Here is a 144179-nt window from a genome sequence, read left to right as displayed (position 1 = left end):
ATCTTAAAATTATAAACATTTAAGTAAGTCATAATTTCTGTTTCAAAAATAAAGAATGTTTAAGTAGGTCAGACTGCTGTTATGACAGTAGAGGGCCTCTGTGAAAATCCTCCAGAGGATCAATATACGTGTACTTACCAGTATTGATTCTTTGATGTTCGATCCTCTAAAAAAATAAATACCCAGTGGAGCTCAGTCCTGTGCGCTGAAACATTAGACTCAGTCATCCATGAAGGCATTTTATGTTTTAGTGGATTTATGTTAAAATGGAGTAATTTAAAAGCACTGATAGTAACTATGACTTGAAGGGATCTGTAAGTTCAGAATCTGTGAGTAAAAGGGTCTGTGAATTATAGGATTTATGAGTTAACAGATCTGTGAGTAAAAGGATTTATGAGTTAACAGATCTGTGAGTAAAAGGATTTATGAGTTAACAGATCTGTGAGTAAAAGGATTTATGAGTTAACAGATCTGTGAGTAAAAGGATATATAAATAAGTTACTTGAACTATTAGTGAGTGGTTCTGTTCTGAGAGTTGGTGGTTCTGAGAGTTGTGGGTTCTGAGAGTTGGTGGTTCTGAGAGTTTGTGTTTCTGAGAATTGTGGGTTCTGATACTTTGGGGTTCTGAGAGTTTGTGTTTCTGAGAGTTGTGGGTTCTGAAGGTTGGCAGCGTTTACATTGTATGTGTTTATATAGGGAGGATATGCTTCACACAGCATTACTGGGTTATGATCTGACAAGAGATAATGTATTAGGTATGATAGGTAGCTTGTCATTTGCTGGAAGATACGCATCTATATAGTCAGCCTCCGCAGCTCAGTACAGACAACTGTTGATGCCTCGAGGTTATATGTGATAATGATAGCATTATTGTAGCTAGGATTTTGTATCTGTGAAGAAAAGTGGAGATAACCACTTTATTGTAGGAGATTAATCCTAACTTTGTAATCAGACTGATGTACCTGTTACCAAGAAGTTGTGTTTTCTAGCATGGAAGATATGAAAGTGTCACACACAATGTCTGATTTCTCAGGTGATGGTCAATGACATTTGATGTCATGATGTGACATTTCTGATTTCTCTGTTACAGGTGATAACTGGTGATGATACATGTGGTGTGGTGACATGTCTGATTTCTCTGTTACAGGTGATAACTGGTGATGATACATGTGGTGTGGTGACATGTCTGATTTCTCTATTACAGGTGATAACTGGTGATGATACATGTGGTGTGGTGACATGTCTGATTTCTCTGTTACAGGTGATATTTGGTGATACATGTGGTGTGGTGACATGTCTGATTTCTCTGTTACAGGTGATAATTGGTGATACATGTGATGTGGTGACATGTCTGATTTCTCTGTTACAGGTGATAATTGGTGATACATGTGGTGTGGTGACATGTCTGATTTCTCTATTACAGGTGATAACTGGTGATGATACATGTGGTGTGGTGACATGTCTGATTTCTCTGTTACAGGTGATAACTGGTGATGATACATGTGGTGTGGTGACATGTCTGATTTCTCTGTTACAGGTGATAATTGGTGATAAATGTGATGTGGTGACATGTCTGATTTCTCTGTTACAGGTGATGATACATGTGGTGTGGTGACATGTCTGATTTCTCTGTTACAAATGATGGTTTGTGATGATACATGTGGTGTGGTGACATATCTGATTTCTCTGTTACAGGTGATGATACATGTGGTGTGGTGACATGTCTGATTTCTCTGTTACAGGTGATGATACATGTGGTGTGGTGACATGTCTGATTTCTCTGTTACAGGTGATGGTTTGTGATGATACATGTGGTGTGGTGACATATCTGATTTCTCTGTTACAGGTGATGATACATGTGGTGTGGTGACATATCTGATTTCTCTGTTACAGGTGATAATTGGTGATACATGTGGTGTGGTGACATGTCTGATTTCTCTGTTACAGGTGATGATACATGTGGTGTGGTGACATGTCTGATTTCTCTGTTACAGGTGATGATACATGTGGTGTGGTGACATGTCTGATTTCTCTGTTACAGGTGATGATACATGTGGTGTGGTGACATGTCTGATTTCTCTGTTACAGGTGATGGTTGGTGGTGATAAGTGTCATGATGATGTTGTGATTTATACAAACATCAGAATGGTACAGTGATGGGTACTAAGGCAGACAGCAGTCAGCCTCCTGGCCCTGGGGGCAGTGAACCAATCATACATGGACCAGACCCAATTCTACCACACCCAATTGAGTTGGCGGAGATTGACCAACCAGACAAGACTGTTTCTGATGCTGACAAAATTATCAATGAACAAGGTAAACAGGAAGTGACATACCAGCTTTCTGGGCCAGGAAACAACAATGAAGGTGGAAACAGTGTTAAGTTTGACTCTAAAGGAAAAAGTACTTCAGGGGGCGATTCCTATTGCTCTAATGCAGCTTGGTTGGAATTTAAACCTGTGATTTCTCAAATGGATAAAATACTAGAGGATAGATATAAAGTCAAGACCAAACATAGTGTGAAAGCATCAATTCAAGGGAAAGTGTACAATTTTCTGGAGCGGCCAACAGGATGGAAGTGTTTTATTTACCATTTCACAGTGTAAGTATTACCGGTGTTTGTATAAAGACTTACGTCAGTTGACTCTTAGAAAGTTATATCTGACAGTTCTTGATTCCATCTGTAAAAACCCTTTGGTTCCTAATGGCCAGTGCAAGTTTGATTTTGAACAAGTGTTTTAAGCTTCAAATTTTTCATATTTAATTTTTAGACTGTTGGGAACTTCAGAAGAAAAAACAAATAAATCCAATAATGCTTATGAAGAGTTTTAACATAACATCCCAAAAATCATTCTTAACTGAATGGCATTAACCTCATTTTAAAAGCAAAATTTCAACGACAGCAGTAAAGAGCTATTTGGAGAAGACAAAAAATCAAACTTACATTTCACCAAAATAGATTTTATGACAATGGCCCCAGAGATATCTTATTTCAACTGTTATACAATTAACAGTACACGCTTCCCAAGGTAAATTTCTGATGAGGATTGTTTTACTGAGGTTGAATTCCAATACAGAACGTGTTCTCAGAGTCAAACCCTATACTGACTATTCCTTCACAGTCAAACCCTATACTGACTATTCCTTCACAGTCAAAACCCTATACTGTCTGTTCCTTCATAATATAAACCCTATACTGTCTGTTCCTTCATAATATAAACCCTATACTGTCTGTTCCTTCATAATATAAACCCTATACTGTCTGTTCCTTCAGGGTATAAACCCTATACTGTCTGTTCCTTCATAATATAAACCCTATACTGTCTGTTCCTTCATAATATAAACCCTATACTGTCTGTTCCTTCAATAAACCCTATACTGTCTGTTCCTTCATAATATAAACCCTATACTGTCTGTTCCTTCATAATATAAACCCTATACTGTCTGTTCCTTCAGGGTATAAACCCTATACTGACTGTTCCTTCAGGGTATAAACCCTATACTGTCTGTTCCTTCACAGTCAAAACCCTATACTGTCTGTTCCTTCATAATATAAACCCTATACTGTCTGTTCCTTCATAATATAAACCCTATACTGTCTGTTCCTTCAGAGTCAAACCCTATACTGTCTGTTCCTTCAGGGTATAAACCCTATACTGACTGTTCCTTCAGGGTATAAACCCTATACTGTCTGTTCCTTCATAATATAAACCCTATACTGTCTGTCCCGTCAGAGACAAAACCCTATACTGTCTGTTCCTTCAGGGTATAAACCCTATACTGACTGTTCCTTCAGTGTATAAACCCTATACTGTCTGTTCCTTCACAGTCAAAACCCTATACTGTCTGTTCCTTCAGAGTCAAACCCTATACTGTCTGTTCCTTCATAATATAAACCCTATACTGTCTGTTCCTTCATAATATAAACCCTATACTGTCTGTTCCTTCAGAGTCAAACCCTATACTGTCTGTTCCTTCAGGGTATAAACCCTATACTGTCTGTTCCTTCAGAGTCAAAACCCTATGCTGTCTGTTCCTTCAGGGTATAAAACCTATACTGTCTGTTCCTTCAGGGTATAAAACCTATACTGTCTGTTCCTTCAGGGTATAAACCCTATACTGTCTGTTCCTTCAGGGTATAAACCCTATACTGTCTGTTCCTTCAGGGTATAAACCCTATACTGTCTGTTCCTTCATAATATAAACCCTATACTGTCTGTTCCTTCATAATATAAACCCTATACTGTCTGTTCCTTCAGGGTATAAACCCTATACTGACTGTTCCTTCAGGGTATAAACCCTATACTGTCTGTTCCTTCACAGTCAAAACCCTATACTGTCTGTTCCTTCATAATATAAACCCTATACTGTCTGTTCCTTCATAATATAAACCCTATACTGTCTGTTCCTTCAGAGTCAAACCCTATACTGTCTGTTCCTTCAGGGTATAAACCCTATACTGTCTGTTCCTTCATAATATAAACCCTATACTGTCTGTTCCTTCACAGTCAAAACCCTATACTGTCTGTTCCTTCACAGTCAAAACCCTATACTGTCTGTTCCTTCAGGGTATAAACCCTATACTGTCTGTTCCTTCAGGGTATAAACCCTATACTGTCTGTTCCTTCAGGGTATAAACCCTATACTGACTGTTCCTTCAGAGTCAAACCCTATACTGTCTGTTCCTTCAGGGTATAAACCCTATACTGACTGTTCCTTCAGAGTCAAACCCTATACTGTCTGTTCCTTCAGTGTCAAAACCCTATACTGTCTGTTCCTTCAGGGTATAAACCCTATACTGTCTGTTCCTTCAGGGTATAAACCCTATACTGTCTGTTCCTTCAGAGTCAAAACCCTATACTGTCTGTTCCTTCACAGTCAAAACCCTATACTGTCTGTTCCTTCAGGGTATAAACCCTATACTGTCTGTTCCTTCAGGGTATAAACCCTATACTGACTGTTCCTTCAGAGTCAAACCCTATACTGTCTGTTCCTTCAGGGTATAAACCCTATACTGTCTGTTCCTTCAGGGTATAAACCCTATACTGTCTGTTCCTTCAGAGTCAAAACCCTATACTGTCTGTTCCTTCAGGGTATAAACCCTATACTGTCTGTTCCTTCAGAGTCAAAACCCTATACTGTCTGTTCCTTCAGAGTCAAAACCCTATACTGTCTGTTCCTTCAGAGTCAAAACCCTATACTGTCTGTTCCTTCAGGGTATAAACCCTATACTGTCTGTTCCTTCAGAGTCAAAACCCTATACTGTCTGTTCCTTCAGAGTCAAAACCCTATACTGTCTGTTCCTTCAGGGTATAAACCCTATACTGTCTGTTCCTTCAGGGTATAAACCCTATACTGTCTGTTCCTTCATAATATAAACCCTATACTGTCTGTCCCGTCAGAGACAAAACCCTATACTGTCTGTCCCGTCAGAGACAAAACCCTATACTGTCTGTCCCGTCAGAGACAAAACCCTATACTGTCTGTTCCTTCAGAGTCAAACCCTATACTGTCTGTTCCTTCAGGGTATAAACCCTATACTGTCTGTTCCTTCAGAGTCAAAACCCTATACTGTCTGTTCCTTCAGGGTATAAACCCTATACTGTCTGTCCCGTCAGAGACAAAACCCTATACTGTCTGTCCCTTCAGAGACAAACCCCTATACTCTCTGTCCCTTCAGGGTCAAACCCTTATACTGACTTCCATGTAGCGTATGAACCCTATACTATTTGTCCTGTTAGAGACAAAACCCTATACTGTCTGTCCCTTCAGGGTCAAACCCTATACTGTCTGTTCCTTCAGGGTATAAACCCTATACTGTCTGTTCCTTCAGGGTATAAACCCTATACTGTCTGTTCCTTCAGAGACAAAACCCTATACTGTCTGTTCCTTCAGGGTATAAACCCTATACTGTCTGTCCCGTCAGAGACAAAACCCTATACTGTCTGTCCCATCAGAGACAAACCCCTATACTCTCTGTCCCTTCAGGGTCAAACCCTTATACTGTCTTCCATGTAACGTATGAACCCTATACTATTTGTCCTGTTAGAGACAAAACCCTATACTGTCTGTCCCTTCAGGGTCAAACCCTATACTGTCTATCCCATCAGGGTCCAAACCCTAATATGTCTATCCAATCAGGGTCCAAACCCTAATATGTCTATCCAATCAGGGTCCAAACCCTAATATGTCTATCCAATCAGGGTCCAAACCCTAATATGTCTATCCAATCAGGGTCCAAACCCTATAATGGCTATCCAATAAGGGTCCAGACCCTATAATGGCTATCCAATAAGGGTCCAAACCCTAGTCGATATACTGTGTCCCTTATTCAGAAGTTGAGACAACATCAAAGACATCATGGAGCATTGGATAGAAATATTGTTTATCAATAAGCTAGTGTTGTTCATCTTTTGTGTTGATAAACAAAATTGGACAAACTAATTTAGAAATTTGGAAATATTGAGTAGATAACGTCACTGTTTAAAGAAATGTTAGACTGTAAAGGATGCAGCATCTGTTTTACATGTCTGTGTAAGTTAATTAACAGTTGCCTTGGTGATGGTTTCCATAAAGACCTGAAATGACTTGGATTTGATAATGAGACACAGTAAGACAACAGTCACAACACTAATCAGTCTACAGATACTGTCGGCCTGAATAACAAAACCAGTCACCTTGTGCTTTCTGGTATTACCTCACTGGTAATGATAAAGTAAAAGGATTAGCTATGTCCAGGAATGATAAAGTATAAGGATTAGCTATGTCCAGGGGCCAGGAATGATTAAGTATAAAGATTAGCTATGTCCAGGGGCCAGGGATGATTAAGTATAAGGATTGGCTATGTCCAGGGGCCAGGAATGATTAAGTATAAGGATTGGCTATGTCCAGGAATGATTAAGTATAAGGATTAGCTATGTCCAGGGGCCAGGGATGATTAAGTATAAGGATTGGCTATGTCCAGGGGACAGGGATGATTAAGTATAAAGATTAGCTATGTCCAGGGGCCAGGAATGATTAAGTATAAGGATTAGCTATGTCCAGGGGACAGGGATGATTAAGTATAAGGATAAGCTATGTCCAGGAATGATTAAGTATAAGGATTGGCTATGTCCAGGAATGATAAAGTATAAGGATTAGCTATGTCCAGGAATGATAAAGTATAAGGATTAGCTATGTCCAGGAATGATAAAGTATAAGGATTAGCTATGTCCAGGGGCCAGGGATGATTAAGTATAAGGATTAGCTATGTCCAGGAATGATAAAGTATAAGGATTAGCTATGTCCAGGAATGATAAAGTATAAGGATTAGCTATGTCCAGGGGCCAGGGATGATTAAGTATAAGGATTAGCTATGTCCAGGGGACAGGGATGATTAAGTATAAGGATTAGCTATGTCCAGGGGCCAGGGATGATTAAGTATAAGGATTAGCTATGTCCAGGAATGATAAAGTATAATAATTAGCTATGTCCAGGGGCCAGGGATGATTAAGTATAAGGATTAGCTATGTCCAGGGGACAGGGATGATTAAGTATAAGGATTAGCTATGTCCAAGGGCCAGGGATGATTAAGTATAAGGATTAGCTATGTCCAGGGGCCAGGGATGATTAAGTATAAGGATTGGCTATGTCCAGGGGCCAGGGATGATTAAGTATAAGGATTGGCTATGTCCAGGGGACAGGGATGATTAAGTATAAGGATTGGCTATGTCCAGGGGACAGGGATTATTAAGTATAAGGATTAGCTATGTCCAGGAATGATTAAGTATAAGGATTAGCTATGTCCAGGGGCCAGGGATGATTAAGTATAAGGATTAGCTATGTCCAGGAATGATTAAGTATAAGGATTAGCTATGTCCAGGGATGATTAAGTATAAGGATTTGCTATGTCCAGGGGCCAGGGATGATTAAGTATAAGGATTAGCTATGTCCAGGAATGATTAAGTATAAGGATTAGCTATGTCCAGGGGACAGGGATGATTAAGTATAAGGATTAGCTATGTCCAGGGGACAGGGATGATTAAGTATAAGGATTAGCTATGTCCAGGGGACAGGGATGATTAAGTATAAGGATTAGCTATGTCCAGGGGACAGGGATGATTAAGTATAAGGATTGGCTATGTCCAGGGGCCAGGGATGATTAAGCATAAGGATTGGCTATGTCCAGGGGCCAGGGATGATTAAGTATAAGGATTGGCTATGTCCAGGGGCCAGGGATGATTAAGTATAAGGATTGGCTATGTCCAGGGGACAGGGATGATTAAGTATAAGGATTGGCTATGTCCAGGGGCCAGGGATTATTAAGTATAAGGATTAGCTATGTCCAGGAATGATAGTATAAGGATTATATGTCCAGTCTGATTAATATAAGGATTAGCTATGTCCAGGGGCCAGGAATGATTAAGTATAAGGATTAGCTATGTCCAGGAATGATTAAGTATAAGGATTAGCTATGTCCAGGGGCCAGGGATGATTAAGTATAAGAATTAGCTATGTCCAGGAATGATTAAGTATAAGGATTGGCTATGTCCAGGAGCCAGGGATGATTAAGTATAAGGATTGGTTATGTCCAGGGGCCAGGGATGATTAAGTATAAGGATTAGCTATGTCTGATTAATATAAGGATTTGCTATGTCCAGGGGCCAGGGATGATTAAGTATAAGGATTAGCTATGTCCAGGAATGATAAAGTATAAGGATTAGCTATGTCCAGGAATGATTAAGTATAAGGATTATATGTCAGGGGCAGACATGAGTTTCAATTTATGTAGGAAATTAAGTGAAGGATTGGCTATGTCCAGGAGCCAGGGATGATTAAGTATAAGGATTGGTTACCCCAGGGATGATTGTAAAGGATTAGCTATGTCTATTTTTACCCCAGGCTAGTGAGGATTAGCTATGTCTGAATCTTGAGTACCCCAGGCTAGTGAGGATTAGCTATGTCTGAGTCTTGAGTACCCCAGGCTAGTGAGGATTAGCTATGTCTGAGTCTTGAGTACCCCAGGCTAGTGAGGATTAGCTATGTCTGAGTCTTGAGTACCCCAGGCTAGTGAGGATTAGCTATGTCTGAGTCTTGAGTACCCCAGGCTAGTGAGGATTAGCTATGTCTGATGTACCCTAGTGAGGATTATCTGAGTCTATTGTACTATGTATTGAGTGTGATTTTCCCCAGGCTGAATCTTCTTGAGTATAGTGAGGATTTTATGTCTGAAGGCTAGGATTATATAACAGGCTAGTGAGGATTAGCTATGTCTGAGTCTTGAGTACCCCAGGCTAGTGAGGATTAGCTATGTCTGAATCTTGAGTACCCCAGGCTAGTGAGGATTAGCTATGTCTGAGTCTTGAGTACCCCAGGCTAGTGAGGATTAGCTATGAAGATTTCTGATTAACAATTAGACATAAACTTTACCCTTGTCTAGAAATAATCAATTGAAATGTTTATAAAACAACCTTGGAAATGTCCCCAGTTCTATTGACCAATAGCTTGTTAGGACGTAGTTTTATGATCATCACATCTGGTGTCACGGAGAAAACCAGCTTATCAGAGATTTCTGGGATATGTTGTGAGATGAAGGGAACATTTGGGTTGTTGCCATGTTTATATACTTTTGTGAGATTAAAGGACACAGTATATTGCTTGTTTTTGTAATATATAGATATACTGGGATACAAAGTATTAGATATAACAAGTAAACAGTCTGTAATGTATGGATATACTGAGATACAAAGTATTAGATATAACATGTGCACAGTCTGTAATATATGGATATACTGAGATACAAAGTATTAGATATAGCATGGTACACAGTCTGTAAGATATGGAGAAACTGAGATACAAAGTATTAGATATAACATTGTACACAGTCTGTAATATATGGATATACTGAGATACAAAGTATTAGATATAGCATGGTACACAGTCTGTAATATATGCTAAGACAGGGGGAGAAAACATGCTAGTAGATCTAAAGGTATATTACAATAACATACATATATACAGGTGCAGACATGAGTTTCAATTTTGTATGAAATTGTGAAATAATTTCAAGAATTTTTCATTTAAACTACCCTCTTGTAAATGTTATTTTTCCTCAAGTTGTGCACATAATCACTTTTTATGAAGCTATGGCCACCTAGAATGGATATCTGAAGACTTTGTTGATTATCTGGGGGAGATAGGCATGACCTGTTTGTGATACATCATTAGTCAGTGCTAGCTCGCGGATAGTGTTTTTTTATCTCGGACAATTTCACTGATGTACCCTATCATATCTCTATTGTACATGTATTGAGTGTGATTTTCCCTGAATATTCTTGTTATTAGGATTTTAAAGGGTAAGATTATATAACAATATGTGGTGTAATAATGCTTACATCACAGTGTAATAGAGAATATGATTAGATAGCCTGGTCAGTGCTGTTTTCTAGATGCCTTCATAATTGTTGGTTGGAGTTTGTAGACAGTGGAGAGTTCTGATCAGAGCAGACTGACCAGGCATCCATGACGTAATTCTACATGGAGGAACATCCTAATGGGATTAATGTGTTGTTTACATAACAGGCCTGTAGATGTGCATGTATACATATTACATAGACTCAATACCCAGAATTAATATAGTAATTGGCTTTAGAGGTATTGTGAAGGGACTGGTATTGTGTCTCCCCTGGGAGTCTGCTAACATCTGTCCCTGCTGTGTATTACAAGCATATGGTACATTACACAGGACAACCCGCTTAGTCTTGTGTCATGATTTTGGCTTTATCTTAATGTATTAGTTTCCTAGTTTCAGCTGTTTAATGATGTATTTCCTGAAACGAAGGAGTCTTTCCAAAATGAAGGAAAGTTTGCTTCCGACAATTCTGACAAAAGTTTAGTATGTTTAAGACAATCAATATTTCCATACAAGACAATGTGTCCCTTTGGTCCCTCTCTTTACGTCTAATAGGTTCCTATATCCAAGTTTATCTATAGCCCTGACACAGCAGTCTGTCTATGTCTGTATATAGCCCTGACACAGTAGTCTGTCCATGTCTGTATATAGCCCTGACACAGTAGTCTGTCCAAGTCTGTATATAGCCCTGACACAGCAGTCTGTCTATGTCTGTATATAGCCCTGACACAGTAGTCTGTCTATGTCTGTATATAGCCCTGACACAGTAGTCTGTATATAGCCCTGACACAGTAGTCTGTCCATGTCTGTATATAGCCCTGACACAGCAGTCTGTATATAGCCCTGACACAGTAGTCTGTATATAGCCCTGACACAGTAGTCTGTATATAGCCCTGACACAGTAGTCTGTATATAGCCCTGACACAGTAGTCTGTCCATGTCTGTATATAGCCCTGACACCGCAGTCTGTATATAGCCCTGACACAGTAGTCTGTATATAGCCCTGACACAGTAGTCTGTATATAGCCCTGACACAGTAGTCTGTATATAGCCCTGACACAGTAGTCTGTATATAGCCCTGACACAGTAGTCTGTCCATGTCTGTATATAGCCCTGACACAGTAGTCTGTATATAGCCCTGACACAGTAGTCTGTATATAGCCCTGACACAGTAGTCTGTCCATGTCTGTATATAGCCCTGACACAGTAGTCTGTATATAGCCCTGACACAGTAGTCTGTCCATGTCTGTATATAGCCCTGACACAGTCGTCTGTCCATGTCTGTATATAGCCCTGACACAGCAGTCTGTCCATGTCTGTATATAGCCCTGACACAGTAGTCTGTCCATGTCTGTATATAGCCCTGACACAGTAGTCTGTCTATGTTTGTATATAGCCCTGACACAGTAGTCTGTATATAGCCCTGACACAGTAGTCTGTCCATGTCTGTATATAGCCCTGACACAGTAGTCTGTATATAGCCCTGACACAGTAGTCTGTCCATGTCTGTATATAGCCCTGACACAGAAGTCTGTCCAGCCCCTGACACAGAAGTCTGTCCATGTCTGTATATAGCCCTTACACAGTAGTCTGTCCATGTCTGTATATAGCCCTGACACAGAAGTCTGTATATAGCCCTGACACAGTAGTCTGTCTGTATATAGCCCTGACACAGTAGTCTGTCCATGTCTGTATATAGCCCTGACACAGTAGTCTGTCTATGTCTGTATATAGCCCTGACACAGTAGTCTGTCTATGTTTGTATATAGCCCTGACACAGTAGTCTGTATATAGCCCTGACACAGTAGTCAGTCCATGTCTGTATATAGCCCTGACACAGTAGTCTATGTCTGTATATAGCCCTGACACAGTAGTCTGTCTATGTCTGTATATAGCCCTGACACAGTAGTCTGTCCATATCTGTATATAGCCCTGACTTGGCAGAACAACCTTATATAAAGCCCAACAGAGCAGTCTCTCTTTGAATACCTATCTACATGTAAATGTGGATGCCCTATAAGCACGGGTCTTTCCATCTATCAGTTAGGACTTTTATTTCTGAAGATTATCTCAGAATACCAATGGGCAAACCTGCTTTTCAACTTTTTCTCTAAAAATTTTTTAGAGCCAAAGATGAAAAAAGCTATGAATTTTATCATTCCCATTATCCGGGGACCTTATGGACAGGGCCAAAAGCAGTCAAATTGACTCAAATTTTAAGAACTTCTTCTCAACACCCAGATAAGGCTGCAGAATCAAATACTCTTTGTTCATGGATGAAAGAGACTTAAGGTGCTTTCCCACTGGGAAAGGATTACAGTTTACTGTATATAGGATAATTACATTTTTGAGCATAACTTTGGAAATATTTCAAATGTATTCAGAATTAGCATAGGATGACAATTTGATGGCATGCATACATTGACCCTGACTAACCCCCAAGAGCTGATCAGAGGGGCCAAATGGGGTCAAATTGATTCAGATTTGAAGTCTTCTTCTCAACACTCTAATATTTTAGAATCAAATTCTCTTCATCAATTGAAGGATCTTAGTGACGCTTTTCCAAAATTGTGAATTCATTATCCTAGTGTTTCACATTACGCCCTGAGGAGGAGATCAAGTTTACTATTATACAGGAAATTGATAGTTTTCAGCATGATTTTACATTGGATAACATTCAAACTTTATTACAATAATAAGTTTGGTATGGTTGTTTGATGATATGGGCATTCTGAACCTGATCGACTCTTAGGGCTGATGGACTGGGCCGAATCAGTTCAATTCAATGAAATATGTTACTAGTGTATTATTATCAGCCTATTGGGTCTGTCTGTTAACAGTTTCTTTAAAACACTGCTTGTCATAACTGACAGCAGATTTTGACTGAATTTGGTCAGAGGCTTCCTTTGGGGAAGGGAAACCCAATTTCATATAAATAATGGGTGTGACCCCCTGGGACCTGAGGGAAATTTTTAGCAAGTTCATTCTTCTTCTGTGGTGATTAGATTTTGTCCAAATTTGGTTTGAAGCATTCTTAAGGGGACTCATTTAGTGTAAATGGGGCGGGGCTCACTGGGGAAAATGAAAATCCTTCTTCTTCAGGAGAAATGAAGATTCCAGGGTGAAGGGCAACACTTTTGTATAAATGATGGGCCATCTAGGGCTTTAGGGACAAGGCCCAGTATGGGATATAGATCAAATTATTTCTTCTCCTTTAAGAATGTCAGATTTTTGTCCCAAATGGTCATAAACAACCTGTGGTGAAAGGAATCATCAACTTTGTCTAAATCTTGGGTCTCAGTCCCCTGGAGAAGGAAGGACTTGTCTCAGTCGAGAAAATCCTTCTTCTGTAGGAATGAAAAGATGCTATATCAAAATTGGTCTGAAGCATTCTTGGGTGAAGGAAGCTTGTAGTGGTTTAGCTGAAGGCAGAGGGGTGAAAGCAAATAGATACCTCATTGTTATATACAGACAGACCTCATTGTTATATACAGACAGACCTCATTGTTATATATAGACAGACCTCATTGTTATATACAGACACACCTCATTGTTATATACAGACAGACCTCATTGTTATATACAGACAGACTTCATTGTTATATACAGACATACCTCATTGTTATATACAGACACACCTCATTGTTATATACAGACAGACCTCATTGTTATATATAGACAGACCTCATTGTTATATACAGACACACCTCATTGTTATATACAGACAGACCTCATTGTTATATACAGACACACCTCATTGTTATATACAGACACACCTCATTGTTATATACAGACAGACCTCATTGTTATATACAGACAGACCTCATTGTTATATATTGACAGATCTCATTGTTATATACAGACAGATCTCACTGATATACAGACAGACCTCATTGTTATATATAGACAGACCTCATTGTTATATACAGACAGACCTCATTGTTATATATTGACAGATCTCATTGTTATATACAGACAGACCTCATTGTTATATACAGACAGACCTCATTGTTATATACAGACAGACCTCATTGTTATATACAGACAGACCTCATTGTTATATACAGACAGACCTCATTGTTATATATTGACAGATCTCATTGTTATATACAGACAGATCTCACTGATATACAGACAGACCTCATTGTTATATACAGACAGACCTCATTGTTATATATTGACAGATCTCATTGTTATATACAGACAGACCTCATTGTTATATACAGACACACCTCATTGTTATATACAGACAGACCTCATTGTTATATATTGACAGACCTCATCGTTATATACAGACAGATCTCATTGTTATATACAGACAGACCTCATTGTTATATACAGACAGATCTCATTGTTATATACAGACAGACCTCATTGTTATATACAGACAGACCTCATTGTTATAAACAGACAGACCTCATTGTTATATACAGACAGACCTCATTGTTATATACAGACAGATCTCATTGTTATATACAGACAGACCTCATTGTTATATACAGACAGACCTCATTGTTATAAACAGACAGACTTCATTGTTATATATAGACAGACCTCATTGTTATATACAGACAGACCTCATTGTTATATACAGACAGACCTCATTGTTATATATTGACAGATCTCATTGTTATATACAGACAGATCTCATTGTTATATACAGACAGACCTCATTGTTATATACAGACAGACCTCATTGTTATATACAGACAGATCTCATTGTTATATACAGACAGACCTCATTGTTATATATAGACAGACCTCATTGTTATATACAGACAGATCTCACTGATATACAGACAGACCTCATTGTTATATACAGACAGACCTCATTGTTATATACAGACAGACCTCATTGTTATATACAGACAGACCTCATTGTTATATACAGACAGACCTCATTGTTATATATAGACAGACCTCATTGTTATATACAGACAGACCTCATTGTTATATATAGACAGACCTCATTGTTATATACAGACAGATCTCACTGATATACAGACAGACCTCATTGTTATATACAGACAGACCTCATTGTTATATACAGACAGACCTCATTGTTATATACAGACAGATATCATTGTTATATACAGACCTCATTGTTATATACAGACAGATCTCATTGTTATATATAGACAGACCTCATTGTTATGTACAGACAGATCTCACTGATATACAGACAGACCTCATTGTTATATACAGACAGATCTCATTGTTATATACAGACAGATCTCATTGTTATATATAGACAGACCTCATTGTTATATACAGACAGATCTCATTGTTATATACAGACAGACCTCATTGTTATATACAGACAGACCTCATTGTTATATACACACAGACCTCATTGTTATATACAGACAGACCTAATTGTTATAATGTAGGTTGAAATCTACTGTTGATGATTATCTAAAGTATTACAGTATATAAAGTATTACAGTATATAAAGTATTACAGTATATAAAGTATTACAGTATATAAAGTATTACAGAGTATTACAGTATATAAAGTATTACAATATATAAAGTATTACAGTATATAAAGTATTACAGTATATAAAGTATTACAGAGTATTACAGTATATAAAGTATTACAGTATATAAAGTATTACAGTATATAAAGTATTACAGAGTATTACATATATAAAGTATTACAGTATATAAAGTATTACAGTATATAAAGTATTACAGTATATAAAGTATTACAGTATATAAAGTATTACAGTATATAAAGTATTACAGTATATAAAGTATTACAGTATATAAAGTATTACAGATTATATATAAAGTATTACAGTATATAAAGTATTACAGTATATAAAGTATTACAGTATATAAAGTATTACAGTATATAAAGTATTACAGTATATAAAGTATTACAGTATATAAAGTATTACAGATATAAGTAACAGTATTACAGTATATAAAGTATTACAGTATATAAAGTATTACAGTATATAAAGTATTACAGTATATAAAGTGTCTACTTTATGTTACCAATATAAAGTATTACAGTATATAAAGTATTACAGTATATAAAGTATTACAGAGTATTACAGTATATAAAGTATTACAATATATAAAGTATTACAGTATATAAAGTATTACAGAGTATTAGAGTATATAAAGTATTACAGTATATAAAGTATTACAGTATATAAAGTATTACAGTATATAAAGTATTACAGTATATAAAGTATTACAGTATATAAAGTATTACAGTATATATATAGTATTACAGTATATAAAGTATTACAGTATATAAAGTATTACAGTATATAAAGTATTACAGTATATAAAGTATTACAGTATATAAAGTATTACAGTATATAAAGTATTACAGTATATAAAGTATTACAGTATATAAAGTATTACAGTATATAAAGTATTACAGTATATAAAGTATTACAGAGTATAAGAGTATATAAAGTATTACAAGTATTACAGTATATAAAGTATTACAGTATATAAAGTATTACAGTATATAAAGTATTACAGTATATAAAGTGTTACAGTATATAAAGTATTACAGTATATAAAGTATTACAGTATATAAAGTATTACAGTATATAAAGTATTACAGTATATAAAGTATTACAGTATATAAAGTATTACAGTATATAAAGTATTACAGTATATAAAGTATTACAGTATATAAAGTATTACAGTATATAAAGTATTACAGTATATAAAGTGTTACAGTATATAAGTATTACAGTATATAAAGTATTACAGAGTATTACAGTATATAAAGTGTTACAGTATATAAAGTATTACAGTATATAAAGTGTTACAGTATATAAAGTATTACAGAGTATTACAGTATATAAAGTATTACAGTATATAAAGTATTACAGTATATAAAGTATTACAGTATATAAAGTGTCTACTTTATGTTACCAATTGTTATAAACTGGTAATGAAAACATTTTTTTCTCCACTAAGTTTCAGTATGGAACATTGGTGATTAAACAGACATGTGTAAAGTAATAGAATTCCCTGTTAAACTGGTATCAGGATACAGAGTAGAGTGTTCCCAATCAATACATAACCTTTAAATGTCTGTCATGGAGGCCAGTGTTGGAATTATAATGGAAATGTACTCTAATAATTGGATATTGGATTCCATTGTGATCTACCCTGTGTAACATTACCTGTTTACCTCCCGGGGATCACAGAACACAAAAATACAGATAAAAAGTCCCAAATGTGTAAATAGGGATAACACCTGAAGGTGTAGATAGGGATAACACCTGAGGGTGTAGATAGAGATAACACCTGAGGGTGTAGATAGGGATAACACCTGAAGGTGTAGATAGGGATAACACCTGAAAGTATAGATAGAGATAACACCTGAATGTATAGATAGAGATAACACTGGAGGGTGTAGATAGGGATAACACCTGAGGGTGTAGATAGGGATAACACCTGAATGTATAGATAGAGATAACACCTGAATGTATAGATAGAGATAACACCTGAGGGTGTAGATAGGGATAACACCTGAGGGTGTAGATAGAGATAACACCTGAATGTATAGATAGAGATAACACCTGAATGTATAGATAGGGATAACACCTGAGGGTGTAGATAGAGATAACACCTGAGGGTGTAGATAGGGATAACACCTGAATGTATAGATAGAGATAACACCTGAGGGTGTAGATAGAGATAACACCTGAGGGTGTAGATGTAGATAGATAGGGATAACACCTGAATGTATAGATAGAGATAACACCTGAGGGTGTAGATAGAGATAACACCTGAGGGTGTAGATAGGGATAACACCTGAATGTATAGATAGAGATAACACCTGAGGGTGTAGATAGAGATAACACCTGAGGGTGTAGATAGGGATAACACCTGAATGTATAGATAGAGATAACACCTGAATGTATAGATAGAGATAACACCTGAGGGTGTAGATAGGGATAACACTGGAGGGTGTAGATAGGGATAACACCTGAATGTATAGATAGAGATAACACCTGAGGGTGTAGATAGAGATAACACCTGAATGTATAGATAGAGATAACACCTGAGGGTGTAGATAGGGATAACACCTGAATGTATAGATAGAGATAACACCTGAGGGTGTAGATAGTGATAACACCTGAGGATGTAGATAGGGATAACACCTGAATGTATAGATAGAGATAACACCTGAATGTATAGATAGAGATAACACCTGAGGATGTAGATAGGGATAACACCTGAGGATGTAGATACGGATAACACCTGAATGTATAGATAGAGATAACACTGGAGGTTGTGGATAGGGATAACACCTGAGGATGTAGATAGAAATAACACCTGAGGATGTAGATAGGGATAACACCTGAGGGTGTAGATAGAGATAACACCTGAGGATGTAGATAGGGATAACACCTGAATGTATAGATAGAGATAACACTGGAGGTTGTAGATAGGGATAACACCTGAGGATGTAGATAGAGATAACACCTGAGGATGTAGATAGGGATAACACCTGAGGGTGTAGATAGAGATAACACCTGAGGATGTAGATAGAGATAACACCTGAGGGTGTAGATAGATATAACACCTGAGGGTGTAGATAGGGATAACACCTGAATGTATAGATAGAGATAACACTGGAGGTTGTAGATAGGGATAACACCTGAGGATGTAGATAGAGATAACACCTGAGGGTGTAGATAGAGATAACACCTGAGGGTGTAGATAGGGATAACACCTGAATGTATAGATAGAGATAACACCTGAGGGTGTAGATAGGGATAACACCTGAGGGTGTAGATAGAGATAACACCTGAGGATGTAGATAGGGATAACACCTGAAGGTGTATATAGGGATGACACCTGAAGGTGTATATAGGGATAACACCTGAAGGTGTAGATAAGGATAACACCTGAAGGTGTAGATAAGGATAACACCTGAAGGTGTAGATAGAGATAACCCCTGAAGGTGTAGATAGAGATAACACCTGAGGAGGTAGATGGGGATAACACCTGAGGGTGTAGATAGGAATAACACCTGAGGGTGTAGATAGGAATAACACCTGAGGATGTAGATAGGGATAACACTGAAGGTTGTAGATAGGGATAACACCTGAGGGTGTAGATAGGGATAACACCTGAGGATGTAGATAGGGATAACACATGAAGGTGTAGATAGAGATAACACCTGAGGGTGTAGATAGGGATAACACCTGAGGGTGTAGATAGAAATAACACTGTGTGTGATACTGTAAAACAAACATCACCAGCATGTGTATGTGTGTGATGCTGTTACACAAACATCACCAGCATATGTATGTATGTGATGCTGTTACACAAACATCACCAGCATGTGTACATGTGTGATGTTGTTACACAAACATCACCAGCATGTGTATGTGTGTGATGCCGTTACACAAACATCACAAGGATACATACATTTGTGATACCTGATGGAGGAGAGGGGTAGTGGTGATGATGGCTGGTGTCATAAACATACCTTTCTGATGACGTTTTACCATTTATGTTTTGGTCTGATGATGTTTTGTAAGGAAGCTTTCAGTAATTAAGTCTGGGCTCTTATGGTGTTTGATACTCAGCAGTCTGTATAGGTGAAGGCTTAGAACTTGTAACGACCTTGTCAAATATTTGGTTGTCAGTTTTAATTTTCAGGATGTAGGTTTTAAGTGTTTGTTTAGGCTACTTGTTTACAAATGTTCTATCTTTAAGTGGCTTTGTTACTAGGTAATTATATTGTGTCATGGCCATATCAACAGCAATAATGGAATATGCTCTGAAACCATTGCTCCAGTTATCGTCTTGTCAACAAATACCTGAACACCCAATCATGTTTTAATCAGTTTTAATATCTTAGACTTGTAATTAAAGGAAAAATTATTTGCTTTCCTCAGGAAAGTTACCTAGATGTGTTAGTCACATGTTATGTGACCTTGAGTTCTGCGAGTCTTCTTGTATTTGACTGTGAATTACCTATCAAATGACCGAGTTAGTCCAGTGATGTGAATGAGCCTCCTTTTGTGTGACTATGTTATTGTACAGGTTGACTGTGTTACTGTATAGACTGACTGTGTTACTGTATACACTGACTGTGTTACTGTATACACTGACTGTGTTACTGTGCAGGTTGACTGTGTTACTGTATAGGCTTACTGTGTTACTATATACACTGACTGTGTTACTGTACAGGTTGACTGTGTTACTGTGCAGGTTGACTGTGTTACTGTATACACTGACTGTGTTACTGTATACACTGACTGTGTTACTGTATAGGCTGACTGTGTTACTGTATAGGCTGACTGTGTTACTGTATACACTGACTGTGTTACTGTATGGGCTGACTGTGTTACTGTATAGGTTGACTGTGTTACTGTATACGCTGACTGTGTTACTGAATACACTGACTGTGTTACTGTATACACTGACTGTGTTACTGTGCAGGTTGACTGTGTTACTGTATACACTGACTGTGTTACTATATAGGCTGACTGTGTTACTATATACACTGACTGTGTTACTGTATACACTGACTGTGTTACTGTGCAGGTTGACTGTGTTACTGTATACACTGACTGTGTTACTGTACAGGTTGACTGTGTTACTGTATACACTGACTGTGTTACTGTACAGGTTGACTGTGTTACTGTATACACTGACTGTGTTACTGTATAGGCTGACTGTGTTACTGTATAGGCTGACTGTGTTACTGTATACACTGACTGTGTTACTGTATAGGCTGACTGTGTTACTGTATAGGTTGACTGTGTTACTGTATACGCTGACTGTGTTACTGAATACACTGACTGTGTTACTGTATACACTGACTGTGTTACTGTGCAGGTTGACTGTGTTACTGTATAGGCTGACTGTGTTACTATATAGGCTGACTGTGTTACTGTATAGGCTGACTGTGTTACTGTATAGGCTGACTGTGTTACTATATAGGCTGACTGTGTTACTGTATAGGCTGACTGTGTTACTATATACACTGACTGTGTTACTGTACAGGTTGACTGTGTTACTGTGCAGGTTGACTGTGTTACTGTATACACTGACTGTGTTACTGTATACACTGACTGTGTTACTGTATACGCTGGCTGTGTTACTGTATAGGCTGACTGTGTTACTGTATAGGTTGACTGTGTTACTGTATAGTCTGACTGTGTTACTGTATAGACTAACTGTGTTACTGTATACACTGACTGTGTTACTGTATAGGCTGACTGTGTTACTGTATACACTGACTGTGTTACTGTATACACTGACTTTGTTACTGTAAACACTGACTGTGTTACTGTATACACTGACTGTGTTACTGTATAGGCTGACTGTGTTACTGTATACACTGACTGTGTTACGGTATACGCTGACTGTGTTACTGTATACACTGACTGTGTTATTGTGTAAGCTAACTGTTATGGGCTAAATAATCAATTATTTGTACATTATATAGATAATCGTGCCTCCTTATCATTGTAGCATGCTTTATGGAGTAAAATCAATCGTTAATTTTTAAGAAACACTTTTGGAGTCAACTTATCACAGGAGACAATGTTTATATCTGTTTACCTTCATTTCATATTCTGATATATTGTGTAATTATATGTTTGATTGGTTGCAAATGAAATAATTCACAGAAACTTTTATTCCTACTAAAGCCTATTAGTGTCCCTATAAATAAAAATTCCACACAAACAATTGCATTATTATGAGAATAGACACAGCTAATCAGGTAAAATAACATACAATAATTGGAAAGTGAAACATCTTATAATGTTTTAGATCCTTATGCCTTTCCATAGCATCAGGTGTCTGTCCAGTGTCTGTTATCTGACATCTGGGGTCAGTCAAATTTTTTACTAGAAAATCGCTATTAGTCATGAACATAAGGGCTAATTTTGACCATTTTGGTCACAAGCATCCTTGGGGGAATTGAAATCAAGTTTGTACAAATATTGTTTATCTGCACCCATGGGCCTGAAAATAGGGTCTATTTGGGTAAATTTAGCAAATTCTGTGAAATCTTTCTTCTTAAGGAATGATTGGATTTTGTCCTAATTTGGTTTGAAGCATTCTTGGATGAAGGGAAATCAATTTTGTATAAATGGTTGGTCTCATCCCCAATGGGTGGGAGGGGTGGGGCCAAATAGGATATAGCAAAGTCTCTTAAATCCTTATACTGATGAAATGACAATATTTTGTCCAAATTGGTAGAGACAGCACACAAAGTGGAACAACTTGAAAAACTTTAGAATACTTTTCCTAAAGCTTTGGTAAAGCAAAACCAGGTGAGCGATGCAGGTTCTATAGACCTGTTAATAAATGTCTACAGAGATTTTTTATAAACCTCAACAGTAGATAAAAACTAAAGAAATACTTTACTAACATCAGTTCTTATACAGAAAGTTATCATGTTAAAAAAGTTATCATTGTTATACCACACTATTGACTGACCACACCATTGCCTGACCACACCATTTCCTTACCACGCCATTTCCTGATCACACCATTTCCTGACCACACCATTGTGAGACCCTACCATTTCCTGATCACACCATTTCCTGACCACGCCATTTCCTGATCACACCATTTCCTGACCACATCATTGTGAGACCCTACCATTTCCTGACCATACCATTGCCTGACCTCACCATTTCCTGACCACGCCATTTCCTGATCACACCATTTCCTGACCACACCATTTCCTGATCACACCATTTCCTGACCACACCATTTCCTGATCACACCATTTCCTGACCACATCATTGTGAGACCCTACCATTTCCTGACCACACCATTGCCTGACCTCACCATTTCCTGACCACGCCATTTCCTGATCACACCATTTCCTGACCACACCATTTCCTGATCACACCATTTCCTGATCACACCATTTCCTGAACTCACCATTGTCTTATCACATCAATGTGAAACCCTACCATTTCCTGACCACATCAATGTGAAACCCTATCATTTCCTGACCACATCAATGTGAAACCCTATCATTTCCTAACCACACCATTTTCTTCCTGAACCTACCATTTCCTGACCACATCAATGTGAAACCCTATCATTTCCTGACCACATCAATGTGAAACCCTATCATTTCCTGACCACATCAATGTGAAACCCTATCATTTCCTAACCACACCATTTTCTTCCTGAACCTACCATTTCCTGACCACATCAATGTGAAACCCTATCATTTCCTGACCACATCAATGTGAAACCCTATCATTTCCTGACCACATCAATGTGAAACCCTATCATTTCCTAACCACACCATTTCCTTCCTGAACCTACCATTTCCTGACCACATCAATGTGAAACCCTACCATTTCCTGACCACATCAATGTGAAAACCTATCATTTCCTGACCACATCAATGTGAAACCCTATCATTTCCTAACCACACCATTTCCTGAACCTACCATTTCCTGACCACATCAATGTGAAACCCTATCATTTCCTGACCACATCATTGTGAAACCCTACCATTTCCTGACCCTACCATTGCCTGACCACACCATTGCGTGACCACACCATTTCCTGACCACACTATATTCTGATCACACCATTTCCTGAACTCACCATTGCCTTATCACATCAATGTGAAACCCTACCATTTCCTGACCCTACCATTGCCTGACCACACCATTTCCTGACCCTACCATTGCCTGACCACACCATTGCCTGACCACACTATATCCTGATCACACCATTTCCTGATCACATCATTTTGAAACCCTACCATTGCCTGACCTCACCATTGCCTAACCACACCATTGCCTAACCACACCATTTCCTGACCACACTATATCCGGATCACACCATTGCCTAACCACACCATTGCCTGACCACACCATTGCCTGACCACACCATTTCCTGACCACACTATATCCTGATCACACCATTGCCTGACCACACCATTGTGAAACCCTACCATTTCCTGACCCTACAATTTCCTGACCTCACCATTTCCTGACCACATCATTTCCTGACCACACTATTTGATGACCACATCATTTCCTGACCTCACCATTGCCTGACCTCACCATTTCCTGACCTCACCATTTCCTGACCACATCATTTCCTGACCTCACCATTGCCTTACCTCACCATTTCCTGACCTCACCATTTCCTGACCACATCATTTCCTGACCTCACCATTGCCTGACCTCACCATTGCCTGACCTCACCATTTCCTGACCACACCATTGTGAAACCCTACCATTGCCTGACCACACTATATCCTGATCACCATTGGCTGACCACACCATTTCCTGACCACACCATTGCCTGACCTCACCATTGTGAGACCATACTATTGTGAGATCTCACTTTTCCACCAGCAACATGTAGCCTTAAATATGTCAAGGCTCCACATTGTTGTTCTTGATGTGATCAAATCTTTTTCACATGATTTGGCCTCATCTTTCGATCTATTTATAGACAATGTGGTCATGTAATCTGTAAAAGTTGTTCGGCCTATTGTCAACAGCTACAACTGTCATGTGGCCTTAGAGGGTGTGTTACCCCACAATACAATAGCTACAACTGTCATGTGGCCTTAGAGGGTGTGTTACCCCACAATACAATAGCTACAACTGTCATGTGGCCTTAGAGGGTGTGTTACCCCACAATACAATAGCTACAACTGTCATGTGGCCTTAGAGGGTGTGTTACCCCACAATACAATAGCTACAACTGTCATGTGGCCTTAGAGGGTGTGTTACCCCACAATACAATAGCTACAACTGTCATGTGGCCTTAGAGGGTGTGTTACCCCACAATACAATAGCCACAACTGTCATGTGGCCTTAGAGGGTGTGTTACCCCACAATACAATAGCTACTTTCTGCATATGACCTTGACATTGTATTGATGGTACCAAACAAACAACAAAATTGATACAGTTGTAGGGACACATATTATTTCACAATGTGCACATGAAGTATGCAAGAAAGGAAAACTGGACGAAATTTGCCATCACACATCTTTGTGCTTGGTGTGCAGTTCTAGTGCACAGATGTGTGATTCTATCACGGTTCATATAAATTTAGGAATGACTTATGAATAAGTGTGGGAAGTGTAGAGCTGATTGTATTTCCAAATGAAGCTTTCTATTTATAGGTCATACACATCTATCAGAGTGAACAGTACAATATACAAAGTTGTAATTAAGGGTGGTTTGTTTACAAAGTGCCACCAGTGACCAGTCTTTGTGTACAGATTATATACATACCTTTATACATGTAATTAAGAGTGGTTTGTTTACAAAGTGCCACCGGTGACCAGTCTTTGTGTACAGATTATATACATACCTTTATACCTGTGATTAAGAGTGTTTTGTTTACAAAGTGCCACCGGTGACCAGTCTTTGTGTACAGATTATATACATACCTTTATACCTGTGATTAAGAGTGGTTTGTTTACAAAGTGCCACCAGTGACCAGTCTTTGTGTACAGATTATATACATACCTTTATACCTGTAATTAAGAGTGGTTTGTTTACAAAGTGCCACCAGTGACCAGTCTTTGTGTACAGATTATATACATACCTTTATACCTGTAACTAAAAATGGTTTGTTTACAAAGTGCCACCAGTGACCAGTCTTTGTGTACAGATTATATACATACCTTTATACCTGTTATTAAGAGTGTTTTGTTTACAAAGTGCCACCAGTGACCAGTCTTTGTGTACAGATTATATACATACCTTTATACCTGTGATTAAGAGTGTTTTGTTTACAAAGTGCCACCAGTGACCAGTCTTTGTGTACAGATTATATACATACCTTTATACCTGTAATTAAGAGTGGTTTGTTTACAAAGTGCCACCAGTGACCAGTCTTTGTGTACAGATTATATACATACCTTTATACCTGTAATTAAAAATGGTTTGTTTACAAAGTGCCACCAGTGACCAGTCTTTGTGTACAGATTATATACATACCTTTATACATGTGATTAAGAGTGGTTTGTTTACAAAGTGCCACCAGTGACCAGTCTTTGTGTACAGATTATATACATACCTTTATACCTGTGATTAAGAGTGGTTTGTTTACAAAGTGCCACCAGTGACCAGTCTTTGTGTACAGATTATATACATACCTTTATACCTGTGATTAAGAGTGGTTTGTTTACAAAGTGCCACCAGTGACCAGTCTTTGTGTACAGATTATATACATACCTTTATACCTGTGATTAAGAGTGGTTTGTTTACAAAGTGCCACCAGTGACCAGTCTTTGTGTACAGATTATATACATACCTTTATACCTGTGATTAAGAGTGGTTTGTTTACAAAGTGCCACCAGTGACCAGTCTTTGTGTACAGATTATATACATACCTTTATACCTGTAATTAAAAATGGTTTGTTTACAAAGTGCCACCAGTGACCAGTCTTTGTTTACAGATTATATACATACCTTTATACCTGTAATTAAGGGTGGTTTGTTTACAAAGTGCCACCAGTGACCAGTCTGTGTACAGATTATATACATACCTTTATACCTGTAATTAAGGGTGGTTTGTTTACAAAGTGCCACCAGTGACCAGTCTTTGTTTACAGATTATATACATACCTTCATATATGTAATTATTGTTGGCCAGGACAAACCACTCAACACTATCTGAGGTGTAAACTATATACTAGAGAGACTTACTTACACAGGATCTGGTTGTAGTTGTCTTTGATAACTTCTATGTCAAAAGTTATCTTTACAATCACCATTGATATGTCAATGGTTGCTATTTAGTAATGATTACACAAGTTTTTCATTTAACCTTTGATTCATAATATTGGAAAAAGATTTTACCAAACTGCACATAATGTGCATCCGTTTCCTATGTTGTGCACTAAATATCTTTTTCATTTCTGAATATTTTGTTGATGTAAACAATCAATAGCATTAGACAGCAGGCTAAAGCCTAGATAAGTCTCCTCCCATAACAACATGGTGGTCAGACATAAACACCATAAATATACATGTACTTAAATACATACACATAATACATACACACATGCATGCATGCACACATTCACGCACACACACACACATATAATCATAAATTTTGTGTTGACAAACTAACCAATTTTAAATTATGGGAGACAACTCTGCTATAATTAACAATCCACAAGCTTTTCAGTTTACTATGTCTTATGATATTAAATGTGCATTACATGTTCTTTCCCTCTCATATAAAAGGGGTTTGGGTCAGAATGTCCATGATGTAATAGTTTGCCCTCTCCCACTTCAGTGAGGGAGCAGGTATACATAAAGCACATTTTTCTTACATCAAAGGATTATTATTTTGAATAAAAAGGATATTTAGACCAAGATAAAGAACCTACCAGAGTTGTTTCCTTATTATAAGATGATAACTGAAATACTGGGAATAAACCAGAAAGAACAAATAATAATGGGAAAAAGTGGGAAAAGTAAATAACTATTAACCAGCATTCGTCTCCTGATTAATAAAAGTTGAATTAACTATATCTATGGAAGGATATCAATTTTTTCCAATTATATTTTGTCTTAGTTTTAGATTTGTTCTATAATTTCAATTTATGTCAGTAGATACTAAACAATGGACATTAAAACCTTTCTGTATCATCAATATATACTTAACTACAACACCCAACAATGATTTATTGATGTGGGTGGTACAGACTGGGCAGCCATGCAAAACATAGTTTAGTTCCTAGTGGTTATGATTAGGGTTGTTTAGGGTTTGTAATAGACTTTTCTAGGGTTAATATATCTAGGGCAGTCAAAAAACAAATGTTGAGCTGTTTCAGGGGCACCACATGCACAAAATGGGTCATCATAAAGATGGTCTTTATGTAGATCATGATATAGAGAGCCGGCTGAATCCCTTAGCTGACAGAGAAGGATATTTAATCTTCTTGGTCCTCCTTCTCTAAAAATGATGTCATTCATACAAGCTGGAGGATTTGTCCTAAACAGAGTTTTTCAAAGTGCCTCACAGAGTGAATATCAGTTATGAGATTACTTATTTGATTAAATTCAGATATCATGTTTGGAAAGAGACTATCCTTATAGCTCACAGTTCAACAAATAGGTAAAGGTTGGATAATATAAAAAAATATTCAGGTGTTTCTTTGTTTAAGATTTTGTACATTAAGATAATTTTGTGTTTTTTCCTTCTGTAATCTAAAGACATCCAATCCAGCTCTGAAAAAAGTTTTGAATATCTAAATACTGTATCATGCTTGTGTGCGGCCAATATGTGTACAATGTATGCATGATGTGGTCAGGAAGTTTTTGGTGCATTGTGCATTATCACAACTGTATTAAGGTATAGAGTATTATATGGATGGTATTTTTATCATTTCAGCTTCATGATGGTGCTTATCTGTCTCATCTTTAGTGTGTTGTCTACCATAGCTCAGTACACAAGCTTTGCCAACGAAACTCTCTTCTGGATGGTAAGTGACATATCATATATAAAAAGATCACAAAATTCAGCATCTACAACAACGAAATGATGAATCCTATTTCTATACAAAAATTCTCTATATGATAAACAGAATATCAACCTGTAATGACATGATAAACTAAATATCTACCTGTAATGACAGGATAAATGGAATATCAACCTGTAATGACAGGATAAACTAAATATCAACCTGTAATGACAGGATAAATGGAATATCAACCTGTAATGACAGGATAAACTAAATATCTATCTGTAATGACAGGATATACAGAATATCAACCTGTAATGACATGACATACAGAATATCTACCTGTAATGACAGGATATACAGAATCTCTACCTGTTATGACAGGATATACAGAATATCTACCTGTAATGACATTATATACAGAATATCTACCTGTAATGACAGGATATACAGAATATCTACCTGTTATGACAGGATATACAGAATATCTACCTGTTATGACATTATATACAGAATATCTACCTGTAATGACAGGATATACAGAATATCTGCCTGTAATGACATGATAAACTAACTATCTACCTGTAATGACAGGATATACAGAATATCTACCTGTAATGACAGGATAAACTAAATATCTACCTGTAATGACAGGATATACAGAATGTCTACCTGTAATGACAGGATATACAGAATATCTACCTGTAATGACAGGATAAACTAGATATCTACCTTTAATGACAGGGTATACAGAATATCTACCTGTAATGACAGGATATACAGAATATCTACAGAATATCTACCTGTAATGACAGGATATACAGAATCTCTACCTGTAATGACAGGATAAACTAGATATCTACCTGTAATGACAGGGTATACAGAATATCTACCTGTAATGATAGGATATACAGAATATCTACCTGTAATGACAGGATATACAGAATATCTACCTGTTATGACATTATATACAGAATATCTACCTGTAATGACAGGATATACAGAATATCTACAGAATCTCTACCTGTAATGACAGGATATACAGAATATCTACAGAATCTCTACCTGTAATGACAGGATATACTAAATATCTACCTACTATTAATCCTTGGTTTTTGTTTTGTTTTTGCAGGAGATTGTACTTGTGGTATTTTTTGGTTTGGAATATGTCATCCGTCTATGGTCAGCTGGTTGTCGTAGCAAATATATGGGGTTAAAAGGGAGGTTACGCTTTGCACGAAAACCCATCTCCATCATAGGTAAATATACCTGAAATCTGGTACATGAAATAGATAAGACTAGGCTGTTCTGCCAAGGGAAAGGTCGAAGGATCTGATCACAGTACTTCTGCCCATTTAAAGTTCCATCAAGGACATGCAAACAAATCTTTAGAGAAAAGCATCCTCACACAGTAAAACCACCAACACCAAGTGATATTGTGCCAATGTTAGATTCTGATGGAATGCCATGTTTCTTGGTCTCCAATTTGTTGGACTAAGTAAAAAAGCAGTTTGAATCAGATCAGTGGACTCTTTGCCAAGACCTAATATTCCATGTCTGGTGACCATGCACCAATTGCAGACTTCCTTGTCTGTGCCTTCCAGTCACCAGAGGATGTCTGACTGGTCAGTGTTAAAACAGTTCTTGATGGTATGCTAGCTAATGCCAACATTGACGTTCCACTGTCCGCCGAGCCTGGTGGCAGTAATGAATTAGGGCGCACCTTGCCTATCTACACAGAAGTCAATCTTCTCTATCTTTAGTCTTTCAAGGTCTGTCAGACCTGTCAACATGCCTGATTTGATTCATATCAAGAAATAACAAAATGGATGACACTAAAATTTACAGCTACCTGCCCGTACGTTATACATCCTTGAACCTTTCCAGAAGCCTGTCATCTTTCAGCTATTGTCAGGTTTAGACGTGTCATCTTTCAGCTATTGTCAGGTTTAGGCGTGTCATCTTTCAGCTATTGTCAGGTTTAGATGTGTCATCTTTCAGCTATTGTCAGGTTTAGACTGTCATTTTTCAGCTGTTGTCAGGTTTAGACATGTCATCTTTCAGCTATTGTCAGTTTATATGTGTCATCTTTCAGCTATTTTCAGTTTATATGTGTCATCTTTCAGCTATTGTCAGGTTTAGATGTGTCATCTTTCAGCTATTGTCAGGTTTAGACTGTCATTTTTCAGCTGTTGTCAGGTTTAGACATGTCATCTTTCAGCTATTGTCAGTTTATATGTGTCATCTTTCAGCTGTTGTCAGTTTATATGTGTCATCTTTCAGCTATTGTCAGGTTTAGACGTGTCATCTTTCAGCTATTGTCAGTTTATATGTGTCATCTTTCAGCTATTTTCAGTTTATATGTGTCATCTTTCAGCTATTGTCAGTTTATATGTGTCATCTTTCAGCTATTGTCAGTTTATATGTGTCATCTTTCAGCTATTGTCAGGTTTAGATGTGTCATCTTTCAGCTATTGTCAGGTTTAGACTGTCATTTTTCAGCTGTTGTCAGGTTTAGACATGTCATCTTTCAGCTATTTTCAGTTTATATGTGTCATCTTTCAGCTATTTTCAGTTTATATGTGTCATCTTTCAGCTATTGTCAGGTTTAGATGTGTCATCTTTCAGCTATTGTCAGGTTTAGACTGTCATTTTTCAGCTGTTGTCAGGTTTAGACATGTCATCTTTCAGCTATTGTCAGTTTATATGTGTCATCTTTCAGCTGTTGTCAGTTTATATGTGTCATCTTTCAGCTATTGTCAGTTTTAGATGTACCATCTTTAGATACAGTATGAGAATGTATATGATTTACCAGTAATACACTTGTAAACACTGCTTAGGTAGCAAAGCAGAAATGTGTTTTGTAAGAGTATTGGGTACCCTAGAGTAATCTAGGATATTGTTGCGCTAAACACAAAAGGAGACAAACAAAAAATTGAATTAGTTTCAACTAAAATTTTCATTCTGATGTTGACCTTAACATCTGGCCAAATATATATTTACCAGAAAAGAAAATCACAGTGCAGACAACATTGTTTGTCAAATTTTTAAGTGAACCACAAATTCCTTCTGGTTTGTTTTTTGTGGTTATAATAGTTTCATAAAAGATAAAAACAACATTTAACACCTATAGTTAAAATACCACTTTGACATCATCCATTGGGCGACCTCTTCCCACCCTCATGATAATGTATTCACTAGACTAAAGCTCAAGGGAGTGAGACCAGCTTGTTCTTTGTTTAAAGAGAGAGATGGGATACCACAGACTATATACATTATTGTATCATTTTAAACTGAAATATGGATTTACGAAAACTATAGACCAAAATCATTTCATCTGCTGTTTGAAGACAACAGAAAAATTAACAAAAGCATTTCAAACATGGAACAATCCATGTTTTAGTGAAGTATATATGTATGTCAAGTAAGGTTCTGATTTTGTAAGGAAACACATGTCACAGTTCAGGAAATCCATACTATTTTACTGAATGCAATGTTTGTTCAATATCTTTATTGTTTCAGATTTCCTTGTGGTGTCCGCATCAATTGTGGTACTGTCAGCAGGCTCTGAGGGTCAGGTGTTTGCAACATCAGCTATCAGGTATATATAGTCAGGGCCACCCAGCTATCAGGTATACATAGTCAGGCCACCCAGCTATCAGGTATACATAGTCAGGCCACCCAGCTATCAGGTATACATAGTCAGGGCCACCCAGCTATCAAGTATACATAGTCAGGGCCACCCAGCTATCAGGTATACATAGTCATGCCACCCAGTTATCAGGTATACATAGTCAGGCCACCCAGCTATCAGGTATACATAGTCAGGCCACCCAACTATCAGGTATACATAGTCAGGTCACCCAGCTATCAGGTATACATAGTCAGACCATCCAGCTATCAGGTAAACATAGTCAGGGCCACCCAGCTATCAGGTATACATAGTCAGGGCCACAAAGCTATCAGGTATACATAGTCAGGTCACCCAGCTATCAGGTATACATAGTCAGGGCCACCCAGTAATCAGGTATACTTAGTCAGGTCACCCAGCTATCAGGTATACATAGTCAGGGCCACTCAGCTATCAGGTATACATAGTCAGGGCCACCCAGCTATCAAGTATACATAGTCAGGGCCACCCAGCTATCAGGTATACATAGTCATGCCACCCAGTTATCAGGTATACATAGTCAGGGCCACCCAGTAATCAGGTATACATAGTCAGGGCCACCCAGCTATCAGGTATACTTAGTCAGGTCACCCAGCTATCAGGTATACATAGTCAGGCCACCCAACTATCAGGTATACATAGTCAGGTCACCCAGCTATCAGGTATACATAGTCAGACCATCCAGCTATCAGGTAAACATAGTCAGGGCCACCCAGCTATCAGGTATACATAGTCAGGGCCACAAAGCTATCAGGTATACATAGTCAGGTCACCCAGCTATCAGGTATACATAGTCAGGGCCACCCAGTAATCAGGTATACTTAGTCAGGTCACCCAGCTATCAGGTATACATAGTCAGGGCCACTCAGCTATCAGGTATACATAGTCAGGGCCACCCAGTAATCAGGTATACATAGTCAGGGCCACCCAGCTATCAGGTATACTTAGTCAGGTCACCCAGCTATCAGGTATACATAGTCAGGGCCACTCAGCTGTCAGGTATACATAGTCAGGGCCACTCACCTATCAGGTATACAGTCAGGGCCACCCAGCTATCAGGTGTACATAGTCAGGGCCACTCACCTATCAGGCATACATAGTCAGGGCTACCCACCATCCAGCTATCAGGTATACATAGCTGTGGCCTATTGGACTATCAGTTATACATAGTCAGGCCATCCAGATATCAGGCCCACCCCCTCCCCCACCCCCCAGTATCAAGGTGTTAATGATCCATAATCATGGTCATTCTCAGCTGTCTACATCCTATTCTTTCTTTCTGTAATCATTTAAGTTTCATAGTAAACTCCTACTACATCTAAACTGTTAACATTGTTTTGTTTTCCAGAGGTGTGAGATTTTTACAGATTTTACGAATGCTCCATGTAGATAGACAAGGAGGCACATGGCGTCTCTTAGGATCTGTAGTATATATACATAGACAGGTGAGTATATACATAGACAGGTGAGAATATATACAGACAGGTGAGTATGTATATATAGACAGAAGAGAGCAAATATGTGTATAATCAGGTAAGTTTATATATATATATATGTGTGAGTATCAAACAATTGACATAGCAAATAAATTCACTAACGTTTTCAGCCCTCACCTGAAGATGGCCGTGAGGCCTGAAAACAAATTTATTTTCCATGTCAAGTGTTTGATTTTGTGTATATATATATATATATAGACAGATGAAAGGATATATAATCAGGTAAGTCTATTTCAGTAATACGCATCAAATGAACATTTGTTTGTTAGGATCCAGTACCAATATTGGACCATACCGTCGATATTACTTACTAGAACCTATATATATATATGTGTGTGTGTATACATGATGAAGCTTATTTGACCTCTACAATACACAACAGAACTACTTACTGATCCTCTATTTCATTGTCGTTTATGTCTGCATGCATACTTAATAAGTTCTATAATGATTAAATTGAGTGACTATGCAAATTTTATGGAATATTTGAGTAGAGAATGTGTGAAATGACAATTAAGTCTTCCGTGGGATGTATGTTCAAATTAAAATTGCGTGCTGAGAAGATTCCAAATTAATTTCAGGAAAATCAATATTTTTTTGCCAATTTCCTAATCAATATTCAGATATCCTTGTAAGTTATATCTACTGCAATAAAATCTATTATGGAAATTATTCCAGTTTCAGAGGTAGGTAGCAGACAGGTATACATGCTAGGGTTGGTATGAATGGAATATCTCTTCCTCTTGAAGGTGAGATGGGAGATTTCATCCCAGGTGAAAGATGATTAAGGTGTCAAACATGAGGCTTGCCAAGTGTTTGTAACTTTAAATGATCTTTTCCTGAGGGATGAGATTGCCCATCTCACCAACTTGGAGTAAAGGATTATTTTTCTCTTACCCTGCCAGCCTTCTTGTATTTTTGTCATCCCATTGTTTTGCGTCCGTGATACGCCATTATAGATATGACAAGGGAATATTCTCAGCCCCATAGGAAATATGTTTGTCAGTACACTAACTAAATTGAAACACTTAATGAAGTATTATTGATACTGATACAGTATTATGGGGACAGCGCTTTCAATATGATAGAAGAACAGGGACAGAAGTACAGTGTATGTTCAAATTAAAGTTGCATGCTATGCAGGTTCAAATTAATGTCAAGAAAATCAATAATTTTTTGCCAATTTCCTGATTGATATTCAGATATGGGCGTAGAAATCCTTGTAAATTCAATATCTACTGCAATAAAATCTATTATGGAAAATAGTCCATTAAAGTTTCAGAGGTAGCAGACAGGTATACATGCTAGGGTTGGTATGAATGGAATATCTCTTCCTCTTGAAGGTGAGATGGGAGATTTCATCCCAGGTGAAAGATGATTAAGGTGTCAAACATGAGGCTTGCCAAGTGTTTGTAACTTTAAATGATCATTTCCTGGGGGATGAGATTGCCCATCTCACCAACTTGGAGTAAAGGATTATTTTCTCTTACCCTGCCGGCCTTCTTGTATTTTGTCATCCCATTGCTTGGCATCGCTGATGTGACATGGTTGTTCTGATCCTTTAACAACTGTGATGTGGCATTTGTTGTTCAGCTTCCCTTTAACAACTTCTTCAGAATACCTTACTTCCAAGGTCATTGCAAAACGTGTTAAAACCATCCTAACTTAGCCACAAAGTACATGGATGTTCATGATATTTGACTAGTGGTAATGCTTGGACAAAAGGCTTATCAGTTTGGTTCAAATGAATGACCTTGACTTTATTCAATGCAGTGGATACAAACTGAAAGGTTTGTAGACACCAAATGGAGATAAAACAAGTTACCTAGGTGGACAGACCAATAACATTGATTTATTCTTTAAACTACAATTCAGAAAGAATAGAAGTGACGCTGTGGCACCTCTGCCTGTCTTATGATCAGACTTTGTAATGAAAGTCTGTCCATCTCTTGCAGGGACACAGATCTTAATGAACATCCCTCTACTTCTCACAGGAACATGCTTCATAATGAGCATCTCCCACCAAACATCTTCACCTCCTAAACAACACTGAGCAGACTAAATGAGATTGGGCCTCATTACTGATACATTAGCCTCACTTCATAATCACTTTTACTAGCCTCCATTTTACCTGCAATATTGATAAACACACATTATTACATTAGACCAATACATCAATAATATTTTACAGTTAATCATGATCGTGTCAGTATATCAATAATATTTTACAGTTAATCATGATCGTGTCAGTATATCAATAATATTTTACAGTTAATCATGATCGTGTCAGTATATCAATAATATTTTACAGTTAATCATGATCGTGTCAGTATATCAATAATATTTTACAGTTAATCATGATCGTGTCAGTATATCAATAATATTTTACAGTTAATCATCGTTGTTTCAGTATATTAGTAATTTTTGTTTGTGACCAGATGCCAGGACATAAAGTTCTCATGAAATAACCTACGTCGGTAATAATTACTTATCCTGCCTGAGATATATGATAAAACAGTTGTTCCCGACTTTTACGTACCTATTTTGAGAATTAGACTTTTGTTTGGCTGTTGAGGCCAGTGTTATTGTTTACCTAGTGTGAACAATGAAGTGTTTTATCATTTATATATTAGTTAATATTATAAACAATGACCAGGATTTCACAGCCTACAATCTTAGTTATCATGTTCACTGAGTAATTGTACAGAAAAATGGTCAACATTATGGTAAAATAGTTGGTTATCAATAATAATTGTAAACATCTTCTGTACATGTTTATCACTAAATCTCTGTATAATTACACTATACACACATTTATCAAAAAAGTTTGAAATCTATTTGTGAGGGAGATTTGTAATATTTCAATCATGGCTTAAATGGAGTAACTCTTCCAGACAACTTATAAATATACAAGTTTTAGTAAATTCTAACTTATTTCTGTATTGTTATTGTTTCTGTCAAGTTAACAGATCAAATCAACCCATGTTGTTAAATTAGCTGACAGGTAACAAGTATCATTTAACTGACAAATCACTGTTAGCTAATACTGTTTCCTTAGTACACCACACCAAAAGGGGTAAGCTTTTGAAAGGCAGTCTATCAGTGTACATTCCATTACCTTCTATAATTAGTAAAGACAACCATTAGAGATCTAACATTCATGTTATGGCAATTTCATGCTCTGCTCGGTTGAAATACCTGATTGGTAAAATTATATATCCGATGAGTTGAATCATCCGGTTGATAGAAATTTAGGTCGAGCTGGCTGAATTACGTAATTAGTAAAATTTTTGTCTGGTTGGTTGAATTACGTAATTAGTAAAATTTTTGTCTGGTTGGTTGAATTACGTAATTAGTAAATTTTTTGTCTGGTTGGTTGAATTACGTAATTAGTAAATGTTTTGTCTGGTTGTTTGAATTACCTAATTAGTAAAATTTTTGTCTGGTTGGTTGAATTACGTAATTAGTAAAATTTTTGTCTGGTTGGTTGAATTACGTAATTAGTAAAATTTTTGTCTGGTTGGTTGAATTACGTAATTAGTAAATGTTTTGTCTGGTTGTTTGAATTACCTAATTAGTAAAATTTTTGTCTGGTTGGTTGAACTAGCCAGTTGATAAGTATATGTGCATTTGATTGAACTACCTGGTTGGTAAATTTGTATGTCAGTTTGGCTGAGTCACATGATTGAGAGAATATAAAATGATATGTTCCGTTGGTTAAAATACTGAATTTAGAGAACAATATGTCTGGTGGGTTGAATTCCCTCATTATTAAAGTTATTTGTCTGGATGGATGAACAATTGTAATGTATCTTGTTACGAACATAGATTTAAAAAAGCATTGTATACTATAATACAAACACCTGTATTTTTGATTATCTCCCTTGTCTCGTTATTTACTGATCATGTTCTTATTTACACAGGAGCTGATAACAACACTGTATATAGGATTTCTAGGTCTCATTTTCTCATCCTACTTTGTCTACCTCGCTGAAAAAGACTTCGTAACGGAGGATGGTATTACCCACTTCACAAGCTATGCAGACGCCCTCTGGTGGGGAGTGGTCAGTATAATTTCTTTGTGGTTGGGGGGGTGGCCAGTATAATTTCTTTGTGGCTGGGGTGTGGCCAGTATAATTTCTTTGTGGTTGGGGTGTGGCCAGTATAATTTCTTTGTGGCTGGGGTGTGGCCAGTATAATTTCTTTGTGGTTGGGGGGGTGGCCAGTATAATTTCTTTGTGGTTGTGGGGGTGGCCAGTATAATTTCTTTGTGGTTGGGGGGGGTGGCCAGTATAATTTCTTTGTGGTTGTGGGGGTGGCCAGTATAATTTCTTTGTGGTTGGGGGGTGGCCAGTATAATTTCTTTGTGGTTGGGGGGGGCGGCCAGTATAATTTCTTTGTGGTTGTGGGGGTGGCCAGTATAATTTCTTTGTGGTTGTGGGGGCGGCCAGTATAATTTCTTTGTGGTTGGGGGGTGGCCAGTATAATTTCTTTGTGGTTGGGGGGTGGCCAGTATAATTTCTTTGTGGTTGTGGGGTGGCCAGTATAATTTCTTTGTGGTTGGGGTGTGGCCAGTATAATTTCTTTGTGGTTGCGTTGTGGCCAGTATAATTTCTTTGTGGCTGGGGTGTGGCCAGTATAATTTCTTTGTGGTTGTGGGGGCGGCCAGTATAATTTCTTTGTGGTTGGGGTGTGGCCAGTACATTTTCTTTGTGGTTGAGGGGTGGCCAGTATAATTTCTTTGTGGTTGGGGTGTGGCCAGTATAATTTCTTTGTGGTTGGGGTGTGGCCAGTATAATTTCTTTGTGGTTGAGGGGTGGCCAGTATAATTTCTTTGTGGTTGAGGGGTGGCCAGTATAATTTCTTTGTGGTTGGGGTGTGGCCAGTATAATTTCTTTGTGGTTGGGGTGTGGCCAGTATAATTTCTTTGTGGTTGGGGGGGTTGTGGTTGTGGGGGTGGCCAGTATAATTTCTTTGTGGTTGGGGGGTGGCCAGTATAATTTCTTTGTGGTTGGGGGGTGGCCAGTATAATTTCTTTGTGGTTGGGGGGTGCCATAAAAATTTGGAATTGGGTGTGGGGGTGGCCAGTATAATTTCTTTGTGGTTGGGGGGTGGCCAGTATAATTTCTTTGTGGTTGTGGGGTGGCCAGTATAATTTCTTTGTGGTTGGGGTGTGGCCAGTATAATTTCTTTGTGGTTGGGTTGGTGGGCCAGTATAATTTCTTTGTGGTTGGGGGGTGGCCAGTATAATTTCTTTGTGGTTGGGGTGTGGCCAGTATAATTTCTTTGTGGTTGAGGGGTGGCCAGTATAATTTCTTTGTGGTTGTGGGGTGGCCAGTATAATTTCTTTGTGGTTGGGGTGTGGCCAGTATAATTTCTTTGTGGTTGGGGGTGTGGCCAGTATAATTTCTTTGTGGTTGGGGTGTGGCCAGTATAATTTCTTTGTGGTTGGGGTGTGGCCAGTATAATTTCTTTGTGGTTGGGGTGTGGCCAGTATAATTTCTTTGTGGTTGGGGGTGGCCAGTATAATTTCTTTGTGGTTGGGGTGTGGCCAGTATAATTTCTTTGTGGTTGAGGGGTGGCCAGTATAATTTCTTTGTGGTTGGGGTGTGGCCAGTATAATTTCTTTGTGGTTGAGGGGTGGCCAGTATAATTTCTTTGTGGTTGGGGTGTGGCCAGTATAATTTCTTTGTGGTTGGGGTGTGGCCAGTATAATTTCTTTGTGGTTGAGGGGTGGCCAGTATAATTTCTTTGTGGTTGGGGTGTGGCCAGTATAATTTCTTTGTGGTTGGGGGTGTGGCCAGTATAATTTCTTTGTGGTTGGGGTGTGGCCAGTATAATTTCTTTGTGGTTGGGGTGTGGCCAGTATAATTTCTTTGTGGTTGAGGGGTGGCCAGTATAATTTCTTTGTGGTTGGGGTGTGGCCAGTATAATTTCTTTGTGGTTGGGGTGTGGCCAGTATAATTTCTTTGTGGTTGGGGTGTGGCCAGTATAATTTCTTTGTGGTTGGGGTGTGGCCAGTATAATTTCTTTGTGGTTGGGGTGTGGCCAGTATAATTTCTTTGTGGTTGTGGGGGCGGCCAGTATAATTTCTTTGTGGTTGGGGTGTGGCCAGTACATTTTCTTTGTGGTTGCGTTGTGGCCAGTATAATTTCTTTGTGGTTGTGGGGGCGGCCAGTATAATTTCTTTGTGGTTGGGGTGTGGCCAGTACATTTTCTTTGTGGTTGGGGTGTGGCCAGTATAATTTATTTGTGGTTGGGGTGGCCAGTATAATTTCTTTGTGGTTGGGGTGTGGCCAGTATAATTTCTTTGTGGTTGGGGTGTGGCCAGTATAATTTCTTTGTGGTTGGGGGGGTGGCCAGTATAATTTCTTTGTGGCTGGGGTGTGGCCAGTATAATTTCTTTGTGGCTGGGGTGTGGCCAGTATAATTTCTTTGTGGCTGGGGTGTGGCCAGTATAATTTCTTTGTGGTTGTGGGGGTGGCCAGTATAATTTCTTTGTGGTTGTGGGGTGGCCAGTATAATTTCTTTGTGGTTGGGGTGTGGCCAGTATAATTTCTTTGTGGTTGTGGGGGCGGCCAGTATAATTTCTTTGTGGTTGTGGGGGTGGCCAGTATAATTTCTTTGTGGTTGTGGGGGTGGCCAGTATAATTTCTTTGTGGCTGGGGTGTGGCCAGTATAATTTCTTTGTGGTTGTGGGGGTGGCCAGTATAATTTCTTTGTGGTTGCGTTGTGGCCAGTATAATTTCTTTGTGGCTGGGGTGTGGCCAGTATAATTTCTTTGTGGCTGGGGTGTGGCCTGTAATTTTGTTTGTGGTTGGGGGTGGCCAGTATAATTTCTTTGTGGTTGGGGTGTGGCCAGTATAATTTCTTTGTGGTTGGGGGGTGGCCAGTATAATTTCTTTGTGGTTGTGGGGTGGCCAGTATAATTTCTTTGTGGTTGGGGGTGGCCAGTATAATTTCTTTGTGGTTGGGGGTGGCCAGTATAATTTCTTTGTGGTTGTGGGGGGGTGGCCAGTATAAATTCTTTGTGGTTGGGGGGTGGCCAGTATAATTTCTTTGTGGTTGTGGGGGTGGCCAGTATAATTTCTTTGTGGTTGTGGGGGTGGCCAGTATAATTTCTTTGTGGTTGCGTTGTGGCCAGTATAATTTCTTTGTGGTTGGGGGGTGGCCAGTATAATTTCTTTGTGGTTGGAGGGGTGGCCAGTACATTTTCTTTGTGGTGATAATAGAGAGATTGTGTTTTGTAGATTACTGTCACCACTATAGGGTGTGGTGATAATAGAGAGATTGTGTTTTGTAGATTACTCTCACCACTATAGGGTGTGGTGGTGATAATATAATAGAGAGATTGTGTTTTGTAGATTACTGTCACCACTATAGGGTGTGGTGATAATAGAGAGATTGTGTGTTGTAGATTACTGTCACCACTATAGGGTGTGGTGATAATAGAGATGGTGTGTTTTGTAGATGTGTTTTGTAGATTACTGTCACCACTATAGGGTGTGGTGATAATAGAGAGATTTTGTGTTGTAGATTACTGTCACCACTATAGGGTGTGGTGATAATAGAGAGATTGTGTTTTGTAGATTACTGTCACCACTAGATAGGGAATGTGTAAAGTGATAATAGAGAGATTGTGTTTTGTAGATTACTGTCACCACTATAGAGAGATGTGGTGTTTTGAGAGATTGGGTGTGGTGATAATAGAGAGATTGTGTGTTGTAGAGAGATGTGTTTTGTAGATTACTGTCACCACTATAGGGTGTGGTGATAATAGAGAGATTGTGTTTTGTAGATTACTGTCACCACTATAGGGTGTGGTGATAATAGAGAGATTGTGTTTTGTAGATTACTGTCACCACTATAGGGTGTGGTGATAATAGAGAGATTGTGTTTTGTAGATTACTGTCACCACTATAGGGTGTGGTGATAATAGAGAGATTGTGTTTTGTAGATTACTGTCACCACTATAGGGTGTGGTGATAATAGAGAGATTGTGTTTTGTAGATTACTGTCACCACTATAGGGTGTGGTGATAATAGAGAGATTGTGTTTTGTAGATTACTGTCACCACTATAGGGTGTGGTGATAATAGAGAGATTGTGTTTTGTAGATTACTGTCACCACTATAGGGTGTGGTGATAATAGAGAGATTGTGTTTTGTAGATTACTGTCACCACTATAGGGTGTGGTGATAATAGAGAGATTGTGTTTTGTAGATTACTGTCACCACTATAGGGTGTGGTGATAATAGAGAGATTGTGTTTTGTAGATTACTGTCACCACTATAGGGTGTGGTGATAATAGAGAGATTGAGATTGTGTGTGGTGTAGAGATTGTGTTTTGTATTACTGTCACCACTATAGGGTGTGGTGATAATAGAGAGATTGTGTTTTGTAGATTACTGTCACCACTATAGGGTGTGGTGATAATAGAGAGATTGTGTTTTGTAGATTACTGTCACCACTATAGGGTGTGGTGATAATAGAGAGATTGTGTTTTGTAGATTACTGTCACCACTATAGGGTGTGGTGATAATAGAGAGATTGTGTTTTGTAGATTACTGTCACCACTATAGGGTGTGGTGATAATAGAGAGATTGTGTTTTGTAGATTACTGTCACCACTATAGGGTGTGGTGATAATAGAGAGATTGTGTTTTGTAGATTTGTAGATTACTGTCACCACTATAGGGTGTGGTGATAATAGAGAGATTGTGTTTTGTAGATTACTGTCACCACTATAGGGTGTGGTGATAATAGAGAGATTGTGTTTTGTAGATTACTGTCACCACTATAGGGTGTGGTGATAATAGAGAGAGATTGTGTTTTGTAGATTACTGTCACCACTATAGGGTGTGGTGATAATAGAGAGATTGTGTTTTGTAGATTACTGTCATAGAGATAGAGAGATTGTGTTTTGTAGATTACTGTCACCACTATAGGGTGTGGTGATAATAGAGAGATTGTGTTTTGTAGATTACTGTCACCACTATAGGGTGTGGTGATAATAGAGAGATTGTGTTTTGTAGATTACTGTCACCACTATAGGGTGTGGTGATAATAGAGAGATTGTGTTTTGTAGATTACTGTCACCACTATAGGGTGTGGTGATAATAGAGAGATTGTGTTTTGTAGATTACTGTCACCACTATAGGGTGTGGTGATAATAGAGAGATTGTGTTTTGTAGATTACTGTCACCACTATAGGGTGTGGTGATAATAGAGAGATTGTGTTTTGTAGATTACTATAGGGTGTGGTGATAATAGAGAGATTGTGTTTTGTAGATTACTCTCACCACTATAGGGTGTGGTGATAATAGAGAGATTGTGTTTTGTAGATTACTGTCACCACTATAGGGTGTGGTGATAATAGAGAGATTGTGTTTTGTAGATTACTGTCACCACTATAGGGTGTGGTGATAATAGAGAGATTGTGTTTTGTAGATTACTGTCACCACTATAGGGTGTGGTGATAATAGAGAGATTGTGTTTTGTAGATTACTGTCACCACTATAGGGTGTGGTGATAATAGAGAGATTGTGTGTTGTAGATTACTGTCACCACTATAGGGTGTGGTGATAATAGAGAGATTGTGTTTTGTAGATTACTGTCACCACTATAGGGTGTGGTGATAATAGAGAGAGATTGTGTTTGTAGATTACTGTCACCACTAAAGGGTGTGGTGATAATAGAGAGATTGTGTGTTGTAGATTACTGTCACCACTATAGGGTGTGGTGATAATGAGAGATTGTGTTTTGTAGAGATGTGGTGATTTTGATTTTGTGTTGTAGATTACTGTCACCACTATAGGGTGTGGTGATAATAGAGAGATTGTGTTTTGTAGATTACTATAGGATGTGGTGATAATAGAGAGATTTTGTGTTGTAGATTACTGTCACCACTATAGGGTGTGGTGATAATAGAGAGATTGTGTTTTGTAGATTACTGTCACCACTATAGGGTGTGGTGATAATAGAGAGATTGTGTGTTGTAGATTACTGTCACCACTATAGGGTGTGGTGATAATAGAGAGATTGTGTTTTGTAGATTACTGTCACCACTATAGGGTGTGGTGATAATAGAGAGATTGTGTGTTGTAGATTACTGTCACCACTATAGGGTGTGGTGATAATAGAGAGATTGTGTTTTGTAGATTACTGTCACCACTATAGGGTGTGGTGATAATAGAGAGATTGTGTTTTGTAGATTACTGTCACCACTATAGGGTGTGGTGATAATAGAGAGATTGTGTTTTGTAGATTACTATAGGATGTGGTGATAATAGAGAGATTTTGTGTTGTAGATTACTGTCACCACTATAGGGTGTGGTGATAATAGAGAGATTGTGTTTTGTAGATTACTATAGGATGTGGTGATAATAGATTACTGTCACCACTATAGGGTGTGGTGATAATAGAGAGATTGTGTTTTGTAGATTACTGTCACCACTATAGGGTGTGGTGATAATAGAGAGATTGTGTGTTGTAGATTACTGTCACCACTATAGGGTGTGGTGATAATAGAGAGATTGTGTGTTGTAGATTACTGTCACCACTATAGGGTGTGGTGATAATAGAGAGATTGTGTTTTGTAGATTACTGTCACCACTATAGGGTGTGGTGATAATAGAGAGATTGTGTTTTGTAGATTACTATAGGGTGTGGTGATGATAGAGAGATTGTGTGTTGTAGATTACTGTCACCACTATAGGCTGTGGTGATAATAGAGAGATTGTGTTTTGTAGATTACTGTCACCACTATAGGGTGTGGTGATAATAGAGAGATTGTGTTTTGTAGATTACTATAGGGTGTGGTGATGATAGAGAGATTGTGTGTTGTAGATTACTGTCACCACTATAGGGTGTGGTGATAATAGAGAGATTTTGTGTTGTAGATTACTGTCACCACTATAGGGTGTGGTGATAATAGAGAGATTGTGTGTTGTAGATTACTGTCACCACTATAGGGTGTGGTGATAATAGAGAGATTGTGTTTTGTAGATTACTGTCACCACTATAGGGTGTGGTGATAATAGAGAGATTTTGTGTTGTAGATTACTGTCACCACCATTGGTTATGGGGATACAGTTCCTATGACATGGATGGGGAGAATTGTGGCCTCCTGTTTCTCGGTCTTTGCCATCTCATTCTTTGCTCTCCCAGCTGTAAGTAAACTATTATATAATATAAGGTCTATTTCCTAATAAGGGAAATGCTATGTGTATGAATGGACAATTATAAAGAGTACGCTATACACATGTGTATGATAGTACATATAGTATGCTATACACATGTGTATAATAGTACATATAGTATGCTATACACATGTGTATGATAGTACATTGTATGATATACACATGTGTATGATAGTACATTGTATGATATACACATGTGTATGATAGTACATTGTATGATATACACATGTGTATGATATTTCATAATATGCTATACACATGTGTATGATAGTACATTGTGTGATATACACATGTGTATGATAGTTCATAGTATGCTATACATGTGTATGATAGTACATTGTATGATAAACACATGTGTATGATAGTACATATAGTATGCTATACACATGTGTATGATAGTACATTGTATGATATACACATGTGTATGATAGTACATATAGTATGCTATACACATGTGTATGATAGTACATTGTATGATATACACATGTGTATGATAGTACATTGTATGATATACACATGTGTATGATAGTACATTGTATGATATACACATGTGTATGATAGTACATATAGTATGCTATACACATGTGTATGATAGTACATTGTATGATATACACATGTGTATGATAGTACATTGTATGATATACACATGTGTATGATAGTACATTGTATGATATACACATGTGTATGATAGTACGTTGTATGATATACACATGTGTATAATAGTACATATAGTATGCTATACTTAAATAAATATGATGATAGATATTATGAGATTACATACTGTTATATTCTATAAGTCCTGTTATAGGAACTTTCAGTGATAATCACACAACCTTAACAAGTATCAGAACTCTACCATTGTGACCATATTTAGACTCAAATTATGTGTTGTATTTGCGTTGTGCTGTATTTATACAATCTGTATGCATCAAATAATACATTTCCTTTTAAAAACATTGTCTTTGAAACTGAAGAAAAATTGTTTCAGGGTATTTTAGGATCAGGGTTTGCATTAAAAGTTCAACAGAAGCAAAGACAGAAGCATTTTAACAGACAGATACCAACAGCTGCTGCATTGATACAGGTAAGTCAATGATACAGGTAAGTCACTGACACAGGTATATCACTGATACAGGTAAGTCACTGACACAGGCATATCACTGATACAGATATATCACTGATACAGGTAAGTCACTGATACAGGTATATCACTGATACAGGTAAGTCACTGATACAGGTAATTCACTGATACAGGTATGTCACTGATACAGGTATATCACTGATACAGGTAAGTTACTGATACAGGTATATCACTGATACAGGTAAGTCACTGATACAGGTAAGTCACTGATACAGGTAATTCACTGATACAGGTATATCACTGATACAGGTAAGTCACTGATACAGGTATATCACTGATACAGGTAAGTCACTAATACAGGTATATCATTGATACAGGTAAGTCACTGATACAGGTAAGTCACTGACACAGGTATATCACTGATACAGATATATCACTGATACAGGTAAGTCACTGATACAGGTATATCACTGATACAGGTAAGTCACTGATACAGGTAATTCACTGATACAGGTAATTCACTGATACAGGTAAGTCACTGATACAGGTATATCACTGATACAAGTAAGTCACTGATACAGGTATGTCACTGATACAGGTATATCACTGATACAGGTAAGTCACTGATACAGGTAATTCACTGATACAGGTATGTCACTGATACAGGTAAATCACTGATACAGGTAATTCACTGATACAGGTATATCACTGATACAGGTAAGTCACTGATACAGGTAAGTCACTCATACAGGTATATCACTGATACAGGTATATCACTGATACAGGTATATCACTGATACAGGTAAGTCACTGATACAGGTAATTCACTGATACAGGTATATCACTGATACAGGTAAGTCACTGATACAGGTAAGTCACTGATACAGGTATATCACTGATACAGGTAATTCACTGATACAGGTAAGTCACTGATACAGGTATATCACTGATACAGGTAGGTCACTGATACAAGTATATCACTGATACAGGTAAGTCACTGATACAGGTAAGTCACCGATACAGGTATATCACTGATACAGGTAAGTCACTGATACAGGTAAGTCATTGATACAGGTATATCACTGATACAGGTATATCACTGATACAGGTAATTCACTGATACAGGTAAGTCACTGATACAGGTATATCACTGATACAGGTAGGTCACTGATACAAGTATATCACTGATACAGGTAAGTCACTGATACAGGTAAGTCACCGATACAGGTATATCACTGATACAGGTAAGTCACTGATACAGGTAAGTCATTGATACAGGTATATCACTGATACAGGTATATCACTGATACAGGTATATCACTGATACAGGTAAGTCACTGATACAGGTATATCATTGATATAGTAAAATCACATCAGAAACTTGCCTGAAATGACCCTTAGATGGTCCTGACCAAGTGTTGTTATTGAGCTGAATTTTTGTGGGAATATGGAGAAACTGAATGAGAAGTACCTGGTAAATCTCCTCCTGAGACAAAGTCTCATGGTGACATATTACAATCACCTCCGGAGTTGTGCATCATGTGTCTGTAAACAATTCAACATTTTTGACTTCTTCTTAAAACCCCTGAGCCGATTTCAATGAAACTTTGCAGAAACCTTTCCTGGCCTTAGATAAAACAAAATGGTGAATTATACAGTCCCCATCTCACAGGGGCCATAGAGGTGGGGTCAAAAGTGGTCAAAAATTGACTGGGATTTCAAAAATCTTCTTCTCAACACCCAGATATGGTAGAATCAAATTCATGGATGGAAGCATCTTAAGGTGCTTTACAGAAATTGTGAATTTCTTGGCCCAGGGGTTTCTTATTTCCCTTTGGGGAGAGGGTAAAACATGCGATAGTTTATATAGGAAAACTGGATTTTTGAGCAACTTGTTTAGAATGATGAGTGTAGAATGGCATTAGGATGATATGTATGTACTGACCATGACTGACCCCCAGGAGCTGAGGGGTGAGGCTAAAAAAGATCAAATTGATGCAAATCTAAAAATATTTCCCCTCAATATCCAGATATGGTAAAATGTTATGCACATTTCACATTTCATGTACAATGCAGTTCAAATTATCTTATTTTTTCTATGACATGTAAGTAGGACAACAACAGCTTATAACTAAGGTGATCTTGGGCCTCTATATTGTTCCTACTTATACTACTGTTATTATGTACAGGACTTTATAGTCAGATGAATGCCAATGCCCATGTACCTCTTGTATATTATAGTTCCTGCTGTTTTATGGAGAAAGAAAATGTCTCGGTCAAAATTTGATAGTCCTATCGTAACACAAAATGGCGAAATTTGGGTACCTCACAGATACATGCACAGTGTACCTTAATGTCCTGGTTAATTCTAATGGTGATTTGTGCTGATGTTTCAGAGTTTATGGCGATGCTATGCTGCCGAGCCTGGTTTCAATTCCACCGCTACTTGGACAATGCACCTGGACAAACACTACAAAGCATATTATGCCAACAATTCTTCAGCCTCTCCCTTCGCACGCATGGCCCGTCGCACCAGTTTCTTGAAAAAAAGACGCTGCTCACGGTCTGCTGGCAACAGTGTATTTGACAGACATGAAAGTGTCAGCTCTATATCAGGGTACCTAGAGCCAAACAAACCAGGTACACATTGATCTTTATGTCTCCCTACAAACCAGACACACATTGATCTGTATGTCTCCATACAAACCAGATACACATTGATCTTTATGTCTCCCTACAAACCAGACACACATTGATCTGTATGTCTCCATACAAACCAGATATACATTGATCTATATGCCTCCATACAAACCAGGTACACATTGATCTATATGTCTCCATACAAACCAGATACAAATTGGTCTATATGTCTCCATACAAACCAGACACACATTGATCTATATGTCTCCATACAAACCAGATACACATTGATCTTTATGTCTCCCTACAAACCAGACACACATTGATCTGTATGTCTCCATACAAACTAGACACACACTGATCTATGTCTCCATACAAACCAGACACACATTGATCTATATGTCTCCATACAAACCAGATACACATTGATCTATATGTCTCCATACAAACCATACACACATTGATCTAAATGTCTCCATACAAACAAGATACACATTGATCTATATGTCTCCATACAAACCAGACACACATTGATCTATATGTCTCCATACAAACCACACACACATTGATCTGTATGTCTCCATACAAACCACACACACATTGATCTATATGTCTCCATACAAACCACACACACATTGATCTATATGTCTCCATACAAACCAGACACACATTGATCTATATGTCTCCATACAAACAAGACACACATTGATCTATATGTCTCCATACAAACAAGATACACATTGATCTATATGTCTCCATACAAACCAGACACACATTGATCTTTATGTCTCCCTACAAACCAGACACACATTGATCTATATGTCTCCATACAAACAAGATACACATTGATCTATATGTCTCCATACAAACCAGATACACATTGATCTTTATGTCTCCCTACAAACCAGACACACATTGATCTATATGTCTCCATACAAACCACACACACATTGATCTATATGTCTCCATACAAACCAGACACACATTGATCTATATGTCTCCATACAAACAAGACACACATTGATCTATATGTCTCCATACAAACAAGATACACATTGATCTATATGTCTCCATACAAACCAGACACACATTGATCTTTATGTCTCCCTACAAACCAGACACACATTGATCTATATGTCTCCATACAAACAAGATACACATTGATCTATATGTCTCCATACAAACCAGATACACATTGATCTTTATGTCTCCCTACAAACCAGACACACATTGATCTGTATGTCTCCATACAAACTAGACACACACTGATCTATGTCTCCATACAAACCAGACACCCGCTGATCTATATGTCTCTATACAAACAAGATACACATTGATCTATATGTCTCCATACAAACCAGATACACATTGATCTATATGTCTCCATACAAACCAGATACACATTGATCTAAATGTCTCCATACAAACCAGGTACAGAATTATCTTTACGTCTCCATACAAGACAGGTATATATGTCTCCACATATGTTAATAAATACTGATTCCTTGTGTAAATAAAGTTTCCTGGTCTTTACAGGTACTCCCAATAAATCACCTGTAGGCTCCTTTGGACTGCCATCACAGGATGTCCTGGAATACTCTGTTGATGATGGGGATGAAAATGATGTGATATCCAAGCCAGAACAGTAAGTGTCTCTATGTCTGCCATTTGTTTGTCCAATTGTCTTTCAATCTACCATTGTCCTTCTGTTGTTTGTCCATTGTTCAGCAATGCATTCTACAAATGTTTCTCCATATACTTTTGTTTTTCTGTTCCTTGTCCATTGTGTTATTCATTCTATAACTGTCTGTCCATCTGTTGTTTATATCTGTTGTGTGTCTATCCATTCTATAACTGTCTGTCCATCTGTTGTTTATATCTGTTGTGTGTCTATCCATTCTATAACTGTCTGTCCATCTGTTGTTTATATCTGTTGTGTGTCTATCCATTCTATAACTGTCTGTCCATATGTTGTTTATAACTGTTGTGTGTCTATCCATTCTATAACTGTCTATCCATCTGTTGTTTACTTCTGTTGTGTGTCTATCCATTCTATAACTGTCTGTCCATCTGTTGTTTATATCTGTTGTGTGTCTATCCATTCTAAAATTGTCTGTCCATCTGTTGTTTGTATCTGTTGTGTGTCTATCCATTCTATAACTGTCTGTCCATCTGTTGTTTATATCTGTTGTGTGTCTATCCATTCCATAACTGTCTATCCATCTGTTGTTTTCTTCTGTTGTGTGTCTATCCATTCTATAACTGTCTGTCCATCTGTTGTCTAGTACTAACAGAAACATACCGAGAGAGGCAAGGATACCTCTTGGATCTAATCGTCTAATGACTGGTGTCCTGTCTATCTGATGGGTGTTTCCTATAATGACTTGTGTCCTGTCTATGTGATGGATGTTTCCTATAATGACTGGTGTCCTGTCTATCTGATGGGTGTTTCCTATAATGACTTGTGTCCTGTCTATCTGATGGGTGTTTCCTATACTGACTTGTGTCCTGTCTATCTGATGGGTGTTTCCTATAATGACTGGTGTCCTGTCTATCTGATGGGTGTTTCCTATAATGACTGGTGTCCTGTCTATGTGATGGGTGTTTCCTATAATGACTGGTGTCCTGTCTATGTGATGGGTGATTCCTATAATGACTGGTGTCCTGTCTATGTGATGGGTGTTTCCTATAATGACTGGTGTCCTGTCTATGTGATGGGTGTTTCCTATAATGACTGGTGTCCTGTCTATGTGATGGGTGTTTCCTATAATGACTGGTGTCCTGTCTATGTGATGGGTGTTTCCTATAATGACTGGTGTCCGGTCTATGTGATGGGTGTTTCCTATAATGACTGGTGTCCTGTCTATGTGATGGGTGTTTCCTATAATGACTGGTGTCCTGTCTATCTGATGGGTGTTTCCTATAATGACTTGTGTCCTGTCTATGTGATGGGTGTTTCCTATAATGACTTGTGTCCTGTCTATCTGATGGGTGTTTCCTATAATGACTTGTGTCCTGTCTATCTGATGGGTGTTTCCTATAATGACTGGTGTCCTGTCTATCTGATGGGTGTTTCCTATAATGACTGGTGTCCTGTCTATGTGATGGGTGTTTCCTATAATGACTGGTGACCTGTCTATCTGATGGGTGTTTCCTATAATGACTTGTGTCCTGTCTATGTGATGGGTGTTTCCTATAATGACTTGTGTCCTGTCTGTGTGATGGGTGTTTCCTATAATGACTGGTGTCCTGTCTATGTGATTGGTATTTCCTATAGTAACTGTCTTAGCTGACAGGACAATGTGTTCCTATGCAGCTGTATAGTATCTGAACATTGTGAGGTCTTCCCTCTGTCCTAGAGACTTATCACATAAAGACAAAGTAGGTGTCAGCTGTGCTGTAGCTGACACTGTCACGATGGATGATGGCACCAGAACACAGAGCCAGGGTGGGCATGCATTATTTAGAAGGATGTTTATCATTTGTAATGGAGGGATGTCATATTGTGACAGATATCACAAGGAATTATTACAGATGTTACATTTTCTCTCTGTAGGCATTGTACAGTTAGGGAACAGTTAAAGTCTAGTATTACCTATAAACATATCACAGAATTGTGTACTTCTGTGTCATAGACGTAACCTTATAAATATCTTATTATTGTTCAAGTGAAAACTTACTTACACAGGAAATTGGGTGAATTATTCATTGTGTAAAATTGTTTTCCAGTGTAATATCATTTGTCCCCAGCTGTTTATTGCGTCATGAACTTCCTGCTGTAGTTGATCTATGAAGGAGAATCTTTAAAATTACCATAGTATAGGTAACATCATCATGTGATTAAACGGACAAAGGACATACAGCCTTAAATTCAAACGATTAATACACAATAAGATATACTCTGTAATGGTTTGAAATAGTTTATTGTTCTTGTTTTAAGTAAGGTTTTGTTATTCTTTCAGACTCACAGATGCTCATAAAACTATGATTCGGGTGATACGAAAAATCAAGTTTTTTGTAGCAAGGAGAAAATTTCAGGTAAGATTTTAAGATGCTCATAAAACTATGATTCAGGTGATATGAAAAATTAAGTTTTTAGTAGCAAGGAGAAAATTTTAGGTAAGATTTTAAGATGCTCATAAAACTATGATTCAGGTGATATGAAAAATTAAGTTTTTTGTAGCAAGGAGAAAATTTTAGGTAAGATTTTAAGATGCTCATAAAACTATGATTCAGGTGATATGAAAAATTAAGTTTTTTGTAGCAAGGAGAAAATTTAGGTAAGATTTTAAGATAATTTTTCTGACATAAGATAAGTAGTGCTGTAGGATGATCCTTTTGTTTTTCAAGGTAAAAATTTGTTATGAACATTTTCTAAGATGTTTGAAGACATCTGTCTCAGTGTACCTTACTGCCTTAATGAGGCACAAGACTTTCTATGTGGGATCTGAAGAATGGTACCACAACCTACAAATCACCTAAAATTTCACGATAAATGTATGTTATTGCTATTTCTCAGAAAGTAGGTCACATGCCATTCTGAAGGTTGTTCAGATATTCTAGCTGTGCATTGTGGATTTTATACATTAATAATCACTGCCAGTTGGCCAGCTTGGATTTTAGGGACAGAATACTGAGGTCTTCATCAAACATTTACATCACTTCCCCTTTTATCCTAGTTGTGTTTTATCATGATTAATGTATACGGTCAGGGTAACAAATGTCAATTTCCTTCTATAATCATTCAGATTGTGTAACCATAGTGACAGCATTTATCTGAGTGTACATCCTTAGTTTAAAGATTGTGTAACCATGGTGACAGGATTTATCTGAATGTACTTCCTTTTCAGTTCATGTTACCTGAGCATTTGCAGTAAATTTATAAATTATGTTCCTTTCATTTAAAACCAAAACCAAATTGCTTTTATTTATAATAAGATTTTATGATTATGTTGCCTTCAAAAATGTTCCTCCTGCTTTGTAAGAGGAATTCTTTTTCTTGTGCTATAGCAAGCTCGAAAGCCATATGACGTACGTGATGTAATAGAGCAGTACTCTCAGGGACACCTCAACATGATGGTCCGTATCAAGGAGCTGCAAAGAAGGTAAAATGAGAAATTCTACTGAGAGATAGCATTATATCAGGGCTCTTTACAGGAGATGTGTCATTGGTCATTTAGTACACAGGAGGTGTGCCATTGGTCAATTAGTACACAGGAGGTGTGTCATTGGTCAATTAGTACACAGAAGGTGTGTCATTGGTCCACCAGTACACAGGAGGTTTGTCATTGGTCATTTAGTACACAGGAGGTGTGCCATTGGTCAATTAGTACACAGGAGGTGTGTCATTGGTCAATTAGTACACAGGAGGTGTGTCATTGGTCAATTAGTACACAGAAGGTGTGTCATTGGTCCACCAGTACACAGGAGGTTTGTCATTGGACCACTAGTACACAAAAGGTGTGTTATTGGTCCACCAGTACACAGGAGGTGTGTCATTGGTCCACCAGTACACAGGAGGTGTGTCATTGGTCCACCAGTACACAGGAGGTGTGTCATTGGACCACCAGTACACAGGAGGTGTGTCATTGGTCCATTAGTACACAGGAGGTGTGTTATTGGTCCAACAGTACACAGGAGGTGTGTTATTGGACCACCAGTACACAGGAGGTGTGTCATTGGACCGCAGGACACAGGAGGTGTGTCATTGGACCACCAGTACACAGGAGGTGTGTTATTGGTCCAACAGTACACTGGAGGTGTGTTATTGGTCCACCAGTACACAGGAGGTGTGTTATTGGACCACCAGTACACAGGAGGTGTGTCATTGAACCACCAGTACACAAGAGGTGTGTTATTGGTCCACCAGTACACAAGAGGTGTGTTATTGGTCCACCAGTACACAGGAGGTGTGTTATTGTTCCACCAATACACAGGAGGTGTGTCATTGGTCCACCAGTACAAATGAGGTGTGTTATTGATCCACCAGTACACAGGAGGTGTGTCATTGGTCCACAAGTATACAGGAGGTGTGTTATTGGTCCAACAGTACACAGGAGGTGTGTCATTGGACCGCCAGTACACAGGAGATGTGTCATTGGACCACCAGTACACAGGAGGTGTGTTATTGGTACATTAGTACACAGGAGATGTGTCATTGGACCACCAGTACACAGGAGGTGTGTTATTGGTACATTAGTACACAGGAGGTGTGTTATTGGTCCACCAGTACACAGCTGTGTCATTGGACCACCAGTACACAAGAGGTGTGTTATTGGTCCACCAATACACAGGAGGTGTGTCATTGGACCACCAGTAAACAGGAGGTTTGTCATTGGACCACCAGTACACAGAAGGTGTGTCATTGGACCACCAGTACACAAGAGGTATGTTATTGGTCCACCAGTACACAGGAGGTATGTTATTGGTCCACCAGTACACAGGAGGTGTGTTATTGGTTGACCAGTACACAGGAAGTGCGCATTGGTCCACCAGTATACAAGAGGTGTGTCATTGGACCACCAATACACAGGGTGTGTGTTATTGGTCCACCAGTACACAGGAGGTGTGTTATTGGTCCACTAGTACACAGGAGGTGTGTCATTGGTCCACCAGTACACAAGAGGTGTGTTATTGGTCCACAAGTACACAGGAGGTGTGTTATTGGTCCACAAGTACACAGGAGGTGTGTTATTGGTCCACCAGTACACAGGAGGTGTGTTATTGGTCCACTATTACACAGGAGGTGTTTCATTGGTCCACCAGTACACAAGAGGTGTGCTATTGGTCCACCAGTACACAGGAGGTATGTTATTGGTCCACCAGTACACAGGAGGTGTGTTTTTGGTCCACCAGTACACAGGAGGTGTGTTATTGGTCCACCAGTACACAGGAGTTGTGTCATTGGTCCACCAGTACACAGGAGGTGTGTTATTGGTCCACAAGTACACAGGAGGTGTGTCATTGGTCTACTAGTATACAGGAGGTGTGTTATTGGTCTACTAGTATACAGGAGGTGTGTCATTCGTCCACCAGTGAACTGTAATATGTTGGTGCTGGTGTACTGAATATTTTCTGGCATAGTGAGGATATTTTGGACCATTTTGTTTTCAGTTGTTGTTTTCTTGTTTCAGACTGGATCAGACATTAGGGAAACCCCTGTACACAGGATCAAAGGAAAACAAAGAAAAGGTTACAGTGTGTGCTAGGATAGCATCAATAGAAAACCAGGTTAGTTGATGCAGGTCAAGGTTTTTTCCAGGGTAGCCTCTGTAAAGGTTGTCAGTGGAGTGAGTTATTCTATCCGGCACTTTTCCATGCCAAACCAGGTGGAAAGTGTATAAAAGTTTAGCAGGTAGCACAGTAAGTTGAGCATGGTGAATTTTCAATCCTTGCAGAAATTATTTGATTAGCAGATGGCCATACAGATAAAAAAAGTAAAAGTTTCTGAGTATAGGTTAAATTTTGAATATTCTCGATTTAAATTGTAATAAAATAGTCAAAATAGCATTGATAGATTGTTTTGATGCGCATGTAGAAAAAGTGATGAACATCCTATCAGCTATAAATTATGATACAAGCCTACTTGATTCTCAAAACACCAAGAACTCTGCTGTCTATCTGTAAAGCATCTTGTATCTAATTCTCATATATTCCTTCTAATTATGAATTCTTCTTTACAGGTGAATCGCTTGGATAAAAAGATGGACCAAGTGCTCCTCATGTTGAACCTGGTGGTAAAGTCTCAGAGTAACACACAGAAGACAGGCTCCACAAGCTCTTAACACCAACCATAACCATAACAACTTCCTTGTGGCCAATCAGGGCCCTTGACTTGAAATACATTCCAGTATGTTTCCATGGCAACTAAGGCAAAAGTCCACAGCAGAAGGACAGACATCAGCTTAACAGACACTGAACAAGAAAATCTCTTGATAGTTTAAGCTGTAGAAGTGATCGTGGCTGTTAGTGTGTAACATTGTGTTAACAGTGATTGAACAATATTAGAAACTGTCAGAGAGAGGCAGCAAAGTTGTCTAGATTGTCACAGTTAACATGACAAATTAGGATGTGATACACACATCAGCAAGAACATACTCATCAAAACCTGCCCCCTGAAGATTCCTAGGGGCTGGGAGTGTCGATGTGTCAGGCTGGATTAGGGACAGACAGTTAAAGGGTCTTCCTGCCCTACCTGTGATTCAGATACTACACAAACGGCTAAGAGAAACGGGTCTACTGTGATATAGTTACAGCATTGTTTTATTGTGTAATATTTGTTTTGTCTGATCTCCGAATCTGTTCCGAACACAATACAGGATTTTACTAATACATATCTTTAAGGGAAATCGCTACCTCCAGTAGTTAACCTCTGGGCCATGCTTTGATTTTAGTTTATGAAGGGCAGGTAATGACAGAGCAAGACACTGGTTTAGTTCTGACATGCATTTCTGATTTCTTCTATCAAATATTTACACATTAACTTGTTTCTATATCCTTTTTTGATATGGAAGGAAAGCAATAGTGATTGTTGTCTCACCTATGTCTCTTCACATCCTGTCTCATCACTTTATACATTGTTACTTATTGGATATATATCAAACTTTAATGTTAGGTAGAGGATAAATCTCCTATGTTTCAGGGTTCCACGGTCAAGGTCACCATATCTATCATAGATCCATTCAGTGATGCCTATCCAGCTGTATTTCTTGATTTATTTCGACTTATTAATTTTAACGAATGTCTGGTATATCCAGGAAAAAGATTTCTGTTTCAAAAGAATTTCTCAATATTTAGTGATTCAATGTAAATTATAATGAGATTCAAAATTTCTTTATTAGTATAAAGACAAAGAATAAGCACACTATGTGTGGTCACTACAGGGAAACCTTTAAATCTTGTTTCAACTGTGAATGCCAGCTGGTGCAATCTATTTCACTGTCATATCTAAGTGTATATGCATTATAAATTGTACATAACTTGTTAGGTTGTCAACATTTCAAACTGGTTGTGTTATTTTTAAACTTATTAACATGATAAGATTTACTTGAATTATCTATCATCATGTAACATTTTTTTGGAGAGGATTAAACATTCATTGATCTTCAGTTAACAGATGTGGTTTGTTTAATATGGTTCTTCATGAAGACAGATAGAGGTCTCTGTTAAACACAATATTAAGACAATTTTTAACTCATATTCAATTTTAAACACATTCTTAATTATTCACTTCATTTTCTATTTATAAAAGTTTAATTAGTCTTACTAAGTAGTGTGTGATCCTGATCAAGTGTGTGTTTCATTGTTCTCTTTCTATGTATATAAATTTGATGTATTTTACACCAAACTGTTTGTATTTTCAGCAAATATTAAATGTGCATAGATTTTTTTATCTAAGACTTTAAGAATAATTATTGTCTTCCAAATAAATTTATAGCACATTAAAAAATTTGGGCAGATAAGTAGAAGAATGGGTTGAAGGAAGGGAGATAACTCTAACATAATAGTGGGTTTATAACAATGGGAGACGACTCACATTCCATGGTTGTGTGCAACTTTTTTTCCGAATTATTTTGTGTGTGTGTTATTTTAACAAAATATGTTTGATATTGTTTTATGTGCCAAATAAAACACTTTTTAAAACCTATTATGTCTTTGAAGCTTATTTAGAATACAGACATTTTGTGTGCATGAATAATGGGATTGAGCGATTGATTTTATTTGAAAATGATTAATATACATGTATATGATTTCAATGAGAGTAGATCACTCCGTATATACCATCATCATCAGTAACATTTATGCAGTAACAGCAATTAACACACTCATTCCCTGGAAATCTTGATTATTTTCCTTGGCTGTCAAACAGATGTAAAAGGGTCAGATGATAGCAATAATTCCTCAATGATTAACTTAACATTATACTCATATTTTATCATGTATCAACTGAGATATTTAATAATTAAATGATTTAATATTTGTTTACAAATGGAGATACAGCTGTACTGTAGTGTAATGGTGGATGGTGCTACAGCTGTATCGTAGTGTAATGATAGATGGAGATACAGCTGTACTGTAGTGTAATGGTGGATGGTGCTACAGCTGTATCGTAGTGTAATGATAGATGGAGATACAGCTGTACTGTAGTGTAATGGTGGATGGTGCTACAGCTGTATCGTAGTGTAATGATAGATGGAGATACAGCTGTACTGTAGTGTAATGGTGGGTGGAGATACAGCTGTACTGTAGTGTAATGGTGGATGGAGATACAGCTGTACTGTAGTGTAATGGTTGGATGGAGATACAGCTGTACTGTAGTGTAATGGTGGGTGGAGATACAGCTGTACTGTAGTGTAATAATAGATGGAGATACAGCTGTACTGTAGTGTAATGATAGATGGAGATACAGCTGTACTGTAGTGTAATGGTGGATGGAGATACAGCTGTACTGTAGTGTAATGATGGATGGAGATACAGCTGTACTGTAGTGTAATGGTGGATGGAGATACAACTGTACTGTAGTGTAATGATTGATGGAGATACAGCTGTACTGTAGTGTAATGGTGGATGGTGCTACAGCTGTATCGTAGTGTAATGATAGATGGAGATACAGCTGTACTGTAGTGTAATGGTGGGTGGAGATACAGCTGTACTGTAGTGTAATGGTGGATGGAGATACAGCTGTACTGTAGTGTAATGGTGGATGGTGCTACAGCTGTATCGTAGTGTAATGATGGATGGAGATACAGCTGTACTGTAGTGTAATGATGGATGGAGATACAGCTGTACTGTAGTGTAATGGTGGATGGAGATACAACTGTACTGTAGTGTAATGATTGATGGAGATACAGCTGTACTGTAGTGTAATGGAGATACAGCTGTACTGTAGTGTAATGGTGGATGGAGATACAGCTGTACTGTAGCGTAATGGTGGATGGAGATACAGCTGTACTGTAGTGTAATGGTGGGTGGAGATACAGCTGTACTGTAGTGTAATGGTGGATGGAGATACAGCTGTACTGTAGTGTAATGATGGATGGAGATACAACTGTACTGTAGTGTAATGATTGATGGAGATACAGCTGTACTGTAGTGTAATGGAGATACAGCTGTACTGTAGTGTAATGGTGGATGGAGATACAGCTGTACTGTAGTGTAATGATGGATGGAGATACAGCTGTACTGTAGTGTAATGGTGGGTGGAGATACAGCTGTACTGTAGTGTAATGATGGATGGAGATACAGCTGTACTGTAGTGTAATGGTGGGTGGAGATACAGCTGTACTGTAGTGTAATGGTGGATGGAGATACAGCTGTACTGTAGTGTAATGATGGATGGAGATACAACTGTACTGTAGTGTAATGATTGATGGAGATACAGCTGTACTGTAGTGTAATGGAGATACAGCTGTACTGTAGTGTAATGGTGGATGGAGATACAGCTGTACTGTAGTGTAATGGAGATACAGCTGTACTGTAGTGTAATGGTGGATGGAGATACAGCTGTACTGTAGTGTAATGGTAGATGGAGATACAGCTGTACTGTAGTGTAATGGTGGGTGGAGATACAGCTGTACTGTAGTGTAATGGTGGATGGAGATACAGCTGTACTGTAGTGTAATGGTGGATGGAGATACAGCTGTACTGTAGTGTAATGGTGGATGGAGATACAGCTGTACTGTAGTGTAATGATGGATGGAGATACAGCTGTACTGTAGTGTAATGGTGGATGGAGATACAGCTGTACTGTAGTGTAATGATTGATGGAGATACAGCTGTACTGTAGTGTAATGGTGGATGGAGATACAGCTGTACTGTAGTGTAATGGTGGATGGAGATACAGCTGTACTGTAGTGTAATGGTGGATGGAGGTACAGCTGTACTGTAGTGTAATGATGGATGGAGATACAGCTGTACTGTAGTGTAATGGTGGATGGTGCTACAGCTGTATCGTAGTGTAATGATAGATGGAGATACAGCTGTACTGTAGTGTAATGATGGATGGAGATACAGCTGTACTGTAGTGTAATGGTGGATGGTGCTACAGCTGTATCGTAGTGTAATGATAGATGGAGATACAGCTGTACTGTAGTGTAATGGTGGATGGAGATACAACTGTACTTTAGTGTAATGATTGATGGAGATACAGCTGTACTGTAATGTAATGGAGATACAGCTGTACTGTAGTGTAATGGTGGATGGAGATACAGCTGTACTGTAGTGTAATGGTGCATGGAGATACAGCTGTACTGTAGTGTAATGGTGGGTGGAGATACAGCTGTACTGTAGTGTAATGGTGAATGGAGAAACAGCTGTACTGTAGTGTAATGATGGATGGAGATACAGCTGTACTGTAGTGTAATGGTTGGGGAGGTACAGCTGTACTGTAGTGTAATGGTGGATGGAGCTACAGATGAACTGTAGTGTAATGGTGGATGGAGATACAGCTGTACTGTAGTGTAATGGTTGGTGGAGCTGCAGATGAACTGTAGTGTAATGATGGATGGAGATACAGCTGTACTGTAGTGTAATGGTTGGATGGAGATACAGCTGTACTGTAGTGTAATGGTTGATGGAGCTACAGATGAACTGTAGTGTAATGATGGATGGAGATACAGCTGTACTGTAGTGTAATGGTTGGATGGAGATACAGCTGTACTGTAGTGTAATGGTGGGTGGAGATACAGCTGTACTGTAGTGTAATGGTGGGTGGAGATACAGCTGTACTGTAGTGTAATGGTGGATGGAGATACAGCTGTACTGTGGTGTACTGTTTGTGACCCTTCCACCGCTGGTATATTGACATGACGGGACGGTTGGATGTCCTGGTATGTTGACATGACAGGACGGTTGAATGTCCTGGTATGTTGACATGACAGGACAGTTGGATGTCCTGGTATGTTGACATGACGGGACAGTTGGATGTCCTGGTATGTTGACATGACGGGACAGTTGGATGTCCTGGTATGATGACATGACGGGACGGTTGGATGTCCTGGTATGTTGACATGACAGGACGGTGGGATGTCCTGGTATGTTGACATGATGGGACTGTAAGATGTCCTGGTATGTTGACGTGATGGGACAGTTTGATACCCTGGTATGTTGACATGACGGGACGGTTGGATGTCCTGGTATGTTGACATGACGGGACAGTTCGATACCCTGGTATGTTGACATGACAGGACAGTTGGATGTCCTTGTATGTTGACATGACGGGACGGTTGGATGTCCTGGTATGTTGACATGACGGGACGGTTGGATGTCCTTGTATGTTGACAAGACAGGGCAGTTGGATGTCCTGGTATGTTGACATGACAGGAAAGTTGGATGTCCTGGTATGTTGACATGACGGGACGGTTGGATGTCCTGGTATGTTGACATGACGGGACGGTTGGATGTCCTGGTATGTTGACATGACGGGACGGTGGGATGTCCTGGTATGTTGACATGACGGAATGTTAGGATGTCCTGGTATGTTGACATGATGGGACGGTTGGATGTCCTGGTATGTTGACATGACGGGACGGTTGGATGTCCTGGTATGTTGACATGACGGGACAGTTAGATGTCCTGGTATGTTGACATGACAGGAAGGTTGGATGTCCTGGTATGTTGACATGACAGGACAGTTGGATGTCCTTGTATGTTGACATGACGGGACGGTTGGATGTCCTGGTATGTTGACATGATGGGACGGTTGGATGTCCTTGTATGTTGACAAGACAGGACAGTTGGATGTCCTGGTATGTTGACATGACGGGAAAGTTGGATGTCCTGGTATGTTGACATGACGGGACAGTTGGATGTCCTTGTATGTGGACATGACGGGACGGTTGGATGTCCTGGTATGTTGACATGACGGGACGGTTGGATGTCCTGGTATGTTGACATGACGGGACGGTGGGATGTCCTGGTATGTTGACATGACGGAATGTTAGTATGTCCTGGTATGTTGACATGATGGGACGGTTGGATGTCCTGGTATGTTGACATGACGGGACGGTTGGATGTCCTGGTATGTTGACATGACGGGACAGTTAGATGTCCTGGTATGTTGACATGACAGGAAGGTTGGATGTCCTGGTATGTTGACAAGACAGGACAGTTGGATGTCCTGGTATGTTGACATGATGGGACAGTTGGATGTTCTGGTATGTTGACATGACGGGACAGTTGGATGTCCTTGTATGTTGACATGACTGGACAGTTGGATGTCCTTGTATTTGGTTGAATGACAAGTTAGTGACATGTGTTGATGACAAAACCTAATTACATGGTCTGATTTATATGGAACTTTTATTGAAGTATTACCTCTTCAATATAACTACTTTAACATATTCCTTTCCATATTCTTTTGTGATACTTAATTACTGAGAATGATCAAACTATTTTTCATAATTTTCAGTTTTTACTCTTTTTGATTAAGATATTCAACCATATTTTCTTTGACTAAGCATTTGATAGGGCATATGCATGTTGTTCCACTAAAGAATTTTTTAGAAATATTATTTCCAGGGATATTGTAATGCTTGTCCACAAGTCGATGATCATTCCGTCTATTTCACCATTTCTGGACAGTAGCGGCAAGTTCAAGCGAACCAATCAATCTCAACTTCACACACTTTTTCTTATCCAGGGTGCATGCTTGTAATTGCTTTTAAATCAAAAGGCCAAACTTCAAGGGAACTGTTGCTATAAATAGAAAACTGGTTCATTGAATCAAATAAGCTAAAACTTAATAACACAGTGTTTCCCTATCATCATAGCTTACAAGGAGTATTTCCAGATCACTGATACAATTAATAGAAATTCTTTTTGACAAAATAATCCCAGCTCTGCTCAATAACTTGTGTTTCCCTGATTGATCACAGTCCTTGGATAATTGACTGATTGTGGGATTAATCTTTTCAGCAATACATTGTTTCCAATACACTTTTCACATTTTTCACATTTGTTCACATTTTCACATTTTTAACATTTTTACAAGAAGGTAGGCAGAAAAAGCTCTCCAACTGTTGAAAAAAAAGTTTTTTTACATGAATTATCATTTTTCTGAAGTGCAATATAACACTGATAAGCCATAATTATGCAACGTGTTTCACTTTGAATACCATTGTGTTAACATGTAAAGCAATAAAGGACAGTTGATCAGACCTGGTCATACAGATAACAGCACAAGTGCTGAATTTAGTCATGCTCCGTTAGGACCAATGAAGTAGAGTGAGTGTTTGATGATCAAACACAAGGGGATAATTTATAACCTAGATGTGTGTCTGTCTTGTGTACTTTAAATACTTTCTAACTTATGAATACACCTGTACATAACATCACAAAATGCCTTTCTGTTTTCTCACGATTGTTTATAACTGATGATACATTATTGTCACATTTTTTCCATGCATTAAATTTGTACGTTGTTGACTCACTTTATTTATTCCACAGTAATGTCCAAGATCTGTTCTAACTGTCACTCATCCTTGTATATCTCCCTTGCCTTTTTAAGTTGACAAAAGAATTGGACCGAATAACACTAAATCAATGTTTTCTTTATGATTATAATGACTGTCCACTAATTCACCATATTTCCTGTAATCATGATGGTCCCCTAAGTTCGGTCTCTCTTATCCACCTCTAACATGACCTCCAGTTTTCTGCATGGCTATAAGGAAAACTCAAATGTCTGTTTCCATTACAACAGTGGAAGTTTACTTGAACAATATAAAATTAAGCAAACTTAACATTGAAATGTAACACTGACTTAAAGTAAATAACACTGATATGAAGTTAATGACAACATTATACAGAACACATGAAGTACACTATGTTATGTACTGATGATGTACAGGTTTAGAAATAAACAGTCTAAGGCTGCATAGTCTTAATGATAAACAAACTTAGTAGAGCAACAGTATGGAAGCACAAAGATAACAGGGAACTTCCCAGTACTAGAGAAACTTGTGTTAATATTTGGGCCTGTATTGAGCCCAGTTTGTAATACTAATTCAAGTATCCATTTATTGGTACAGTGATGTGTACTTATATCTTTCAACATTTGAAATATTTTGTCTCACTCGTGATTCACAGTAAGTGAAATCTGAAAAGGCACACAAGAAAGCAGGGTAACTAAAGGACAATTCAGAATTGTTACAGAATGTTTTGTATAAAGGGAGATAATCATAGGCAGAATGAGTAAGGTAACATACATTCTTAACTCTTACGAATTTCATGCATAATGTGTACGGTAGCATATATCCTTAATTATAACACAGACTGTAAGTATCATATGTAAGGTAACATATTAACCTAACACATAAATCACAGGTATAATGTATAAGGTATAACATAACTCCTACACAGATTGTAGATGATTGGTAAAATATATCTCTATATAGTCAGATACGTGAACTAATCTCTCACACCTGTGAGTGTAATGCACGTAAATTTTGAGCATGTGTATTATATCTTAGTAATCTATGTTATACAACAAATCACATATGTCACACTTATACAACATAACAACACCACACTGCTGATCATTGTTACCCTTCAGACAGATACACAATAATAATCTCATACTACCTAGTCGGATATAATACACTTCCTTAATCAGGGACCTCCCTGCCTTAATACATGAGCATTGAAGATCAGAATATCGCTGTGTTGTAAAGCACCCTATGGAGCCTTCAGTGTTACATCACTTGGTACCAATACAACACACTGTTGTAAATCACCCTATGGAGCCGTCAGTGTTACATCACCTGGTACCAATACAACACACTGTTGTAAATCACCCTATGGAGCCGTCAGTGTTACATCACCTGGTACCAATACAACACACTGTTGTAAATCACCCTATGGAGCCGTCAGTGTTACATCACCTGGTACCAATACAACACACTGTTGTAAATCACCCTATGGAGCCGTCAGTGTTACATCACCTGGTACCAATACAACACACTGTTGTAAATCACCCTATGGAGCCGTCAGTGTTACATCACCTGGTACCAATACAACACACTGTTGTAAATCACCCTATGGAGCCGTCAGTGTTACATCACCTGGTACTGATACAATACACATCTACAATGATCACATCAGATATTGTGCTTGTTTGATTTAACTTATGATCACCATTTGTGTTTATTATGAGGGTAATCACATCTCTAATATACCCAGGCTTGATTGTTAAACAATATTTATAACAAACAGATGGACATACACAAACAGCTTCCATACCATTCTCAAGCATCCAAAATACAAGATGATTGTTACCTACAGCAAGTTAATATTATGGAAATTATATATAATACATTTGTAAATATAAATAAATAATCAATTTTTTGGTCTTGAGCCATAAAAATATCTCACAAAACAAAATATCAAAAATATGCCATTGATATACAGTAAAATAAAAATTGGAATAGTTTTGATTTATGTTTAAACTTGATATAAACAAGTGGTCACATGGAATGATTATTTGTATAGACACATGTACTAATAATAGCTACTGTTTGTATGGACAGTATTACAGATGATAACTAGAACTGATATCCTGAGGACAACTAATACCCCTCACCCTCCACAGATGAAAGAGTTTACACATAAAATGTTTTAGTTTCAGTCCCCTCAGTGACCTCAACATTTTATAGTTTTCTAAATGACCTTGAACTTACCTAAAATTGGACCATTTCCTTGTAATGAAAAAAAAAAAAAAAAAGAAAAAAACCAAACAAACAAAGAAACAAACACAACCTGCATTCACATCTACATTTGCTCCCTAACATTCTTTTGTAGTTTCAGTGAAATTGGTTCATAAATTTAGGAGAAGCTGGCCAAACAAGGCATGTCCACAGATAGATGACGGGATGCACCGTAAGACCACCTGATTCTAGTATCCCCAAACTTCTTTGTGGGGGGTATGACTAATGTTATACGGACATAAGTATAAAAAAATAAGTTTAGCAAGTACAAAGAAACTATCTTGTTCTTAAACATTAAAGTCCCTAGATAACTTGCTGAAATAATAATTACAGTCACATAAATATTATGATTTATTGGGATGAATGACAATCAAATTTCATTAAATCCAAAATGTATCTTGAAAAGTGTCTGATGTCTTCAAGCATTTTCCTGAGGAAGAGAGCTTTAGTCATATCACTTTATAGGTGACCCTTTTGACCTTTAAGTTGGGTCATAGCAAATCTACCTAAGTGCATTTGACATCCTTTCATATTTGCACACAAAATGACAATTATAGTAAATATCTGCTCTATGATTATGAAAATGGGTCATATAAGGTGTTTGAAACATCAATATCTGACTCCAGTGACTTTGTTGGTAAGTTAGATAAGCAAGCCCATTGAATAAGCTTCAACCCAAAAAACTATGGACGGACAATGAAAAGATGACAGATATTATAACATGACACTTCCAAAGGTATACTGAAACATCTTAAGCTTATTCTACACAGACATTAACACTGACAACATATTTCATAATATATTGTCTATCAGTGTTCATTTATGGTTTTGTTCATAAGTATGATATTGATATAAGTTGTTACAAGGACACTGCATTGCTACTGATGACAAAACACGAAATCAAAGTTCATAAATGACAGCCCTGAATCTGACGGGAAAGTAACTAAAACAAGAAGCTAGATGGACTAGACAAACAGCAGTACATATACAAAATTCCTGGATATTAGTCAAAAATAAACATGGAACACTAGATTTACACTATCTTCATAAATCTTCATAAATATATCTAATGTATTTCATATTTGATATAATGGCCATACAGTTGTTGAAAGGATGTAACTGGCCATAACATCAACATTTTGTGTTGTGCTGGTGTTACTTAATAAGGAAAAATCTAATAGAAATAGACTTACAAAGGCATTTGACAGTCAAAATTTGTAAAACATTCTTATAAAAACATATCATTTGATTTGATACTTTATAGATTCACAGTATACATGAATAAGAAAAATATTGATTGATCACCAGCTTTTGTTTACAACCTTGGCCGTTAAGTGAATATAATTTCATCCTGAAATCTATAAGAGGAAAGTGAGCTAAGCAACACTTCTCTATCTATAAAGACTTGGTCTGTCCTATTTTTTTTATGTCTATCACTATAATATGTTAGTCAACTGTTTTCTCTTTAAATCAGATAAACACAGAAGGAAAAATTAGCAGAATGCACCACCAGATTTTCCACTAACGCTAAGGTAATGCACACGAGATCAGTGCCAATACCTTATAGAGATGGTAGAAAATATGAAGGAATGTTCTGTTGTATTGATGGAATGTTCTGCTGTATTGATGGAATGTTCTGCTGTATCGATGGAATGTTCTGTTGTATTGATGGAATGTTCTGCTGTATCGATGGAATGTTCTGTTGTATTGATGGAATGTTTTGCTGTATTGATGGAATGTTCTGTTGTATTGATGGAATGTTCTGTTGTATTGATGGAATGTTCTGTTGTATTGATGGAATGTTCTGTTGTATTGATGGAATGTTCTGTTGTATTGATGGAATGTTCTGCTGTATCGATGGAATGTTCTGTTGTATTAATGGAATGTTTTGCTGTATTGATGGAATGTTCTGTTGTATTGATGGAATGTTCTGTTGTATTGATGGAATGTTCTGTTGTATTGATGGAATGTTCTGTTGTATCGATGGAATGTTCTGTTGTATTGATGGAATGTTCTGTTGTATTGATGGAATGTTCTGTTGTATCGATGGAATGTTCTGTTGTATTGATGGAATGTTCTGTTGTATCGATGGAATGTTCTGTTGTATTGATGGAATGTTCTGTTGTATTGATGGAATGTTCTGTTGTATTGATGTTGATGGAATGTTCTGTTGTATTGATGGAATGTTTTGCTGTATTGATGGAATGTTCTGTTGTATTGATGGAATGTTCTGTTGTATTGATGGAATGTTCTGTTGTATTGATGGAATGTTCTGTTGTATCGATGGAATGTTCTGTTGTATTGATGGAATGTTCTGTTGTATTGATGGAATGTTCTGCTGTATTGATGGAATGTTCTGTTGTATTGATGGAATGTTCTGTTGTATCGATGGAATGTTCTGTTGTATTGATGTTGATGGAATGTTCTGTTGTATCGATGGAATGTTCTGTTGTATCGATGGAATGTTCTGTTGTATTGATGTTGATGGAATGTTCTGTTGTATTGATGGAATTTTCTGTTGTATTGATGGAATGTTCTGCTGTATTGATGGAATGTTCTGTTGTATTAATGGAATGTTTTGTTGCATTGATGGAAAAAAACACTGGACTTTAAGACCTTCACCATTACATTGTTTAGCTTCCATATGGTACTATATTTATCATTCTATAGAAAATATCCTCAGTTTAAGATTATTACAGTAGATTTGTAAAGTTACACTTGTACATTTGTGTATTCACTTGATCATGAACACTTTAACAATATTATTGCCAATTAAAAATAATTGTGTAGTATATCAAGGTGACCTTCTTCATGCAGGAACAATAAAACACAATTACACAGATTACTAAAATGTGCCACCAAAAAAGCTTACCAAGACAGATTACGTACATGATTCAGTGAAGACTCTAAGCGAAGCCTGAAAACTTGCTAAAACACAGAATCCATTTAACTGTTTACCGCTCTACTAAACACTTCTCCACATCAAAAAACATTTCTGTACAGCATTGTTTGTCTCAGCCTATATCTATATTGAACACAAGCATTCAGTTTCAACAAACTTTTCAAAACAAGTTGTTACAGTAAAGAGAATTGATAAAATTTTTACTTCCAACAACAACCTTGTTCATCAGTTACCTGATCAAACTCATGTAGTATGGTTTGACATATCTAGTAAAAATAGTAATAGCCTTTGGCTGTAATTTACTTAGTATTTGACAACAGAAATTCCAGCCCTCTATAATCATCGGCCCTCAGCTGTAAATTACCTTGTCTTTGACAACAGAAATTTCAGCCCTATATAATCACTGGCCCTCAGCTGTAAATTACCTTGTCTTTGACAACAGAAATTCCAGCCTTATATAACCACTGGCCCTCAGCTTTAAATTACCTTGTCTTTGACAACAGAAGTCCTAGCCCTATATAATCACCGGCCCTCAGATGTAAATTACCTTGTCTTTGACAACAGAAATTCCAGCCTTATATAATCACCGGCCCTCAGATGTAAATTACCTTGTCTTTGACAACAGAAGTCCTAGCCCTATATAATCACCGGCCCTCAGATGTAAATTACCTTGTCTTTGACAACAGAAATTCCAGCCCTATGGCCGCTAAGTTTTAGTTGTAATTTACCTAGTATTAGACAACAAAAGTCCTAGTCCTATAGCTGCCACTGTACAAGACAACATTGCTATGTGTTCTGGTACGACAAACCAGTGATACCATGGTTCTAGGTTTTGAATCTGGTGATCATCCTCATCACTAGATGAGCTGGGATCAACTATTGCTGTTGGTAACTGTGGTAGTTCAGCTGTGGCTAGTTGCTGGTTCTCTGAGAATGAGTTGTTATTTACTGACATGGCCTGTACAGACACTGCTGGAGGTTGGTCCGATGCAGAGATATTGTCAGGGTCAAAGTCCAAGTGATCAATAGAATCGGCACACAGATCTTCAAATGTATGAAGAGGTGAAACATCGTCCAGTGAGTCAGAGGAGAGACTTGAATCTGATGAACTCATCACTGCTCCCTATAAAACAACATAATGTGCTATTGTAGATTTTCAGACACTTTTTCTGAAAGGGTATTATTTCCAACTTTTACTTTATTTGTGTAAAAAAAAGATTAATTATGAAATACTTATATTAGCTTTCACATTTTAAGATGTACTGGTACATTTATCCAAATCTTGCACAAGTGATTTCATATTGTGTAGTACATGTATCTACATTTTGTAGGAACATTGCTGTTATACTACTAGATGTAAACACCAACGAAATGTTCAAACTTACCAATAACATATCCTTAGATTAGGTAACTATACAAAGGAAACTTAAAATATGCTGCCTTACCCATCCTCCCTGTTTGATGATAAACTCAGCTGCGCGGTCTGCTACAAGTCTGGATGTATAATCCACCAGGTTCCCGATTCCCTGGTGTCCATTCTCTACGAGCCGCCATGCCGCTTTCTGACCATACACCATCAGTAATGCTACCTAGCACAGGCAAATCATGGTACAGTAAAACACTTCACTTCTAACATCAATAACATATTCTCAAATGTTATAGTCTCCAATATCTACAACTGTTCCAATTTAAGTTTTCTCTTTTAAGGAAAACCTCAAGTGTATCAGACATTCTTTTATCTGAATATTAGAACACTTCAGAAAACTGATTTAGATATAGTCCATCTTTTTGAGTAAAATGCTTACCTGTTTCATTTCTGGAAGGTCACGGTCAAGGACACCTTTAGCAACATCACAAAAAGTGTCATAGGTGAGGTTTTGACTGTACTGCATCAGAATGGCCACTGATTTGTCCAACTGCTCTTCATACTGGTCCATCACCTCATCACCTATCCGTGCAAGGACCTTAGCTGCCTGGGTCTGGGGAGTCATTGGTGTCAGAAAAGGTGAATGGCATGAAGGAATTTTGCGACTCTTGATAGCTGAAATAAATCATTGGATAACTTGACATTGTGTGAAAAAAGGTTTGCATAAAGAGTTAAACTGTGACCTACATTTTAAGAAGAAATCTTTTAAATCAGTTCCACTGATTACTTACTGGTTTTTGTAATTAACATCTTTAACAGCTATATTATTTACATAATTGTATGAAATATAAATGGTTATACATTATCAATGTAGCATGTTCAGTTCCAAGTTACATTTTATTTTTCGTATACATCACAGATCATATCCTTCAAAGCAACAAAGGAAAGCCTTTTACCATCCTCTACTTCAGACTCTAGTGTTGTCATTTCATCCTCAATCTCAGACCTCAGGGATGCTGCAACAGCTTCATAGCGTGCAGCCTTGGAGTTAGGCCAGGATTGTGATTCCTGAATGTCCAGTCTAAGTTTAGAGCGGTCAAGTGATTTTATCCCACTGGTGTTGCTACTGCTTGCTTCCAGAGAAATACTGGTGGACACAGCTGGGTCATTTTCATATGTGCTGTCTAAATCCTCGTAATCAATTTCCAGGTCAATATCACTGAGATTACATGCAGACCTGGATCTAGCATCTAATTGAGAAGTACCATTAGATGGCATTCCAGTCTCAAGTACACTTGTAGCACCATCCTCAGGATTACATAATGTGGTAGAGTCAATGACTGTTTCATTTTCTATATCAGATACACTTTGCACTGTGGGTAATCTAGATACTACCTGGTGTAGATCTACACTCCCTCGCATACTATTCAGTCCTCCAATACTGCCCCAAAGACTGGACCCACCTGAGGTGTCCTCACCCTCATCATCTGCATCACTTGTGTAACTGTAGTCCCCGCTTACCTCACTTCCCATCTTAGACATAGTGTGTCGTCTGTACTGTGTTGGTGACATCATACTGCGACTTAGTGGTCTTTCTCTATCTAAACCATTTGTAGAATCAATAATGAAGCTTGTGTCAATACCAGGACTACCTTGAAAAGACTTGACATCATGGTTCCCATCATTTGCAGAACCTGATATTTGTTGATGGTGCATTGTATGTCTTCTCGATGAAAAAGAAGATTCCAGGCTAGTGTTTTCCCCAAACGAGTCATGTAATCTATCATTTTTGTGATTGATGTTGTCATCTGAATCTCTTGATTTCATCTGGGAATTACTTCCAGCTGTGCTCAAATCATTGTTGATTGCTCTGTATCTGTTATACCTGTAGTGAATGTTGTCCTCTGATACCCTCTGATAAGCCTGTCTGAAGTCTGTAAGCCTAGGCTTGTGACGCTTTGGGGGAGATGGTGGCATGGATTTTGATGCACTCCTCCTGCCATGACGATGGTGATCTGAATCTGAGGTACTAATAGGTGGAGTACCACCATTGACACTTCTTGGGCTAGTTAAAGACTTGTGAGGATTTCGGCTGATGAAGTTTAAGACTATAAATTTAGTCTCATAGTTGAAACTGTCTGGTGTCCCTGCACAACTATCTGGTGACCCAAAGTGTTGACCAGTGGAGGCAGCTCCCTGGTCTAACTGGGACATCATTTTCAGACAGAGGATTCCTGAAGATAAACAACGTTATTCTATTAATATTGCATGAAATAATGTTATTTTGACGATTGAGTACAAAAAAACAAAACAGATCAATTACACCATAAATTCCAATCCATTAATAATAATATTTTATAATTAATTTCTTTGCCAATAGTATTGCATCTATTTTCTTATCCATTTCAATTATAGATTTGGTATTAATGAGGCAAAATAAAGGAACACTGCATGTATATCCAGCTACTCATAGTTGCATACCATCTATGAAGAACTCTTTTTATTTACGGTTGAAAATAGATAAAATTTGGTCCATCAGAATGGAATTACTGATTAAACACGAAATTAATTTGCTTATGATTGATCATACATATATCTTCAACATTTTTCAACTTGTATTGGAATATGGATTTTGCGACATTGCTTTTATATTGATTATCTCCGTTGTTGTTAAATATAGTCACAAAAGCACCCATTTTGTATTTTTGATGAGAAAAGCAAGGCCATCACTTATTCTTTCTTTTTGTAAGAATATCAGTTATATCATTTGGAATGCATAACAACACCATCTGTCGGTTTTTAAGCTCTGATGCAAATTCGGGTGATCATTTACCAACTGACATTTAAGAATTCTAATGTTATCATTACACAGTGTCAAAACTTTTCACTAAAAGCTGTTTTTTTATTCTAATAAACCTTATTCTAATGATTTGGAAGCAATTAATGTGTTAGTGTTTTTTTTCTCTGAAGAATAAACAAATTTCATTAATAATAGATCAATTAAACTCAAGAAAAAGCAAACCTGTCCATGCATCCCCTTGTGTTTATGATAAAAAAAAAACTACTGGAAAATGAGTTTTACATACATAAGAACGTAAGTGGGACACTCTGCCTTACATAAAGATGACAATGTCTGTTCGAACCCAATGTCTGGTAGGTCATGGCCATGGTCAGTGGATAAAAGTAAAAACAATTTACACATCTCCTGTAGCATGGTCTCCTTTCGTTTATAGTTTTGCCAATACTAAAACATCAGTAGGGTTATCTTATCCTGGTCAAACCTATCGACGAACATAGCATTGGTTCATGTAGACAAATAGCCTCGCTCTTGCGTTAAACAAATCAGCTAATTATCAATATTATCGTTTTAGCTAATTGTGTACTAAATAAATAAGTGACAAATAACAGTATGAAAGGAGAACAACCTACTTTTTGTTTACACTTGTTTTTCCATCTTCCCTGTAGCTGACCAGATGAACACTTCCTATGTGTACTACGTCATCAATTTCTGCTTGTCACGTTGGAAGTCGGAAGTCTTTTTGGGACAGAAGTCGGACGGAGTCAGCTGCGCTTTAATTATAAAGTTTATTCAATTTAAACATTCAACATGGCACTCAGTGATGCAGACGTGCAGAAACAGGTAATTTTTATATAATAACGTTCAAAAATTGTCATAAAATGACATAGATTTGCTGTAAGCATCTTTAGCAACACAAGAATTTGTCATCGCTTATCTCGTGACATTGACAGTCTGTTCATTCTATGATAAAACTGGCCGGCAGATTTACCCTTTTAAAGCTTGAAAATAGTGAATTGTTATAATTCCACATTGAGAAAAGTTTTTTAAACGTAGATTTGTTGTTAATCCGCTCTCATATTAATGTTAATGCTGCAAATTTTGTTTGTTTTTATCCAGGTCATGATCACCTGCCTTTTGATAATATAAGCCTATAGCGACATATACTTGCCTCCGGTATTTCTCTCTAGTGCTTGGTTTGCGCGGTTACACGAATATTTTCATTATATCAAAGAAAACCATTTCATGCTAATTTTACATTGTTACACAGAAGAAGCAATAAGTTTAAAACATTTGAATTCAGGAATGGAAAATAATAATTATAAGGCATTAATTACATATGGAAAGTCAAGGCTCTAATATGTATGAATATATATGTGAAAGATGCTCAAATATATATGAATATATATATGAAAGTTTTTGATTTTAGTATATCATATTAATCCTTTGCACCTCTTTGACTATGATAAACAATTTTTGTTTAGATAGTTGTAGATTTTAGACATCCTTAATTTTTTTCAAGCTTCCAAGGAACAGTAATTTCAAAGGCTAGAAACAGTCGAAAAAAAATGTTTTAAACAGAAAACCAAGCTGACTAAAGTAGATTTAATAAGACAGAAAAAGTTTTGAGTAATTATAGGTAATCATGTGAGGTAACTGAAGGTGGTTGAAAGTCACATCGAGCAACTGTACATGTACAAACTGAGTAAAAACACAGATTTAGAATATTCTAAGTCTGTGGTGAAAAGCAGAGTTCTACAGGCTACATACTCTTTAATGTGTAACCAAATTAGCACATAGTAATCTTTAAAATTAGTCAAACTACAATAAAACCTCCACAAACATCTACACTTTTAATGAGGAGTTTTTATTTAGGACACCTTACTTTAAGTGAGGAGTTTCCATTTAGGACACCTTAATTTAAGAGGAGTTTCCATTTAGGACACCTTACTTTTAGTGAGGAGTTTCCATTTAGGACACCTTACTTTTAGTGAGGAGTTTCCATTTAGGACACCTTACTTTTAGTGAGAAGTTTCCATTTAGGACACCTTACTTTTAGTGAGAAGTTTCCATTTAGGACACCTTACTTTTAGTGAGGAGTTTCCATTTAGGACACCTTACTTTTAGTGAGGAGTTTCCATTTAGGACACCTTACTTTTAGTGAGAAGTTTCCATATAGGACACCTTACTTTTAGTGAGGAGTTCCCATTTAGGACACCTTACTTTTAGTGAGGAGTTTCCATTTAGGACACCTTACTTTTAGTGAGAAGTTTCCATATAGGACACCTTACTTTTAGTGAGGAGTTCCCATTTAGGACATCTTACTTTAAGTGAGGAGATTTCATTTAGGACACCTTACTTTAAGTGACGGTTTCTAGAATTAAGTAGGCATTTCCACACATAATTCATATATATTAAGGTTTTACTTCAGTTCAAATTGTTGCAAAAAAATATTTATGACATGAATTGGTGTATAATGACATGTTGCCTCTTGTTTCCTTATTTTACTCCATGCGTATTCCAAGTAATTACACAAATTATTGTTTTGTCCAGATTGACCTCTGAACAGACTTTTATCTCTCATGTAAGCTTTAGATTTAACTGTATGAACTAAGTTGCTTCTCTTGTTTAAATAAAAAAGAATTTGTGATTTGCTTTCAGATCAAGCACATGATGGCTTTTATTGAACAGGAGGCAAATGAAAAAGCAGAAGAAATAGATGCTAAGGTAAACTAGATAAGAATATTTTAATCTTTTATACAAAAATTCTTACATAAGTAAATAGATGTCTAAAGCAATTTCAAGTTGGAAATGATAATGAGTGGATGTATGACAATGAAATGGCATATATTTTGCTACTTTTTTTTGATACATATATACAGGCCTTGTATATAAATATATGTATGATAGACAGGCCCATTGTATTTGTATCACTAACAGGCCCTGTATGTTTATATAATGTCGTTGACAGGCCCTATATATCACTGACAGGTCCTGTATATGTATATTATATTATTGATAATTTCCTTCATTGACAGGCACTGTATAGGTTTCTCTCCATGTTCTATCACAAACGGGCCCTGTATAATATATCATTGACAGGGACTGTATATTAAATATACAAATTATTTGTATGTTATATCACAAAGACAAATTATATATTGAATTGTTATATCTTTATGAATTACCATTCCTTGAATTGTTGTATCTTCATCATTGATTGATGTGTTTTACTGTCTTTATAAATGACAGGATAAAAAATGGTTTTTAAAGCCAAATTACAATAAACACAACTGTTACTATATATAGGCCGAAGAAGAGTTCAACATTGAGAAGGGACGTCTAGTGCAGCAACAACGAGTGAAGATCATGGAATACTACGAGAAGAAAGAGAAACAAGTGGAGCTCCAGAAAAAAATGTAAGACTATCAATGTGTTAAGAGGTATAAGGCAAAAATATCAAATGTTGGAAATAAGAAATATTACTTCAGAACAAATTGCTGAAAATTTAGAAAAAAATTGTTACCGTCATTGTCTGGCATCGTGTGCCATCCATCATTAACAATTTACATTTTCGTCTTTTTCTCAATAACCATACGGCCCAGGGTGATGGGCCATTAGCATGCTGGGATGAAAGGGTACCAAGTTTGTTCAAGTTAGTGACTTTGACCTTTTTTGAAGGTCACGGGGATCAAATGTGTTAAGATCTTTAAACAACTTTTTTTCAATAACCAAATGATCCAGGATCATGATATTTGGCCATTAGCATGCTTGGATGAAGGGCAACCTATTTTGTTCAAATGAATGACCTTGACCTTCATTCACAGGGTCAAATATGCTAAACTACAACTACAGACAGCATTATCAGTTTTGTTTAATTGAAAATTAAGCCTTCAAACTTAGAAACAATAAAAAAAACCTTGCATATATCAGTTCTGTTCTGTCAGCCCCAGTGCTGGGACTGATGGACAAGTTCTAAAAATGTCCAAAGACATGAAGACCTCAAGTGACCATTAAGGCCCATGGGCCCCGTGTTTTTTTTAACTGTAAAACAGTATTATTGATTTGCCATTAATTCAGCTAAATATACACAGAACCAATTTATGCTGGTATAAAAATACAGAAATATTTGATATAATAAATGTATATGTCAATGGATTTCTTTGATGTTAGTATGTATACTCAATCTATGTTTATCCTCAGATTTAGTGATAAATTTTATCATTTTAAGTCAATGAATGTATACCAGTAATTAATAGATTGAGTCCGATGGTTTTAAACCATTTCAAAACAATTATGAGCAGTCATAATTGTTTTTTTTAACTGAAATTAATTTTGGACCAGAAGTAAATTCATTTTGTTAATTGGAATCCTCAAGATCATAATTAAGGAATAGAAAATTTGAATGTATAATTATTTCATTTCATTTATGAATAAGGTGTGTAATCTTATATTCATTTGAACAGTTCAATAAACTTGCAATCAGAATTGCATGAATACATCATCTATTTACAGTATAAGCCTGTTTTAACTATGGTGAAAATTCTACTAGCCACACATATTATTCTCGAGGCTTGACAAAATATCTTGATATCTTGTGTGAGGTTATGATCAGTTTTTGTTTGCAACATATTCAATACTTACCATGTTTTAAGATAAATGTATCTAGGGAAAAGTTCTAGTTAAATATTAACATGAAATACATATTAATTAACATTAGCGTTTGATCACAGAATTTCTCAGTCATGTCATGATTTATGTCTGTAGTATGATAATTCTGTTCTGTTGTTTTATAGTCAGAATTCCAATCTGCTGAACCAGGCCAGACTCAAGGTGCTAAAAGCCAGGGAGTCTCACTTGAAGGTGCGTTTATACATCATTTTAGTACTGGTGTTAGTGAAAGCTCTGTAGTAAACTACGTTGTTTCACTCACCTCAGTGTTATACTTTCCCAAGGTTGGTAGATTGGTTACAGGTTTTTTGTCTCCTTGACTCATTCTTTCTCGAGGCATTATCTGACTGACGAACGTCAGTGTTCTGGCAGTGTGAGGGAGCACCTGCAACCCCCTCATCTGGGGTGGAGCCATCTGTCAGAATATCCAAACTTATTAGTTTTAGAAGATTGCTCCGGAGCCTAATGGTGCCTTATCCTGTCAGTGTCTTAGATGGTGTTGTCTACATGGTACAAGTATATTTCTCCAAGTTTTGTCAGTAATATAATATGTATCTATGTTTGGCTGAACCTGTGTATATATGTGTATAACATCACTGACAGGACTTGCTGTTCATATGTATTATATCACTGATAGGCCCTGTATAGGTATATTTATTTATGACTGGTAGGCCCTGTATAGGTATATTTATTTATGACTGATAGGCCCTGTATAGGTATATTTATTTATGACTGATAGGCCCTGTATAGGTATATTTATTTATGACTGATAGGCCCTGTATAGGTATATTTATTTATGACTGATAGGCCCTGTATAGGTATATTTATTTATGACTGATAGGCTCTGTATAGGTATATTTATTTATGACTGATAGGCTCTGTATATGTATATTACTGACAGGGCCTGTAATATTTATATCACTAACAGGCTCTGTATCTCTGAATTATAATACTGACAGGCTCTGTTACAAGAGGCACAGACAAAACTGACAGAAATCACCAAGGACCGCCAAAAGTACAAACAGGCACTTGTAGGACTGATTGCTCAGGGACTTTATCAGCTGCTGGAGCCAACAGTTATTCTTCGATGTAAACAAGTGGATGTTGATCTCGTCCAGGTAAATAGAGCTATCTTGAACTGTAATGTGAACAACATGATGTCTTTCACAGGTAACTAAGCATCTGTAAGCTGGAGGATGTTATTCTCCTTCTGGTAAATCAAATTCTCAGGTGTATAAAGTAGGATGTCATTCTCATACAGGTAAATTTTATTCTCAGGTGAATAAAGTAGGATCTTCTTTTCATACAGGTAAATCTTATTCTCAGGTGTATAAAGTAGGTTGTCATTCTCATACAGGTAAATCTTATTCTCAGGTGTATAAAGTAAGTTGTCATTCTCATACAGGTAAAATCTTATTCTCAGGTGTATAAAGTAGGATGTCATTCTCATACAGGTTAATCTTATTCTCAGGTGTATAAAGTAGGTTGTCATTCTCATACAGGTAAATCTTATTCTCAGGTGTATAAAGTAGGTTGTCATTCTCATACAGGTAAATCTTATTCTCAGGTGTATAAAGTAGGTTGTCATTCTCATACAGGTAAAATCTTATTCTCAGGTGTATAAAGTAGGTTGTCATTCTCATACAGGTAAATCTTATTCTCAGGTGTATAAAGTAGGTTGTCATTCTCATACAGGTAAAATCTTATTCTCAGGTGTATAAAGTAGGTTGTCATTATCATACAGGTAAATCTTATTCTCAGGTGTATAAAGTAGGTTGTCATTATCATACAGGTAAATCTTATTCTCAGGTGTATAAAGTAGGATGTCATTCTCATACAAGTAAATAAATATAATCCTGAGGTGTGAAAAGAAGGATATCTTCTTTCTCATACAGATATTCTAATCCTGAGGTGTAAATCATGCAATTTTTACTAAAATACAATTCACTGTATGTTTTTGATGATTACTGTGTTAGGAACATTTCATTAATATTGTTTTATCTGTTTTAGGAGTGCTTACCACTTGCAGTGCAGAAGTATGAAGATGAAATAAAAAAAACTGTCAAAGTCAACATTGATAAGGATAACTACCTGGGATCTGAAGTGTAAGTAGATATCCTACATCCTTATTTATATAGATATGAGGGGAGGGGGTTATAAGGTTTTCAACTCGCGTGGCTGAAAGGACCAAGTGAGCTATGGCATATACAAGGGCGTTTGTTGTCCGTCAATTTTTTCTACAAATCGCAGCCATTCATGAACAGCTAATCAGATTTTGACCAAATTTTGTCAGAGGTATCCTTGGGGAAGAGCAAAACATTTTGTATAAATGGTGGTTCTTGGCCCCCAGGGGCCATAGACATGGAGTTCAGGGTGTGAAATGATTGGAATGATTTAATTTTGGCCAAATTTGGTCTGAAGCATTCTTTGGTGAAGGGGAATCATTTTTGTATAAATGGTATGTCTCGATAAATTGCTTAACATTAGATATGGAAAGAACTCTTATGTAATGACACCATGAATATATCATCAGGAGCACTTTACTTATAAATAACCACTAACACACAGTCCATTGGATGGAACTTGAAATGACTGCCAGTGTTTGAATGGTCAACTGACATGATAAAGATCCCTAGGCTGTTTTTAGTATAGTATAGACATACCTTAATTTATGAAGAGTAAGAGTAGGATCCCATTTCTTCTTCACTGCCCACAACTGGTTCTATGATGTGCCTTGTCAGAGCTAAGTTTGGGTTAAAATCTTCAATACTATTGTTTAATGATGGGTCTTATAGTATAGACAGCCCTTCTCTATCCAATCTTAGTTTTCCACTTTCTTCCATTACTTCATACTACTTCCTTTCTACTTTCTCTTTTTCAGTGGAAAGGCTGTGATAGTGGATGTAAAGCCTGTAAAGTTGAATTAGCTTACCATTTACTTTATATCATACTGATACTTTATGCTACAGGAAGCAGTGGGATAATTATTGAAGGACAAAGATGTATTTATTGATACAGAACATTTATAGACACTGATCAACTTATTATCAGGCATGACTTTACTACCAGACACATATGATTTATTTGCATTACACTAGACAAATGACCACAGGAGTTAATTTTGACAATTATGTTTCAGATGTGGCGGTGTAGAGATGGTGGCACATGGAAACAAAATCAAAGTAGAGAACATGCTGGAGAATCGCCTGCAAATGATTTTTGACCAGGTAATATTGGCTGTTGTTTGTTACTTAGTAGTGTGGGTTTCAAGTGAACTTGTCAGCTGGTGTATCAGAACTCTCCTGCACCTCGTCTGGTCAGGCAGGTTGATATTTTGATGGCACTCACCAGCATCTTGTCTGGTCAGTCAGGTTTATGTTATAGAACTCAGCAGCATCTTGTCTGGTCAGTCAGGTTTATGTTATAGAACTCACCAGCATCTTGTCTGGTCAGTCAGGTTTATGTTATAGAACTCACCAGCATCCTGTCTGGTCAGTCAGGTTTATGTTATCATGGAAATAACCAGCCCCTTGTTTAGTCAGTTAGGTTGATATTACAATGAAATTTTTAGTTTGTGCAGAACAATGAAACATAAAACTTAAATTTAGGTGGACTCTTATTTCTTCTGTTTCTAAGGTTATAATGTTCATATTGTTACAAATTACCCTGTATACCGTTTAATGACCTTTAACCTCTATTGTCTACTTTCAGATGGTACCTCACCTTAGAACTGTGCTGTTTGGAAGGAACCCTAACCGCCGATTTACTGACTAAATGTTTCTAGTCAATGACCATTCCACATGTGATATCGTCATACACTTAGCTATTCGGACAAACCATTATGACATTCGCTGACGTTGAATATCTTGTTTTTTTATCAGATAGAAATTGATATTGTGTACCAGGGTCTTCATTTCCACTTGATATGTAGGAGATATCTTGGTAGAATTAATTAACAGTCTGGGTGTAATTATTGTGGGGATTTTCTGAAACATCTGAGGGAATTTGGATGGAGGCTGTCATTATCATATATCTATGTAGAATGGGAGAATTACACAGTAGTATGGTCACCTGGCACTAGTCACACCTATATAAACCGGGTATCTTTTGTATAAATGTAGATGTTCTTTGTTAGAAATCTGTTGTGAGTAGATTTGGTAGAAACAACCATAAACTATCACCTGGACAAATCAAACCTTGTACTGACCAATCCATACTTAATGTGAGGGATGTCCTAACATGCCTAATTAGAGTGAGGGGCATCCTAACAGATATATTTTGAGTATTTAGGAATATTCTAAGGCCACCAGACTTGTGTTAGAGAAGCATCCCACCAGACTTCCTGTAATGAATGTATCACCTAACCTGTTGACTTGCATCAGTACATACAACTGCCCAAACTTGCTATTGTCTCTGTTCTGGAATAACATACAAGTCTCAATATTGCTGAAAAATACAAGTTATTGGTAGTTTTGTGTATGATCTAATGAAAGAATTGATTGATTTGAAATGAAAGGCAAACTGATTTAAATATATACATATAAAGAAGTACATAGACAGATACATATAGAATAGGTGACCTGTGATCATATGATCAGTGTATGTTGTAAGGTCATACAGGTGTTGGGAGTTTGAGTAAGTAATTTAAGAATGCATTTGCTTCAGAAATCCATTGTGCTCATAAAATGTGTTGACCATGTTAGAATCTGCACATGATGCATTGCGTCATTGGTAGATAATCCTGGACACTTGGTTGTAGTACGTAACTAGTGCGTAACTGTCGTACCATACATCTGTGATGTCAGCACTATCAAGTGCTGTAGTGTGTCTTGTATGTGAGCTGAACTTATAATCATGATGTATTAATTTCTGCAAGTACGATGATGGAATTTTACATAAATATCTACATTTTGTTGATTTTTGAAATTATGGTGATTATTATTTAATTCCAATAAATTATGTATACAAATAACACATTTTTTGTTGTTCTATAGTACCACATCATTTTCTGGAGTTTTGAAATTATGGTGATTATCATTTAATTCCAATAAATTATATATACAGTAGTGTACAAATAATGTTGTTTTATAGAACTATATCATTTGATGTACTTAGGGAAAAATACCACATGAATGACTTTTAAATAATATTTAATAAAAACAACTGTTACACAAAAAGATGGTTTTAAACCTTTGTTGTATAACATGTCTTGGACAAACCAACAGCTCACGTCCCTTGGTTGTATATTGGATAATGCTAGCCGGGCGGCCAAGACATCTGGCGTCCTCCCAACACATGGATGTGGAGATGGAACACTGACTGTGCCCCATCTTTCCCATCATTGATCACTGCAATTGTATATGTAAAGGCAGTTACACTCAAAGTCTGATGTAAAAGTATATACAAATCTATGTACAGATACTTATATACAGGTCAATATAAAGATAGTTATATACAAATCTATGTACAGATACTTATATACAAGTCAATATATATACAGGTCAATATAAAGATATGTACAGATACTTATATACAGGTCAATATATATACAGGTCAATATAAAGATAGTTATATACAAATCTATGTACAGATACTTATATACAAGTCAATATAAAGATAGTTATATACAAATCTATGTACAGATACTTATATACAGGTAAGTATAAAGATAGTTATATACAAATCTATGTACAGATACTTATATACAGGTCAATATAAAGACAGTTATATACAAATCTATGTACAGATACTTATATACAGGTAAGTATAAAGATAGTTATATACAAATCTATGTACAGATATTTATATACAAGTCAATATAAAGATAGTTATATACAAATCTATGTACAGATACTTATATACAAGTCAATATAAAGATAGTTATATACAAATCTATGTACAGATACTTATATACAGGTCAATATAAAGATAGTTATATACAAGTCTATGTACAGATACTTATATACAAGTCTATATATAGATAGTTATATACAAATCTATGTATAGATACTTATATACAGGTAAGTATAAAGATAGTTATATACAAATCTATGTACAGATACTTATATACAAGTCAGTATAAAGATAGTTATATACAAATCTATGTACAGATACTTATATACAGGTCAATATATAGATAGTTATATACAAATCTATGTACAAATACTTATATACAGGTAAGTATAAAGATAGTTATATACAAATCTATGTACAGATACTTATATACAGGTCAATATATAGATAGTTATATACAAATCTATGTACAAATACTTATATACAGGTAAGTATAAAGATAGTTATATACAAGTCTATGTACAGATACTTATATACAAGTCTATATATAGATAGTTATATACAAATCTATGTATAGATAGTTGTATACAGGTCAATATATAGATAATTATTTACAAGTCAATGTACAGACATAAATGAGATATAATTTTAAAGTTGAACAAATTAGTAATGAAAATTTCAGGTTTCCTGTACACATTTAACCTTATTTTCAACACTTTGCAGTTTTGTGTTCATTTAACAGAAAGCACATTTCCCAACTGAGTATGATAAAGAGGGTTTGCATCAAAGCTGTTCTGAATTAGTCTGCTAATTCATTTGTTACCGGTCAGAAATAACTGTCTGTCCTTCACTTTACAAGGTACCAACTGGTCATAGACCCATAGCCCATACAGAAAAAATAGAGTTTCAAAGAAGCTTCTCAAACTGTAAATGGTCCTGAATAAAATTGACAAAACTGTGAGGCAAAAATAAACACATGGATCTGACATGCAGTATATAAAAATCCACTCATTTTTCAGACCATGAAAAGTCCTGAATCCTAGTCCATAGCCTTTAAAACATGTAATTCACATACTCATATGTATATCATTACACAAGGGCATGAATATAAAAAGTGTACTACAGACACGAATATAAAAAGTGTACTTTAAATCTAAATTGGAAGAGCACTATTGATTCTTGGTTTGAATTTAAATTTCAAAAGCAACAGTTAAAAAGTGAATTGCATTTTGGGACTTAAACTGATAGACCGCATGAAAATGGATGAATCAGCAATGAAATCAGGTCTGAAAAGACTGAAGCATCAGCCATTGTAAACATAGTATATGTAAAATATCTTTCTTCTGTTCCTTGAAATGATTTAAGGCCCTGAATTGAGTTTGATCAGATTAGCATCAACTGCATGACCTTGACACTTACCCACTCTGTAACCATTGTCGAGCTTCTGATTTTCAGCAACATTCTTTGCCACCAGTAGTAAATGGCCTAGGAGCTTCAACAAGAAATTTTATGTACATGTAAAGTAAGTAATACCAACACAGTTTGACAAGTTTGAGAGAACATATAAAAATGAACTAGATCAGAAATAACTGTCTGTCTGACTTGGTGTATATAAAAATACCAACTGGTTGTCTGACTTAGCCCATATAGAAAAAATAGATTTTCTGACTTGGTGTATGTAAAAATCCTGAATAAAATTGACAAAACTGTGAGGCAAAAATAAACACATGGATCTGACATGCAGTATATAAAAATCCACTCATTTGTCTGACTTGGTGTATATAAAAATCCACTCATTTGTCTGACTTGGTGTATATAAAAACCCAGTCATTTGTCTGACTTGGTGTATATAAAAATCCACTCATTTTTCTGACTTGGTGTATATAAAAACCCACTCATTTGCCTGACTTGGTGTATATAAAAACCCACTCATTTGTCTGACATGGGAAATATAAGGAGACACCTGATTGCAATCTTTTGTGATATATATACAGGGTTTTCCATAAGAGCTGGTCGCCGGCCAATTTGATCGGCTACTTTGATCATTTGGCCGCCTACACCAATCCAGTTCCGTAATAATGTTCCGTACACGACTACACATACACGGAAGGCCAGCCTCCTACTTTCACTACACAGCCTACTACTAACAAAATTATGGAAAACCCTGTATATAGAAAACTAATAAAAACCAATAAACATAATATTATGCGATAAGATTTTGAAATGAAAGTGAAATGTTGATTTTAGATCTGGTGTGAAGCAAGTTACAATAGGGTCTGTTGTATTTCTCCAAAATGGGGTTAAACTATTGACAGGATCGGGCGTTGATTTACAGGAATGAGGAAGAAAAGGATCATTTTAATGGTGTTTATGTAATTGCTCAAGACACAACCTTTCTTGACCCTGTACATTGTCTTACCGATCCAAACGTGTTTATGTTCATGCATGCGCACCCATAATTTTACTGCACATGGGGGCTGCCATTATACATATGTAACATGTTAAAAAGAAGCTGGTATAAATGTGTGTAAATGGAGTAAATAAACAGTATTTGATGTGTACCTGCTGGTCCTCCTGTTGTGCAGCACTGATTCCTGTGATGGGTTTTTTGGGGATTACCAGGAAGTGTACTGGAGCTTGGGGAGCTACATCACTGAAGGCCATGCACTGTCAACCATCAGAATATTTTCATACAGATATTGTGTCTGAACTATTAATGAATAAAAAGATTTATCACTCCTTGTACTTTCATTTTTTATCTCAATTTCAGTAACTATGTACAGCTACAACACAATGTAAAAACATTTTTTTTACTCAGTTTTTTCTAATCAAACATCAGATAAACCACTATTTCAAATTACTCTTACTAGTAATAATGTGACCTGTTTTAATGGATAAAATGTAGAAATTTATGAATGAATTATATTCCCCACCTTATCATCCTCATATAAAATATCTGCAGGTATGGTTTTATCCAGAATCTTGGTAAAGATAGTTGTTCCTGCTGTGGAAGGTTTGACAGCATCCAGGGCTGCCTTCACCTCATCCTTACACACCTGGGGTGTTGTACAGATACTCTGATAACAATATCACTCATAAATACAAACATTTCACAAAATGTATAAAACACTGAAAATTGTCAACAGTTTTCAGTGGTAAAGAAAATATTACACTTTCAAACATCGACCTTCATCCTGTTTACATATAAATATTTAGGTCATATCCTTCAAGGCTGCTTTATAATTTGGATACACAGTAGCACTGTAAAGATAATATTTATATATTAGGATACATTTATTGTTTTCTTTGGTAAATTGGCCAAACCAATTCATTATAAAATCCCTTCCAATATGAGTTGGTCAAAATTGGATAGAAACTGGAACCAATACTTTACAAGGAAGACATTACTTTTCAATATTATCTGTACCATGATCAGTAGGACTATTATAACCTAGATATCATTTGTACCTTTGATCCATGTACTACACCAAGTCTGGTGGCAACACTGACCACTGCTATGTACTTCAAAGCAGAAAATTGATGTTGGTTTCTACATGCATTTCTCAACACAGTTGAAAACATTTTCCTCACATCAGAACACGAACCTACAAATATCACCACAAACATTACATATACGTATTGGAATTCCGAAGTCAAATAACCATGATTCTGAGGGAAAATTTCAAACCAAATATAATGAACCTAGTCTACATCTTCTCATAATAATATGTCAGATTTTTATATCAATATCCCTAGTCAATTCAAAGAAACTTTTTAAAAGTTTTTTTTGGCAATCTATATTCAAGGGCCATAACTTTGGAAAAAAGTTTGGTTTATTATTAGCCATGGGTTATTGCTGGATGAAATGTAACATCAGTATCGAGGTAATTAATAATGATAGGACATCAAAACAAACCAAGTTTGATCCTTGATATCTTTATATTGGTTTATAATGTTATACACATATTTTGGAGCTGGTCAGGGACTGTGCGTTTTTTCACTCCTATTTATAAATAAGGTGAATGCTTGACAAGGGGATATCCTTCCCAGAACTGTAAATAATTGTGTCTTCGTGCATGGATTAGGACTTGGAAAAGGGAGGGAGGAACATAAAGAGGAACTGGACTAAGTATAATGTTGAGAACCAGAGGGTCCCTGGTTCGAACGCCGGTCTGGTCATGCATTTTCCAGACCATTAAATGTCAATATAGTATGGTTATAACAAATCTTGTTCTAGAGAAGCAATATCAAGTTATTCTTATGATACTTGTGCTTCTTTCACACACGGGGGTGGGGGTGGGGGCTTATTCAATGTAAATGACAATTACTCAAATAATTTCTATTTTGGAAGTTCAACTAACAAATAACTACACCCGCTCACGACGAGGGCTTTTCTTTTTTTTTTAATCGGGGCTTGTACTTTGAAAGGAGGATATAAACCTCATTTTGAACTACTTTTTGAAATGTAAAATTTTCTGGGAAAAAAAAACTTGTCGCTTCTAAAATAAAAATTATATGATTGAATTAGCCGACTTTGGTTTTACAAAGTACTGGTATAACTTACGTGAAAATACTGAAAGTGATTATCTGTATTGTATTTATATACAGGTTCGTCTCTGTTGCTTAAATTCCCAGTACATACCGGTTTTATAACAGCTTGTCTGGAATATCAAGTTTGTGAGGTAGTTAACCAAGTAATGATACAGAATCAGCTGAATGTCATTGATCCTGAAGTAGATTTATAAACATTTATGCTTTAGTTGATGTCCATTCTGCGGAATAAATATGTTACTCACTTTCAGTGCAACTATTATCCTAATTCAAATGTGCCTACCACACACCTACTGCAGTGGAGGTAACGCAAAGCGAAACTACGCTTGAAATAATAATCAGCTCTACTTACGATGACAGCGCCATCTAACGTCAATAATAAACAGGAAGAAGCAGACCTCGACTACTGGCGAAAACCATGTTGTCGAATGTCATATCGGAGATAGATTGTTAATATGCGAGGACATAAAAGGGATCAGAGGACGGGATGACAAACCAGGGTAACCCCAGTCGATTTGCCGACTATTTCGTTGTCTGTGGGCTTGATGTGGGGTCAGGATTGGAGCCGGATACATTAGCAGGTTTGTTGTTCAGCCTCTGCAGCCGATGCTGATTTTTCAGGGTGTTGTCCCCCGTGAACTCGATCTACACTCAGTCGAATGAAATGTTGCGTTAATGTCTCATATAGCATAATGGAGATTTGCACAACCATAACTTCATTATTTGTACACGTGTACATTGGTATTGTCGCTTGAGATGACAACGTATAGTAGTAATACATCAACATAACCAGAGACAATAAGATCGATCAGACATCAGTCATTAGCAGGTGATCAGGTGATGGAGTACACTCATCACCATGGCCAAGCGCCCATGGATAACACCGTATTTGTAGCTAAATCTTGCTTTTTATTCTAACGATAAAAGTGTTTATGTGTTTCAGTTTGAGAAATAAAATGGAAGTGGATGTCTTTCATATATTTTGTTTCTTATTACAATGTACTTGAGAAATTGAAAATCCATGTATCCATATCCATGGCTAGCTCACGCGGGAGTTAATTACGATAATTACTGCATTCTCACCTCATTACTTATAATTAGATAAACCCTTGAAAATAATCAGGATGTGTGAAGCCTTTGGAAGGAATGCAATTACAGTGTGGTGCCTGTATAATTAAGAGAGAATTTTGGAATTATTCAAGTGATGATCACATCAATATTATTTCCCAGGGTGTGTTTAAATTAGTGTGAGTTCACCATAGAAACCTTTAACACTTTCTTGCTTTTAATAAGTTTTTTTTTAGATTTTAAAATTCAAATTTCCATTTCAAAATTCATCTCAATATTTTACAATTTTTAATTGAAGATTGTTTCGGTAGGTTCTAACACAGAGTCAGAATACAATATATGGATTCATATGAGTAGCATATACAAGTACATCAATTTTTTCCAGCATTGGACAAGATATCAATATGAAAAGCCTTGTTTCCTTTGTTTGTCTAGTTTGATTAGAATAAGGAAGGCATTTATTTTTATTCATCCATAACATATTTTCATTCAGTAATCTTTTAGTAAATTTGGATGAACTTAATCCACCATCTTCAATTTTCCCTTAAAAGTAAATGTATGTATTCCATTTGCCAATTATAGGGATTTCTCTACTTAATTTGCATATACAGGTATATATCTCTTTATATACACAGAATTTTAGAAATAAAAACAAGAAATTAATTTCATATTCCACACCAGTTGTGGATCTCTGCATACTACTACTTTGCATTTTGATCTCAATAAGTTACTGATCAAACTTGTTTATTAATTGATTTATGTTGTCTTTTTCTGTACTCCTGCAAATTACTTTGTCAATCATAACTCTAAGATGTCTCATAAATTGAAGTGACAATGTTTAATGATATATAGGTTATTAATTTCTGTCTCTGTCAAATCTAGAGAGAAAGAATATGTATTGTATTGTACCTGTGACAATATCAAGATTATAGGTTGATTTCTGATAATTAGGTAAGATGTCTATGTGAGATTTTGTGGGTTTGATAACATACTATATGCACTGTTCAAGTAGTGTACAAGTCTTAATTTTGTGTTAAATAAGATCACACATTTTTTCCTGCATTGTTATCCCTCTCGGCCACTGTGCTCATTTTCATGAAGGAGAGTTGGAGGGAGGACAGGGATTGGGGAAAAAAACAGAAAAAAGGAATCTTTATTGAAGATGTCCATCATGAAGCATTCTTCACTCCAATGTTGTTATAATAAAATTTGAATGATGATACTGCATCAGATTAAAGTGGATCTTTTCCTGTGACTTTTGGGGATGATAAACACTGGGCCCCATTCTGAATTGAAAGGATATTTATATTTAATTCTCAAAATTTTCAGTTTACCTTCTGAAAATTTGTAATGGATTTAGTAAATTTTGAATGATCTATGATATAAATTTTCCAGAATCAAACAAGAACATTTAACTTATCACTAATGCACATGTGTTAAAGGTATGGAACAAATGAACACTAAAGCATGTTTGTATTTTCAAGATTCAGTGGGAACTACTGCATTTTTCTCCATTTACTTTAAATTTCCAATGGTAGCAGTAACGGCATCACTATTTGTGTTAAACTCCAAATTATTCAGTTGAATAACCCTGAGTTGCCCTGAGCAAGGGATAAAAACTTCTACAATAGTTTATACTGAAGTCAGGTACAATTGTTTGTTTTTATGTTTTATCTAGGGTGACTGCTAATAATTGTTTAGTTATAATTTTACTTTCACTGATGTTATTGTACTTTTTCTATAACCGAAATGATAATTTCTGATGTCTGATGGTATTTTCCTATAGTCATTTAACCAAACATTTCGGGGCAGAATTGTGATTAAGCACTTGAAGATTTCAATGATGACAACTTACCGTATTTTCCAAATTATAAGCAGTGACCTTTTTACTTGGCAGTCTGACATGCTGCAAATTGTCAAAATGAAAAAAAAAGTCTACTAGTGCAAGACGGTACAGAAATTATTACGAGTACCTATCATCATGTGTTTGTGATTGAAACAGAACGTCTAGAACCGTCATTTGCAATTGTATGCAAGACAATTTTAAGATTGAAACAAAAGTAACATTCTCGTGGGTTTAATTGATCATACCTTTTAATATGAGTCAAAATAATATCTTCTGAACTTTCAAGGTTGCTTTGGAAGCCAAAGCGGAAGTTTACAATAACCTGTTGCATCCTGGGATCGATATGTCATCAGGTTATTAGTTAAATTCTAAAAAGACTGCCTTGCTTGTTTATGATAAGAATGGCTTTGTGAAACTTACACAAAATAATATGGGACTTTAAGAATTTTGTCAGCATTGAAGAGCCATCTTTAATATTCAACAGTTCAGACGCTGATGGAGATATTGTTAAGTAAACCATACATAACGTCGAGCGCTATATCTGTGGAGGCTCCAAGCCAAACAAGTTCAATAATATTAAATGTTTCACTGATGATCATGATAAATTGCCTTCCATTATCTGTTATGTCAACAAACTTTGGTCAACATAATGGTTACCACATGGTAAGAAAGGGTGTTACTTATATTAATATTGCGGTGTGGCTAATATGTGGATCATAAAATTGTTGAAAATTGGCTCTGTGGTTTATATACCACTGCAGCATATAACCTGGAAAATACAGTAATGTGTTTTTATTGTTTTATTTTATTTTTTAAACACACACACAATTGAGATTTTTAGAAGTATAGCTATAAAATCTTGAGAAAATGGTTTGCAGTAAATAGAACAATAAATATAGTGAAAACAACATATTTGTTAAATTCTGATGATATGGAGATAGTGGCAGAGTGCAGTGCTTGGTGTCATGGGATGTCATATATAACCTGATAGAGCAGGGATGGAGATGAAAAAGAGAATAAATATATAGAGTGTTTTACGAAAAGTTAGGGTTTCAAAGGAGAATTAATATTAATGGACTGTCCTGTGTTGGTAGTAGGTTTGCATTATCAAACCATTGTGACATTGGACTGGCTACCAGTCGGAAGTTTTGCTACAAAATACTCACAACATTTTTCAAGTGGCTTATCTCCCCTCCTTGTGAAATTCTAGAATTAGAGATCAAAATTATAAGACCATTTTTTTTTATTGATAACATATTGTAGAGACAGGGACAGCCAGTGTATTGGAACTGCTAAAGACTTGAGTTGTAGCATGAGTTGTTACAGTATTGTTTACCATAATCAAATAATGTGTCATGTCGTTTATTATGTGGCATTGCAATGTCTTTATAAACGAAAACTTCAGACCTTTTATGTGGTGCCCTATCTTATATAAAATCATTGAGAAAGGTTTTTGTTTTGGAATATATATATATATGTTGTTATGTTCTGTTTAAATGGAAGATTATTACTACAGGGTAAAGCTGTACTGCAAAAACCACATATCCCTGATCACCTCTCCAAATACAAACATACATTGTAGGAAAAATGTATGAATTCAGATTCTATATCTCACAGCATTAACAGAAAATAAAATCTGATAGCTCTCCATTTTAACATTCAGTCACACTTGCTTCCAAAGGTAGAATACCAAATCTGTGGTACTCTACACAAAATGACTTCTCATCTGAAGAATAGTCAACCACAAGCAGAAAATCAAAATGGTTAGAGAACTAACTGGATGGACCCTCTAAAAGATATACATGATATTAACAATGAAGGGTAAACTCCTTGTCTAGCTTTGTATTCTTTAACTCACAGAAAAAATATTTCAAGGATCTAAAGTCTACTAGTATGTCGTTAAGAAATAAAATTAACTTCACACAGCAGTAAACTTATATGTGTTTTATCGTTTTAGGTGATAATTTACAGTGCCCTCCCCTTGACCGACCCTTCAAGTCTAAAGTGCTGCTACACTGTCCCGAGTCTGTGCCATGGAGTCCCTTCGACAAAGATGCTGTGGGCATGGTAATGTAGTGCTATATGTGTTTCCTTTATGAGCGTGCCACATTATTATAGAGATTAATTGTTTTGAATGAATAAAAAATATATTTTTCAATCTCTTTTCTAGTGGCACTCAACAGTTTTTTTATTCACCCTCATTTCAACAAAAGTAAAAAGATGACATTAATTATTATTTCTTGATAGAAGAGAAAAACTGCTAGTACATTCTTAATGCTTGGCAATCTTGATACTTCATATGATGTTTTAAATGTCACATACTTTCACATTTGGGAAACAACAAATGAATGATATTTTGATGAAACTTTATCAGGTAGATAATTCTTGACTAGATATTGTATGTGTCCTGTACACTTCCTCTATGATAATTTTTTAAACAATTAATAGGGTCAGTGTTTAAATTGCTTTGATGTCTGTGCAAGGGCAAAAACTTCAGACCAGCTGGGATGTAATTCCGTGTACCAGATACTCTGGGATGAGTAGATTTTGTGTTAGTGGGAAAGTACATATGTATTCTGATAGTGTAGCTCAGACTAATGAAGTTTTATCAGCTGTTTGTTGATGACTTTATACTTTATAATTATGTGTACTTCATAGATAAATTTTTCATGTCTAGATATTTCATGTCACTGAAATCCATATACTGTAGTACAATGGTAAATTATTATAGCAGGACTGAAGGGCCAGGTAAACTATCAATTGATACAAAGAATTAATGCAAAACTGTTTTCAATGTCCTTAAGTTCTTAATTTTTTATTTCTTAATCTTATTTGACAGCTTTCTTTGCCAAAGGGACTTGCATTTCGAACACAAAGAGATTCACATCGCCCTAAGTTTCATTCTTTTATCATCACAAAAGAAGATGGCAGCCGTAACTTTGGGTCAGCCTTTACCTACTATGAGGAAGTCAATGACAAGAAAATTAGTGCTGCCATGGAGACACTTCAGCACATGTACCAAGCTGAAGTGGCCAGCTGTTCTATGGACAGTGGACGGTCCTCGCGCGACGCTAGTCCCAGACCTGGTCGTGACCGACAACAGACGAGTCCTAGAGACAGTGCACGCGTCTATGACCCAGAAAAAGACAAACTTTTTGTAACAAAAACAATATGCCTCATCATGCAGATGCCTTTTGTGAGAGCATCAAGACAGTTTCTTAAACAGTTGTATGAGGCTGTGTCAAAGCCATCAGACACTCACCTGCCTTTGGAGAGCTATATCTATAACATACTGTATGAGGTCCCACTGCCTCCTCCAGGTCGCAGTCTAAAATTCTATGGTGTTGAGATGCCCATCTTCTGTCAAAGACCAAGTGAGTTTCTGTATTACATATATGGCTGTGAAAACCACAATGATTTGATAAAATAAGATTTTTTTTTCATTCTTTGAATACAAAATACCATCACAAGAGTAAGACATCCTGATAAGTCATACTTACTGAGTTCTGTAGGTAAATTAAAATTGTTCATTTGTTCAATTGGCCATTGATAAATAACAGATAAGTTTGGTTTTGATATGTAAACGGTAACATAATTTTACTGCATGGGACTGTATACTGTATGCTGCATGCTAACTAACATTTGTCAATTAGAGCCAACAGTAGGTAAGTTTAGATTACTTGAAAAATAATACAGGCACTGTATTTTGTTTGAAACTATTAAAGTCATGGTTATATTTTTGATACTGAAATTTCCTGTATAATGTGTGTATTGGTATTTATCACATTAAAATGGAAAAAAATGAAAATATTAGTTTAATTTTGATTCAATGCTATTGATTACATTACTTAAATTATAAAGTCTTCATTGTCTGTATCAGTCGGGGAGTGATATTTTATTTTCTTTGGACAGGGAGACCTAATTAATTTCCTGCCATCTGAAAATGATAGGTGAAGACCATACAATATGTATTCATTATAGATCTCTTTGATTCACAATGATCACATATTTAGAAAACAACTTGCTTTAAAATCTTATTTTCTAGCTTGTTATCTCATATGGCCCCGATTTATATACATAAATATGAATTATCATGGATGTAATTAAACTGCATGTTGGTCGGAAAACATGAACATAACAAATGGATGATACTATATGCTGTATACATGCATGTTGGTTTACAAATTATGAAAATCACTCTAACTGCATCATGAAAATATAAAATTTATATCCTTGAATGTTTATGATAACATGAAATACCTTGTACATGGTAACAAATGTTGGTCAAGTTGTGCAAACACATGCTTTATTGAAACAAGAATGACAAATTTATAAGACCAATGCAGTGCTTATGATGTTAATTGAAAGCAGATTCTCCTGAACAAAAAATTAAAGTTTGGAATTAATGTTGTGAAGTTTGATTCGATACATTTGGGTGTAATTTATTGTAAGGCATTGTTCAGCTTGACCATAAGATGTGTATTGTTTACGACTATATTTTGATTTGCAGTGGATTGGCGAGAGGTGAAAGGTTTGTGTTGCCCTGAGCTTGTTGGACCTCTCTAGATGTCTGTTTATGTGTGGTGGCATACCTTTAACAAGTCACTCTCATCGATGTATTTCATTTTCCTTTATATCTATTACTGTATCAATAATTTGAAGAAAAGAGGAGACATTGGTAACTAAGATAAATCAAAATATTAAATTTAATGCAAGTATTTCCTGCAGTCCATTTGGTAATATGTAATTAAAAAAATGTAAGGAGAATATACAATGACCGGAGAGAATCTTTGTTAAAGGTTTTATTTGTTGTTAACTGCATCACCTGATACATCACAAAGCTCTACTGTAAACCTCGCTTACTTTTGTGTATAACAAACCTATGTTTGCTTGCTTATGGATTTTCTCCTCAGTATCAAACTTTGTACTAAGTTCATAGCAATATTTCACTATGTTTTGTTTAACTTTACTGTAGCAATATTTCATGGTGAATGACATCTTGATTTAGTATTACTACATACAGCTTGTATATTTGGTGATACCACATATCCTGTAGATATTTATGTGTGCCTACCTCATAAGCTGAAATTGATTTCACTCTTGAAACAAAATACAGCAAATGTCTCCCTATGTTGTCACTGTTCCCTTTCTCAATGTTGTCCCTGTTCGGATTCTCAATGTTGTCCCTGTTTCCATTCTCAATGTTGTCCCTGTTCCCATTCCCAATGTTGTCCCTGTTCCCATTCTCAATGTTGTCCCTGTTCACATTCTCAATGTTGTCCCTGTTTCCATTCCCAATGTTGGCCCTGTTCCCATTCCCAATGTTGTTCCTGTTCCCATTCCCAATGTTGTCCCTGTTCCCATTCTCAATGTTGTCCCTGTTCCCATTCTCAATGCTGTTCCTGTTTCCATTCTCAATGTTGTCACTGTTCCCATTCTCAATGCTGTCCCTGTTGTGTTTCCCAATGTTGTCCCTGTCCCCATTCCCAATGTTGTTCCTGTTCCCATTCCCAATGTTGTCCCTGTTTCCATTCTCAATGTTGTCCCTGTTCCCATTCTCAATGTTGTCCCTGTTCCCATTCTCAATGTTGTCCCTGTTCCCATTCTCAATGCTGTTCCTGTTCCCATTCTCAATGTTATCCCTGTTCCCATTCTCAATGTTGTCCGTGTTCCCATTGTCCCTGTTCCCATTCTCAATGTTGTCCCTGTTTCCATTCTCAATATTGTCCCTGTTCATTCTCAATGTTGTCCCTGTTCCCATTCCCAATGTTGTCCCTGTTCCCATTCTCAATGTTGTCCCTGTTCCCATTCTCAATGTTGTCCCTGTTCCCATTCTCAATTTTGTCCCTGTTTCCATTCTCAATGCTGTTCCTGTTCCCATTCCCAATGTTGTCCCTGTTTCCATTCTCAATGTTGTCCCTGTTCCCATTCTCAGTGTTGTTCCTGTTCCCATTCTCAATGTTGTCCCTGTTCCCATTCTCAATACTGTCCCTGTTCCCATTCTCAATGTTGTTCCTGTTCCCATTCTCAATGTTGTCCCTGTTCCCATTCTCAATGTTGTCCCTGTTCCCATTTTCTAATAATGCTCCAGGTCTGTCTCCCTATTAGTGTCCATGCTCCCTTTCACGATATTGCCCCATTTATTTTCATTGTTGTCCATGTCTCCTTGTCAGCATTACACCAGTTTTCCAATGCTGTCTGTGTTCACTTTCCAAATATTCTGCTTCTTAAAATATTGCCTTTAATATTTCAATCCTGATTTCCATTTTCATCCTTAACTTCTTTTTCCAATCATTGTCCGTCTGGCCTGTTTCTTTTCCTTAAGCTGTCTCTAGATCTGTTCCCTTTCGTATGCTGTCTCTAGATCTGTTCCCTTTCGTATGTTGTCTCTAGATCTGTTCCCTTTCGTATGCTGTCTCTAGATCTGTTCCCTTTCGTATGCTGTCTCTAGATCTGTTCCCTTTCCTTATGATGTCTCTAGATCTGTTCCCTTTCCTTATTCTGTCCTTATTCTGTCTGTGGATCTGTTCCCTTTCCTTATGCTGTCTCTAGATCTGTTCCCTTTCCTTATAATGTCTCTAGATCTGTTCCCTTTCCTTATTCTGTCTCTAGATCTGTTCCCTTTCCTTATTCTGTCTCTAGATCTGTTCCCTTTCCTTATTCTGTCTCTAGATCTGTTCCCTTTCCTTATTCTGTCTCTAGATCTGTTCCCTTTCCTTATGATGTCTCTAGATCTGTTCCCTTTCCTTATGATGTCTCTAGATCTGTTCCCTTTCCTTATGATGTCTCTAGATCTGTTCCCTTTCCTTATGATGTCTCTAGATCTGTTCCCTTTCCTTATTCTGTCTCTAGATCTGTTCCCTTTCCTTATTCTGTCTCTAGATCTGTTCCCTTTCCTTATTCTGTCTCTAGATCTGTTCCCTTTCCTTATTCTGTCTCTAGATCTGTTCCCTTTCCTTATTCTGTCTCTAGATCTGTTCCCTTTCCTTATTCTGTCTCTAGATCTGTTCCCTTTCCTTATGCTGTCTCTAGATCTGTTCCCTTTCCTTATAATGTCTCTAGATCTGTTCCCTTTCCTTATTCTGTCTCTAGATCTGTTCCCTTTCCTTATGCTGTCTCTAGATCTGTTCCCTTTCCTTATTCTGTCTCTAGATCTGTTCCCTTTCCTTATGCTGTCTCTAGATCTGTTCCCTTTCCTTATGCTGTCTCTAGATCTGTTCCCTTTCCTTATGCTGTCTCTAGATCTGTTCCCTTTCCTTATGATGTCTCTAGATCTGTTCCCTTTCCTTATTCTGTCTCTAGATCTGTTCCCTTTCCTTATTCTGTCTCTAGATCTGTTCCCTTTCCTTATGCTGTCTCTAGATCTGTTCCCTTTCCTTATTCTGTCTCTAGATCTGTTCCCTTTCCTTATTCTGTCTCTAGATCTGTTCCCTTTCCTTATGCTGTCTCTAGATATATTCCCTTTTTCTGACTAGTTAGCAGTCATTGATTATATACCTGAGGTTAACACAGGTGCCTATGCCTTTATAGATTATTATTTGCTTCATTTCTCTGAGATAACAGTTATCATGTTTTATATTGTTTTATCACTCTGGGTCACTTATATTTCTGTTACAGTTCTGGCTTTTATGTATGTCTAGTTAGTATCGATTCTATTTGTTTGCCTGAAGTAACATTAAAATTTTATGGATCTATATTAAACTTACTGATACAATTTTATTTCAAGGTGTTGATAACACTGAAAGTAATTAAATATTTGTCTTATTGATTAATATTTGAAAAATGTCTGAACTTGTTGAATTCTATAATCACATCAACATTCATAATACCAACATCAATCTAAATAGCACTTTCTAGCTGTCGATGTCTATTTGTAATACATGTAAGTTAACATTCTGGCTACCATATCAATTCCTTAGGTAAGGTAATGCTAACATCATACCTGCTGACTTTTAGAACAGTTGATTGGTTGAATTAATTGATTTGGTTGATTGAGGAACATCTTGTTGTATTTTGACTAATTTCTCTCAGTGATACAGAAATTAAAGCCCAATTTCTCTTTAATTCTTCATTTATAGAATCAGTAAGTTTGAAGTGGTAATTATCTGAAACATTTATAGAATCAGTAAGTTTGAAGTGGTAATTATCTGAAACATTTATGGAATCAGTAAGTTTGAAGTGGTAATTATCTGAAACATTTATAGAATCAGTAAGTTTGAAGTGGTAATTATGTGAAACATTTATAGAATCAGTAAGTTTGAAGTGGTAATTATCTGAAACATTTATGGAATCAGTAAGTTTGAAGTGGTAATTATCTGAAACATTTATGGAATCAGTAAGTTTGAAGTGGTAATTATCTGAAACATTTATAGAATCAGTAAGTTTGAAGTGGTATACCTGAGGTTAACACAGGTAATTATCTGAAACATTTATAGAATCAGTAAGTTTGAAGTGGTAATTATCTGAAACATTTATAGAATCAGTAAGTTTGAAGTGGTAATTATGTGAAACATTTATAGAATCAGTAAGTTTGAAGTGGTAATTATCTGAAACATTTATAGAATCAGTAAGTTTGAAGTGGTAATTATGTGAAACATTTATAGAATCAGTAAGTTTGAAGTGGTAATTATCTGAAACATTTATAGAATTATTAAGTTTGAAGTGGTAATTATCTGAAACATTTATAGAATCAGTAAGTTTGAAGTGGTAATCATCTGAAACATTTATAGAATCCGAAAGTTTGAAGTGGTAATTATCTGAAACATTTATAGGATCAGTAAGTTTGAAGTGGTAATTATCTGAAACATTTATAGAATCCGAAAGTTTGAAGTGGTAATTATCAGAAACATTTATAGGATCAGTAAGTTTGAAGTGGTAATTATCTGAAACATTTATAGAATCAGTAAGTTTGAAGTGGTAATTATCTGAAACATCTATAGAATCCGAAAGTTTGAAGTGGTAATTATCTGAAACATTTATAGAATCAGTAAGTTTGAAGTGGTAATCATCTGAAACATTTATGGAATCAGTAAGTTTGAAGTGGTAATTATCTGAAACATTTATAGAATCAGTAAGTTTGAAGTGGTAATTATGTGAAACATTTATAGAATCAGTAAGTTTGAAGTGGTAATTATGTGAAACATTTATAGAATCAGTAAGTTTGAAGTGGTAATTATCTGAAACATTTATAGAATCAGTAAGTTTGAAGTGGTAATTATCTGAAACAAACATTTATAGAATCCAAAAGTTTGAAGTGGTAATTATCTGAAACATTTATGGAATCAGTAAGTTTGAAGTGGTAATTATCTGAAACATTTATAGAATCCAAAAGTTTGAAGTGGTAATTATCTGAAACATTTATAGAATCAGTAAGTTTGAAGTGGTAATTATCTGAAACATTTATAGAATCCAAAAGTTTGAAGTGGTAATTAACTGAAACATTTATAGAATCAGTAAGTTTGAAGTGGTAATTATCTGAAACATTTATAGAATCAGTAAGTTTGAAGTGGTAATTATCTGAAACATTTATAGAATCAGTAAGTTTGAAGTGGTAATTATGTGAAACATTTATGGAATCAGTAAGTTTGAAGTGGTAATTATCTGAAACATTTATAGAATCCAAAAGTTTGAAGTGGTAATTATCTGAAACATTTATAGAATCAGTAAGTTTGAAGTGGTAATTATCTGAAACATTTATAGAATCCAAAAGTTTGAAGTGGTAATTATCTGAAACATTTATAGAATCCAAAAGTTTGAAGTGGTAATTATCTGAAACATTTATAGAATCCAAAAGTTTGAAGTGGTAATTATCTGAAACATTTATAGAATCCAAAAGTTTGAAGTGGTAATTATCTGAAACATTTATAGAATCCAAAAGTTTGAAGTGGTAATTATCTGAAACATTTATAGAATCAGTAAGTTTGAAGTGGTAATTATCTGAAACATTTATAGAATCCAAAAGTTTGAAGTGGTAATTATCTGAAACATTTATAGAATCCAAAAGTTTGAAGTGGTAATTATCTGAAACATTTATAGGATCAGTAAGTTTGAAGTGGTAATTATCTGAAACATTTATAGAATCCAAAAGTTTGAAGTGGTAATTATCTGAAACATTTATAGAATCAGTAAGTTTGAAGTGGTAATTATCTGAAACATTTATAGAATCCAAAAGTTTGAAGTGGTAATTATCTGAAACATTTATAGAATCCAAAAGTTTGAAGTGGTAATTATCTGAAACATTTATAGAATCCAAAAGTTTGAAGTGGTAATTATCTGAAACATTTATAGAATCAGTAAGTTTGAAGTGGTAATTATCTGAAACATTTATAGAATCCAAAAGTTTGAAGTGGTAATTATCTGAAACATTTATAGAATCCAAAAGTTTGAAGTGGTAATTATTTGTGACATTTGTTCAGTGTTAAATGATTTCTGATTATATAAAAATATACTGCCATTTGATGATGAAAGTTATCATGTAGAAGTTATAAAATTGATAGGAAGACACATAGATAGATATATCCCTTAATTAATAGGTAGGGCATTATACTTAGTATTATTTTCATTATTACTGAGACTTATTTTAGCGTAACATGAGACATAGGATTGTAGTAAGATGTGTATTTGTGATACAATTGTCTGTAATACAGTGATATATAATATACTTTATCTTTACTAGGTGTGAGTGAGCCGTCACTTTACATAAGATATAGGATTGTAGTAAGATGTGTATTTGTGATACAATTGTCTGTAATACAGTGATATATGATATATATTCCATTCGTTTACTAGGTGTGAGTGAACTGCCCTTGTTTGACTTCTCCCTCTGGGACTTGTTCCGATCTCTGGATGTGAGGGACATCATTCAACTTTTCACCAGTGTCTTACTTGAACACCAGATCTTAATCTATTCGTCTGGTAAGTAAGAGAACCTACTGTATTGTTCTCTACCATTCTTCTGTTCAGATCTGAAGTTTTTTCAAACTTCCCATTTTTTTAAATGCAGATCAACACAATAACAAGATGATATAGATCATATTGTAATAGCAAAATAGATATCATGATGGTGATATTTAAAGGGAAATGTTTGTTTGTTTTACTTGCATGTAAACTTAAAAAAGAAAAATATGCAATGCAGTTAATCTCTACAATAGGAAAGATGTTTTATCATCCTGTTTAAATAATATCTTTATCAGATTACCAGAGACTGATGTTGGTAGCGGAGTGTATGAACGCTCTGATTTTTCCGTTCGCATGGCAGCATGTTTATGTACCAATCCTGCCGGCATCTCTCACTCATTTTCTGGATGCTCCTGTTCCATTTGTTATGGGGCTTCATCATGGACGGGAGAATCGTTCTGAACTAGAACTTCCTAGTGAGGTAGATCAAGCTTTCATTCTCTCTTACATCATTTTCTGTACAAATGAGATATGCATTATATATACTTATCTAACTAAGCTAAAACTTTATGCCAGTGAACAGTTAAACAACTTTTACTTGTCTGTTTTATTGATGATGGATGAAACAGGTGATATTACAGAGTCATCTCATATTTAATATGCAGAAATAGTTAAGAATGTTTCTTGTCTTGTCTGTGCAGGCTAACATGTGTTTTGTGGACCTGGATGAGAAAACTGTTGAGGTGCCAGAAGAATTGCCAAGATTCCCACACCTCCAGGAGCTGACAGAGGAACTAGTCAAGGTGTGCGGTATACATCGTACTCGACTCTACCGCGAGAAGGTGGAAACAGCTAAGACTGATCCAGCTCCAAACCCGAAACCAGCCAGTCCTCGCCGTAGTCTAAATAAAGAGGACACCTTAAAGACTAACAAAATGGAGATTCTACAGCAGAGTGAAGCTTTTGCTAAGATATCTGCACTGGCTAAGAAAACAGGTGTGTGGTCTTCTATAGAGGAGTTCTCAGACATGCCGAGCAAGGACAGTAAGGAGATGGGGTCGCGGGATCCATCGTCAATGAGTGTAAAAGAAATAGAGGATCTAAAGTTCAATAACACTGTGCGTGAAATTTTCCTCAATCATTTCCTTCATCTGTTTAGTTCCTACGACACATTTGTGATACAACCCAACCAGGATATGGATGCCTGGTTAAATAACAGAGAGACAATGCAGAACTTTGACAAGGCAGCATTCCTGAGTGATCAGCCAGAGGGTTATCTCCCCTTTTTGTCATCATTTACAGAGACACAAATGTTTACAACGATGATAGACAATAAAATTTTGAGTCAATGGGAGGAGCAGGAACCTCAACTACGTGTGTTTGACTCCAGGCTTAAGATGTTAAAGGAAGCTTTGGGAGAGAATATCACACATACATACTCACAATGTACAACTCTAGTGGATACAGGTAGGTCACACATACAATGTACAACTACAGTGGATACAGGTAGGTCACACATACAATGTACAACTACAGTGGATACAGGTAGGTCACACATACAATGTACAACTACAGTGGATACAGGTAGGTCACACATACAATGTACAACTACAGTGGATACAGGTAGGTCACACATACAATGTACAACTACAGTGGATACAGGTAGGTCACACATACAATGTACAACTACAGTGGATACAGGTAGGTCACACATACAATGTACAACTACAGTGGATACAGGTAGGTCACACATACAATGTACAACTACAGTGGATACAGGTAGGTCACACATACAATGTACAACTACAGTGGATACAGGTAGGTCACACATACAATGTACAACTACAGTGGATACAGGTAGGTCACACATACAATGTACAACTCTGGAGTGGACACATACAGGTAGGTCACACATACAATGTACAACTACAGTGGATACAGGTAGGTCACACATACAATGTACAACTACAGTGGATACAGGTAGGTCACACATACAATGTACAACTACAGTGGATACAGGTAGGTCACACATACAATGTACAACTACAGTGGATACAGGTAGGTCACACATACAATGTACAACTACAGTGGATACAGGTAGGTCACACATACAATGTACAACTACAGTGGATACAGGTAGGTCACACATACAATGTACAACTACAGTGGATACAGGTAGGTCACACATACAATGTACAACTACAGTGGATACAGGTAGGTCACACATACAATGTACAACTCTAGTGGATACAGGTAGGTCACACATACAATGTACAACTACAGTGTGGATACAGGTAGGTCACACATACAATGTACAACTACAGTGGAGTGGACACATACAGGTAGGTCACACATACAATGTACAACTACAGTGGATACAGGTAGGTCACACATACAACTACAGTGGATACAGGTAGGTCACACATACAATGTACAACTACAGTGGATACAGGTAGGTCACACATACAATGTACAACTACAGTGGATACAGGTAGGTCACACATACAATGTACAACTCTAGTGGATACAGGTAGGTCACACATACAACGTACAACTACAGTACAACTACAGTGGATACAGGTAGGTCACACATACAATGTACAACTACAGTGGATACAGGTAGGTCACACATACAATGTACAACTACAGTGGATACAGGTAGGTCACACATACAATGTACAACTACAGTGGATACAGGTAGGTCACACATACAATGTACAACTCTAGTGGATACAGGTAGGTCACACATACAATGTACAACTACAGTGGATACAGGTAGGTCACACATACAATGTACAACTCTAGTGGATACAGGTAGGTCACACATACAATGTACAACTACAGTGGATACAGGAAGGTCACACATACAATGTACAACTCTAGTGGATACAGGTAGGTCACACATACAATGTACAACTACAGTGGATACAGGTAGGTCACACATACAATGTACAACTCTAGTGGATACAGGTAGGTCACACATACAATGTACAACTACTTTGGATACAGGTAGGTCACACATACAATATATAACTACAGTGGATACAGGTAGGTCACACATACAATGTACAACTCTAGTGGATACAGGTAGGTCACACATACAATGTACAACTACAGTGGATACAGGTAGGTCACACATACAATGTACAACTCTAGTGGATACAGGTAGGTCACACATACAATGTACAACTACTTTGGATACAGGTAGGTCACACATACAATGTACAACTAGTGGATACAGGTAGGTCACACATACAATGTATAACTAGTGGATACAGGTAGGTCACACATACAATGTACAACTACTTTGGATACAGGTAGGTCACACATACAATGTACAACTAGTGGATACAGGTAGGTCACACATACAATGTATAACTAGTGGATACAGGTAGGTCACACATACAATGTACAACTAGTGGATACAGGTAGACAATGTACAACTAGTGGATACAGGTAGGTCACACATACAATGTATAACTAGTGGATACAGGTAGGTCACACATACAATGTACAACTAGTGGATACAGGTAGGTCACACATACAATGTACAACTAGTGGATACAGGTAGGTCACATATACAATGTACAAGTAGTGGATACAGGTAGGTCAGATCAATATTCAACTTTATTCATTGAATTAATTTGATTTCCCACTAGTTATGTTATGTACTGTGTTAAGAAGAATATGTTAAACGTTTACTGGCCTACCTGATTTTTTAATTGAACTATAATGTATTTTTTTGTTATATGTAATGCACTAGACGAGGTATATATATATTGTTTATTTTTTATATCTGTTTATGTGACAGAATGGTACTACTATTCTGAAAGTATATGACTTCTGTGTACATTTAGATATTTGTTTGTGAACAGAGACGATGCTCCAGAAGCGTGTGATCTATATTGACCATGTGTCACCCAAGCCCCACAGCCTAGAGGATCAGGAGAAACCTACACCCTTAGAGCCAGGAATCTTCCCCAAGCTTGATGTTGAGATTCTCAACAAAGAACCTGCCACAGTCAAGTAAGTTACCAACCTGGATTAAAATTGTCTGCTTTATCATTTCATATAAACTCAAGAACACGCTCTTCTGTAATTTCTTTATTTCTTCATATTAATCTATGAACATATTGTTAGTCAATCATTTAGTTCTGATATCATACAATATGGTAATGTAGATATTTGTGAATTATTTCATTATTCCAAGTCAGGTTTGTGTTGTGGATTAAATGGTAAATAAAATCGTGAAAATGCTTTACACCATTGAAAGTAATATTGTATCTCATTAAAAGTGATACTTTATTCTATTAATTATAAATGGAAATATTTTGGCCTAGTAACAGTGTTATCATTAAAAGTGATACTATGTACCATTAACAGTGATACTATGTACCATTAAAAGTGATATTATGTACCATTAACAGTGATACTATGTACCATTAAAAGTGATACTATGTACCATTAAAAGTACTATGTACCATTAAAAGTGATACTATGTACCATTAACAGTGATACTATGTACCATTAAAAGTGATACTATGTACCATTAAAAGTGATACTATGTACCATTAAAAGTGATACTATGTACCATTAACAGTGATACTATGTACCATTAAAAGTGATACTATGTACCATTAAAAGTGATACTATGTACCATTAAAAGTGATACTATGTACCATTAACAGTGATACTATGTACCATTAACAGTGATACTATGTACCATTAACAGTGATACTATGTACTATTAACAGTGATACTATGTACCATTAACAGTGATACTATGTACCATTGAAAGTGACCCAATTAATAGTAACCCTATATCATACTTTATAACAAGGCTCTGAGTTTATACAACTGCAGGGTTCCAGTTAATCTGACTGTTAGTAGAACAAGTTACACAATACCTATAGGACTTCGGTATTAAGTGACACCAGGATACATCATCCTTGAGGAATAATGTTGCTTGATGGTGGTAATGTATCGTTTAATTCCAGAGGGAAGTCCAGAGAGGGTGCCAAATGGAGACGGAAGGATCGTCTGATGCAGCATTCTGAACACATCAAGCTAAACTCTGACCAGCGTGAGGTACAGTCTAGGTTGTGTAGGGGACATGTAGTCATAGGTGATTGTGTTGACAATGGGTAGTGTGAGGTAGAGTCTAGGTTGTGTAGGGGACATGTAGTTATAGGTGATTGTGTTGACAATGGGTAGTGTGAGGTAGAGTTTAGGTTGTGTAGGGGACATGTAGTTATAGGTGATTGTGTTGACAATGGGTAGTGTGAGGTACAGTCTAGGTTGGGTAGGGGACATGTAGTTATAGGTGATTGTGTTGACAATGGGTAGTGTGAGGTAGAGTTTAGGTTGTGTAGGGGACATGTAGTTATAGGTGATTGTGTTGAGGGTAGTGTGAGGTACAGTCTAGGTTGTGTAGGGGACATGTAGTTATAGGTAATTGTGTTGACAATGGGTAGTGTGAGGTAGAGTCTAGGTTGTGTAGGGGACATGTAGTTATAGGTGGTTGTGTTGACAATGGGTAGTGTGAGGTACAGTCTAGGTTGTGTAGGGGACATGTAGTTATAGGTGGTTGTGTTGACAATGGGTAGTGTGAGGTACAGTCTAGGTTGTGTAGGGGACATGTAGTTATAGGTAATTGTGTTGACAATGGGTAGGGTGAGGTAGAGTCTAGGTTGTGTAGGGGACATGTAGTTATAGGTGGTTGTGTTGACAATGGGTAGTGTGAGGTACAGTCTAGGTTGTGTAGGGGACATGTAGTTATAGGTAATTGTGTTGACAATGGGTAGTGTGAGGTAGAGTTTAGGTTGTGTAGGGGACATGTAGTTATAGGTGATTGTGTTGAGGGTAGTGTGAGGTACAGTCTAGGTTGTGTAGGGGACATGTAGTTATAGGTAATTGTGTTGACAATGGGTAGGGTGAGGTAGAGTCTAGGTTGTGTAGGGGACATGTAGTTATAGGTGGTTGTGTTGACAATGGGTAGTGTGAGGTACAGTCTAGGTTGTGTAGGGGACATGTAGTTATAGGTAATTGTGTTGACAATGGGTAGGGTGAGGTAGAGTCTAGGTTGTGTAGGGGACATGTAGTTATAGGTGGTTGTGTTGACAATGGGTAGTGTGAGGTACAGTCTAGGTTGTGTAGGGGACATGTAGTTATAGGTAATTGTGTTGACAATGGGTAGTGTGAGGTAGAGTCTAGGTTGTGTAGGGGACATGTAGTTATAGGTGATTGTGTTGAGGGTAGTGTGAGGTACAGTCTAGGTTGTGTAGGGGACATGTAGTTATAGGTGGTTGTGTTGACAATGGGTAGTGTGAGGTAGAGTTTAGGTTGTGTAGGGGACATGTAGTTATAGGTGATTGTGTTGACAATGGGTAGTTAAAAAACCCAGGAAGTATGTAGTCTTCAGCTATTACACAATATGATATAATTTAAGATAATTAGTAAATTTGTATCACAAGATATGTTATCAGAACCATTTAGAATCAAAGAGTAAGAAAGCACTTACAAGCTGGCCAACTATCCAGATTTAGATTACACTTACAAGCTGGTTAACTATCCAGATTTAGATTACACTTACAAGCTGGTTAACTATCCAGATTTAGATTACACTTACAAGCTGGTCAACTATCCAGATTTAGATTACACTTATAAGCTGGTTAACTATCCAGATTTAGATTACACTTACAAGCTGGTTAACTATCCAGATTTAGATTACACTTACAAGCTGGTCAACTATCCAGATTTAGATTACACTTACAAGCTGGCCAACTATCCAGATTTAGATTACACTTACAAGCTGGTCAACTATCCAGATTTAGATTACACTTACAAGCTGGCCAACTACCCAGATTTAGATTACACTTACAAGCTGGCCAACTACCCAGATTTAGATTACACTTACAAGCTGGCCAACTATCCAGATTTAGATTACACTTACAAGCTGGTCAACTATTCAGATTTAGATTACACTTACAAGCTGGTCAACTATCCAGATTTAGATTACACTTACAAGCTGGCCAACTATCCAGATTTAGATTACACTTACAAGCTGGCCAACTATCCAGATTTAGATTACACTTACAAGCTGGCCAACTATCCAGATTTAGATTACACTTACAAGCTGGTTAACTATCCAGATTTAGATTACACTTACAAGCTGGCCAACTATCCAGATTTAGATTACACTTACAAGCTGGTTAACTATCCAGATTTAGATTACACTTACAAGCTGGTTAACTATCCAGATTTAGATTACACTTACAAGCTGGTCAACTATCCAGATTTAGATTACACTTACAAGCTGGCCAACTATCCAGATTTAGATTACACTTACAAGCTGGTCAACTATCCAGATTTAGATTACACTTACAAGCTGGCCAACTACCCAGATTTAGATTACACTTACAAGCTGGCCAACTACCCAGATTTAGATTACACTTACAAGCTGGCCAACTATCCAGATTTAGATTACACTTACAAGCTGGTCAACTATTCAGATTTAGATTACACTTACAAGCTGGTCAACTTTCCAGATTTAGATTACACTTACAAGCTGGCCAACTATCCAGATTTAGATTACACTTACAAGCTGGTTAACTATCCAGATTTAGATTACACTTACAAGCTGGCCAACTATCCAGATTTAGATTACACTTACAAGCTGGTCAACTATCCAGATTTAGATTACACTTACAAGCTGGTCAACTATCCAGATTTAGATTACACTTTATGTAGATGTAAGATGAATGATCTTATTGTAAATCTTAAGTTGGATTTGTGTTGTTCTTTAGAAGATAATATATATAGTATTTTGACTTTGGGTTAAATTTAATTGCTTTTTATTTCGTAATTGGTGGATTTTGTTGATCTTGGGCGCTATTTCATCAGCTGTCAGTAGTTTGTTTGCAAAAGATATCACTTTTACCTTAATAATTGTTCATTAGTGTTACCTACCAGCTGTCTTGACCTTCCATAGTCACAGAGTATGTTAACACTGTGTGTCCATAACACTGTGTATCCATAACACTGTGTGTCCATATCTCCTTTACTTCTGTGGTTATTAACAATGACCAGATTTTGTATGTAGATAAATCAAACAAGGATACATTGTCTCAATCTTTTGATTTTCTCTCCCGGTATATATAAAGCCTATGTAGCTTATGCTTTTTTTTTACTTGCAATTATTTGCTTTGTGATATAAGTTCAGACTATGAATGATACAAATTTTAAAGAAAGTGTCATTCTGATTTTCGTTAACCTTCTCGTGGCCCTTTTTGGTGACTTATTTATCTAAACTTTGTACTTCAAAACTTACACAGAGTACACCATAAATAGAGTACACCATAAATAGAGTACACCATAGAGTACACCATTATTAGAGTACACCATTATTAGAGTACACCATAATTTCAGACCATTCAATAGTCTAACATACCCCATGGTATAATACACTGGTAAAATTTTATAGGATTTTGAATGTTTGGTATTATTATAGGATTTTTAATGTTTGTTTGGTATTATTTTCTATGGTGTCTGTGTTTCTGTTGAGTAAAGGCTCTAGCACAGAGGCATGCCAAATTGTGGCTCGTGAGTACATCTTAAGTTGGTGTTTTGTTGAGTCTTGACTCACCCTATCTACTGTACAGTCTCTATCAGAGTCTAGGTCACAACATTGTACACTGCTCTGACAATCAAACTCTACAGTGTGCTAAAACTTTTGCAATCTTTTTTTTTCAACTACTTTTTAAGATTTAAATTCCATTCTTTCCATACCGGCCATCATCTTCCCTGTTATTGTAGTTTGTTGTTGTTTAAGTTTTTTAGGCAGTCGTTTGAAATAGAGGTGATATTACACTGCTTATAAATAATTAATATGCACCAGAATCTGAATGAGAAGAATATTCAATGTTAAAAAAAAAGTAGCCTTCAATTTGTGGGAAAAAAAGGAGAATATTCTACTTTCAAATTAAGTAGAAGACAGAGAATATTGTAGTTTTGTAATAGCATGTTGACATGTGTCGCCAAACATTTACTTTAGGTTGGTAACATACAGTAAATCTTTGGTCAGTTCAAACAAAATTAATTAAATATTGCTGGACCTGTTAAAAGTATACAAAATTATGCTGGTGAAAATACATTAGAGTTCAAACTATCAGGGTTGACATAGCTGAAAATCATGACGAAATGTCTAAAAGTGTCCTTTTAGGGTAGGCAGTTACTGGTCAGAAATGATATTTTCTGTGGAGTCAGTTAAAAAACTATTATCTTTTGAAACTCTAACTGTATTGCAATACATGTTAATTGACTGTTAAGAAGTCACAGGTTTCTTTTTGTTCTTCATAACGTTGGATACCGTGATGAAGAAACCACCCCATAAAAAGCACAATTCTGCGTGTGTATTGGCGAAAGTTAGCATTGACATATTTTTATCCTTAATATGACTACGGTTTGTTAAATTTTTGATGAATCTTACGACTATTGGAACAGTCTTGATGTGATTATCTTATATTAAAGGGGTCAAATTGACTTGATTATCAAAAATTCTTCTTCTCAACACCCAGATATGGTAGAATCAAATGCTCTTCATGGATGGAAACATCTTAAGGTGCTTTAATTACCAAATTGAGTCTCACATTTTTGCATTTTTTGAGGATAACGTTGGTTATTTCCCACTGGAAATAATTTTATAAGAATGATCAGTATAGGATGACAGTTTTGATGGTGTGCTTGTATTGACACTGGCTTACTCTATTCAGTGTCACAATTTCTGTCTCATGACACTTGATAACTATCCTTTAACCTTTAATTCAATATTGCTTATCTCAGCTGATGGTCAAGGCCGCTAGGCCTCTCGTTGTAAAAATGTGTTTGAACTACCCGCCTTTTTGAACTGACCAAGATTTACCGTACATTGAATAGAAGTATCACAACCAGATAGAAAAGTATATGTGATGTTTCAACGACTAAACTGTCACCATCAGACAATGTAGTCATCGAAATGTAACATAAGTTTCTAATTAATTGTAATATAAAAACATCTATTCAATGTAGACATGTGATGAGAATATCGATGGCTGAGATAACTCGTCCTTGCATGTCCTACAGCTGTTTCTGGTGCCCCAAAATTCTGTTGTTTTTGGATAATTAGAGTTTATTACAATAAGTAACTTTGTGTTGGTGATACCTAATAAAGTCCTTTGTACTGAATACTCTTATTTAACAAAGCTTTACTGATGGGATTGTACAGCTAACTGTGGAGTTTGATCACTTATTGAAACAGGCTGGTTACTACTTACTATAACATACACATCATATCTTCATACGTATTTACATCAGTCATCATTAGGCATGTCTGTCATCATACTCTCACATCTTACTCCGGGAAATCCTACCTTGAGGATTGATGTCTTGCTCTGAAGCTTAAATCTCTGTGACTGTGATGAACTTTTCTTCCAATTTGAATGTTGGAACTCCTACTGAAAACATTTAAAACCTGGAAAATTTGTGAAAATGTTCTGTGTGTTAGTCTACAGTGAAAGAGTGCTGTATGATTCAGAGCTATCCATAAGGCAACTATACCATACATAGCTCTGTAATATTGTACTGTACTGGTATAGAGAGATATTATATAGACTGGTGACATAGGTGTGTAACCATTACAGATATATCAGATCTACCAGACTATTATGTACTGGTATAGAGAGATATTATATAGACTGGTGACATAGGCGTGTAACCATTACAGATATATCAGGTCTACAAGACTATTATGTACTGGTATAGAGAGATATTATATAGACTGGTGACATAGGTGTGTCCTGTAACCATTACAGATATATCAGGTCTACAAGACTATTATGTACTGGTATAGAGAGATATTATATAGACAGGTGACATAGGTGTGTAACCATTACAGATATATCAGGTCTACCAGACTATTATTTACTGGTATAGAGAGATATTATATAGACTGGTGACATAGGTGTGTCCTGTAACCATTACAGATATATCAGGTCTACCAGACTATTATGTACTGGTATAGAGAGATATTATATAGACTGGTGACATAGGTGTGTCCTGTAACCATTACAGATATATCAGGTCTACCAGACTATTATGTACTGGTATAGAGAGATATTATATAGACTGGTGACATAGGCGTGTAACCATTACAGATATATCAGGTCTACCAGACTATTATGTACTGGTATAGAGAGATATTATATAGACTGGTGACATAGGCGTGTAACCATTACAGATATATCAGGTCTACCAGACTATTATGTACTGGTATAGAGAGATATTATATAGACTGGTGACATAGGCGTGTAACCATTACAGATATATCAGGTCTACCAGACTATTATGTACTGGTATAGAGAGATATTATATAGACTGGTGACATAGGCGTGTAACCATTACAGATATATCAGGTCTACCAGACTATTATGTACTGGTATAGAGAGATATTATATAGACTGGTGACATAGGTGTGTAACCATTACAGATATATCAGGTCTACCAGACTATTATGTACTGGTATAGAGAGATATTATATAGACTGGTGACATAGGTGTGTCCTGTAACCATTACAGATATATCAGGTCTACAAGACTATTATGTACTGGTATAGAGAGATATTATATAGACTGGTGACATAGGTGTGTAACCATTACAGATATATCAGGTCTACCAGACTATTATGTACTGGTATATATTTATTGTCAGCATTGGTTAGAAATCGATCATAGGTTTCTGCCTAATCTGTAGAATACTGAATTCTGAACTTCCTCCAAGAGAATTTAACACTACACTGAGAATCATTAGCCATGCTCATCCCTTTGTGGTTTTCAGTCATGACTTCATCACTTTTCCAGTCAACATCAAATGACTTTCTGCTTTCTTCTAATCAACAATGATACTTAGATATGTCCACAGCATGATAAATGATGATTATAATCTGAATGTTCACTAAATGTATTGTTTGTGCATGGATAATGATTAATTGTCCATTCTTATGTTAATCATGATACAAACATTTATTGTCTGTTAGCTGTTTCAAATAGAAAAAATTCGGTTTACTTTTCTGACTTTAAAATCTATTTTATCACATTAGTATCACGTTTAGAATTTGCATTAATGAGAAGAAATTTATAATTTCCCCATGATATACACAATATTTATGTTTGTATGTATTACTTGGTAATTTGGGGATTGTTGTTGATCTGAATATGTTCTGTGATTACACACTTATTTTAATTAATAAGAGGTCAGTCTTTCCACCTGAACCTCTATAATAGTTATAAGATATAGACAAGAATTCTTTGTACTATGGTACTGATACATATCCACGGGCCAATGTGGATACCATTATAAGTGTGTATTACCATTGGTCTGTATGAATATTAGAATTACTCAAAAATGTTTACATCTAACACAGTTTAGTAACTTATTTAATAACTGATTAATGTGCAATTATGTTTAAATGAAGAATTATTGAAATATTTCATCACACTTTTTATTTATCAGAAATATATGCAGGAGGCAAGAACTAAAGGTCTGCGTCAACCCAAACTGTCAGACATGTCTCCGGCAAGCATGGCCCAGACCAACTGGAAATTTGTGGAAACACTCTTACAGGAGTGTAAATCAAAGGTGAGCAAATCATGGGTGTAAATCTAAGGTGAGTTATTGGGTATAAATCTCAGGTAGGTGACTCTCCTGAGTGTATGTTATTGATTAGGGCCTACTGGAGTGTAAATCTAAGGTGAGTTATTGGGTATAAATCTCAGGTAGGTGACTCTCCTGAGTGTATGTTATTGATTAGGGCCTACTGGAGTGTAAATCTAAGGTGAGTTGTTGGGTATAAATCTCAGGTAGGTGACTATCCGAGTGTATGTTATTGATTAGGGCCTACTGGAGTGTAAATCTAAGGTGAGTTGTTGGGTATAAATCTCAGGTAGGTGACTATCCGAGTGTATGTTATTGATTAGGGCCTACTGGAGTGTAAATCTAAGGTGAGTTATTGGTATAAATCTCAGGTAGGTGACTATCCGAGTGTATGTTATTGATTAGGGCCTACTGGAGTGTAAATCTAAGGTGAGTTGTTGGGTATAAATCTCAGGTAGGTGACTCTCCTGAGTGTATGTTATTGATTAGGGCCTACTGGAGTGTAAATCTAAGGTAAGTTATTGGGTATAAATCTCAGGTAGGTGACTCTCCTGAGTGTATGTTATTGATTAGGGCCTACTGGAGTGTAAATCTAAGGTGAGTTGTTGGGTATAAATCTCAGGTAGGTGACTCTCCTGAGTGTATGTTATTGATTAGGGCCTACTGGAGTGTAAATCTATCCTGAGTGTATGTTATTGATTAGGGCCTACTGGAGTGTAAATCTAAGGTGAGTTATTGGGTATAAATCTCAGGTAGGTGACTCTCCTGAGTGTATGTTATTGATTAGGGCCTACTGGAGTGTAAATCTAAGGTAAGTTATTGGGTATAAATCTCAGGTAGGTGACTCTCCTGAGTGTATGTTATTGATTAGGGCCTACTGGAGTGTAAATCTAAGGTAAGTTATTGGGTATAAATCTCAGGTAGGTGACTCTCCTGAGTGTATGTTATTGATTAGGGCCTTCTGGAGTGTAAATCTAAGGTTACAGGGTATAAATCTCAGGTAGGTGACTATCCTGAGTCTAGATTTTTGATTAGGGCCTACTGTAGTGTAAATCTATTCTGAGTGTATGTTATTGATTAGGGCCTTCTGGATTGTAAATCTAAGGTAAGTAATTGAGTGTAAATTTCAGGAAAGTGATCATCCTGAATATATATCCTGAATGTAGGTTTTAGACAAGGCCTTACTGGAGGAGTGTATATTTATCCTGTATGTAGGTTTTAGACAAGGCCTTACTGGAGGAGTGTATGTTTATCCTGTATGTAGGTTTTAGACAAGGCCTTACTGGAGGAGTGTATGTTTATCCTGAATGTAGGTTTTAGACAAGGCCTTGCTGGAGGAGTGTATGTTTATCCTGAATGTAGGTTTTAGACAAGGCCTTACTGGAGGAGTGTATGTTTATCCTGTATGTAGGTTTTAGACAAGGCCTTACTGGAGGAGTGTATGTTTATCCTGAATGTAGGTTTTAGACAAGGCCTTACTGGAGGAGTGTATGTTTATCCTGTATGTAGGTTTTAGACAATGCCTTACTGGAGGAGTGTATGTTTATCCTGTATGTAGGTTTTAGACAAGGCCTTACTGGAGGAGTGTATGTTTATCCTGAATGTAGGTTTTAGACAAGGCCTTACTGGAGGAGTGTATGTTTATCCTGAATGTAGGTTTTAGACAAGGCCTTACTGGAGGAGTGTATGTTTATCCTGAATGTAGGTTTTAGACAAGGCCTTACTGGAGGAGTGTATATTTATCCTGAATGTAGGTTTTAGACAAGGCCTTGCTGGAGGAGTATAAGTCAAAAAGCAAGAGATTGTTATGAGTGTTATTCTGGGCATGTTATTCTGTCTGTTTATAAGAGTGGCAATGTTAGTAAGACAATTGTGGCTCTTATTGGGATTTTAATAAGATGTTACAGTATACTGAGTCGATGTTGAATATGACTTTTCCTTCGGTGAATGTTTTAGTTTAAGGTGAATGTTTTAGTTTAAGGAGCCTATATGTTGGACAAGGTGCCAATATCTTTGTCATGTAAATGCTGGTCTTTGTATTTGAAACGCTCTGAAAACTGATAAAATTGTGTGCAGACAAAACGTTTACTGGTGGATAAGATGGGCCATGAGGCAGTGGAGCTTGGACATGGTAACATCACAGGCGTGGAGGAAAATACCCTGATTGCCAGTCTGTGTGACCTGTTAGAGAGGATCTGGGGGCATGGCATACAGTTTAAAAAGGTAAACTTTGTGTTCACTTGTTCCTACAAAGTATTTAAAGAGGACACAGTAAATTTATATGTCATCTGTCATCGTCTTTATGCCAGCCTTCCATGTCAAAATATTGTCTGGTGCTTCCAATACTATTTCATGAAGAGTCACCAATTGTACATGTATGTTTTAAGTTATGGGTTGTTAAGTTTTCAACGACGTGTATTGACCTCTGACCCAGTCATTGTCAGAGTTTGTGTGATCCAAAATTAAGGTCATCACTCACTCACTGATTGGCTTCTGAAGAATTAAGCCAGTAGAACGATGTTATATATGTTTATTGATGTATTTGAGCTGATTGTTACTGACTGAGACTAATCTGTTATTGCACCACTTGTGAGTCATTACTAATGCTCTGTTTCAGTTTGTATTGATCATGGTCCTGGTGTTCACATATCCACAATAATACGCATCATAAATGGTGAACAAGTCAACTTGTTATTAATCAAGAAATACATTCATTATAAGACAAGGCTTCATCTTCAGATCATTGTAGCATCAAATTCAGATGATCATGAACCACTGATACAGTTGTCACTGACATTGTTATATTAAGCTGTGTTACACATGTTTTTCCTGCAGGGAAAGTCTGCTCTTTGGTCCCATTTAAAGAGTTTCCAGGAGTTAGATGAGTGTAACCAAGGCAACAAGTTTCTGGATACCAACTTACTATCACCAGGTAATTGTCTGTTTAAATGTGTTTATATACATATATAAATATGTAGGTATGAAACACAGACTGAGTGTAAGAAAGTAGCTGTCTGATGTGATATGGAAAATGACAGAAGTCTGTATTTGACCTTAGATCTCCAATACAGATAGGCAGGTTTCTGGGAGCAGTCTTGGTAACTAGTTTGGCCTTGTCCTCAAGTTTTTGGACATATCTTCCACAAATCTTTTTGTGTAAAGACCAACATAGGCATCTACAACTAAAGATGAATAGAATGACTGTTATAAAAATAATGACTGTTATAAATAGAATGACTGTCAAAATAGGATGTACCTAGAGAGGAGGACTGTACCAAATTAGGAGGACTGTACCAAATTAAGAGGACTGTACCAAATTAGGAGGACTGTACCAAAATAGGAGGACTGTACCTAGAGAGGAGGACTGTACCAAATTAGGAGGACTGTACCTAGATAGGAGGACTGTACCAAATTAAGAGGACTGTACCAAATTAGGAGAACTGTACCGAAATAGGAGGACTGTACCAAATTAGGAGAACTGTACCTAGATAGGAGGACTGTACCAAATTAGGAGGACTGTACCAAAATAGGAGGACTGTACCTAGAAAGGAGGACTGTACCAAATTAGGAGGACTGTACCAAAATAGGAGGACTGTACCTAGATAGGAGGACTGTACCAAATTAGGAGGACTGTACCAAATTAGGAGGACTGTACCAAAATAGGAGGACTGTACCTAGAAAGGAGGACTGTACCAAATTAGGAGGACTGTACCAAAATAGGAGGACTGTACCTAGATAGGAGGACTGTACCAAATTAGGAGGACTGTACCAAAATAGGAGGACTGTACCTAGAGAGGAGGACTGTACCAAATTAGGAGGACTGTACCAAATTAGGAGGACTGTACCTAGATAGGAGGACTGTACCAAAATAGGAAGACTGTATGAGGATGGTACCAAAATAGGAGGACAGTATCAAAATAGGAGGACAGTATCAAAATAGGAGGACAGTATCAAAATAGGAGGACAGTATCAAAATAGGAGGACAGTACTAAAATAGGAGGACAGTATCAAAATAGATAGATGATAACAAAATAGGAGGAGTAGTATCCAAATGAGTATTTTCATACTAACAGTAACTAGATAATTAAAGGAATGTTTTTATCAGGTGTAAATATAGCTGATTGATATAGGGGTACTTGTAGCATTTTGTAAGCTGTGTGGACCATTTATACTAAAGTCACTAATAAATCACTCACTTGCAGTAGAAGCTAACACAATAAGTTATAATACCTATTTCTGTGTTAATCATTCAATACAACTAAACCTTTAATTTCTGCAGCTCCCTGTAATTAATTGTTGTGATATAACCTTTACTGAATTGATCTGATTACCTCCCTTTATGCAGTATTTGATTATGTCCTCTTGTTCCAAATAATTTGATTACCTTTCCTTGTAACTTTTCTTATTACATGTCATGGGAAACATTGAACCTTACCTCCATTCAATATTGATGATATTGTACAGTTATCTCCCCTCAGTACTACTGATATTGATAATTGTTCTGCCCTCAGTATCACTTATTAAGTACAGTTATCTCCCCTCAGAGCTACTGATATTGATAATTGTTCTGTTCTCAGTATCATTGATTAAGTACAGTTATCTCCCCTAAGTACTACTGATATTGATAAATGTTCTGCCCTCATTATCATTGATTCTGTGCAGTTATCTCCCCTAAGTACTACTGATATTGAGAAGTTATTGCCCCAAAGTACAATGAATTCTATGAAATGTTACTGAGGAGTTGGGTAACATACTGGCATCAACTTCACCAATAAATGTTTATATATAGATAATAGAAGGCCTATTTCACCAGGGGAGGTAACTCATCCTGTCCCAAATGACAACTGGTTGGAGTGGGAACAAAGTCGATGTATAGGTAAGCTGTGGTTGTGGTCACCACGCTTTGTTACTGTAACATGTATTTATGTAACATAGCCTCTTTGGTGGGTTGGTTTTGTTTTCTGAGTTTATTCTATGATCACAATTCTTTCATTAATGATTATTTTAGCATTTTTGTAATTTTCATTTAGTTTAGTTTTTCAGCATTTTTTAAGTGGTTATTATTCTTTGATTTAAACCTGCCTTTGTCCCTGTAGTATGGGGAGTTTTTAGTCCAGAGTCTATGTACAGGTACTATAAACCTTGTTGTGTATAAGAAAACCTGTACTTAGTGATGATGTGGTGTATGTAGTCTTGACAAAGTCCTAAGCTACCTCTATTCTGATTATATAATGATATCTTACCAGTCATTGATTTTCATGATGAGTAATGTGATATTAAGATTTTAAGATCCCCTGTAACATCTGCAGAATTGGACATCATGTCCCTCAAAAATAACAATTATTAAATGATAAATATCACTTGTCTCTCTTGGACAGAGGGAATCTATAGTGCAAGTGCATGATTGTGATTTGAATGAGCGAATCAAATACAAAATAATTCTCAAATTGTGTTCCCATTCACGATAATGGATTGATATGATGTGGTACATATCTACACCACTACACAGAATGAGTTTACTACTACTCTGATGTATCAAATGGGGTGGACATGTTGGCTATCCTTAATACTGCGATGTATTTTGTCAAGTGTTACAACAGCTTACAGATGATGCATGCTCGTGTATATAAAACATATATGAATTATTTCATTAACTTTCTATTTCTTTTTACCTTATTTCTGTATGATTTGGTTGAGTTGTGACGTAGAATGTTTGGTTTGTAGATTTACTTTCGTAAATATCACTCATTATATTTAAAGTATATTACCTACACCTTCTTTCTATTAAGACCATATTTCAAATTAAAATGTCATGTGACCAGTAAGGAGTGTTTGAAAGGTTCACTTAGGAAGATGATGATTTCCTGGGATAGTATTTAGTTATATTCTTGTACATATAGAACATTGTAACCATTATAGCTAATGATTCATCATCATTAATGAAATAATCTGCTGATGATATCATATATGTGTACTTATTATTATTCTAGAATATCTGTATTTCTTAGCGTTCTTAATTCATGTTTTTTTAATGTTATGGGGATGTTCTATAGGAATAATATTCATTGTGGGGCCAATATGTATTCATAGAATAATGTGCATAATGGATGAAATAGGCAATTTAAGGATAATGTGCATTATGAGTACAATTTGCACTATTTAAGGTAATATGTATCATTTGAGGTACCATGTGGGGTAATATGTATCATTTTGGGTAACATTTAGGGTAATATGTACCATTTGAGGTAATATGTACTACTTGGGGTACCATTTTGGGTAATATGTACCATTTGGTGTAATATGTACAATTTGAGGTAATATATACCATTTGGGGTAATATATACCATTTGAAGTAATATGTACCATTTGGGGTACCATTTGGGGTAATATGATATGAAAACAAGGTCGCCCTAGACCTACACAAAACAAACTGTCAGGTGGTAGGTGTTCAGGTATTTGTGCTCACACGTAGAAATACTATTTGCTCCAGAAGATAAGTCGGAGTTGGCCATGAACCAGGCGGAATTGTCGTCTGTTGTTGATGTGTATCTGTCGATCTGTAGTAAGTACAGTCCTCGTCAGAACGAGCTCCAACACCATATCACTGTAACTTTTATCTGTACTGTGTACTGTCAATATTTTGAAAGTGTAGACAATGTATAGCATCAATCTGTTTTCATGAAGACAACATATCCAATAATCTAATAAATGTATATATATATGTAGCCATTTTTTGAGGCTATGTTACCAACTATGACAACTATAACTTTTGACATAGCAGTACATTTATAATCTCCCCTCTCTACCCTGTAATGAAGAGAGGGGGTATACAGATATCTGCTTATCTTTCTGTCAATCTGATATATAAGACAGGAAATTAACATTGATCTGGTGATATGGAACTCCAATTTGATGGCCAGACCTCACTGACCATTGGTCAGTTGATCTTTTTTTCGTGTTCACATCACCTGTAGGCTGTACACACAGTAAAGCTAGCCTCTTTCTGACTTATATCACCACAGCAATTTCTTCTTAAGTGCTAATCATGTTCTCGCTATTTATGTTGAACAACACTATATCATCAATTTGACAAGTACGCATAAGTAAACTTATTTGAGAAATAGTTCGTAAAATTTTTAAGGGAGTAATAATTCAGCTTGTTTGAGGGAATAATAAGTGAACTGTTTTAAGAGAGTAATAAGTAAACTTGTCTTTTTGGGGGGGAGATCATTTGTGCCTGTGAAGTACTAGTAAACAGTAAAAGTTGTATATCTTGGATGTCAACAAAATTCTACTTGTGTTATTTTTTGTAAGATAATGAATTAATATTATAAGTGATTTTTGTTGTTAGGATTTGTCAACAAGACTCCTCAGACAGTTTTTGATTCTCCATTTCACCTACAGATAGGGGTCTCCTAATGGTTTCATTAGTAGTTATATAACTATAATTTTTTTCCCTGTTTGGGGCTTCATTAAAAGCTCTATAACTTGATGTCATTGTTGTCATTTTCCTCCTGTTTGGGGCCTCATTAGAATCTATATAACTGTATATTTACTGTAATATTTTTTCCCTGTTTGGGGCCTCATTAGAAGCTATAAAACTATATATTACTGTAATAATTTTTCCTTGTTTGGGGCCTCATTAGAAGCTATAATCTATATATTACTACAATCATTTTTCCCTGTTTGGGGCCTCCTGAACTAATGCTGTAACCTGATTTCCTTTGCGGCCCCACTAGCTATGGCATGGTGTGTCCTGCGTAGGCGGTATCAGAATACATGTACGTCACTCCGGTATCATCAGCTTGTATTGTCCTGTGATTGTGGCCTTGTACTCAGTTGTCACACATCATGTCTAGTTGTGTACATGATACATTTTACCCTTACTTTGCCTCATTAGAAATTCATCCGCTTTTTCTTGGTGTTACATTTTACCATTTCAGAAATATTTTGTTTTTAATAGTGGCATACTTCAATTTGCTTTCAGTTCGTTCATTTTGCATACTTTTTGTTTTTCTTATAGAATATTCTTCGCTTGCATGCTTTTGAATAATTTGGCTGAAAAAAGTTCTTGTAGATTTTGGCACTTAAGTTTCAGGAGGCACCCGGGGGAAATGATTACATAGTGTTGTTTCATTTGTTATGATGACGATAATATTGTACCGGATGCTGGTTCTACCATCATCCTTTAAGAATCTGCCACAGCAGCTGTCATCATATAAGCAGTGACAGCATCAGGATTTCATCTCATTTCAAATTCTTATTGGAATTCTGATTCAATACATTTTGATGTGAATATGATGACTGTAAAATAGCTTTGTGTTATAACTCTATAACAGGGTGCTGAAAAATTGTCTCTGTTACACAGAACAAATGTGTATTAATCTATGGCTGTCATGCACCTTGTGAACAGCTTCATGTCTACACATTCTATGTTATTTACATGTCAATTTATTTTATCGATTCGTTTTTCTGTTTAATTTTTGCATCGTCCTACCAACTTTGTAGTTGAACTTCATTATGATGTTGTGTAATTTTATTTTTGAAACATTTCTACTGTTTCCATAGCATGACTTCCCTTGAACATCCAGCTTTTCTACCATAAAGGTTTCTTTAGCGTATCATCATTATCAGCTGTAGATTGAGAACTCGGGCACATTTTCGGAAGCATTGCTTTTTAAATGTTAAACCTATCAGTAGTAAATTTTGTCAATAACCAGCATGATGTAAACTTTCTGTGTGAAACGTCTACTAGTATTAGATAGCTAAAGTTGTGAATGTTGCCTTTTATGTTGAAGGAGTGACCTCCAGATATATATTTACTCAGATCAGATCCATCTTGCATGTGTGTGTGAACAGATATACAACTTTTTTAGCCTTTAAACCACCATTGATCTGTTATGTTGTAGTACTGGCTAAGCATGGATTCATACTCAAATATATACTGTTAGTGTATTTACAAGAATAGATTGAATGTCTGTAGTTCTAAATACTGTAGAATAACTGCTGTTTAAATGTTTGTGAAGATATTAGATATAACCTGCTGATTGATATCTATATTTAGATTGATAATGCAATCATAAGTCACATGACCAGATTTGTATACATAATGATTTGTCACATGACCAGATCTGTATACTTGATGATTTGTCACATGACCAGATCTGTATACTCTGATTTGTATATGTGTAGGTTCTTTCCTCATATTTTGGTGTTGTGTTAGATAAACTGTTGGTACATTCTCTTACATGAACAATGACCACTTATCCATTCATTATAATTATAACCTTCTTGATGTACAACTTATTTATCATTTTAAGATTTAAGTGTATATATATATATAGAGAGAGAGAGAGAGAGAGATGAGCAGTTGATATATGCAGTATAACTGTGTAGTGTCACTAGTCCATGTTTATACTCGGTACTAACATAATATACCTTCTTCTTTACAGATATGTCCGGGATGTCAATCACAGATGGAACTCGCTCACTGGAACGTAAAACTCACCGTCGTAAAGGTAGCACAGGGCGGATAGAGTTACCTACCCTGAGCCCACTTCCCTCATCCATTACATTTGATTTAAGGTGAGCATTGTAGAAACAATTAGATAGAGTTACCTACCCTGAACCCACTTCCCTCATCTATTACATTTGATTTAAGGTGGGCATTGTAGAAACAATTAGATAGAGTTACCTACCCTGAACCCACTTCCCTCATCTATTACATTTGATTTAAGGTGGGCATTGTAGTAACAATTGGAGTTACCTACCCTGAACCCACTTCCCTCATCAATTACATTTGATTTAAGGTTAGCATTGTAGAAACAATTAGATAGAGTTACCTACCCTGAACCCACTTCCCTCATCAATTACATTTGATTTAAGGTTAGCATTGTAGAAACAATTAGAGTTACCTTCCCTTATTCCACTTCCCTCATCAATTACATTTGCTTTAAGGTGAGCATTGTAGAAACAATTAGCGGCTCTTCTTTTTGTTTTTTAGCAATTTTGAAGCCATCTTGCCTGAAAGGTCATGATGACCTATAGCCGTCATGACATGGCATGCATAAATGAACTTTTTACATTTAAAACTTCTTAAGTTCCAACAGTGAAATTCAGTTGAAATGCCTGAAATGATTCTAAGATGCCCCTGACCAAGAATTGTCATTTTTCGGGTTGATGTGAAATCCAATATGGCCACCATCTTGAATTTTAAAATTCTTCTTTAGTTCCACTTGTGCTACTGATCTGAAAATTGATGGCAAAGTCTTGCCTCCAATAGTAAGTGTCTGTCCTGCCTCTAATAGTTAGTGTTTGTATTGTCGCCAATAGTCAGTGTCTGTCTTGCCTCCAATAGTCAGTGTCTGTCTTGCCTCCAATAGATAGTGTCTGTCTTGCCTCCAATAGTCAGTGTCTGTCTTGCCTCCAATCATCAGTGTCTGTCTTGCCTCCAATAGTCAGTGTCTGTCTTGCCTCCAATCATCAGTGTCTGTCTTGCCTCCAATAGTCAGTGTCTGTCTTGCCTCCAATAGATAGTGTCTGTCTTGCCTCCAATAGTCAGTGTCTGTCTTACCTCCAATAGCCAGTGTCTGTCCTGCCTCCAATAGTTAGTGTCTGTCTTACTTCTGATAGTCAGTATCTGTCTTGCCTCCAAAAGACAGTGTCTGTCTTGCCTCCAATAGTCAGTGTCTGTCTTGCCTCCAATAGTTAGTGTCTGTCTTACTTCTGATAGTCAGTATCTGTCTTGCCTCCAATAGTCAGTGTCTGTCGTGCCTCCAATAGTCAGTGTCTGTCTTGCCTCCAATAGATAGTGTCTGTCTTGCCTCCAATAGTCAGTGTCTGTCTTGCCTCCAATAGTCAGTGTCTGTCTTGCCTCCAATAGTCAGTGTCTGTCTTGCCTCCAATCATCAGTGTCTGTCTTGCCTCCAATCATCAGTGTCTGTCTTGCCTCCAATAGTCAGTGTCTGTCTTGCCTCCAGTCATCAGTGTCTGTCTTGCCTCCAATCATCAGTGTCTGTCTTGCCTCCAATAGTCAGTATTTGTTGGCATACTGGATGTCTTCCAGACACTTATCTTACAGCCCAAAGTGCAAGAGCAATATTTTGTGTCATGATGCAATGTTTTGTCCATTGCCACCTTAGTGTAAATTCGAACTAAATAAAAAAAACTTTAAACAAAGTTACATATCTTGTAGTGTTTTGGTTGTTGCTTGCTTGTTATTTAGTTAATTTGAATTTTTCTTTAACCATAGTGTAGATCACAGATTTGTTTGTCAACAGCACTGAATGACAGTGGATGACACAGACCCATTGAGTCTCATTAATTTGATCTTAGACTAGATTAGAGATTTTATTCACTAAGGTCATACCTAGGTTTCTGTTTTACACATTAAAAGCTACAGATTGCTGTTTCTCTTTACAGAAAGGTCCAGCAGATGACTGAGATCCGGACTGATGTTGGGTATGCTCGTGCCTGGGTGAGATTAGCACTAGAGAAGAAAGTTCTGTCTGCCCACCTCAAGATCTTACTTAGCAATGCTGAGCTTCTAAGGTTAGTGAGATTTAATTCATTGGGCAATCTCATGATAGTGTTAATGGTTTATTTTGTGAACGGTATAAGATCATGATATATTTACAGAAGTCTAGATAAATTGTATGCGTTCCTGATATATTTACAGAAGTCTCTATAAGCGGTATGCGTTCCTGAGATGTGAAGATGAGAGGGAACAGTTTTTGTATCATCTCCTGTCTCTGAATGCTGTAGACTACTCCTGCTTCACCAACAGCTTCACAAACACAAGTAAGGTTCTAGTAACAAGGAGAAGACACAAGGCCCTGGTTACAAGGGGTAGACACAAGTAAGGTCCTGGTAACAAGGGGTAGACACAAGTAAGGTAGATGTAACAAGGGGTAGACACAAGGAAGGTCTTGGTTACAAGGGGTAGACACAAGTAAGGTCCTGGTAACAAGGGGTAGACACAAGTAAGGCCCAGGTAACAAGGGGTAGACACAAGTAAGGTCCTGGTAACAAGGGGTAGACACAAGTAAGGTCCTGGTAACAAGGGGTAGACACAAGTAAGGTCCTGGTAACAAGGGGTAGACACAAGTAAGGCCCAGGTAACAAGGGGTAGACACAAGTAAGGTCCTGGTAACAAGGGGTAGACACAAGTAAGGTCCTGGTAACAAGGGGTAGACACAAGTAAGGCCCAGGTAACAAGGGGTAGACACAAGTAATGTCCTGGTTACATGGGGTAGACACAAGTAAGGTCCTGGTAACAAGGGGTAGACACAAGTAAGGCCTTGGTTACATGGGGTAGACACAAGTAAGGTCCTGGTAATAAGGGGTAGACACAAGTAAGGCCCAGGTAATAAGAGGTAGACACAAGTAAGGTGTTGGTTACAAGGGGCAGACACAAGTAAGGTCCTGGTTATATGGGGTAGACACAAGTAAGGCCCTGGTAACAAGGGGTAGACACAAGTAATGTCCTAGTTACAAGGGGTAGACACAAGTAATGTCCTGGTTACAAGGGGTAGACACCAGTAAGGTCTTGGTTACAAGGGGTAGACACAAGTAAGGTCCTGGTTACATGGGGTAGACACAAGTAAGGTCTTGGTAACAAGGGGTAGACACAAGTAAGGTCTTGGTTTCCAGGGGTAGACACAAGTAAGGTTCTGGTTACAGGGGGTAGACACAAGTGAGGAACTGGTAACAAGGGGTAGACGCAAGTAATGTCCTGATTACAAGGGGTAGACACAAGTAAGGTCCTGGTTACAAAGGATAGACACAAGTAAGGTCTTGGTTACCTGGGGCAGATACAAGTAAGGTCTTGGTTACCTGGGGTAGACACAAGTAATGTCCTGGTAACAAAGGGTAGACACAAGTAAGGTCCTGGTAACAAGGGGTAGACACAAGTAAGGTCCTGGTTACATGGGGTAGACACAAGTAAGGTCTTGGTAACAAGGGGTAGACACAAGTAAGGTCTTGGTTTCCAGGGGTAGACACAAGTAAGGTTCTGGTTACAGGGGGTAGACACAAGTGAGGAACTGGTAACAAGGGGTAGACGCAAGTAATGTCCTGATTACAAGGGGTAGACACAAGTAAGTTCCTGGTTACAAAGGATAGACACAAGTAAGGTCTTGGTTACCTGGGGCAGATACAAGTAAGGTCTTGGTTACCTGGGGTAGACACAAGTAATGTCCTGGTAACAAAGGGTAGACACAAGTAAGGTCCTGGTAACAAGGGGTAGACACAAGTAAGGTCCTGGTAACAAGGGGTAGATACAAGTAAGGCCCAGGTAACAAGAGGTAGACAGAAGTAAGGTCCTGGTAACAAGGGGTAGACACAAGTATAGCCCAGGTAACAAGAGGTAGACACAAGTATTGCCCAGGTAACAAGAGGTAGACACAAGTATAGCCAAGGTAACAAGAGGTAGACACAAGTATAGCCCAGGTAACAAGAGGTAGACACAAGTAAGGCCCAGGTAACAAGAGGTAGACACAAGTAAGGTCCTGGTAACAAGAGGTAGACACAAGTAAGGCCCAGGTAACAAGAGGTAGACACAAGTATGGCCCAGGTAACAAGGGTTAGACATACTGGCAATCTCTTGGCCAAAGGTCCTGCCTGTATGACTGGCTGTTATCTCAAAATAGATATTCCCTGATCAATCTACCCCTTACAGTGAGTTGCAGGTCACCCCGTCCTATCACCTTAACACTTAGTCTAGTAGACAAGGCCAAGTGATGGCAAGAGACATGGATTTTTAGTGACCTGTTCCAGACCAAGCAACTCATTCTATAATCAATAAAACGTAAAAAAAAGTGACATCAAAAGAAATGTATTCCTCCATCTCCCTATTGATACACGTCAACTACAGGGTGGAGACTCCCTTTTATCATCAACTGTTGTCTGTCTTTTCAGTGGTCCCTTACAAAATCCTCATCTATCCTTGTCCTAAGTTTGGATGTTCTACAACGAGTGCTAACCCCTGGATCAACCTGGCGGGCCAGGCTGGAGAAACTGGGGTCACAGAGATACCAAAAGGTCTCCTAGAGTTCAACCTTGAGGTTAGTTATGGTATTCCTTCTAATAATCACTGAAGTGATTACTGTTAAACATTTATATTTCATGTGGGATTAGGCGATTACTGTTAAACACTGATATTTCATGTGGGATTAGGCGGTTACTGTTAATCACTGATATTTCATGTGGGATTAGGCGATCACTGTTAAACACTTATATTTCATGTGGGATTAGGCGATTACTGTTAAACACTGATATTTCATGTGGGATTAGGCGATTACTGTTAAACACTGATATTTCATGTGGGATTAGGCGGTTACTGTTAATCACTGATATTTCATGTGGGATTAGGCGATTACTGTTAAACACTGATATTTCATGTGGGATTAGGCGATTACTGTTAAACACTGATATTTCATGTGGGATTAGGCGATTACTGTTAAACATTTATATTTCATGTGGGATTAGGCGATTACTGTTAAACACTGATATTTCATGTGGGATTAGGCGATTACTGTTAAACACTGATATTTCATGTGGGATTAGGCGATTACTGTTAAACACTGATATTTCATGTGGGATTAGGCGATTACTGTTAAACACTGATATTTCATGTGGGATTAGGCGATTACTGTTAAACACTTATATTTCATGTGGGATTAGGCGATTACTGTTAAACACTTATATTTCATGTGGGATTAGGCGGTTACTGTTAATCACTGATATTTCATGTGGGATTAGGCGGTTACTCTTAAACACTTATATTTCATGTGGGATTAGGCGATTACTGTTAAACACTGATATTTCATGTGGGATTAGGCGATTACTGTTAAACACTGATATTTCATGTGGGATTAGGCGATTACTGTTAAACACTGATATTTCATGTGGGATTAGGCGATTACTGTTAAACACTTATATTTCATGTGGGATTAGGCGATTACTGTTAAACACTGATATTTCATGTGGGATTAGGCGGTTACTGTTAAACATTTATATTTCATGTGGGATTAGGCGATTACTGTTAAACATTTATATTTCATGTGGGATTAGGCGATTACTGATATTTCATGTGGGATTAGGCGATTACTGTTAAACATTTATATTTCATGTGGGATTAGGCGATTACTGTTAAACATTTATATTTCATGTGGGATTAGGCGATTACTGTTAAACACTGATATTTCATGTGGGATTAGGCGATTACTGTTAAACATTTATATTTCATGTGGGATTAGGCGATTACTGTTAAACATTTATATTTCATGTGGGATTAGGCGGTTACTGTTAAACATTTATATTTCATGTGGGATTAGGCGATTACTGTTAAACACTTATATTTCATGTGGGATTAGGCGATCACTGTTAAACACTTATATTTCATGTGGGATTAGGCGGTTACTGTTAATGACTGATATTTCATGTGGGATTAGGCGGTTACTGTTAATCACTGATATTTCATGTGGGATTAGGCGATTACTGTTAAACATTTATATTTCACGTGGGATTAGGCGATTACTGTTAAACATTTATATTTCATGTGGTATTAGGCGGTTACTGTTAATTACTGATATTTCATGTGGGATTAGGCGATTACTGTTAAACATTTATATTTCATGTGGGATTAGGCGATTACTGTTAAACATTTATATTTCATGTGGGATTAGGCGATTACTGTTAAACATTTATATTTCATGTGGGATTAGGCGATTACTGTTAAACACTTATATTTCATGTGGGATTAGGCGATTGCTGTTAAACATTTATGTTTCATGTGGGATTAGACGATTACTGTTAAACATTTATATTTCATGTGGGATTAGGCGATTACTGTTAAACACTGATATTTCATGTGGGATTAGGCGATTACTGTTAAACATTTATATTTCATGTGGGATTAGGCGATTACTGTTAAACATTTATATTTCATGTGGGATTAGGCGGTTACTGTTAAACATTTATATTTCATGTGGGATTAGGCGATTACTGTTAAACACTGATATTTCATGTGGGATTAGGCGATTACTGTTAAACATTTATATTTCATGTGGGATTAGGTGGTTACTGTTAAACACTGATATTTCATGTGGGATTAGGTGGTTACTGTTAATCACTGATATTTCATGTGGGATTAGGCGATTACTGTTAAACACTTATATTTCATGTGGGATTAGGCGGTTACTGTTAAACACTGATATTTCATGTGGGATTAGGTGGTTACTGTTAATCACATATTTCATGTGGGGTTTATTTTGACATTTATACGCAAGAGGAGATAATCTTGAATTCAAATCTCTCAGGATTATTTGTACAGAAATGATGACATTTGTGCTGATTCATTCACTGATATCAGAGTCCATATATCTATCAGCCCATCATTTGTGAATTTAAAGTAATTTTTAGATCACTGATCACAGATTCATGTAGTCGCTGATAATTCTAAAGAAGTAAGTTAATGAAATATAAGTATTAGGGAATTTACAGTACTAGAATAGGTATTATCTTAAAAGTAGGGGGTGGGCAATGATTGGAAATTTTCACTAAAAAGGTGTGAATTTCATCAAGGAAGGGTTAGAAACAAACTTTAAGAATTTCATTATTAAAACATGCCATTATCCTTAAAGTGGGTTATATAGATAGAGAATCACTGATACCCTTGTACAAAGACTACAAAAATGTTGTCATATACAAACTTCTGTAGGAGTGTCAGAACCATTTATCAATTATTCGTTTTAAAGGTCAACACCAGTTAACTGTCCTGTACCAAAAATTTGTTTTTCCTTTCAGCATAAGAACCTTGGTGTATTAACAACATTAAGGATTGGCCATGACAACAGTGGTATGACACCTCGATGGCTTGTTGACTATGTCCTGGTACGCAATGACCTCACAGGACATGTTTACAAGTAAGTCAGAAGACAGATTTTATACCCTATGATACTCCTTGTAAGTAAGTCAGAAGACAGATTTTATACCCTATGATACTCCTTGTAAGTAAGTCAGAAGACAGATTTTATACCCTATGATACTCCTTGCTATCAGAAGACAGATTTTATACCCTATGATACTCCTTGCTATCAGAAGACAGATTTTATACCCTATGATACTCCTTGCTATCAGAAGACAGATTTTATACCCTATGATACTCCTTGTAAGTAAGTCAGAAGACAGATTTTATACCCTATGATACTCCTTGCTATCAGAAGACAGATTTTATGATGTATGGTACACATGACCAGTATATATTAGGCAGTTGAGCACTTGGGATTTATTTTTCATTTTGGTCAATTTTTGGAGTTAAATGTTGTCTTTATAAACAGTTTATTTAGAGTGATATGCTCTTTAAACCAAGTTTGATTAAACTAGACACAAATGATTGACTTCCTTTGCATAATTTTTTATATAAATGCTGATATTTCTGTTTTGTTTTTGTGTATTTCAGGTTTAATTGTGGCCGATGGCTAGGAAAGGGTGTGGATGATGGGAGTACAGAGCGCCTCCTAGTGGCAGAAGTTCTCCCTAAAACTTCAGAAATGGATGGTAATAATAAACTGGCTGTCTTAACTGTGTAATTAGTATGTTATCTATAGACATCTTTTGTTTCTTGTCTTGTTGAAGAAACATAGTGAGATGAAGTGATGTTAGACCACCAGTATCCACTCCTTATAGTTAGTAGATATATTGGTTTCTATAATTTTAACTGAGTTATATTTGTCACTGTGCTGTTGTATAATCTTTGAACCTTTGGATTGAGTTGGATTTGTATGTTGTATAAACTGGTGTATCATGTTGTTACATGACTTTACCTTACAGGACTGGACCTAGCTGTGATGGCATCCACGTCGCCTAGGAGTATGTCACCCAACTCACCGAAGAAGTCCTCAGATCAGAGTAAGTACATGTCTACCATCCTGATATCAGCTGTTTATTGTTCCCCTCCCATTCAATGACGACAAAGCTGAGGGAAACCTCTCTAATGTTACTACAGATAAAATCAGTTGAGGGATGCAGGCCCTCTTGACCTCATTTTAAACTGTAAACTGAGATTTTTAAGGACGGTTATGAATATATTGGTCAGTTTTTTATCAATAGATCGATTATAGGTCATTCATTGATGCCATGATTTGTGTGGTTAATTGTTGTAACTTTAAATATTAAAAATTTAATGATATATATTGTTATTGTCTGTATTGTTTTTCAAGATTTGAAAATTCCGATGATACAAGAAATGCTTGGCCATGCTGTCAACAATCTAGTGAAACATTACTACAAGCCTGAGAAAGAGGTGAGGTCATACTCAATTATACAGCTTTTGATTTGTTTGAATTTCAAAAGATTGGATTGTATCTAAACGAAATTAAATTGCAATACACCATTTGATATAACCCAGTATTAGAAACTATTCAACATTGATAAGTATAGATTAGGGTTGTTAATTGATATTAAAATATTCCTTTGGTAGGCAGGTATTGGAAAAAGAAAATATTAGTCAAATATCAATTTTCACGATATTAACAGTTGCAAGATGGCTTCTTTCTATTGGTGAAATCATTTTTCATTCCAACTAGAATTTACTCAGCTAAAACATCCAGGTCCCAGATATCACATCCGTTTTTATGGAATGTTTACTGATTGTAATGATAAAATATGAGCTGTACAAACATCTGATGTCATATTCCTGTTAACTCTTCTTTGTAAATAGTCACGATTATGTTGAAACCTTGGTAGAGAAATTTATGCTAATGTTAATTAAAGGAAATGTTGTATGGTCCATAGTAAGTGTGATGTTGTTCAGGGACACAGGACACCACTGTACTGGTAGTGGTTTTGGGACACAGGACACTACTGTACTGGTAGTGGTTCTGGGACACAGGACACCACTGTACTGGTAGTGGTTTTGGGACACAGGACACTAATGTACTGGTAGTGGTTTTGGGACACAGGACACTACTGTACTGGTAGTGGTTCTGGGACACACCACTGTACTGGTAGTGGTTCTGGGACACACCACTGTACTGGTAGTGGTTCTTGGACACACCACTGTACTGGTAGTGGTTCTGGGACACAGGACACCACTGTACTGGTAGTGGTTTTGGGACACAGGACACTACTGTACTGGTAGTGGTTTTGGGACACAGGACACTACTGTACTGGTAGTGGTTCTGGGACACACCACTGTACTGGTAGTGGTTCTGGGACACACCGCTGTACTGGTAGTGGTTCTTGGACACACCACTGTACTGGTAGTGGTTCTGGGACACAGGACACCACTGTACTGGTAGTGGTTCTGGAACACACCACTGTACTGGTAGTGGTTCTGGGACACAGGACACCACTGTACTGGTAGTGGTTCTGGGACGCACCACTGTACTGGTAGAGGTTCTGGTACACAGGCCACCACTGTACTGGTAGTGGTTCTTGGACACACCACTGTACTGGTAGTGGTTCTGGGACACACCACTGTACTGGTAGTGGTTTTGGGACACAGGACACTACTGTACTGGTAGTGGTTCTGGGACACAGGACACCACTGTACTGGTAGTGGTTTTGGGACACAGGACACTACTGTACTGGTAGTGGTTTTGGGACACAGGACACTACTGTACTGGTAGTGGTTCTGGGACACACCACTGTACTGGTAGTGAATTCTGGGACACACCACTGTACTGGTAGTGGTTCTTGGACACACCACTGTACTGGTAGTGGTTCTGGGACACAGGACACCACTGTACTGGTAGTGGTTCTGGGACACACCACTGTACTGGTAGAGGTTCTGGTACACAGGCCACCACTGTACTGGTAGTGGTTCTTGGACACACCACTGTACTGGTAGTGGTTCTGGGACACAGGACACCACTGTACTGGTTGTGGTTCTGGGACACACCACTGTACTGGTAGAGGTTCTGGTACACAAGCCACCACTGTACTGGTAGTGGTTCTGGGACACACCACTGTACTGGTAGTGGTTCTGGGACACACCACTGTATTGGTAGTGGTTCTGGGACACACCACTGTATTGGTAGTGGTTCTTGGACACACCACTGTACTGGTAGTGGTTCTGGGACACAGGACACTACTGTACTGGTAGTGGTTCTGGGACACACCACTGTACTGGTAGTGGTTCTTGGACACACCACTGTACTGGTAGTGGTTCTGGGACACAGGACACCACTGTACTGGTAGTGGTTCTGGAACACACCACTGTACTGGTAGTGGTTCTGGGACACAGGACACCACTGTACTGGTAGTGGTTCTGGGACACAGGACACCACTGTACTGGTAGAGGTTCTGGTACACAGGCCACCACTGTGCTGGTAGTGGTTCTTGGACACACCACTGTACTGGTAGTGGTTCTGGGACACACCACTGTACTGGTAGTGGTTTTGGGACACAGGACACTACTGTACTGGTAGTGGTTCTGGGACACACACACTGTACTGGTAGTGGTACACTGTACTGGTAGTGGTTCCTGGACACACCACTGTACTGGTAGTGGTTCTGGGACACACCACTGTACTGGTAGTGGTTCTGGGACACACCACTGTACTGGTAGTGGTTCTTGGACACACCACTGTACTGGTAGTGGTTCTTGGACACACCACTGTACTGGTAGTGGTTCTGGGACACACCACTGTACTGGTAGTGGTTCTGGGACACACCACTGTACTGGTAGTGGTTCTGGGACACACCACTGTACTGGTAGTGGTTCTTGGACACACCACTGTACTGGTAGTGGTTCTGGGACACACCACTGTACTGGTAGTGATTCTGAGACACATATATTCTTGATATATTTCATCCTTTACATATTCGTAGTTACATGTAACAGTCATCATTTTGAATTCAATTATTCAAATTATAAATCAGACAAACAGTTATTACTATCAAATTTTTATCTTAAGTTTAAAGTTTGATAAATAACGTATAAAATCGGTATAAACATTGACTGATATAAATGTTTTTGTAGCGAGGTAGTCTGACATTCCTGCTTTGTGGAGACAGAGGATTAGTACACTGTATGGAGCTGGTATTCCAGAGTGGCTTCAGGTCCTCAAGACTCTTCAGGAACAAGTTCTTCATCTGGGATTATCTAGGTAGGTCATGTCTAGTTTACTGATGCCATCAGTCAGTTATGTATTTATCTAGGTCATGTTCTAGTTTACTGATGTCATCAGCCAGTTATGTGATTATCTAGGTAAGTCATGTCTAGTTTACTGATGTCATTAGCCAGTTATGTGATTATCTAGGTAAGTCATGTTCTAGTTTACTGAGGTCATCAGCCAGTTATGTGATTATCTAGGTCATGTTCTAGTTTACTGATGTCATTAGCCAGTTATGTGATTATCTAGGTCATGTTCTAGTTTACTGATGCCATCAGACAGTTATATGATTATCTAGGTCATGTTCTAGTTTACTGATGTCATCAGTCAGTTATATGATTATCTAGGTCATGTTCTAGTTTACTGATGTCATCAGCCAGTTATGTGATTATCTAGGTAAGTCATGTCTAGTTTACTGATGTCATCAGCAAGTTATGTGATTATCTAGGTAAGTCATGTCTAGTTTACTGATGTCATCAGCCAGTTATGTGATTATCTAGGTAAGTCATGTCTAGTTTACTGATGTCATCAGCAAGTTATGTGATTATCTAGGTCATGTTCTAGTTTACTGATGTCATCAGCCAGTTATGTGAATATCTAGGTCATGTTCTAGTTTACTGATGTCATCAGTCAGTTATATGATTATCTAGGTCATGTTCTAGTTTACTGATGTCATCAGCCAGTTATGTGATTATCTAGGTAGGTCATGTCTAGTTTACTGATGTCATCAGCCAGTTATGTGGTTATCTAGGTCATGTTCTAGTTTACTGATGCCATCAGCCAGTTATGTGATTATCTAGGTAGGTCATGTCTAGTTTACTGATGTCATCAGCCAGTTATGTGATTATCTAGGTAGGTCATGTCTAGTTTACTGATGTCATCAGCAAGTTATGTGATTATCTAGGTCATGTTCTAGTTTACTGATGTCATCAGCCAGTTATGTGAATATCTAGGTCATGTTCTAGTTTACTGATGTCATCAGTCAGTTATATGATTATCTAGGTCATGTTCTAGTTTACTGATGCCATCAGCCAGTTATGTGATTATCTAGGTAGGTCATGTCTAGTTTACTGATGTCATCAGCCAGTTATGTGGTTATCTAGGTCATGTTCTAGTTTACTGATGCCATCAGCCAGTTATGTGATTATCTAGGTAGGTCATGTCTAGTTTACTGATGTCATCAGCCAGTTATGTGATTATCTAGGTAGGTCATGTCTAGTTTACTGATGTCATCAGCCAGTTATGTGGTTATCTAGGTAAGTCATGTCTAGTTTACTGATGTCATCAGCCAGTTATGTGATTATCTAGGTCATGTTCTAGTTTACTGATGTCATCAGCCAGTTATGTGATTATCTAGGTAAGTCATGTCTAGTTTACTGATGTCATCAGCCAGTTATGTGATTATCTAGGTAGGTCAGGTGCAGATGTAAGGAATGTATTTTCTACAGGTTGTAAGTTATGGATAAGAAAGGATGATTTTTTCATGTTGTATATCCCCAGGATATCTATAAAATGAAAGGTCCCTGCACTTTTCCAGTAAATGTCATTTAACATTGATACTCATTAAAAGAAAGTATCATATGTACTGTGGCGTGATGGCCATCTTGAAAATTTTTATTACTGTAACTTTTATTACATCTTGTTGATGAATGGTACTACATTATATTACAGAGAAGGTGAAAGGCCATTTTGAGTGTGTACTGAGTGGAGAAGTGAGACGTCCCATGACAGAAGGAGCCAAGGCTGGATACTGGCTCTTCTGTAACATCCTTAGTAAGATCAATAGTGCAGCCGAGACTGTTGGCAAGGATGGAAAGTTCCAGATCTTTGTTTGTGTGGGCATCAGGTGATTATCAGTATAAAAAACCCTGTAAAATATCTGTCTGTCTAATGGTAACAAACCATGTAAAATATCAGTCTGTCTAATGGTAACAAACCATGTAAAATATCAGTCTGTCTAATGGTAACAAACCATGTAAAATATCAGTCTGTCTAATGGTAACAAACCATGTAAATTATCATTCTGTCTAATGTAAATTATCTGTCTGTCTAATGGTAACAAACCATGTAAAACATCATTCTGTCTAATGGTAACTACCCATGTAAATTATCAGTCTGTCTAATGGTAACAAACCATGTAAATTATCAGTCTGTCTAATGGTAACAAACCATGTAAAATATCAGTCTGTCTAATGGTAACAAACCATGTAAATTATCAGTCTGTCTAATGGTAACAAACCATGTAAATTATCAGTCTGTCTAATGGTAACAAACCATGTAAATTATCAGTCTGTCTAATGGTAACTACCCATGTAAATTATCAGTCTGTCTAATGGTAACTACCCATGTAAAATATCTGTCTGTCTAATGGTAACTACCCATGTAAAATATCATTCTGTCTAATGGTAACAAACCATGTAAATTATCAGTCTGTCTAATTGTAACAAACCATGTAAATTATCAGTCTGTCTAATGGTAACAAACCATGTAATGGTAACAAACCATGTAAAATATCTGTCTGTCTAATAGTAACTACCCATGTAAAATATCAGTCCATCTAATGGTAACTACCCATGTAAAATATCTGTCTGTCTAATGGTAACTACCCATGTAAATTATCATTCTGTCTAATGGTAACTACCCATGTAAATTATCATTCTGTCTAATGGTAACTACCCATGTAAAATATCATTCTGTCTAATGGTAACTACCCATGTAAAATATCTGTCTGTCTAATGGTAACTACCCATGTAAATTATCTGTCCGTCTAATGGTAACTACCCATGTAAAATATGTTTGTCTAATGGTAACTACCCATGTAAAATATCAGTCTGCCTAATGGTAACAAACCATGTAAAATATCAGTCTGTCTAATGGTAACTACCCATGTAAAATATCAGTCTGCCTAATGGTAACAAACCATGTAAAATATCAGTCTGTCTAATGGTAACTACCCATGTAAAATATCATTCTGTCTAATGGTAACTACCCATGTAAAATATCATGTTACTAACGGTAACCACCCATGTAAAATATCATGTTACTAACGGTAACCACCCATGTATAATTTGTTTTATCTCCACAGGGACCATGTGATACAGAAAATGCTTCCCCTGATTGCCAACACGCCTGTGACAGCGACTATGTTTGAGGAGCATTCTTTCTTCCGTGACCCTAGCCTTACCAACTACCTCGTACACATCCTTGGCACGCTAGATGAATTCCACATTGTGCTAGAAGCATCATTGTTACGAGGATTATCAATTTAACAACTGGAGATCGCAGACAGTTTTTATAATGTGACTCCTGGGTGTAAGCCCAGTGTAAATGTCATCATCACAGTGTATGCTGCACTGTAAACATTAAAATATCAAGTCTTGTAGACATTAATACTGGGTATTTACCAACCAACATTTCTACCCCACAAATGATATAATCAAAGTTGAAGTCTATATCTAAAATTTTGTATCACAAGAGAAATTGTACCAGTATCTCGTTACCACAAATTATTTTTTAGAAATATGTCTGCCGTTTGAAACCTATCTACACAAAGAGTTATCAAATGTAGGATAGAATCAGAAAACAATTTTAGGTCATCAAGTTCCCAGTGTATCAATGACAATTCTGTTTTGTTTTTTTGTTTGTTTATTTGGTTTTTATGCTAAGAGCATTTTCAATGCTCTTCAGCATGTTGTTTTTGTATTTCTATCAAAATAGATACATAGATACAAAGTTTCTAACAAACCTTTTAACGCCATTGATAATCTAGTTGTGCAAGGCTTGTCAGCTCTGTTAGAATTTAAATGTCAGAAGGTTTTCGTAATTAGTCTGTCAGTACTTTCTTCACTTGTTAAAATAACAAATTCTCAGCATTTATAAATTGTAAATTTCACATGTAAATAAGTAAGTGATGATGAGGCTTGATCTGTTAGCAAATCACTTACAGAGCTTGAGATGAGTAACATATTAACAAACTGATTGGTCGAAAGCATTTACTCTTTGTTATGATCTGTAAAACAAGTTTTACTGTGGACATACAAGCTTTGATAAACTGCATATCTATCAGAAGAAGAATAGATACAGGGCTGATGTCCTGTTGATAATGTAGAATGGTGCATTAGTAGTCATTTGTTGGCAGTTTTGTATACTTAGAGTTCAGCAGTCAGCTTTTGATTGGAGAGGCTGTAGTCAGCTTTTGATTGGAGAGGCTGTAGTCAGCTTTTGATTGGAGAGGCTGTAGTCAGCTCCAGATTGGAGAGTAGTCAGCTCCAGATTGGAGAGGCAGTAGTCAGCTCCAGATTGGAGAGGCTGTAGTCAGCTCCAGATTGGAGAGGCTGTAGTCGGCTCCAGATTGGAGAGGCTGTAGTCGGCTCCAGATTGGAGAGGCTGTAGTCGGCTCCAGATTGGAGAGGCTGTAGTCAGCTCCAGATTGGAGAGTAGTCAGCTCCAGATTGGAGAGGCTGTAGTCGGCTCCAGATTGGAGAGGCTGTAGTCAGCTCCAGATTGGAGAGGCTGTAGTCAGCTCCAGATTGGAGAGGCTGTAGTCGGCTCCAGATTGGAGAGGCTGTAGTCGGCTCCAGATTGGAGAGGCTGTAGTCGGCTCCAGATTGGAGAGGCTGTAGTCGGCTTCAGATTGGAGAGTAGTCGGCTCCAGATTGGAGAGGCTGTAGTCGGCTCCAGATTGGAGAGGCTGTAGTCGGCTCCAGATTGGAGAGGCTGTAGTCGGCTCCAGATTGGAGAGGCTGTAGTCGGCTCCAGATTGGAGAGGCTGTAGTCGGCTCCAGATTGGAGAGGCTGTAGTCGGCTCCAGATTGGAGAGGCTGTAGTCGGCTTCAGATTGGAGAGTAGTCAGCTCCAGATTGGAGAGTAGTCGGCTCCAGATTGGAGAGGCTGTAGTCAGCTCCAGATTGGAGAGGCTGTAGTCGGCTCCAGATTGGAGAGGCTGTAGTCGGCTCCAGATTGGAGAGGCTGTAGTCGGCTCCAGATTGGAGAGGCTGTAGTCGGCTTCAGATTGGAGAGTAGTCAGCTCCAGATTGGAGAGGCTGTAGTCGGCTCCAGATTGGAGAGGCTGTAGTCAGCTCCAGATTGGAGAGGCTGTAGTCGGCTCCAGATTGGAGAGGCTGTAGTCGGCTCCAGATTGGAGAGGCTGTAGTCGGCTCCAGATTGGAGAGGCTGTAGTCGGCTCCAGATTGGAGAGGCTGTAGTCGGCTCCAGATTGGAGAGGCTGTAGTCGGCTCCAGATTGGAGAGGCTGTAGTCGGCTCCAGATTGGAGAGGCTGTAGTCGGCTCCAGATTGGAGAGGCTGTAGTCGGCTCCAGATTGGAGAGGCTGTAGTCGGCTCCAGATTGGAGAGGCTGTAGTCGGCTCCAGATTGGAGAGGCTGTAGTCGGCTCCAGATTGGAGAGGCTGTAGTCGGCTCCAGATTGGAGAGGCTGTAGTCGGCTCCAGATTGGAGAGGCTGTAGTCGGCTCCAGATTGGAGAGGCTGTAGTCGGCTCCAGATTGGAGACGGCTCCAGATTGGAGAGGCTGTAGTCGGCTCCAGATTGGAGAGGCTGTAGTCGGCTCCAGATTGGAGAGGCTGTAGTCGGCTCCAGATTGGAGAGTAGTCAGCTCCAGATTGGAGAGGCTGTAGTCAGCATTCATGCAGAGCTCCCTAGTCCCATGATATTGACCATCAGATGTTCACACATCAGTTGTTGCTTTATGTACTGAGTTACTATATTTCACTTCACTTCCTTTATCGCCTGTTAAAAAAATTAAATTTTGTCTGCTCTTTTAATTATCCCTGTTACCTCCCTTTGTAAATACGTTGCACTTGTTCCTATAATTTCACTTTTGTTAGACCCTTTCCTGAGATCTGTTTAAGTCCACTCTCCATCAAACATTCCCCTATCCCAGAAGTACTTTGTGACTTTCCCCCCTAATTTAAGTACATTTTTTATATTGTTTGTATTAGGTACTCTGTAGTAAACTTTTAAGAAACATAATTATGTTACAAATAAGTCCGTCTGTATTTATCCAGCTATAAGCATGCACCTGTGAACAACCCCACTCTTATCCATTACAGTTCAGTAGAATGACAACAAATATCACTACTGAACCTCTTCTCATGGCTTACTCTTATCCTACTTTTTTTCATGGCCATTTTTTTTGTTTTTTGTTTTTTTTTTTTTTTGCAAAATCAAGTTCGAGGCTTTTAATATTTTTTGTAAACAGACTGTATTATACCATATGATGTTTTCGGAAACAAGCTGTATTATACGGTGTTTTAATGGTTTTTTTTTCAATAACAAAATTCACACAGGAAAGGACATTGTTCTACAGTATTATAATGACAGTGAGGATTTTACGAAATCTTGCTGTAAATGTATTGTTAGATTGTCTGTTAATGAGTTGTTCTTTGTTCTGTCTAGTCAGGCCATCAGAGGCCCCAATCTAGGGTAGACAATTTTGCAGTTATTTATTTGCCATTGAGATTCTTGTTTGTTCAGTAGAAATCTGTACCACTCAGCATATATCCAATATCTGTGCCATGCTATGTAAGTAAACTGTCTAGCAATCTTTAGTTGTAGTCCCTAGCTTTTTATCTGTGTTATGTACAGACATTGAGTGAGTGTTGGCAAATAAACAACCTTGTTAGGGAAATAAGGAGTGTAGGCATCTGTTTAAAGGAACGTAGGTTACTGTTACAGGAACATATACTACAGGAGTGTAGGCATCCAGTTAAAGGCATGTAGGTTAATGTTACAGGAACAGATACTGTAGGAGTGTAGGCATCCCGTTAAAGGAACATAGGTTAATGTTACAGGAACAGATACTGTAGGAGTGTAGGCATCCAGTTAAAGGAACATAGGTTACTGTTACAGGAACAGATACTATAGAAGTGTAGGCATCCAGTTAAAGGAAGGTAGGTTACTGTTACAGGAACATATACTACAGGAGTGTAGGCATCCAGTTAAAGGAACGTAGGCTACTGATACAAGAACAGATACTATAGAAGTGTAGGCATCCAGTTAAAGGAACGTAGGCTACTGATACAAGAACAGATACTATAGAAGTGTAGGCATCTGTTTAAAGGAAAGTAGGTTACTGTTACAGGAACATATACTACAGGAGTGTAGGCATCCAGTTAAAGGAACATAGGTTAATGTTACAGGAACAGATACTGTAGGAGTGTAGGCATCCAGTTAAAGGAACGTAGGTTACTGTTACAAGAACAGATACTATTGGAGTGTAGGCATCCAGTTAAAGGAACGTAGGTTAATGTTACAGGAACAGATACTGTAGGAGTGTAGGCATCCAGTTAAAGGAACGTAGGTTACAGTTACAGGAACAGATACTACAGGAGTGTAGGCATCCAGTTAAAGGAACGTAAGTTACTGTTACAGGAACAGATACTGTAGGAGTGTAGGCATCCAGTTAAAGGAAGGTAGGTTACTGTTACAGGAACAGATACTATTGGAGTGTAGGCATCCAGTTAAAGGAATGTAGGTTATTGTTACAGGAACAGATACTGTAGGAGTGTAGGCATCCAGTTAAAGGAACATAGGTTACTGTTACAGGAACAGATACTACAGGAGTGTAGGCATCCAGTTAAAGGAACGTAAGTTACTGTTACAGGAACAGATACTGTAGGAGTGTAGGCATCCAGTTAAAGGAACGTAGGTTACTGTTACAGGAACAGATACTATAGTAGTGTAGGCATCTGTTTAAAGGAATGTAGGTTATTGTTACAGGAACAGATACTACAGGAGTGTAGGCATCCAGTTAAAGGAACGTAGGTTAATGTTACAGGAACAGATACTGTAGGAGTGTAGGCATCCAGTTAAAGGAACGTAGGTTACTGTTACAGGAACAGATACTATAGGAGTGTAGG

General features: G+C 37.1%; 5 protein-coding genes across 6 annotated transcripts; 3 read left to right on the top strand and 2 right to left on the bottom strand.

Annotated features, from left to right (window-relative positions):
• Positions 1-2441: 2441 nt before the first annotated feature.
• Positions 2442-56691, top strand: LOC132559084 (potassium voltage-gated channel subfamily KQT member 1-like). Its single transcript, XM_060223694.1, has 14 exons — positions 2442-2602; positions 28752-28842; positions 29954-30080; positions 32344-32422; positions 33840-33936; positions 37911-38051; positions 45046-45156; positions 46175-46270; positions 48664-48907; positions 50444-50552; positions 52870-52945; positions 53918-54012; positions 56041-56137; positions 56590-56691. Exons 1-14 carry the CDS (start codon positions 2472-2474, stop codon positions 56689-56691), a joined length of 1596 nt encoding a protein of 531 aa, XP_060079677.1. The 5' UTR covers positions 2442-2471.
• Positions 56692-70235: 13544 nt separating this feature from the next.
• Positions 70236-73094, bottom strand: LOC132559062 (uncharacterized). Its single transcript, XM_060223669.1, has 4 exons — positions 71834-73094; positions 71317-71552; positions 70957-71100; positions 70236-70634 (listed from the first exon to the last, which is right to left on the bottom strand). Exons 1-4 carry the CDS (start codon positions 73092-73094, stop codon positions 70236-70238), a joined length of 2040 nt encoding a protein of 679 aa, XP_060079652.1.
• A 1322-nt stretch (positions 73095-74416) lies between these two features.
• On the top strand, positions 74417-83317 carry LOC132559075 (V-type proton ATPase subunit E-like). The gene is made up of 8 exons (XM_060223684.1): positions 74417-74517; positions 76336-76401; positions 76984-77093; positions 78471-78537; positions 79305-79463; positions 80356-80450; positions 81485-81572; positions 82057-83317. Exons 1-8 carry the CDS (start codon positions 74485-74487, stop codon positions 82117-82119), a joined length of 681 nt encoding a protein of 226 aa, XP_060079667.1. The 5' UTR covers positions 74417-74484; the 3' UTR covers positions 82120-83317.
• Positions 83318-83478: 161 nt separating this feature from the next.
• On the bottom strand, positions 83479-89014 carry LOC132559087 (uncharacterized HIT-like protein Synpcc7942_1390). Of its 2 annotated transcripts, none has more exons than XM_060223697.1 (6): positions 88935-89014; positions 87607-87743; positions 87072-87215; positions 86701-86805; positions 85558-85630; positions 83479-83693 (listed from the first exon to the last, which is right to left on the bottom strand). In XM_060223697.1, the coding sequence occupies exons 2-6, from the start codon at positions 87718-87720 to the stop codon at positions 83602-83604; spliced, it is 528 nt and encodes a 175-aa protein (XP_060079680.1). In that variant the 5' UTR covers positions 87721-87743; positions 88935-89014; the 3' UTR covers positions 83479-83601. The 2 variants fall into 2 exon arrangements, with proteins under 2 accessions (XP_060079680.1, XP_060079679.1); XM_060223696.1 differs by lacking the exon at positions 88935-89014 and adding an exon at positions 88703-88878.
• Positions 89015-89102: 88 nt separating this feature from the next.
• Positions 89103-139924, top strand: LOC132559085 (DENN domain-containing protein 5B-like). The gene is made up of 22 exons (XM_060223695.1): positions 89103-89270; positions 93561-93670; positions 94443-94977; positions 102392-102517; positions 102796-102980; positions 103201-103966; positions 106375-106525; positions 107497-107587; positions 115043-115168; positions 117260-117406; positions 118019-118115; positions 124636-124768; positions 126605-126733; positions 126861-126982; positions 129101-129246; positions 131990-132108; positions 132645-132742; positions 133016-133093; positions 133405-133487; positions 136170-136296; positions 137974-138148; positions 139388-139924. The coding sequence occupies exons 1-22, from the start codon at positions 89177-89179 to the stop codon at positions 139569-139571; spliced, it is 3822 nt and encodes a 1273-aa protein (XP_060079678.1). The 5' UTR covers positions 89103-89176; the 3' UTR covers positions 139572-139924.
• Positions 139925-144179: the final 4255 nt, after the last annotated feature.

This window comes from Ylistrum balloti, unplaced genomic scaffold (assembly GCF_031769215.1).
Source record: "Ylistrum balloti isolate Yb309-2 unplaced genomic scaffold, AGI_CSIRO_Ybal_v1 Utg370852, whole genome shotgun sequence".
NCBI lineage: Eukaryota > Metazoa > Mollusca > Bivalvia > Pectinida > Pectinidae > Ylistrum > Ylistrum balloti.
The sequence above is the reverse complement of the archived record's forward strand: the minus strand, read 5'-3'. Positions and strand labels throughout refer to the sequence as shown.

Excerpts from the sequence above, each read along its gene's own strand:
- LOC132559075 (XM_060223684.1), top strand. The coding sequence starts at position 74,485 with ATGGCACTCAGTGATGCAGACGTGCAGAAACAG. Across the intron at positions 79,464-80,355 it reads TGGATGTTGATCTCGTCCAG|GAGTGCTTACCACTTGCAGT; the intron begins GTAAATAGAGCT and ends TATCTGTTTTAG. Across the intron at positions 81,573-82,056 it reads TGCAAATGATTTTTGACCAG|ATGGTACCTCACCTTAGAAC; the intron begins GTAATATTGGCT and ends GTCTACTTTCAG.
- LOC132559062 (XM_060223669.1), bottom strand. The coding sequence starts at position 73,094 with ATGATGTCCCAGTTAGACCAGGGAGCTGCCTCCACTGGTCAACACTTT. Across the intron at positions 71,553-71,833 it reads AGAGTCTGAAGTAGAGGATG|CTATCAAGAGTCGCAAAATT; the intron begins GTAAAAGGCTTT and ends GATTTATTTCAG. Across the intron at positions 71,101-71,316 it reads ACCTTCCAGAAATGAAACAG|GTAGCATTACTGATGGTGTA; the intron begins GTAAGCATTTTA and ends TGCCTGTGCTAG.
- LOC132559084 (XM_060223694.1), top strand. The coding sequence starts at position 2,472 with ATGGATAAAATACTAGAGGATAGATATAAAGTCAAGACCAAACATAGT. Across the intron at positions 30,081-32,343 it reads AAAACCCATCTCCATCATAG|ATTTCCTTGTGGTGTCCGCA; the intron begins GTAAATATACCT and ends TTATTGTTTCAG. Across the intron at positions 38,052-45,045 it reads ACGCCCTCTGGTGGGGAGTG|ATTACTGTCACCACCATTGG; the intron begins GTCAGTATAATT and ends TTTGTGTTGTAG.
- LOC132559087 (XM_060223697.1), bottom strand. The coding sequence starts at position 87,720 with ATGTTTTCAACTGTGTTGAGAAATGCATGTAGAAACCAACATCAATTT. Across the intron at positions 86,806-87,071 it reads TTTTATATGAGGATGATAAG|TGCATGGCCTTCAGTGATGT; the intron begins GTGGGGAATATA and ends GATGGTTGACAG. Across the intron at positions 85,631-86,700 it reads CACAACAGGAGGACCAGCAG|CTCCTAGGCCATTTACTACT; the intron begins GTACACATCAAA and ends TTCTTGTTGAAG.
- LOC132559085 (XM_060223695.1), top strand. The coding sequence starts at position 89,177 with ATGACAAACCAGGGTAACCCCAGTCGATTTGCCGACTATTTCGTTGTC. Across the intron at positions 126,734-126,860 it reads AGCAATGCTGAGCTTCTAAG|AAGTCTCTATAAGCGGTATG; the intron begins GTTAGTGAGATT and ends ATATATTTACAG. Across the intron at positions 138,149-139,387 it reads TTTGTTTGTGTGGGCATCAG|GGACCATGTGATACAGAAAA; the intron begins GTGATTATCAGT and ends TTATCTCCACAG.